The following is a 144,179-nucleotide window of genomic DNA, read 5'->3' as shown; positions in this document are numbered from 1 at the left end:
ATTTAAAGCACTCTATGGTCGTAGATGCAGAACATCATTGAGTTGGTCTGAGCCAGGAGAGAGAAGATTCTTTGGAGTTGACCTTGTGAAAGAAACAGAAGACAAGGTTAGGCAAATACAGAGTAATCTGAAGATAGCTCAGTCCCACCAAAAGAGTTATGCGGATAGACGACGGAGACCGTTGGTATTCAACAAAGGAGATTTTGTATATCTGAAAGTATCACCAATGAAGGGAGTTAACCGTTTTGGTGTTAAAGGAAAGTTGGCACCCCGATACATTGGGCCGTATCAAATTTTGGAGAGGTATGAAAAAGTGGCATATCGCTTGAAATTACCTGAACATCTCACAGCTGTGCATGATGTGTTCCATGTTTCTCAATTAAAGAAGTGTCTCCGAGTGCCTGAACAGAATGTTGAAGTTGAAGGAGTGGAACTAGAACCGGATTTAACTTATTCCGAATATCCTATCCGAGTGTTAGATCAGAAAGATCGTGTTACTCGAAGACAGACAATCAAGTTCTATAAAATACAATGGAATCAACATTCAGAAGAGGAAGCTACTTGGGAATCAGAAGATTACTTGTTAGAAAAGTTTCCAGAGTTTCTAGCGTCAATATAGAATAGAGTAGTATTAGTTGTGCTCGGTTGCTACAAGTTGTGTTTTGTAAAGGAACCTCAGCTGTTTTATAGGCAAGTTTTGCAAGTTTTTGGATTGACACATTTCCTTTTCCATTACTTACTCTATGGCTTTGAATCTCGGGGAGAGATTTCTTTTAGGGGGAAGGATTGTAACACCTCGGGTGTTTAAAATTCTAAAACCTGACATGTCATCATATGCATTGCAAAGCATTTGGCATTTGGTGAAAACTTTGAGGTGCATACACTAAAACAAGTTTATATTCATGTGGTATGTGTTGAATTGTATTGTTTGACTTAAATTTAAAGTTTGTTTGGATTTTTGAATTTTTCGAGAAAACCCCGTTTTTCAGCATTTAAATCCTACCCTGAAAATCCATTTCAAAATCTAAGCATAATTTGGGGTGGATCCCAAAAGCAAAAGTGTAGAGCTTAACAAGTTATACAAAGTTTGTTTTTGAAGTTTTTCAAGTTGTTTAGAAAAATTTTGAGTAATTCAAAAAGGCGTAATTCGTTAAATTTCCCTATTCAAATTCAAAAGTTCATTTCAAAATCTAGACCGAATTAGGAGATGGTTATAGAAGCAAAGTTGTAGAACTTTTGATTTTGAACAACTTTTGTTTTTGGAGATTTTTGAGTTGTTATGAAAATTTGAGAGTAATTTGTGAATTTTAGCGAATGGCAAACTTGTAATTACTGTGAACAGTGTCCACCGTCGAGACTACACCGCCGGCGACCTTCTTCGGCGTTCCAGGCGCGTCGTGGCCGTCCTTGGCGTCGCGCTGGCACGGAAACGGCTCCGTCGTGGCTTCCTTGAGCTTCTGAGTCGCGTTATAAGAACCGAGACGCCGTCGTCGTCGTTTTTCTTCCTTCTCTGTTTTTCCCGTCGCCAGCATCGCAGCTCCGTCGAGCTCTCGCCGTCGACTTAGCGCCGTTGCCGTCTCGGCAAAGCCTGTCCCAGCTCCGCCTTAACCTTACGCGTCCAACCGACCCACCAATTCAGTTTATCTCCACCGGAAACTCGCTGTCCACGTTTTTCTTCTTCGCGGCTGGCAACTCCTCCGCCGAGCGCGATTCGCCGCGGCCAGAGCTCCACGGTGCATCTTCGTCCCTGGTTTTGGCTGATTCTGTTTCGTCTCGATGCTGTAGTACTTAATCCATAGCTGGTTGCTCATTTTGATCACTGCAGTCGCCGGCACACCATCGCTGACGACGTTTTGCTCCGCCGTGATCACCGTGATCGTCGTCACGCCTCTCCATTGCTTCTCCAACCTCGCTCCTTGCTTCAACGCGTTCGGGGTGAGCCACTGGTGCTTCCTGAATCCCTTGTTTGAGCTCTACCGGTCGCACACCGCCGGCGTAGCGCTGCCGTGCCACCGCGTCCGCCATGGTCGACGACGAGCTAGTATAGGGCCGTAATCAGTGCTGATAGGGACGTCAATCGATGCGCATAGACTTGGTGATCATTTTGGTACGTTGGTCATCGCCGGTGATCTCACCGTCGGCGAGAAATCGCCGGTCAGAGCCGTCGCTGCCGTGGTCAACGTCGGAGGTTAGGGATGACAGGTGGGGTCGGGTTGTCAGTGACTCAGCGTTCAAATGGATTTTTCTATTTTCAGATTTGAATGAATAGTGTCTGTTTTTGTTATTTTTGTGTAGATTTATTTAGAGCTCCAAAAATTATGAAAATTTTTGTGTGACTTTTTTGTGATGTATAGTATTTAAGAAAAATATGAAATAATGTTTTTCAGTAATTTTTGAATGTGATAAAATTTGCTCAATTTATTAATAAATGGATTTCCATGATTTTTCTAGGCTTATTTATTTATCCAAAAAATTATGAAATTTGTTTTGCCACTTAGTTATCATGTAATGAACATTTCCAAAAATTTTGAGCTCAATTGGAATAAGTTGATTTATTTCATAATTTTGAATTAAATAATTAATTCATAAAAGCAAATAGTAACCTTTAATGATTTAGGTTTTGTTTGAAATTTTGATTGAGTGATGACCTTGGGTCATTTGTTGATAATGATCCTTGGCAGTTGATGTATGTGTTACGAAAAAGATTTAGTTTGTTTGACAACTGTACCGCGAAGGAAAGTTGTATTCAAATTGTTAATTTTTGTATCCATCATCGAGCATCATATTTCGTATTCCGCATCATGTTAAATGTGGCATTGTTATTACGTGTAGTGAACGAAGGTGAACACGTGGTAGTTAATCAAGCTGTTGAGGAGGTTAATCCGTCTGTTGAGGTCGGATCGAATACTTGTGTGACGTCGCAGGAATCGGACTTTTCCGTCAACGAAGGCAAGCCCCGGATGCATACAACCCTACCTTGTGTTTTACAAATTAATTTCGCTTTTGCTTTCCGTTACTGCATTAAGTGATTAGGAGTTAAGTAAGAGCCTAATTGGTGCATTACCATCCTTGTTATTCCATATTTACCATATTACCAGTTTTAAACTCGTATATGCCTAGTTTTGCTTAGCTATGCGTAGAACGATGAAAGTCGGGTGATTACCTGCCACCTGCAAGTTTTAAATGGAACCTTGGTTACTTATGTTATCATGTGATATGGGAATGTGGAGTAATAAATCTAGACCGGGCGGACTCGGTGTGTGTGAGCCACAAGACATGGAGGTCTTGTGAGCGGGTTCTTTCCGCCTGTGTCGATTAAGGCACGTCCGTTGTTGAATTGCATGAGGTGAGAATTTGTAGTACTAACCACATACTCCGGTAAGCCTGAACTTGGTGATTCTATTACGAGAATGGCTACTCGCGCACTGGGAGTGGAGAGATGGCGGGAATAGCATGTACCCACGTGGCTATGGGCTGGATTGGTGGAGTACTGTATTCTCGGGTGGCGCGAACCCATTCTTGTTTTAGAGGATCCGAGGGTAGGTTGGTATATGTAGGTCAGGGACCTGCATATGTCGTGTGGTCTAGAAGTCCCAGCTGGGTTTATAATCAGTTCGAATCGTCGTTGCTCCTCGGTTATGGAGACTCAACTCACTGTTCATCATCGTAGTACTAATAACTGGAACTCAAATAAGGCTTGTGAAGGTGTTGGATATGAAGTTTCATGATCTCATCATGGATCGTGTCAGCTTTGTATATGATTTTATGAAGCTTTCTATATAAAGAATTTTGTTAAAGAGCTTTTACGCAAAAGAACTTTGATTATTGTTAAAGCCATACCTTGAATCCTATAAACCTGCATTCCTGAGTTATCAGTCCTTATTTCGGTTAAGTCTTGTTGAGTACTTTTGTACTCAAGGTTCGTTGACCCTTGTTGCAGGTGAGCCTCATGAGCAGATCTGTTGTGGATCGTGCTACATGACAGTTGTACCTTGTGATGACGATGAGAAGTAAATGTGTGGCCCTTGGGCAGGGCAGCCTCATTGTGTGTTTTGTATTATATTATAATGTCACTCCACTACTACTATGGTTTGTAATAATTATCGAACTTAGTTTGTAAGGTTTGAAACAACTGGTTTGTAAACTATGTTATCGTAAGACTTCCGCTGTTTTTACTCTGGTGTAGATATTTGAATAAATATTGTAATACTGCAATGACTCTGTAACGTGATCCTGCTTGGAAATCGTGGATGATTCGGGGTTCCCCGAGGACACCCGACAGTCTTTTTAAGTTATTGGAAATGTATGCATAAATGTCAAAGGTCATCGGACAGTGACAGGTGCATGTGGGCCCTATAACTTAGGAGGTTCTGCCACAAAATGATTACTCAAAGTTTATTAATCAAAATTAAACAACATGTCTAGATTTGATTAAAGAAGGCTAGCCTAAGCACCATGCTTAACTTAAAAAGCCTATGAATGTGCCACAGAGGCCTGTGTGACTACACTCAAACCAGAGCATATATCATAAACAAGGGAAGCGTGAATTGAATGATCAAGATGTATTCTTATGGAGATAAAAATGAGTGAAGGAGTTGGTGAACTTTTATTTACATTTGCATACCTGAGTATTCTTACTGGCCGCATTCGTGGATGGAAGCTTTGGAGCTGTTGCTGCGACGGCTTGATTGTAGAAGGTCCATCTCAGGTTAGCACCAAGGCTAGGCCACACACATAGCGAGTGTGTATGGACCATGGGCCTTGGTGGTAAACAGCAAAGGTATAGAAGAGGAGAATTCTTGATGGAGTCAGGCGGCACTTTGATGTTTGTGGTGGCCATGTGGGGCTAGCCTGCTCCTTCTCTTTCTTCTTCTTTTTTTCTTTTTTCATATATCATTTTTTCATTCTTTTTATCAATCTTTTCTCTTTTTTAGTTCTTTTTTTAATATATATATTCTTTTTCCCCTTTTTCTTTTTTTGTAGCTCTCTTTTTTTCTCTTTTTTATATAGTAAGGTAGAGCTGACATCATCATTTCTTTTCTTTTGGATGGCCTTTGATATGGATGGAACTTGGAGTGAGGCTCTCACCATCCTCCCCTACACTTGGACTTTTGTGTAAAAGTCAAGTGTGTAAGCTCAGAATCTCCTTTTTAAGTGCGTTCCTTCACCAAAGGGCATCAAGGTTTACAGATGATGTAGCTCTCATGTTCTCTAGTATCGTATGTCCCTTGTTCTTCTTAGTCTCAACCTAAAATGGTTAGTGACAAGAATACCCAAAGGTGCATACTAACTTGACAACATGTTCTTGCTTTTGTTAAAAAGGAAACTTCTTTTTTTCATTACTATTATTATTATGATTGTTTTTTATGATAATCCAGGGTATTTCCCGGTAGTGCTTAGTTTATGGTCATAAGCTTGACCGCCAAAGCTAGGACATAGTTCGTAGCCAGAAACTATGATTGGCTTTGATGGTGGTGGCTCTAAGAACTCGTCCTTAGGAGCAAAAGTTTTTTTTTGAATTGAAGGGCTTCATGATTGAGAAAAAGAAAAAGAATTTTTTTTAAGATAAAACACAAGGATACACGGGTGAACTAGGTTCGGAGATACTACAACAACCATTCTCCAACAATGGCGCCAGAAATGCTTGTTGGTATTTCTTAACGCGTACAGAAATAATCAGCAAGCGCATGGAATTATCGTTGTAGCATTTCACCCGAAAGTATTCAGGATATCGTATTTCCACGAGGAATGGATGTGTAAAAGTCTCTTAGCTAGTTCACTTAAGGTAACAAAAAGAAAGATACCTTGGATAGCGAGGTTTTCTAGAGATAGAGATCCTAAGTTAAGATAGCATTGCCACTATATACTTACTTTGGGCACTGGCTTATACTTGGTCTGCCAAGTACCTCCGGCTTCTAGCTCTACGTCGTACCCGAACGTCGGGGATTATGAGGGACGGACAGGGCTGTCACCACCTGCCGCCTACCCCTCAATCCTAGGGCAAGGCAAACAAAGGTGGCCTCTAGGCTAGACACCACGTCTATGCTATTAACTACTACTCTAGATCAAGAGCCCTCTACTAGAGTATCCGCTACGAGAGCGGACGGCGAACCCACGAGTAAATAATAAACAAGACTAACTTAAAGTAGAACTCACCACCAAAGATAAACACGAACCTTATACTCAAAGTAGTATTTGGAACATAGAGGTACAAGTGGGAGCTCTCTGCACTGGGTACGCCCTTTTTTACCTTTAATGTCGTTAAGATGCTCAAGAAAATAATATAAAGTTTCAGCAGCATATTAATTGTGTATCAAGGCTTGTTGCTTCACGAAAATTATATTTTCTTGTGTGGTGTCAATGAAGATATTTTTTTATATCAAAGTCATAGCTATCAATGATATCAACAACTTTTAGTTATGAGGTCTTTCATTTGAGATCGTTAAGATGCTTAAGATAATAATACAAAATTTAAGAGGCATATTAATCAAGTACCAAACCTTATCTTCTTAGAAAAATCATATATTTCTTATTTGATGTCACATAAAAATGCTTTTTAAATAAAAGATGTAGATGTTATCGAGAGTATATTTATTCAACATCACATGAAAATATGTTTTTTTTCTCAGTCTTACAGTTGGGTACGAGCAAAAAGGTTAGATAAAAAAAATTAGACATGGTTATTATTAAAATATTAAATAAAAATGATTAAAAATGTCACAGCAAACTAGCCAACTTGCATCAGTGTCTGCCAGCAGCGTAAAGAGAAAATTTAAAAACTGACGTGCTTGCCCACCTACAACTACACCGCGGACTAGTATTTCCTCTGTCTGTCAAAAAAAAAACATACAACTAAGCCTTGCAGGCTAGAAAATGTAGTTCACATCTGGCCAAATTTTTAATAAATAATATTTATATTTATAGCTGCAAATTGATTTATTATAAAAATAGTTCGTAATTAATTTAATAATATTTATTTAATATTATAAATATTAATATTTTTTACTAAAATATGACGGTGCGCTAAAATTTTATGTTTTTTTTTTTTTGACGCGGCAGTACTTTTCACCAATATGATCTCTAACGCTACACGGTCACATCGAACACGTGGTACGAGCTTTAAATTATTTGAGGAAGTCATTCATCAACCACGCCCGGAGCATGTGTCAGCGTGAAGCCGACTCCGATTCGTGAGATCACACCACGCCCCGAACGCCCAACAGGCAGCAGGACAAACTGGGCCCATAGTCACATGCACGTACCTCCGGGAGACCGTGACGGGCTGTCATTCTTGCCGGTCGCTGCCGCGGGCACCGGCTACTGGCGAGTTCCGTTGCGCCGTCGATGGAAGCACACGTTTCATGTAGTAGTTGCGATGGCCGGCTATTAGGGCTTAAAGCGACTCATATGATAATTTTATTTTGGCACGAGTCGATACATGCACCAATGGAGCAAACCGATGCATTAAGTGTGTCAGGAGTCGACCACCAAACATGAGTCGATTCATTCTAATTAAAATAGTATTCACGTGAAAGAAGAGAAAGAGGAAAGGGACGGAAAGCACCAGGTCGCTAATGCAAGTGTCCGACTTAGGTATCGTTTAGTTTCCTTCCATTTTGCAAAAAAATTTAAGATTTTTCGTCACATCGAATCTTTGGACATATGCATGAAGCATTAAATATAAATAAAAAATAAAACTAATTACACAGTTTAGACGAAATTCACGAGACGAATCTTTTAAGCCTAATTAGACTATGATTGGACACTAATTGACAAATAACAACGAACGTGCTACAGTACCATTTCGCTAAAAATTTCACCAACTAAACAAGGCTAGGAGAACAAAACATTTTTTTTATTTGAATGGCCCACAGAAAGAGTCGACCTATCACTGGAGATTGAATGAATTGACTCAACTGCATCTTGTTGTATGCGTACGTGGTCTCGGTGAGTCGACCCACCACTGCACGTGCCCTTAGCAAAAAAATCTTACGGCGGCGCCGCGTACTAGGTAGCTGCGTCGTCACTAGCAGCTTGTCCAGCCATTCAGGGCCTGTTTGGAATGCGGGATTTTTTCCCCATTCCTGCGTTTTTTCTGTGAAATTGAACTAATTCCTATAAAATTTCTGTATGATTCCTGTGAAATTCCTGCGTTCCAAACAGCGCATTATTATTCCCGGAATGATTTGCCCCCACCAACTTCAATAAAAAAAATGTGCTAATGCCTCTCCGGAAAACTACAGTATTGTCTTGTAGTATTTGTATTCTTTAGATAATCGATAGAAATCTGGTCTCTACGTCCATCGATGTGGTACTTTGTGTCTCACCGTCGATGCAAAATTCTCAGATCTGAATCGACCAGTTGCCTGCTTTGGCACATTTCGAGTTTCTGTAGGGAACTAGGTATAGAGTATTGTAAGCAGGAAGATAGGAGGAGTAGAATAGCAAGCAATCTCAGGAAATCAGCAGAAGAACAAGAACGAATCGGGATTGGGATGAGTACTTGGACGGAATTAGAACAGAGGAGTGCTTGAGTTTACAGAGTTGTTCATGTATTCGATAATCCCCTCTCTGTCTCTCTCTCCCAATACATATACCAAAACACTACGGCTCTCTCTCTCGCCAGCTGGTGCCGGTCACGCCCACTGCGGCCCATGGACGCGCGTGATGGGCCTGCGGTCTCGCTCTCCTCGACGCGGCCCATATCAGCTTGGCCGGCGTCGTCTACTCCTTGCTCAGCTGTTGCGGCGTCGTCCACTCCTTGCTCAGCTGTTGCAGATACATGGCCGCTGACATTCCCTCCCCGATAAGAACCAGCTTGCCCCCGAGTTGGTGGTCGAGGAAATCTCTGGCGCAGGGTCTCCATGTCTTCCCAGGTGGCCAGAGAAGAGGGCAACCCGGACCGCTTGATGAGAGCTTGAAGGCGCACCGCCGTGCCCACCTTGGCGACGCGCTTCTGCAACACTTGTTCAGGTACCTGCAGTCCATCGAAAGAAGAAGGCAGTGGTTGAACAGTGTGAGTAACAGGCACCACCAGCTTCAACTGCGATACATGAAACACCGGGTGGGTGTATGGAAGACGATTCTGGAAGCTTCAGCTTGTAAGCAACAGAGCCAATTTTGTCAATGATCAGGTAAGGACCAAAAATCTGTAAGCAAGCTTCTGGTTGGCCATAACCGACTTCTGCTGAAGCCAATCATCAAGAGTGTCAACTGAACATGCAGAAGAGGAGTCTATACCCAATTGCCGAGGTGATTGCCCATAGAGTGCTTCAAACGGTGAGCGGTTGAGTGCAGAGTGCCAAGTCGTATTGTACCAGAATTCGGCTAGATGAAGCCAATCCACCCATTTGCTTGGAGCGTTATTTGCAAAACAGCCTAGGAAAGTCTCCATGCACCGGTGGACACGCTCTGTTTGTCCATCGGATTGCGGATGATAGCCAAGTGAAACAGTTCACGCCACAACTGACTGGTGAAAATGAGGTCTCGATCTGACACCAAAGCTGTGGGCAGCCCATGAAGGCGATATATATGTTGCATGAACATCTTGGCAACCGAAAGAGCGGTGAAGGGATGTTTCAGAGCCACGAAATGGCTGTATTTGGAGAAAAGATCAACTACCACCAAAATACAGTTATATCCATTAGATTTAGGTAGTCCTTCCACAAAATCCAAGGACACAACCTGCCAAGCTGCAGAAGGGGTTGCTAGGGGCTGTAGCAGACCTGGATACTTCACACGCTCGGGCTTGGCTTGCTGGCAAGTGGGGCAGCTCTTAATAAATTCGGTGATATGCTTCTTCATGCCCGGCCAGGCGAATAAATGTTGAATACGCTTGAGCGTCGCCGGAATACCAGAATGCCCACCAACAGGTGAACTGTGCAATGCTTCAATCAACTGTTGTTGCAGAGCAGTATTGGTTCCAACCCAGAAGCGATTCTTGAACTTCAGTAGGCCATGGTCAATGGTGAAATGTGGGACTGCTGCAGGATCAGTTGCCAACTTGGCAAGCATGGTAGATGAATGATGGTCACGCTGATAGCCCGAGATGATGTCAGTACTCCATTGTGGAGTGACTACTGAAACTGCACAACAAGTCTCTTCTGGGTGAACTCGGCGAGATAAAGAATCAGCTGCACTGTTATCGCATCCTTTCTTATAGGCGATACGGTCTTGCAACCCCAACAATTTAGTGAAAACCCGCTGTTGCCAAACAGTGTGAAGGCGCTGATCATTTAGGTGAATGAGTGCTTTCTGATCTGTGTAAATAACAAACTCAGCCAACTGAAGATAAGAACGCCAGTGTACCACAGCTATCAAAATGGCAAGGTACTCTTTTTCATATGCTGAGAGTCCTTGGTTTTTTATCCCCAGCGGCTTGCTGACATAAGCGAGTGGATGTCCATTTTGCAAAAGAACCGCACCCACACCAGTTTGACAGGCGTCAGTCTCGATGGCAAAGACTTTAGAAAAATCTGGTATTCCAAGAACCGGTGCAGAACATAGGGCTTGTTTAAGAGTGTCAAAAACAAGTTGATGCTCCGATGTCCAAACAAAGAGAGTGTGTTTCTTGAGCAAGTTCGTGAGTGGTTTCGCTATGACAGCAAAACTGCACATAAATTTCCGTTAATACCCTGCGAGACCCAGAAATCCATGGAGCTCACGAACGTTGGCCGGTGTGGGCCACTGCTGAACTGCAGAGACCTTTGCTGGATCAGTATGAACGCCCTTGCCAGTCAGAATATGCCCCAAATAGTGTATTTCTTGCTTGGAGAACTGGCATTTCTTGAGTTTCACAACCCAGTGATCCTTGGCCAGGAGGGAAAGCACCTGCTGCAAATGTTGGAGATGTTCTTCATAAGAGTTGTTGTAGACCAAAATATCATCGAAGAACATGATCACACATTTGCGCATGAGTAGAGCTAGAGTGCCATTCATGGCGCCCTGGAAGGTGCCCGGTGAGCCTGACAGTCCAAATGGAACCACAGTAAACTCATAATGTCCTTCATGTGTAGAGAAAGCTGTCTTGTGTTCTTCACCTAGCTGCAGCCTGATTTGGTGGTAACCAGAATATAAATCCAGGACGGAAAACCAAAATGCCTGACCAAGTTCATCCACCAGTTCATCAAACACAGGTATTAGGTAGACCGACTTGACTGTCAAGGCGTTGAGGTAGCGGTAGTCGACACAAAACCGCCACGAACCGTCCTTCTTGCATACCAGCAACACAGGAGAAGAAAACGGTGAGGAGCTGGGTTGTATCAAGCCTTGGGAAAGCATATTCTGAACCTGAGTTTCAATTTCATCTTTCAATTGAGGTGGATATCGATATGATCGAATGTTGACTGGAGTAGCCCCACTGACAAGAGGTATGGCATGGTCACAAGCACGCTTGGGTGGTAAGGAATCCGGCACTGTGAACACTGTTGGAAATGTGTGGGGGTATGGCTTCCGATATCCACAAGACATGGGCCGCACCATCAGAGGTGGTCCAGCCCACAAGATCAAGGCGTGCACTGCACTGATCGATGTGCACCGTAAGATATTGTATAGTACCAAATAGGATATTTTTCTTATAATCCTACCCCTCTAGAGTATATAAGGAGAGGCAGAGGTCCCCTAATGGACATCTCCATAGATCTCATATTTAATACAGTACACCAAAGACACAGGACGTAGGGTATTACGTCGATCAGACGGCCCGAACCTGTCTAAATCGCTGTCTCTACGCCGTGTGCCACCATCTGGTTCCTGATCACGCGCACCCCCACTGATCAATCTACCTTCGTGGGATACCCCTCGGAGGATTGTCGAGCATCTTTTGTCGACAGTTGGCGCCCCAAGTAGGGGTGTGCGTGCTGATCCATGACGAACCAGATGGGATCTCAAGATCAGCGCCATCCATGGCAACTCGGCTTCTCGTGGCGGCGGCGGCGTCCTTCATCAACCTACGATGATCTCGGTGTCTCGATCCAACTCGCAGCAGCACGCTCTATGTCGAGAGCGCCAGTCATGATTTCAATCCACTAATACCTGACCCCGGCAAATGTACGTACGGATCTACAAAGCAAGCAAGAAGTAAAGGCGGACGTGGATCAATTTACAGAGCCAAGATAAGCAACTACAGCTAGGAGGCGCACATGGGACAGGATCGGTTCGATCGATCAAACTCCGCTTCCCTGGGCGAGCAGCCATCGTTCGACTCCTGGCCCCTGCCAACTCTGCCTCGCTGATCCAACATGGCCACGGTTGATCTACAAGCAAGCAAAAGGAAGACGCAAGACCATAGCAGCTGTTTCCACGCCGGAGCAGAGCACTCTCGACTTCAACATCAACGGGATCGTCGCTGACAACTTCACCACGCCCGTGCTCTGGTCTTAGTCAACGCCGCCGACCAGACGTTATGTCTAAAGCTAAGTCACGATTTAATATTTATCTAAATATTCTTCAATCTTCATATATCGCCATAATGTCTCTCCGAGCTGTTTTCTCCATGATTGCTCTCCAAACGATTTTCCGAACCCTCGAACAGTCATGTTGACGCTCGGATGTCCCCGGAGACAGCCATGTCTCCGGCTCTGCCCTACACGTGCACGAGTGTCTGCCCTCTGCGTTATGGGTGGTCAACAGTGGCTCCTTAGCGACGCTTTGTTCTTCCTACACGCACATGGGCTCCGCGCTCCGCGTTATGGTTAACAGGCTAGTTAGGGCTGGAGACTCAGCTACGTACTAATTGGTTAGGCGGTTTATATTAAATATAAATAACACTAAGTGTTCACACCAACTGATCGGCGAGCTGCAAACGTTATTTCATCACCATTGCTGATTTTTCTCCGAAGTTCATATACTTTATTTTACATCATGTACTATCCGTTCTACATATTTATATTGCAGGATCATCGTCCAGGTGATCGGACCACCTGGTGCTCGGATCAACTGGTCGGACCGCTAGGTTCATGGACTTCGTCGCCGACCAGTTGATCGGACTTTCACCGGTCGCTTTTACTCAATGCTCACTTCGCCGCCGAGCAGTTGACCAGACTGTTCGTCGCTCGTGCTTCGTCGGCAGCTACGCCGGGGGCTCCTCGGTGCTCGGACATCGCCAGATACGCAGGGGACTCCTCGGTGCTCGGACATCGCCAGCTACGTTGGTTACTCCTAGGCACTCGGATTCTTCGTGCTCGGGGATTAAGTGGGCCCACTTCACCTTGCGGACACCGAGGACTCCTTTGATGGTCGGATCTTGCTACGCCTCATCGGTGTGCTATCAAGCTGCTCCATGCTGTTCGGATCAGGGTGCTGATCTTGGGCAGCACGTCTAGGGTCTTGATATGCGCATGTCAGACGACGTCGGCAAGCTTTCAGACTTCTTTTTCTTTGACCCTGCTACAAGATTCATTCTTCATCTTTCAGTAGGCTCGAGGACTAAGTGGATACACTTTACCTTGCGGTGAATGTGCGCTTTTCAATTCAGGGCTCCGCCCGTGGACTGGTTGCCTGCTCGGCCGGTCTTCTGCCTTTCTTCTACTTTCTGACCCTGGCACCACGTGACTACGTCACCTACTGTCAGGCTCGGGGACTAGCTGTGGGGGTATGAGCCCCGGTATCCACAAGACAAGATATGGGCCGCACCATCAGAGGTAACACAGCCCACAAGATCAAGGCGTGCACGGCACTGGTCAACGTGTACCTTAAGATATTATATAGTACCAAATATGATACTTTTCTTGTAACCCTACCCCTCTAGAAGTATATAAGGAGAGACAGAGGTCCCCTAGTGGACATCTCCATAGATCTCATATTCAATACAATACACCAAAGACACAGGACGTAGGGTCTTACATCGATCAGACGGTCCGAACCTGTCTAAATTGTTGTCTCTGCGCCTTGTGTCACCATCCGGTTCCTAATCACACGCACCTCCACCGATCAATCTAACTTCGTGGGATACTCCTCGGAAGACTGCCGAACATCTTTTGTCTACAGAATGCATCTAGAATCTGCTGAATGTCTGAAGGAAAGGCAACTGACTGTTCAACATTTGACTGAACTTCGATAGACAGCAACTTAAAAATCATTTCGGCACTTTCAGAGGAAGGAATGCCATGAAGCACCAGCTGATCCCCATCAGAAGGTAACGAAATCCATTTGGCCTTCCAGTGAATTTCCATTGGGCTATAAATCTCAAGCCAGTCCCATACCCAAAATCAAATCATACGAATTCAGCTGCAGGATTCTCAGATCATGCTGGAAGGTGTGACCCTGCACAGAAAATTCACAGCCGACAATAGATGAAGTACAGCGCAAAATCTGCCCATTTGCAATTTTGACCGAAGCTTGTGCTGGCACACGGGCTAACTGAGGAAGTTGGTCAGCAATAGAAGCAGCCAAAAAGGATGATGAGCTACCGGAATCCACCAGAACAACAATAGGAAGACCATGAATGGTACCGTGAAAGCGGATAGTGCGGTGACCATTGGAGCCCATTCTGGCATCATGAGATATAGCTAGAAGCAACTGTTCGGAAGATTCCTCCAATTCTTCAGTGGATTGCTTCATGGTAAGCAGATCAAACACTTCTTGCATAGCCTGTAACGGAATGGTAGCTGCACATTTATGGCCTCGCACCCACTTTTCAGCACAAACTTCACAGAGACCACGGGCTCGACGATAGTTGCGAAGGGTGGAGAGCTTATCATCCGGCCCTTTTGCTTGTGGCTTGTCTCCTGGTGCCCCATCAGCTGCCGGTGGCCGTTGCCAAGGCAAAGCCGGCTTGGCATGTTGTCTGAACCCATCTTGCTGTTTTCAGCTCTCTGTTCCGAAGTTGCCACCTCTTCCTGCAGTAAAGCCAAGGAATACGCAGTATCGAGAGTAGCAGGGCGCTGCAAAGTAACAACCCTCCGGGTGTCATCTCGTAACCCATCCACGAATCGAGTTGTGAAGTAATGCATGTCAGGATTTGGCTGATAAGCTTTAAGTTGATCAAAAAGGGATGAAAAACGGTCGACATAGTCTGTGACAGTGGAGGTTTGGCTAATATGGAACATTTGGCGAACAAGCCGATCCCGCTGATCATGGCCAAAGTGTTCATGCAGTAATTTGCAGAAATCAGGCCAAGGAATACGATCAGGTTGGGGAATGGATTCAATCCAGCGGGCAGCGGAACCTTTGAAGTTCATGCGGGATATTTTGGCCCACTAGCGCGGAAGTACTTCATACATGTCAAAGTAATCCTCGGCCTGAGAAATCCACAGACGGTGGGTTTCACCCTCATAGATAGGAAAATTTTGCTTGGGAAGTTTGCGGAGATGGTTTGGGTTAGGCTCAGTGGCATGGTTACGAGTATGAACATCATAAGCATCCCCATGAAACAGAGAAACAGCAGGTTTAGTCTCAGGTGGCATACCATTGGCCGGGGAATGGGATTGGGAAGAATTTTCCCCAATACCATCCATCCGTGTAGTCGATTCGTAGTGGTGCCCGCTGGGCCGAGCAGCCGTGATACCCGCAGAAGGACGCGTGGCGGTCTGCTCCAACGCCGAAGGTGGTGAGGAGATCAACCCTGTCGACGCCGTAGCGTTGTCGAGGAATGATCGATCCCAATATTTGGTGAGTTTGTCCACCTTCAGCTTGAGATCATCCACATCGCCTTCAGATTCCTGGCGCCAGCTCTCCAGTGCGCCCGCCGCCTTCACGACGCCGGCGAGGCGGTCGTCTTGACGGCGCTCCGCTTCGGCGATGAGGTTGTTCTGGCGCAGCTCGGAGTCGGTGATGCGGCGTTCCCAGGAGAGATCGGAGTCGGCAATGCGCTTGGTGATGGAGTCGTCGACCTCGGTCAGGCGCTTGTTGAGGGAGTCGTCGACGTCGGCGAGGCGCTTGGTGACAGAGTCATCGACCTCTGTGAACCGCTTCTCCAGGAGACGGTTGCTGTCGGTGAAGCGCGAGTCCAGCTTCCAATCCGCCTCAGCGAACCGGTCCTCGACTGGGTCTTCTGCTCGTTGAAGAGATGATGCATCTCGTCCAGCAGGAGCTTGGAGTCTGGATTCATGGTGCCTCTACTATGAGATTTTTTTTTTTTTTTTTTGCCACACTCACTGCTTTCAGGTTTGCTGTGATACATACTTGTCAGCGGCCATGTATCTACCACAGCTGAGCAAGAAGGGGTGGACGACGCCGGCCAAGCTGATCATGGGCCGCGTCGAGGAGAGCGAGACCACAGGCCCAACACGCGCATCCATGGGCCGCAGTGGGCGTGACCGGCACCAGCTGGCGAGAGAGAGAGCCGTAGTGTTTTGGTATATGTATTGGGAGAGAGAGACAGAGGGGGGATTATCGAATACATGAACAACTCTGTAAACTCAAGCACTCCTCTGTTCTAATTCCGTCCAAGTACTCATCCCAATCCCGATTCGTTCTTGTTCTTCTGCTGATTCCTTGAGATTGCTTGCTATTCTACTCCTCCTATCTTCCTGCTTACATCTGGTATCAGTTTCCTTCGATTCCTTCCGCCGTTCTCTGACCAAATCTTCGATTCGTTGATTGCTTGCAAACGCCTTGGGTTGTCGAGATCGAATCGATTCCTTCGATCCCGATCTCCGTAATTCCCGGGCACGCGAGTAATCCGTCTCGATTACCGGCGCTGGATGAGTCCGGGACCGGGTGCCCCAGGAGGCCAGGACCGGTGTTGTGCGCCCGCTTCTCGTGAGCTCGCCGCCGCGATACGCTTGCTCTTGCCCATGTTCCATGGCGCTCTGTTTGTCTGGGGCGCACACGTGCAGGACCAGACGACGTTTGGTGCTCTGGGAAGGAGCGGTGTGGCGTGACCGGCCGAGCTGTGCTGATGGCGTCACGAGCAGTTGATGCCTCGCCCACCGATGGCATTGATGAGCCGATCACGCGAGATGTCATTGTCATCCACCACGGTCGGGATACCGCAGCGGCAGAAAGCAACAGAAGAGCAGGCACAGGGCAATAGGGTGGATTGCCGCCGGCGACGTGGTAATAAACTTCGTTGAAAAATGAAAATAGACGCCACACCATGGAAGAATCATCGGGTGCTGCCGGTACCGGCGCGCGCTCGGCAGTCCAGCATTGGAGACTTACGTGTCGGGCCTGATAAGGAAGAACGCTTCTATAATAATTCCGTATCAATCGAATCGGACGCTATCATTTGAACTTCATAGCGTGGCGCCCAGTTCGTTTAGATGAAATTTGATATATATTAATACTTATGCTGATTTGTTACGAGAGAAAAACGTTGTTCATTCACTGGGAAGGACGAGCCTTTAGACTCCTATCCTCAAAAGTGTGGTACATAAAAAACAAAAAGAAATAAGACTACGAGAGCTAGAAAGACTAAACATCAAACTTCTATGTCCATGCTTTAAACTAGCCATGATCTTGTGCCGCAGTAATCCTTCGTATCCTTGTTTATTTGAAACTCCTAATGTCACGCCTCAAATTTTGATCTTGCGTGGCAGTAATCCTTCGCATCCTCGTTTACTTAGAAGGAACATCAAACTCCTAATGTCAGGACAAAGGCCATGTTCGGCTTACCCTATATTCAGCTTGTTCGACTTCTTTTTTTCACCGGAACAGTATTTTTCTCTCACAACAATTCAATCAGAACAGTGTTTTCAGCCAGTTTCAGCCAAATTTCAGACCAGCGAACGGGGCCAAAGCCACCAAAGTGGGAATCCTGTGGACATGCAAAGCCAACGCCTTCAAGAAGGAACATGATGTAGGCCGGCTGTTGCGGGGTCGAAACTATAACACCCCTGATGTTACGAGCTTGCTTAGCATCGAGATTTAGGTCCGAGAAGGATTAGCCTAACAAGTTTCCAGGTTTTAAAAATTTATAACGCACGTGAGGCGAAAAACAATTTTTATGAACAAGGATCACACATAACTTGTATTTAGTACTTAAATAAAAATTGAAGTACAAGTTTAGTAGATAGAAATGCAACTTTAACTTTTGGAAAATAGATGTTGTTAACTAGTGTTTTGGGAGCTCAAAAATTAAATTTGACGTTAAGATAAACACTTTTCGTTAGGTCGGCAAACACTTGAACTATTGTGTCAAATACCATTTTTGGCGAATTATATTGAGCAAAATAGTTAAATGGTGCTTAAATATTTTGCTCCTATGGGTTAGTATAAGGTATGAACTATTGCATAAAATACTTATTGGTAGCAGTTAATAGGGTTTAGGCCTTTTAAAAATTATAACAAAAGTGTTAATAGTTGTTAGTTTGAATTGAACCCTAACTTTTCTAAGTATGGGAAAAGTAGTAAGACAATGCTATCTTGACATTTAAATTCTAGCTAAAATGTTTAAACACTAGCCGTATGTTTTGGTATTGTTGATTGCATAGAAGTGAGTACTTTAGCGTGGTGAAGTACACGGATGAGTTGGAGTTGTCGTGGCATCGCAGAAATTGTCCTAACTTTGTTACAACGCGCTATCAATCTTGTTTCGGGCTTCGGTCGGGAACTGGTGTTCAGCGCGACGAGCTCCTGTTGGCACCTCTCTATCTCCCTCGATGCTCACTCCCCGGCCATGCTTGTTGCTCGGACGAGAAGCACTTAGTGGCTACTAGAATCTTGAACTCTTGCTTTAATCTCAACTGGGCTCTAAGCAGTTGGTTTTGACGCTTTAAAATTCGTGCTTCGCACGTAGTTCGGCCGTTTGGGCCCAGGGAAGCGGTCACTGCGTCCGGTGTCGCGTCATCGCGGGCTACCTGCACTGCTGTCGGCCGCTGCTACCACGCGTCGCGCCGCGTGTTGGCTGGCGAACCCTATGGCTGCGACCGTTGTCCCGCTGACCAGCCGAGTGGCGTCGGCTGCCCATCGGGCCAGGCATGGCCGTAGCCGCTCTCCGTCGTGTGCGGGACGCTGCCGACCGTGGCGCTGTCCAAGCGAACCTATAGGGCTGCGCCTTGTCCTCTTGTTTCGGTTACTGCAGTGCTCGCCCTCAGCCGCACAACCCACCTACCAAGCCCGAGCTCGACGTTGTATGTAGTTTATTGCATCGCGACGCCATGCTGCTACGTGCGCGTGGCATCATGCGGGCACACCTTCAATGGCTCCGTCCAAGCGCTAACCGATGCGTCGCCTGTTCCTCGCTAGTGCGGTCATATCCCCGCGCTGTCGTGCCTCGTCGGGTCATGGCCGAGGCATCTCTATCGATGCCGCTTTCCCGTGATGTGGCGGTGGCAGTGCACCGCTCTCCCTCTCCCTTTCTTAATCACCAGCCCAATTTATCGCACCGGTGGGTTGCTTAGCAAGTTAGCTAGGTGTCACATTCTCATCGAGCCCAGCCGTGGTTTGTCAATGATCAATTTCGGTCTCTCCTCGTCACCGGTCATGTGCGCCGCTGTGACCAGAGGTTTGGGGGTAAGGCTTGTAGGAGTGGTAATAGTTCAATTGTTCGTAACCCTAAGTTTGCCTTGACTCCCTCCATCCGTTGCTCGCGTTATTTTGGCCAGGGTGCTCGTCATCGGTGGGGTGACGCGTCGGTGTCCATCGCAGAACGTCGCTGCCTCGCTCGGTCGCACGTGGCTAGACCGTCGTAGCGCTCCCCTACTTCAACCGTCAGTAGGGTGTACACCACGGTGAGCTACTGATGCTTATCCGCCACTTCTACTCTTCGTGCGTACGAAGGCTCGCCAGAACAGTCGCGCCGCCGCCGCGGATAGCCGCTCGCCGCTGCAGCCCACGACAGTGCGCCTCCGAGTCCCTAACCGCCACCAATCCTTGCACATTTAGATGTAGATGGTGGTTGGTCCCTTAATGTCGTTGTAGCGAGCCTAGTTTGCCTAGCGTAACCGCCTTGTGCCGTCGGCCGCCCCGCCGGCGCACACGGGGATTCTAGGGACCTCTCCATGGTAAAGGCGAAAACATTTGAGGGTTTGGTTGCAAAGTTACTGATGGTAGGAATAGTGCGCATAGTAGTCGTATTAATCTCTGAAAGCTCAGGGGCCTTTCTGCAAAAGGGCTAACGCGCGCGGGCACCCCCGGCCTTGGGACATATTGGGCCGCCGCGACATGCGCGTAGCCGCGCCGCGCTGGGCTGCCGGGCCAGAAAGGGTCGCTGCCGGCCCTTTTCTTTTTCTAATTCCTTTTTCTAATTTAGTTTCTAAGGTAAACTTGTAAATTCAATATAAAATTGTGTAGTTGACCAAAAATTATGAAACTAATTTTGTTAGATTCCTAAAATCGTGATCTATCTGCTAGTATATTTTGTTCACATAGTTTTGTAATATTTTCAGAAGTGACCTAATTAATTTGAGGTGCTTAATATTGTAAAGATATAAACTTGCAGAAAGTTTTGTGATAAATTGGTGATAGTGTTGGCTCTAAAATTTTCACAGTAAATTTCTAACATTATTAGGTGATCACTGTAATTTTTGTAGCTCTATAATAATTAGTTTGCTAAGGTAGCTAAATGAGCCCTAGTTCGAAAATATATGTTTAATCAATAAAATGCTGAAACACCTTAGGATTTTAGAATTAAAGGTATGGAGGGCTCGTTTGGAGGCTTTGCAAGGGCGGGATGTGCAAGAAGATAGTCCAACCATAGTGAACTTGACCACGTACCTGCTTGCTCTGGGTGAGCAGTATGATCGGCAAGCCTCAGAGCTGAGGAAGTGCCTCCGGCGAGCCAAGGAAGCCAAGATCTTCTTTAGGATGCTCCAGGTGCAGCTTGCTGAAGTGCATGTCAGTGTGGCAGCCATAGAGAGTCGGGAGACTGTCATGTTGGAAGCGTTAAAGGAGGCTAAAGATCGGCATGCCCATCAGTTGGGAGAGGCCTACCTTGTCACCAGGGCCAAGCGTAGGATGTTGGCCGCTGTAAGGCAGGATCCCTTGATCTTGGAGGGAATCCCTGTCCACCCACCGAAAAGAAGGAGAACTAGTGTTGCGGTACCACTAGCACCCCCACCCTTGGAAGTGCAAGAAGTAGAGCCCTTGAGTCCCCTCACTCAACCACTGCCTAGAGAGGAGGCAGATCCATAGCCAGGACGGTAAAAGAATCCGCCGAGTCTAGGAATGAAGATGTGTGGTCCGACAAAGTAGATTAGTTGCCTTAGAAAGATGTACCCGTAGTTAGTGGTGTCTTTCGTCATTATCCTCTAGTACTATAATCTTTCTGCTGTATTTCATTCGTAGTTATTGAGATAGTCTGGTCGTAGGGAAGGTGAACGATGTGTCGAGAATGGGAGAGTGAGTGCATGTATGTTGTACCTATATAAGGATGTTTGGAATGTGCATTCTCTTTACTTCATTGTGTTTATTATGTCCATCTACCCTTAGGTCTCCTTAGACATGCTTAGGGTTTTCAAGGGCGACGTTAGGTGAGTTACAAGAGATGTTACTATTCAGGTGCGAGCAGACCCGCCGTGATTGGATAACATAGGGCACTGTATTGACTAATTGTGGATGTCCCAACAGAACACTTGAATCTCTTTAAATCAAATCCATTGTGGGATTTGAATTCCTTGTCCCTTGTTGCGAAAGGAACCCTTATGGTCTGAATCTTCCCTTGCAATACTCCTCTGATTCTGTGGTCTATGACCCCACCGCCTTCATTGCGTGTAAGTTGGTAATAGTTGACAGATTAATAGCTTGTGGTGCCACAACAAAACCGAGAGCCCCTATGGAACAACTGCCACATGGTGACGTTGATCGGCACATGCTGGTATCAAGGTTGTTGACCAAGTACCTTTACCAAGTTACACCGCCATATCGCTCTTGATACAAAATATTCTTCTTGGAAATATTCGGATGTTCGAACAGAAAATCCACAATGGGTTGATGAAATAGTGCTTCCTCAAAGTAAATAAGAGAATGTGGTTTTGGAGGAAGCTGTATGTCATGATCTCAGTTCATACAAAAGGTTGGCACCTATTATGGTTAAGGAAAAGAAGAGCAACAAGGAAAAGTTAGCCTTCGGGTGGTTGGGAGTGATTGGGAAAGTCTGAGTGGACGTCGTGTCCCAAGCCCTGTGTCTAGCTCGACCACGCTACGCATGCTGGTGACTATTGCCATGTGCCCTGCGGACGCCATTAGTGTCAGGGTCCACTAGCACCTTGTCCTCGCTTAACCAGAGAATTGTGTCGCATCCATCATACTCGTGCGTTGTGTGTTTCCCTTTTTCCCAGCATCCTGTCGGCTCTCGATCCTCGCCCTCATCCCCGTACCAGACCCCCCCTATTTTCCTCTTTGGGGGATATGGCCGCCCGCACGCCTCCCTCATCGAGCGAACCCCTCTACTCTCCTTTTTCCTCCCTCCACTCAAGCTCGCGTAGGCAGCACACCTTGGCTGACGCTCTCCCCACCTCATGACCGCCAATGTTTCCCTTCCACTCCGCCTGCACTTCTTGGTGCGCTATGCCCCCACCTTTGTTCTCCACTATAAGATGCCCTTGCTCTCTCCTTCATCCTCATTCCCTCGAATCCGAAGTAGAACTACAAGATCCAGTAGTCGTTTGTGGAACTAGGGTCACCAGTGAGAGGTGATTGGGTAATATGAGAAGAAGAAGGGATCTGGATTTTTGTCAAAGGAGTTCAAGTCCATCTCTGATTAGTTTGGCCTTAGAGTTTACGATGTTTGAATTCTCAATCTCCTGTTTCTGGATCTGTTGGGCATACACCATGTTTTGGATAATGATTTTCTTGTTGTTTCTCCATTGTCCTCGTCTATCTCGACTTCTGGATTAAGCCTTGGTTGTACTAGGTTGCTCTTAACCGTGCATCTCTAAATCCCTGTGTGGTTTAGTGTTCGATGTCGTGTAATCTTCCGTGTAATAACATTTTTCCTTTCTGGTTCTTGTTTCAAATCTCAGGACGAGATTCTTTTAAGGGGGGAAGATTGTAACACCCCTGGTGTTACGAGCTTATTTAGCACCGAGATTTAGGTCTAAGAAGGATTAACCTAACAAGTTTCTGGGTTTTAAAAATTTATAACGCACGTGAGGCGAAAAACAATTTCTATGAACAAGGATCAAACATAACTTGTATTTAGTACTTAAATAAAAATTGAAGTACAAGTTAGTAGATGGAAATGCAACTTGTCGGTTTCATAAACCTGGGGTCCCTCGGGGACCGGTTTCCACGCCAAGGCTTGGCCCGAGCAGACAGCATGTAACTCATGGGCCGGCCCAAGAGTCTAAAATGATAGGCCAGAAGGGCGGCCCAGTCACCGACCAAAAGGTCTGGCCGAAGAGGAACAACGCCCTCTCGTCGGCTGCTTTGGCCCACCTCTTCAACCGGAGCGTTCGCTTTGACTCTAGCCGCCACCAGACGGCCTCTCTGATCGGAAGACCTGGCCCAAAACACTACTTCCGACTCTGACCCCACGTCTCCGACCGGGGATAATAGGAACCCTGCTCACCACTCTTCTCCGACTAGCGCACTTAGAGCCGACTAGAGCCATCCGACCGGGGACGCTCGCTTGGTAGGAACCAGAAGACGTGCAAAGAAAAGCAAGGCAAGGCTCACAAGTCAAAACCACTGTACCAGGGACCATACCCTGCACGGAACAGTACTCTGTAGCCACCCTAACACAAATAGTATTGTAGGCACCGACATCTCCCTCTACAGTATTATAGGGGCTGTTAAAACTCCCATACGGTAAGGCCCCCCACGTGCCTCTAGGCATCGATAACGGTATGGGCGCTAGGATTTACCGTACCGGTTGAACATAGCGAGACTCCTCACATGCCTCTAGGCATCAAACAATATTTGTAGGTACCAACATCCACCATCCCTAAAAAAGGTAGCACGACCTCTTTGACATTCTACTATGACATCAACAGTGTTGTAGATGCCTACCATTATCTTGTACCCACCGGTGTGGGCAACAAGGCTCGGTAAGCGTGGGCAACAAGGCTCGGTAGCATACGTACCCTCACCCTCTCACTTGTAAAGCCATCCCCTTTATCTATAAAAGGGGACACGCCCCCTCCAACAAAAGAGAGCCCTTCTTGAAGACAACAAGCACCGATCAAGTTCACTAGCTCACGACCACAGAACCACCAGCTTCGGACTCCAAGCACATGCTTGAACACTTAGCTCATAGCGTAGCTCATGTCGCTCTTGGCCCTTCCGACCAGAGCCGACCGGACCTCCTGTACACCCCCTTCTTCTTCCTTCTCGTTTGTAACCCCACTGCAAACTTCGAGCACCTAGGCTCAGGAATAAGGTCACTGACCGACCCAAACTAGACGTAGGGCACGTTGCCTAAACTAGTATAAATCATGTGTCATTGAGTGCTAGGCCACCTCCGATCACAACGTACGGCAAAACTACAAATATTCACTAGTTGGTCACTTTCTACACCGATAGTTGGCGCCGTCCATGGGGAAGACGTTGTACGTTCAACACTTTTTTGGTCATCGGATGGCCCACTTTTCTGCCACCCTCGCCGTGGTGGGCTCGGGCAATATGATTCACTTCGGCTCGCTGGAGTTTCCCGCACTCTCACCCGTTGGGATGCGGGTTCCACCCGTCTTTGAGCCATCCCAGGCCTTCCTCTTCGGAAGCCTAGACTTCGTCGCCGACTGGCTCAGCATGCTACATCTCCGCGAGGAGGCTCATGTCCTGGCACCCATCGGAGGAGCGCCCTCCATCAACTCTAGGACGCATGGCCTCGACAACGCGGCATCTGCACTTCTTTCCGAGCAAACTCTCTGCTCAAACCCCGTTGTAAGCAATATGCATATTGTTATTTACTCCTTGCTTACTGTCTCCCACCGATCACCCGGAGGGACTATATCACCCACACCACAAACACTATATGATCGATTCCCCTATGGCCTCGCATCCTCTGTGGATGCGTACGCTCGAGGGCTCCGAGGGATGCTGGCGTCATCCCCCCCTCGCATCCAAATTCATGGGAATGGTAGGCTATGCTCCTGCCAAACTCCCAGATGGTGAGGGCAAGAGCGATGGTTCCAACATCGGCGACGTGGCACCCCGCCACCATCCGTCCCAGGAATGCGCTATGGCAGACGCTCTGGGACAATCGCCGGTGGTTGTGGAGTCTGCGCAGAGTCACACCCCTCCGGACCCACGTGCGGGGGCCCTCGTGTCTACGCAGGCGCACGTTGAGGAATTACGACAACGGTGGCAGAGCCAGCCACCGCCTGCACCGACACAGTCAGTATAGCACGTTGTGCCCCATGCACGTGGCCCGACGGGTGGCGTTCATGGTCACGCCCGTCAAGTCCAACATGACATCATGAACGAGGGGAACGATCTCCCCCAATTCACCCAGGTGGGCCAGAACATCATTGCTGTGGCAATGCTTCTGCGTGACGTTCCTGAGCCCGTCGACCCCTAGGAGCGCGCAGTCCACCGGAACCTCCGGGTTCTTGTAGAAGCTGTCGCCATCCAACAGGCGGAAAGCTCCGCGTCGCGACTCCAACCCACACCCTCTCTCCCCATTGGGGGAACAGGGATGCGCTAGATGGATCGCTCCATTCGCTCGCCGCTACAGCCATCAGGCGTGGCTCGGGGGGTGGCACCCCCACCATGGTCTAGCCTGGTGCCTACCCCACACCGACCGTCGGTACCCGAGTGGCCCGATCCACACCAGGACACTCGTAGCATCGTTAGTAACTGGCATCGGGTCCGACACGATCATGACGTCCACCGTATGGCGGCAGGCAACACGGATCCCGGCCAAACAATCGAGGGGAGCGGTGAAACATGCCCTAGGTGTGGTCACCGACTAGATGAGCGGAGCCCTAGCCCTGAGGGCCTAGGACCACGGGCCTTCAGCTGGCGTATCTAGAGAGCACCATTTCCACAGCGATTCCAGCCACCCACCAACATAGCCAAATACACCGGGGAGACAAACCCAGGCATTTGGCTCGAAGACTTCTGGCTCGCCTGTCGGGCCAGAGGAGTGGATGATGACTATTTCATCATTTAGTATCTTCCCATTTGCGAGGGGGAACATGTTCGGGCATGGCTTGAATTCATCCCGCACAAAAGCGTCCGCAACTGGGCGGATCTCAAGAGGGTTTTTGTCGAGAATTTTCAGGGGATGTATGTCCATCTTGGAAACTCCTGGGACCTCAAGAGCTGTCAGCAGGAGCCCAGTGAGTCCCTACGGGATTACATCCATAGGTTCTCCCAATGATGCAACTCCCTCCCTAATGTCGTCAACGCAGACGTCATCAGTGCATTCCTCTCTAGGATAAACTGCGAGTCCCTGATCTACAAGCTTGGCTGCCTGAAACCCCATACCACCCACAACTTGCTCAATGTCGCCACTAACCACACCTCTAGCGAGGAGGTGGTTGAATCAGTCTTCGGCGGAGGCCAGGACAAAGGCAAGGCCAAGCGCGCGGACCTAGACGAGGGCCCCTCCACAAAGAGGGGCAAGAAGAACAAAAAGGATCAGCGCCGATCGGACAACACCACGATGGTAGCCATGGCTGATCACACGGGCAAGCAGCCCCAACAAGGGTTGCTGTCGATGTTTCGCCACCGATAGCCTGCCATGGGGGTACCCGGGGCAGTTTGTTCGGGCTTCAACGTATGCAGAACTCGATGGTAAATGCAAGAGACAGTCGATTTATCCTGGTTTGGGCCCTTGACCGTGATCGAGTAATAGCCCTACGTCCAGTCGGCGTTAGCCTTTGCGTTGGATTGATTGTAAAGTGTTGTGTTATGTTCTGTCTCTTCTGCTACCTCCCCATCTAAGGAGCCTTGCCCTCCTTTATATAGTCCGGAGGCCAGAGTCCTAGTCAGTTTATAATGTAGAGTCCTAGTAGGATTACAGGGTAATATTACTACTAGGATTACATGGGAGGAATCCTAATCAAACCAGATCTCCTCTCTTCCTTGTGAGGTATCTCATGGGTCTCGCATCGACAAGCCCCTGAGCACTTCATGGTTGAGCTCTAGAAGCCTCATCTTGTTCTTTCAGGTCTTGCCGAGCAGGAACAAGCGTTGTCTGAGTGCTTTCCTGAGTGAACCCGTGTAGCGCTTCTTGGGATCTTCGAGTGGTGTGTGCTTTTTTGAAGAAAAAGTATATCCATCTGGGTGTAGCCCCTGAGCCTCTTGCTATTTGGAACAAGGAGCCGGAGGGTCTTATCTTGAAATTGCTCTGATTCTTCGTCGAAGGGTTCTCGAGCACATACCCAGGTTCTTTATCAAAAAAGAACTCGGATATAGCTCAGTTTGGGTTCTTTTTGTCTTGAGGTCTTGAAGTGGTCTGTCTTGAATAAATCTTCTTGGTGACATGCGCTTTTTTCGAAGAAAAAAGGGCACTCACTGAGTGTAGCCCCCGAGCCTCTTACTATTTCGAACAAAAAGCTGGAGGATCTTGAATCTTATATTTTTGAAAACTCCTGTTGAGTGTAGCCTCCGAGCCTCTTGCTATTTGGAACAAAGAGTTGGAGGGTCTTGAATCTTATGTTGTTCAAAAGAACTAAAAACTTCTTCTGAGGATATGTAGGATCTTATAGACATTCTCAAGGGTGTATCCAAGTAACCCGCAAACTGCAGTAGGCTATCCATATACCATTGCAAGTCAACACCGTTGCGCCACTGAGTACTTTCCATAATTAGCTTGCGTGCTTGATTTCCATAATTAGCTTACTGTATGTCATGCCTCTTCCTTTGTTTCGCTTGAGTAATGAAAGTACATATAAATATGCACGTGCATCCTCATATTCGTGCTCATCTTGCTGACGCAAAATCTTCATGTTCGACCATGATCCGATCCGAGTAAGGCAACCTAGATAATCTGTCAAAAGGTTTTGGGTGGGCAGTCCCCTCACCGGAGACCCCGTATCACCCGCACCTTTGAATTTCCAAATCACCGCAACAAGGTCGACCTTAGCTATCAAGTAGTTGATCACCCCAACCGAGTAGTCGATCACCGTGGCTGAGTAGTCAGACGTCCTGGCGACTTATAGAGCAGCAACCGAGTAAGACAGCGCGGGGTGTGTGTCTCACCCAACGAAGTAGTGGCTAAGTAAGGCAGCCAGCGGTGGGCGAGCTCCTTATTTGATGACGTGGTCCAGAAAATGGTTCCCTTTCTGGCGAGTAGGCTTCACAGATTAAGGCCTCAGCAACCTAGGTAAATCAACTATAGTAGAGCCGCGGAGGCATATGGATAATATCTAGAGATATATGATGATTAAAGAATATTTGAAAAAAATATTAAACCATGACTTAGCTTGATTGACGACCGCGTGGTAGAATCAGCGCGCGATCCTGACATTTTGCGCTCAGGAGACCCCAGTGGTTGTAGCCCCCGAGCATCAGCTTGCGAGTACTTGGACATGAGCTGTCGAGTAGCTGGTCACCGCAACCAAAGTAGTCAGAAACTGTGACGAGTAGTCAGACAACTGGCTTGTTTTAGTCAGTTTGCTTTTTGGTTCGGGTGTTAGCTTATTAGCTACCCTCATCGGCGGGCTCAAGCATCTTTTTAGCTTTTTTGCTCTCGGCCGGTATGCTCAGGCATAATTTTAGCCATTTTGCTTTTTGGTTCGTGTGTAAGCTTATTAGCTACCCTCATCGGCGGGCTCAAGCATCTTTTTAGCTCTTTTGCTCTCGGCTGGTATGCTCAGGCATAATTTCAGCCATTTTGCTTTTTGGTTCGGGTGTTAGCTTATTAGCTACCCTCATCGGTGGGCTCAAGCATCTTTTCAGCTCTTTTGCTCTCGGCCGGTATGCTTAGGCATAATTTCAGCCATTTTGCCTTTTGGTTCGGGTGTTAGCTTATTAGCTACCCTCATCGGCGGGCTCAAGCATCTTTTTAGCTCCTTTGCTCTTGGCCGGTATGCTCAGGCATAATTTCAGCCATTTTGCTTTTTGGTTCGAGTGTTAGCTTATTAGCTATCCTCATCGGTGGGCTCAAGCATCTTTTCAGCTCTTTTGCTCTCGGCCGGTATGCTCAGGCATAATTTTAGCTATTTTGCTTTTTGGTTCGAGTGTTAGCTTATTAGCTACCGTCATCGGTGGGCTCAAGCATCTTTTCAGCTCTTTTGCTCTCGACCGGTATGCTCAGGCATAATTTCAGCCATTTTGCTTTTTGGTTCGGGTGTTAGCTTATTAGCTACCCTCATCGGTGGGCTCAAGCATCTTTTTCAGCTCTTTTGCTCTCGGTCGGTCTGTTTAGTGAAAACAACTCAGGAAAGTCATAATAAGACATATGTTGTCCAGGAACACCATCTTTATTGATCATGAACGTTGATCTCTTGTGGCTTGTATATATATTCTTCCTTGAGTTGTTTTCATGCGTAGAATCTTTTTAGTTGGCTAATGTGCCATGTATTGTTGACTTCTTTTCCATCTTCAGTTATCAATTGTATGCACCAGCTGTCGATGTTTCGATGATTTTGCCTGTCCGGGTTGTCTTGGTTGTTTCTATCCGGGAACCTTTCTCGTGTCTTCTCCTCTACAGTAATCATCTTTTCTACTGTGCGTCTAAATTCTTTATTGTTTCTTGGATTTTCTTTGCAGAAGTCCTAAAATTGCCACCTAGCCATGATTTCGTGAGAGAAAGCTTCGATTACTTCTCGTTCGGTGATGTCATGTACTTGAGCACGTAGTTCACCAAATTGTCGATAGTAATCTCTAAGACTTTCGCCCCCTTTCTGCTTGAGTCCTTTTAATTCTGCGTGGGTGATGGGGTGCGTAATGATACCCATGAAATTTTCACAGAAAACTCTTTGCAAGTCCTCCCAATTTCTGATTGACCCTGGATTTAATTTGTCAAACCATTGGAGGGGCATGGTTTCTAGGGCCATGGGAAAGAACAAGGTCTTGATGTTGTCGTCTCCTCCGGCTAGTTCAATCGACTATGAGTAAATCCTGAGCCACTGCCTTGGTTCGGTCTTGCCATCATATTTAGAGTGGTTGGACGGCTAGAACTTGTGAGGTAGTCGTATTGAAGCAAGTCTATTCACAAAACAGGGGAATCTATCATGCGTTCCGGCTTCTTTGTATTCTGATTCGGCACCTCCTTCTTGCCAACTATCATTTTGGTGAGAGTAGTTCTGCGGGGATGTCTGAATGGGTGCTTCACTTCTGATCTTCCTTGATTGTTCAACTTGGTAGTTTTGACTATGGTCCCTTCTACTTTCTCTATTGTGACTCCCACTTGGTCCAAATCTCTTGAAAGCGGACCTCCTTTGATTTTGATCTTCCTTCCTATGAGATGTTGACCTGGCAGGTAGTCTTGAGTGGGTCCTTTCGTCGTGCGTCCTTAGGGCTGCTGACCAGAGAAGGTCCCAGAGCTATTCCTATTTTCACTGGGAAGTGATGTCGCTCCGAGTTCTTCTAGTGCTTCTAGGATCCTATTGTAGGGTGTATTTGCCATGCGTCTTTCTTCGACTTCTTGTTCTAATTTTCTTCTATTGTACTCGGCCAAATCTGACTCATATCTGATCTAAGCTTCCTTGCACTGCCTAGCATGGCTTTGGCGTCCTTGTTCAATTTATTTCTTCTTTCTCTAGCTTGCCTTTGATTCTTGGTCTCACCATCGTGCCCCTAGATAAAGGGTGATATGTTGGACTCAGATTCATCCGATGACCTGATGTCGGGTGCTTCCGGGGGGACCAATGGTGATCGAGGACAGCGAACCATGAATACTTCTTGTGTGTGAATTGTTCTGTTATCGGTGTTGGTTTCCACGCTGTTGAAGTTGTTGATGATTTTAGTAGAGGCTTCAAGGTCGCAGATCGCATCTCCTTCTTGGTAGGGTAGAATTGTCGTCATCATTGTGCTGACTAGTTGGGTACCACTGTCCTCAGGAACAGAACCTGGCCAGTGAACGATGCAGTCTTGAGATGTTATAGTTAGTACAAGACCTTCTTGAGCACCTTTTAGTGGCATTCTAAGCACCGGATCGAGGGATCCTTCGGGCCGTGCCTGATAAGATTTTGCCATGTTGTGGAGTTCGAACGGAAAAGGACCCGACTTCTTGAAAGGATTCTGAGTGTATTCCGAGTTGTTTTCTTGATAGGCCGAGGCCGCGTTCTGGAGCCCCACCGGAAAAGAACTTGGTTTCTCGAAAGAACTCGGTAAAGACTCCATCTCGGATGCGAACCCTGAGTTTGAGTCGGATGCTCAAAGCCGTGAAATCTGAGTTGGATCGGACATCATGAGCTACGCGAATCTTTCGGCGAGTTGATCTGTCGTAGTCGCCAAAATAGAAAGGTCTTCAAGGTGATCCGAATCTTCAAGGAGACATCTTTGGAGCTTGCCATCTCACTTGCCTTGTAGATCCATGAACCAAAGATGAAGGTAGATCCCGTCGAGAAGATCATGTTAACGAGGTCCGTCGAGCTTTCAGATGCAAATTCACTGAAAGCCCCTACCTGGCGTGCCAACTGTCGATGTTTCACCACCGATAGCCTGCCACAGGGGTACCTAGGGCAGTTTGTTCGGGCTTCAGCGTATGCAGAACTCGACGGTAAATGCAAGAGACAGTCGATTTATCCTAGTTCGGGCCCTTGACCGTGATCGAGTAATAGCCCTACGTCCAGTCGGCGTTAGCCTTTGCGTTGGATTGATTGTAAAGTATTGTGTTATGTTCTGTCTCTTCTGCTGCCTCCCCATCTAAGGAGCCCTGCCCTTCTTTATATAGTCAGGAAGCCAGAGTCCTAGTCGGTTTACAATGTAGAGTCCTAGTAGGATTACAGGGTAATATTACTACTAGGATTACATGGGAGGAATCCTAATCAAACTAGATCTCCTCTTTTCCTTGCGGGGTATCCCATGGGTCCCACATCGACAGCTGCCTAACCACTTCAACAAACACATGGATAGCTCATGCACCAACCATGCCTACCCTGTCAAACACCTCTACAAGGACTGTAAGCTCCTCAAACATTTCCTCTGACAGACCGACGGCCAAAGGAGGGAGACGGCAAGGAGGCAGCGGCCAAGAAAGGAGGCATGGCAGACAAGGACGGGGACATTTTCCCTGACCCAAACAAATGCATCATGATCTTCGGTGGGTCCGACGCCATCTGGTCCAAGCGACAGCACAAGGTTCGCTATAGAGAGGCATGTGCCACTGAGACGGCCATCCCCTCCTTCCTCAGCTGGTCGGAATCTCCGATTACCTTCGATCAGAGGGATCATCCCCCCACGTCATGAGACCGGGACACTACCCGCTCGTTGTTGACCCCATCGTCCATAAGAAGCACCTTACCAAGGTGCTGATGGACAGAGGCAGCGGCCTCAACATCCTATACATCAACACCGTCGATGCCATGCGCATCGCCCGATCAGAGCTCCGCCTAGTGGGCTCCCCCTTTCATGGGGTAATCTCGGGAGCACAGGCATACCCTCTCAGACAGATCAATCTACCCATCATGTTCGGTAGCCGAGCCAACTTCTGCTCGGAGATCCTCACCTTTGAGGTGTGGACTTTCCAGGGTCCTACCACGCCATCTTGGGGTGGCCATGCTATGTAAGATTCATGGTGATTCCCAACTACACCTACCTCAAGCTGAAGATGCTGGGACCAAACGGCGTCATCACCGTGAGTAGCGCCTTTTCACACGCCCTCACGTGCGACTGCAAGCACTATGAGCTCGCCACCGTGGTCGTCAACTCGTCCGAGCTCCCGCAACTCGGGGAGTCATCAGCTCCGGCAGTCCTAGACTGCAACAAACCAACTTCCTTGACGGCCTTCCATCCGCTCGAAGAAGCCAAGGCGGTGGGAATCGACCCCATCAACCCAACCAATACGTTCAGATCGGGACCCAGCTCCTGACCAAATAGGAATGCGAGCTCGTCGACTTCCTGTCGACAATCATGATGTCTTCGCATGGCAGCCCTCTGACATGCCAGGGATACCATGGGAGGTCATCGAGCATGTGTTGTGCCTTATCCCAGTCTCAAAGCCCACCAAGCAGCGTCTGCGTCGCTTCGACGACGAGAGGCGCAGGGCCATAGGTGAAGAGATCGCCAAACTCCTGGCAGCAGGATTCATCAGAGAGGTATTTCACTCTGACTGGCTCGCCAATCCTGTTCTTGTCAAAAAGAAGACCGAGAAGTGGAGGATGTGTGTTGATTATACTAGGCTCAACAAGGTGTGCCCAAAGGATCACTTTCCTTTACCGCGCATAGACCAGATAGTTGACTCCACCTCGGGTTGCGAGATCCTCTCCTTTCTGGATGCCTACTCAGGCTATCACCAGATCGCGATGAAAGAATCCAATCGGCTTGTGACCTCGTTCATCACCCCATATGGTTCGTACTGCTACGTAACCATGCCTTTCGGACTGAAGAACGCTGGTGCCACCTACCAAAGGTGCATGCAGCAATGCTTTGCCGACCAAATCGACCCGCTCGATCAGCCTGATCAAGTCGAGCGACCGAAACCAACAATTGCCATCTATGTTGATGACATAGTGGTCAAAACAGCCAAAGCTTGTGACCTGATCGCAGACCTAGCCATGACATTCGTGAACCTCTGAAGGTTAAACATCAAGCTAAACCCCAAGAAATGTGTTTTTGGGGTTCCAAAGGGGAAGCTGCTCGGATACATCATGTCCGAACACGGCATTGAGGCCAACCCCAAAAAGATCACGGCCATTTCTAACATGGGCCCCATACGCAACGTCAAGGGCGTATAAAGGCTCATCGGCTGTCTGGCTACCCTAAGCCGCTTCATCTCTTAGCTCGGTGAATGGGGGATGCCGCTCTACAAGCTCCTCAAAAAGATGGACGCCTTCGTTTAGACTGAGGAAGCCCAGTAGGCTCTAGAAAGCCTCAAAGCATCCCTGATGTTGGCCCCAATCCTCGTCGCTCCTGAACGGGGAGAACCCCTACTCCTGTACATCACGGCAAGCAACCATGTCGTGAGTGCCGCCCTGGTCGTCGAAAGGGAGGAGCCAGGACACCAGCTCAAAGTTCAGCGACCCGTATACTTCATCGGGGAGGTACTCATCGACCCAAAGGTTCGTTACCCCAAGGTGTAGAAACTCCTATACGCCGTGCTAATGGTAACCAGGAAGCTCCTACACTACTTCATCAACCATGAAGTTGCGGTCGTCACTTCATATCCACTCGGAGACATCATCCGCAACTGTGATGCTGCGGGACGAATCTCCAAATGGGTGCTCGAACTCATGGGCCATGACATCAGATATACCCCTCGCATCGCTATTAAGTCTTAGGCCCTCGCAGATTTTTGTCGCCGAATGGACAGAGGTCCAGCTACCGACCCCGGACGTCATCCATGAGTACTAGACAATGTACTTCGACAGGTCTGTAATGGTGCCCGGCTTAGGGGCTAGAGTGGTTCTAATCTCCCCGGACAGGAGTAGGCTCCGCTATGCCATCTACCTCCATTTTTTAGCCTCAAACAATGCCACAGAATATGAGGCCCTTATCAACGGACTACGCATCACCATCAAGCTCGGTGCTACGCGACTCTACGTTCGCGGTGACTCAGAACTGGTCATGGATTAGGTCATGAAGGAATCCTCCTGCAAAAGCCCCCTCATGACAGCATACTGCCAAGAGGTCCACAAGCTCGAGGACAAATTCTAGGGGATCGAACTGCATCATGTCCCTCGAAGGGACAATGACGCCATCGATTTCCTTGCAAAATTGGCCGCTAGACAGGATCCATCCCCGAGCGGGGTCTTCATCAACGACATCCACGAGCCGTCCGACCGCATCCCAGAAAGTCTGATCCAGAAACACCCTGATGCCCAGCCGGCACTCGGGGGCTCCGATCTCAGTACCTCTATGACGACGTCGCCCACGAACGTCGCCGTATTGGCACTCGATCAAACCGACTGGCGAGTACCGCTACTTGCCTACCTCCTTGAGGAGGTTCTCCCACCCAAAAGAACCAAAGCCCAACAGATCGCTCGGCGTGCCAAGACCTTCATCACGCTCGGTGATGAGCTCTACAAACGGAGTCCGTCAGGGGTACTCATGAAGTGTATCCCCACCAACCAGGGCAGGCAGCTCCTCCTCGAGGTCCATGCTAGGATTTGCGGACATCACGGTCGCTGGTCGGAAAAGCCTTTCACCAAGGTTTTTACTGGCCCATCACGCTACGAGATGTAGAGGGGGACGTCCGCAAGTGTGAAGGATGCCAGTTCTACGCTCGGCAAACACATCTGCCGGCACAAGAACTCCAAACCATCCCCATCACCTAGCCATTCGTGGTCTAGGGCCTCGACATGGTGGGACCCCTCAAAAAGAGCCCAGGCGGTTTCACTCACCTACTCATAGCAGTCGACAAATTCACCAAGTCGATAGAGGCCAAGCCCATCACAAACCTCCACTCGGAAGAGGCGGTCAAATTCTTCCTCGACATTATCTACCGGTTCGGCGTTCCTAACTGTATCATCACTAACCACGGAACCAACTTCACTAGAAAGAAGTTCCTAGACTTCAGTAATGGATACGGCATCAGGATCGACTGGGCCTCGATCGGACATCCACAAACCAACGATCAGGTCGAGCGCGCCAATGGGATGGTCCTCCAAGGACTCAAGTCATGCATCTTCGATAGACTCAACAAATACGTCAGACGATGGGTGGCAGAGGTCCCAACAATCCTCTGGAGCCTAAGAACAACCCCAAACCGATCCACAGGGTTCACGCCTTTCTTCCTGGCTTACGGAGCTGAGTGAAAGCTTTCGACCGCCACCGAGTTGTGGAGGCTCAGCAAGACGCAGTTGGCCTACTCGAGGAAGCCCGTGAGACGACCGTCATCCGCTCCACTCGCTATCAGCAAACTCTCCATAGGTACCACGAAAGAAAGATCAGGGGGAGAATCCTTGAAGTCGGCGACCTTGTACTCCGGAGGACCCAATCAACAAAGAAAAAACACAAACTCTCTCCGCCATGGGAAGGACCCTATACGCTGACTAAAGTAATCCGACCGAGCACCTATCGACTGGAGGACAACAACGGCAACGCTATCACCAACACTTGGAACATTGAACAGCTACGTTGTTTTTTCCCTAAAATTTGGTATTACCACTTTTTTAGTCAACACTTACTCCTGAAAAGCGCCCCGGCCCAAATAGTTTCAGCCCAGGTCGTTCGGGGGCTACATAAGGGCATAATACCGAATATTACCTCTGTTTTTTATTATCACGTGGTAAACAAAATTTTCCCTGAATGGAAGCACTTTTCCTTTCCTTTAATTATCCTACATAACTTTGTTCTCACTCCTAACCGAACGCACCCTGCCATGACCTACGGCTATGAGCAACCGAGCCCCGCGGGCCATGCCCAGGCTCTTAAAAAAGCTACAGCCTATGGAACTAACGGGCAGGTGCAAAAAAAAAGGACAAAAACAATAGCTACGCCAGGATAAAAACAAGGAACGGATAGTGATCCTGTCACAGAGAATAGGACTGATGTGTTCATTAATACAAAAATTGTTCACACAGGGGCTCACCCACGAATGACGAGCACGGGTCTCGGTCGACCATTTCCGACTGAAGCTCTCCAAACCCCGTCACTCAGGCCATCAAGGTGAGCATGTGTTCATGAATACCAAAACTGTTCACACAGGGGCTCACCCATGAACGACGAGCGTGGGTCCCGATCGGCCATTTCTGACTAAAGCTCTCCAAACCCCGTCACTCAGGCCATCAAGGTGAGCATGTGTTCATTAATACAAAAACTGTTCACACAAGGGCTCACCCACGATTGACAAGCACAGGTCCGGGTTGGACATTTCTGACCGAAGCTCTCCAAACTCCGTCACTCAAAGCCATCAAGGTGAGCACTACCAACCCCCTCTATTTCCTTACAATCATTTCATACATACATATGCGCATTCATTCCATACGCCCGAACCTCCCAGACGATTTGGGCCCTAAACCGCCCAGGGGCTCGGGAACTAAGCATCGCACGTGTAGCGAAATGCATCACAACGTTCTGTGTTGCATCACGAAGTGGCGGTTGACTCATTCGACATGAGCAACCAACAGAGCTAGGGGAGAAAAACATAGATGAGCCCCATGCGGCCCTCGCCCGGTCAGGCAGACCGGGTCATCTCAACCATCTCGTTCGATCCTAAACCTCTCACCAAACCCATAGAATCTCCATCGAGGGGAGGCCGTTAGGCCACCCAGGTCGGTCTCCAGAACGACCTAGGCATCTGCTAGGTTGCAGGTAAAGGAGTAGTGGAATGTCACAAGAGGGCTATACTGACCCCGTCATGAACGATGGACCCGAATTCCACTCGATCACACCCGTTAGCGAACTCACCGAGCATGTCACTCGAGCCTGAGCGATCGGGACAAGCGACAAAACTCAGCCCCTCCAGTTGTGAGGAATCAAGGATGGGGTAACGCACACAACTCACATCGACCCCTACTAAGGCCCAATAGGGCTCGAGGGCTCAAGACAAAAAGGCTAGGACTATGACCCCGAACTCGCCCCTTTCGACTGCGCTCCAAAAAACCTAGGTTTGCAACCTCGATCTCGCCCCATCTGGCTACGCTTCTGACTGCGCTCTAAAAACCTGGGTTTACGACCCCCGTCTCGCCCCATCTGGCTACGCTTTCGACTGTGCTCCAAACACCCAGGTGTGTGACCCCGATCTTGCCCCATGACTCTGACTCGCTCGATCCCATGGCGTGTATCGACGCTAGGATCAGTGAGCTCTGTCTCGTCCAAAACACGACTCTGACTCGCTTGATCCCATGGCGCGCATCGACACCAGCATCAGTGAGCTCTGTCTCGACCAAGACTGAGTCCCTCGCTCGATCCCACAGCGCGCATCGATGCCAGGATCAGTGAGCTTTGTCTCAACCAAAACACGACTCCGACTCGCTCGATCCCACGGCATGCATCGATGCTAGCATCAGTGAGCTCTATCTCGTCCAAGACTAACTCCCTCGCTCGATCCGACGACATGCATCGACGCTAGCATCAGTGAGCTCTGTCTCGTCCAAGACTAACTCCCTCGCTCGATCCTATGGCGCGCATCGACGCTAGGATCAGTGAGCTCTGTCTCGTCTAAAACACGACTCCGACTCGCTCGATCCCACGGCGCACATCGATGCCAGCATCAGTGAGCTCTATCTCGTCCAAGACTGACTCCCTCACTCAATCCCATGGCGCGCATCGACGCCAGCATCAGTGAGCTCTATCTCGTCCAAGACTGACTCCCTCGCTCGATCCCATGGCGCGCATCGACGCCAGCATCAGTGAGCTCTATCTCGTCCAAAACACGACTCTAACTCACTCGATCCCATGGCGCGCATCAACGCGAGCATCAGTCAGCTCTATCTCATCCAAGACTGACTCCCTCGCTCGATCCCATGGCGTGCATCGACGCTAGCATTAGTGAGCTCTATCTCATCCAAGACTGACTCCCTCGCTCGATCCCACGGCGCACATCGACGCTAGGATCAGTGAGCTCTGTCTCATCCAAGACTGACTCCCTCGCTCGATCCCACGGTGCGCATCGATGCCAGGATCAGTTAGCTCTATCTTATCCAAAACACGACCCTGACTCGCTCGATCCCACGACGCGCATCGATGCCAGCATCAGTGAGCTCTGTCTTGTCCAAGACTGACTCCCTCGCTCGATCCCACAGCGTGCATTGACGCCAGGATCAGTGAGCTCTATCTCATCCAAAACACAACTCTAACTCGCTCGATCCCATGATGCGCATCGATGCCAGCATTAGTGAGCTCTGTCTCATCCAAGACTAACTCCCTCGCTCGATCCCACGGTGCACATCGATGCTAGGATCAGTGAGCTCTGTCTCGTCCAAAACTAACTGCCTCACCCGATCCCACGGCACGCATCGACGCTAGGATCAGTGAGCTCTGTCTCATCCAAAACTAACTGCCTCACTTGATCCCACGGCGCGCATCGATGCCAGGATTAGTGAGCTCTGTCTCGGCCAAAACTAACTACCTCGCCTGATCCCATGGCGCGCATCGACGCCAGGATTAGTGAGCCTTGTCTTGTCCAAAACCCTTGACTGACTCCCTCGCTCGATCCCACGGCGTGCACCGACGCCAGGATCCATAAGCTCCCTCTCACCCAATCTCTCAAAACAAACTAAAAACTGCCTCAGCTGCACAACGACGCCTTGGGCGACAAAACTCTATCTCAAAATAAAAACTCCCCCACTGATAACACAGGAAACCCCCCAGACGGTTCTGCCCAAACTGCCCGGGGGCTCCGAGGCTACACCCGCAGGTGCGCTCACGCGCACACGCTAGCAAGACAAAAATCCCCTGAACGATTCTGCCCGAATCACCCGGGGGCTCAGGGGCTCCTGTCAGGTTCATAAACCTAGGGTCCCTCGGGGACCGGCTTCCACGCCAAGGCTCGGCCTGAGCAGACAGCACATAACTCATGGGCCGGCCCAAGAGTCTAAAACAACAGGCCGGAAGGGCGGCCTAGTCACCAACCGGAAGGTCTAGCCAAAGAGGAACAACACCCTCTCGTCGGCTGCTTCAGCCCACCTCTTCGACCGGAGCATTCGCTTCGACTCTAGCCACCACCGAATGGCCTCTCTGATCGGAAGGCCTGGCCCAAAACACTACTTCCAACTCCGACCCCGCGTCTCCAACCGGAGATCGTAGGAACCCTGCTCACTGCTCTTCTCTGACTGGCGCACTCAGAGCCGACTAGAGCCATCCGACCAGGGATGCCCGCTCGGTAGGAACCAGAAGACGTGCGGAGAAAAGCAAGGCAAGGCTAACAAGTCAAAACCACTATACCAGGGACCATACCCTGCATGGAATAGTACTCTACAGGCACCCTAACATAAACAGTATTGTAGGCGCCAACATCTCCCTCTACAGTATTGTAGGGGCCGCTAAAACTTCCATACGGTAAGGCCCCCCATGTGCCTCTAGGCATAGATAGCAGTATGGGCGCCAGGATTTACCATACTGGGTGAACATAGCGAGACTCCTCACATGCCTTTAGGCATCAAACAGTATTTGTAGGTACCGATGTCCACCATCCCTAAAAAAGGCAACACGACCTCTCTGACATTCTATAGTGACATCAACAGTGTTGTAGGCGCCTACCATTATCTTGTACCCACCGGTGTGGGCAACAAGGCTCGGTAGGCATGGGCAACAAGGCTCGGTAGCATACTTACCCTCACCCTCTCACTTGTAAAGCCATCCCCTTTATTTATAAAAGGGGACGCGCCCCCTCCAACAAAAGAGCCCTTCTTGAAGACAACAAGCACCGATCAAGTTCACTAGCTCACGATCACAGAACCACCGGGTTCAAACTCCAAGCACACGCTTGAACACTTAGCTCATAGCGTAGCTCCTGTCGCTCTTGGCCCTTCCGACCGGAGCCGACCGGACCTCCTATACACCCCTTCTTCTTCCTTCTCGTTTGTAATCCCACTGCAAATTTCGAGCACCTGGGCTCAGGAATAAAGTCACTAATTGACCCAAACTGAACGTATGGCATGTTGGCTGAACCAGTATAAATCCTGTGTCATTGAGTGCTAGGCTACCTCCGATCACAACGTATAGCAAAACTATAAATATTCACTAGTTGGTCACTTTCTACACCAACACAACTTTAACTTTTGGAAAATAGATGTTGTTAAATAGTGTTTTGGGAGCTCAAAAATCAAATTTGACGTTAAGATAAGCTCTTTTCGTTAAGTCAGCAAACACTTGAACTATTGTGTAAAATACCATTTTTGGTGAATTATATTGAGCAAAATAGTTAAATGGTGCTTAAATATTTTGCTCCTATGGGTTAGTATAAGGGATGGACTATTGCATAAAATATTTATTGGTAGTAGTTAATAGGGTTTAGGCCTTTTAAAAATTATAACAAAAGTGTTAATGGCTGTTAGTTTGAATTGAACCCTAACCTTTCTAAGTATGGGAAAAGTAGTAAGACAATACTATCTTGATATTTAAATTCTAGCTAAAATGTTTAAACACTAGCTGCATGTTTTGGTATTGTTGATTGCATCGAAGTGAGTACTTTAGCATGGTGAAGTACATGGATGAGTTGGAGTTGTCGTGGCGTCGCAGAAATTGTCCTAACTTTGTTACAACGCGCTATCAATCTTGTTTTGGGCTTCAGTCAGGAACTGGTGTTCAGCACGACGAGCTCCTGTTGGCACCTCTCTATCTCCCTCGATGCTCACTCCCCAGCCATGCTCGTTGCTCGGATGAGAAGCACTTAGTGGCTACTAGAATCTTGAACTCTTGCTTTAATCTCAAATGGGCTTTAAGCGGTTAGTATTGACGCTTTAAAATTCGTGCTTCATATGTGGTTTGGTCGTTTGGGCCTAGGGACGCGATCACCGCGTCTGGTGTCACGCCGTCTTGGGCTACCTGCACTACTACCGGCTGCTGCTACCACACGCTGCGTCGCACGTTGTCTGGTGAACCCTATGGCCACGACTACTATCCCACTGACCAGCCAACTGGCATCGGCTGCCCACGTAGGCCAGGCATGGCCATAGCCGCTCTCTGCCATGGGCAGGACGCTACCAACTGTGGTACTATCCAAGCGCACCTGTAGAGTTGCACCTTGTCCTCTTGTTGTTTCAGTTACTGCAACACTCGCCCTCAGCCGCACAACCCACCTACCAATCCCGAGCTCGACGTTGTACACAGTTTATTGCATCGCGATGCCGTGTTGCTGCGTGTGTGTGGTAGCATGCGGGCACACCTTTAATGGCTCCATCCAAGCGCTAACTGATGCGTCGCCTATCCCTCGCTCGTGCGATCATATCCCCATGCTGTCATGCCTCATCGGGTCAAGGCTAGGCCATCTCTACCGGGGCCGCTTCCTGCGATGTGGTAGGGTAGTGCATTGCTCTCCTTCTCCCTTTCTTAATCACCTACCCGAGGCTTCCTAGTCAAATTCCTCACACCGGTGGATTGCTTAGCAAGTTAGCTAGGTGTCGCATTCTCATCGAGCCTAGTCGTGGTCTGTCAATGATCAATTTTGGTTTCTCCTCTCCACCGGTCATGTTCGTCGTTGTGACCAGAGGGTTGAGGGTAAGGCTTGTAGGAGTGGTAACAGTTCAATTGCTCATAACTTTGAGTTTGCCTTGACTCCCTCCATCTGTTGCTCACGTTATTTTGGTAGGGTGCTCATCGTCGGTGGGGTGACGCGTCGGTGTCCATCGCAGAGCGTCGCCGCCTCGCTCGGTCGCACATGGCTAGACCATCGTAGCGCTCCCCTGCTTCAACCGTCAGTAGGGCTTACACCATGGTGAGCCACTGATTCTTATCCACCACTTCTACTCTTCGTGTGTACATAGGCTCACCGAAACAGTCACGCCACCGCCGTGGATAGCCGCTCGCCCCTACAGCCTGTGACAGTGTGCCTCCGAGTCCCTAACCGCCACCAATCCTTGCGTGTTAGATATAGATGGCGGTCGGTCCCTTAATGTCGTCGTAGCGAGCCTAGTTTTCCTGGCGTAACCGCCTTATGCCGTCGACCGGCACACACGGGGATTCCAGGGACCTCTCCGTGGTAAAGGCGAAAACATTCGAGGTTTGGTTACAAAGTTACTGACGGTAGGAATAGTTTGCATAGTAGTCGTATTAATCTCTAAAAGCTTAGGGGCCTTTCTACAAAAGGGCTAACACGCATGGGCACCCCTGGCCTTGGGTCGTACTGGGCCGCCGCGACGTGCGCGTAGCCGCGCCGCGCTGGGCTACCGGGCCAGAAAGGGTCGCTGCCGTCCCTTTCCTTTTTCTAATTTAGTTTCTAAGGTAAACTTGTAAATTCAATATAAAATTATCTAGTTGACCAAAAATTATGAAACCAATTTTGTTAGATTCCTAGAATTGTGATCTATCTGCTAGTATATTTTGTCCATATAGTTTTATAATATTTTCAGAAGTGATCTAATTAATTTGAGATGCTTAATATTATTAAGATATAAACTTGTAGGAAGTTTTGTGATAAATTGATGATAGTGTTGGCTCTAAAATTTTCACAGTAAATTCCTAACATTATTATGTGATCACTGTAATTTTTGTAGCTCCATAATTATTAGTTTGCTAAGGTAGCTAAATGAGCCCTAGTTCGAAAATATATGTTTAATCAATAAAATACCGAAACACCTTGGGATTTTAGAATTAAAACATTTTTCTGGAGACAAAGCCTTACTTGATGGCTTGGATACGTAGACTAGTATGTTAGTCATTAAAGCTAGCTCGTAAGCTTATGGAGCGTAATCGTATTTTAGAGTTGTAGTTACCATTGATTAATTATGTCTCTACGTTGCATCCACGTATATCATAATAGGAACAACGATGGACCGTGGAGATGACCGAAGTAGCAGAAAAGATGGTGTCTTGATCATCGTGTCACCATGAGGGAATGCTAACTTTTGTTTATATCTTACCCAGGCAAGCCCCGGTGCATAACCCCTATTATTCTGTGCTTTATCTTATGCTTGTGCATTAAGTTTTAAGGAGTTGAATGAAAACCACTTGCAATATATATCCTAATCCTATGAGTCCTACTAGAATGTTAGGATTGTGTAGATTGCTATGCTATAGGATCCAGTAGAAGTCGAGTGATTACCTGTCACTCGCGAGAGATAGAAAAGATATTATTGTTGTTATTATATTACTGTCACATGGAATATATATGAATGATAATTGGAGACCGGTCGGAATGGTACTTTGGATTTGGACTTTGTTAGGCATTCGAATGAGGCTCGGATTGTACTTGTCCCGCCTATGTTGATTAAGGACCGTCCGTTATTGTGGATGGTAGTCAGGTCACAGACTTATTTCCTGAGCACATACTTGCTTATGGGAGCAGAAAGGCTCGTTATGCTCTTGTTGTGGGTTTAGGCTCTTTCCGGACCGACTGATTGGAGGCAGGGAAAGGTGGAGGTCTAAGCACCATACTGAGACTGGGTCTCAAGTGTGGGGGCTTAGAGTCTAAGTTTGGACGGGGACCTAGACCCTATGATAGGAGTGGAATGGGTTAGTCTTGTTTGTGCTTGGGGTACCAGCGAAACGTGTGTTTTGGGGTACCCAGATGGGATACAATGATTCATGAATTGTTGTTTCTGTGAGACGATATGACTTGGCTATGGTCTAGCACCGTAGTAAGAAACGAAACTTGACAGCTGATAAAATGGTTCTGATTGCTTATCACCTGCTTGAAAGTAGCATAGGTGCTTACATAGAATGGTTAGTTAATGAACTAATGATGACTGCTAATAAAATTGACTATAAGAACGCACATTTAGTAATGCTTCCTGCAGATGCAATAACCCACAAGCTAAATAGCCTTGTATATCCTTAGAGTCTTTTATTTTCCTTCTATCGGGTAAGTCTTGCTGAGTACAATCGAATACTTAGGGTTTTATTCCCCCTGTTATAGATGATCGAAGGATATATAGAGCCAACTCTTGTGTGTGAAATCCTCTTGGTGGGCCTAGAGAGGATTCCTTTCATGCTACGACCGTAGTGTTTAAGTATAACCCTCACTAAAAGTTTTTATAAGAAAAGATGTAAAATCTGCTAGCATCTCTTGTATAAAAATGTCCACTATGTTAATACTCCACCATATCATTAAATTAATCTTGCTTACTCTATAACTCTGCTAACATTGTTATATTCCGTTGTTATCAAAAATTGAGGTTATATTATGTACTGTAATAAAGTGATGTAAGAAATGACTTAAGAATATTGTGAGCTTTATTCTCTCATTTATGATCCTGATGGGAAAATATGGTTTTTTGAATTCTTCCTTGGGGTGTGCTCGATGGAACTACGTAGTTAGTGTCCTCTCTTGAGTACTTAATGTCTAATGGAAGACAAGTACTCCTGGGAGGCTTTAGATTAGGCGGTTCTTCCATAGAAACCACGACAAGCATTGTTGTTCGTCGGGTGTCACTGAGTGTGAGGTCTCCAGTGGCTTGGGTGGACTCAAGAACATGGAAGAACTCAATGATCGCACAAGGGACATAGAGGTTTATCCTAGTTCGGGCTATTGGGGTCCTATGTCTAGCATTTGAGGATCTTTGTATTCAAGAGCACCCAAATCGAGGGGTTACAACAGAGTATAAGAGAGAGATTTGGCAGGGGATCACTCGGCGCTGATCCTAGGCTCATCAGTGGTGAGGTATCCTGCTCGTTGGAGAGGAGGAAGATGATGGAAACGTTTGAGGAGCTCTCGTTACTCCTCTCGGGGTGACTCTGCGCTCGGTGCAGAGCTCGAGCTATTCGGTCACGAGGACTGGAATGATCTATTCTATTCCATCCTCCCTCTCTCTCTGTAGTATTCGACCTCCCCTTATATATCGAGGTAGGTTGGGTACATGGCGGTTTGGGGAGTCTAGTCCATGGTCTACATGCGCTAGAGTCTAGGAGGGCCTTGCAGCGACGCGTATGGCTAACTTGTAAATTCCATTCCGAAGACCATTCCATTTTGCTATTGGAATGGAACATTATGGTATTGGCCCATACCAGTGTACCATTCTAGACTTTATAGTAATAATAATATGTGAATATACTTATACATAAATGTGCATATAAATATATACCGACTTAACTTATGGTGTAATTATCACTTTTACCAAACTAACATATCATTCAGCAAGTTCATAAGACCTTATTTCAAAGTTCAAACTCCAAAGTTCATACATGGAAAAAAAAATACATGCAACCACGGACGATATTGATCGGTATTTGACCAGTATTGACAGGTTTTGCCTGGTATTGACTGGTATTTGACCCGGTATGGGATTGCGGCCATTCCAGCCGGTATGAAGCATTCCAGCCATTCCAGCCGGTACTAGAATGGAATTTACAACTATGGCGGATGGACCTTGGTATTGTCATGGAGTCAAAGAAGTCCTAGGCGTCATCCAGCTGCTTTGTCCTGATGCTCTGACTGTCAAGCTTTGTCGACTTAGACTCGCCTCCACCAGATGCACCTTTTGGAGGCTTCCATGGCGGCGAAGGCACCTGGCTTGAGGGACTGACGAGCGGGCCTAGGAGCCCCAGAGCCCCTAAATCCGTTGGAGGGGTTTTGTCCCCTTGTGTCATGCCCCAAGTGTGACCTTGTCGGAGGAGTGGTTGACAGCGCTTTGCCCACGCGTGTTGTGCTAGGGAGCCCCTGAGCCTTTGACACTCAGGGCACTTGCTTCTAGCTTGGGCCTTGGCTAGCGCTGAAAGATGGGACCAAGGATCAGACTCAGACTCCCTGATGATCGGGAGCCTGAGGCTCGAACGAGCCCTCGAGCCCCGAGCAGAGGTAGAGGGCATGCTCGGGCTCGGCCTAGTCCTTGGGTAGAAGTGTGTGCGAGCACACCAGAAGGGTGTAGCCCCCGAGCTATCGATCGGGAGGTCCTTTGGTCAGAAACCTCTTACCTCAGGAGTTAACATACCTCTATGTTAGGATCTCGTCACCAACCGTTGATGCCCATCCAAAATGGACTGGATTTTCATCCACGGTAAGAGAAGATGAGAGTGCCTCAATAGATGCCTCCATGGAGGAATATGATGCCCAACAACAAGGCAAAGGCTTTGCCTTTCCGTTAGAAGACAATCTACTTCCAATGACCAGCACGATCCAACGTTGATGGCCGCACGTCGACCACAACCACCATCGCACATGCCCTCATACAAACGATGCCACGTGAAGCAAAGATCAATCCCCATCATGAGCAGACTTAAGCACCCAGATAGCCTCTGCTGCTGCCAACACCCTGCGTCACCGGTAATGCCACTAGAGACGCCAGATCCACACTGTGGCCGCTAGCGTGCCACACACGCAACCTCTATGTGCACTAAAGCCAGGGGCGCCCCAAGACCACCCAACGTCACCACCTATTTCCATGTTTCCAAGGTCTCACAGCAGCGAGACGACGATGCATCAAGGCGCGGCAGCAAAACAATTACATTCGAGTAGAAAACCCTTTTGCAGGTCCTTTTAGAGAAGACATTGATTTTAATTTTGAGCCCAAGTGGCTATGCTTTCTCCACACCATTTGGATTATTGCTTTTTTATTTCAATAATTAGATTATGAGTTGAATTTTATTATATACTAGGAAATTAACCCCGCACGTTGCCGCGGAAACTAAAGAGTGATTTCTTCATGGACAAAAGATGAAATATAGATACATAATTAGATGTTTTTGTCCCTAATTTTTATTTTACCGCTACTTTTCACATTTATGATTTTGCCTTCGTTATTGTAAATTTGTATGGGCATTAGATTACCCGTTGATGCAATGTATATATGTATATTTGTATTATTAATTATTTGTTTTAAGTAAAAACTTAGCCCACATGTGCTTCAATGCGCCAATGCGGCCTTTTTTCTTCTAGACCGGCCCACAAGGCCACCAGGCCCACTAAGCCCACGCTCGTGGTCCCCTTCTCACTGAGTTCGGCAATTCCCCGTTCGGCCGGACTGCAGCAGCTACCCGCCCATTAACTCCCGGCGTCTAATATCCAGTTGGTAATTCTTTTTTTGTGGGCCGTCTATTTAATTCTCTTGGCCCAAACTAATCATTTCAAGCAGCAGCAGGTGGCGGCTGGCATCCCGTGACCCCTCTTGACGACCGAGGCTTCTCCTTCTGACCTGGGCTCCCTGCGCCGGCGGCGGGGCTCCTGGCCTCCTGGGCGGCTCGGGCACTGGGCCCTTGCCCCTTGCTTACATCCGTCCGTTGGCAACGGCAGGTGACGGCGCTCGCGGGGCTCCTGGTGGCGGCACCTTGGCGGCTCGCCGTCTGGGGCCTCGGCCCTAGGTTCTTGGGCCGGAGGAGGGGCCAAGTCCCGAGGGGCGACGCGCCGGCGTAGGACCGATGGACCGGCAGCACATCACATGTGGCGGTGGGAATCGTGTGGGTGGTCGAAGGCGTTGGTGAACGGCCCGAGCGTGCCGTTGCAGATGACCTGGTCGTCGGAGAAGTGCAGGCCCAGGTTGAGCGACAGCAGTTTGTAGTAGTTGTTGTCCAGCACCGTCAGCGTGCTCACGTTGATCTCCGTGGTAGTTTTGGGGGTGAACTGGCCTGGGTTGGGCCGGCACAGCGCCTCCAGCAGCTCCTGGTATGCCGGGCTGATGGTCCCGTTTGCCAGCCGCTGCCGGTTCGTGGCCAGGAAGGAGGCGCAGTTTGAGCGGCCGATGGCATGGGAGCCGCACATCACCACCATGTCCTCGGATGCTCAGGTTCTTCTCCTTGAAGCCGTCGATGAGGACCTCCGACGTGCTTTCCGGCCGCGCAGTGGGAGCGGCGGATGGTGTGGGAGCCGCACAACAGCACCATGTCCCCGATGCTCAGGTTCTTCTTGAAACCGTCGATGAGGAGGCTGGTGTTCTCTCCTCTGTGAGTATTTATCTCTGGAGTAAATTAGCGAGAAGGTTGTTTCAGAAAATAGGAATAGGAATGGTCTCTTGGTGGACATCGGTTTCAGAGATGGAGGGACAAGGTGATCGAAGGGACGGATGGGTGGAGGCTGCCTGTTCGTGTGCTGGTCGATGCGACGATTTGGACAGATGGATGGGCTTAAAACAGAGATGATGCAATGGCCTAGATTTCAGATGACGTGGCTCGCTGTGGTTGCAGCTTTATAGCAATCAATCTGTTCGTTTGTTGATTTCAGTCAGGACTTATCAACCAGCCAACAATCGGCATGTTCGCTGGTTGGTTTCTGGGCTGGTTTGAGCTGGCTGGTGCTGGTTCGTTGTGAGAGAAAAACACTGTTGGTTGGCTGGTTTGGGCTGGCTGAAACCAACCAGCGAACAGAATGAATGTTTTTTCTCTCACAATAAACCAGCAACAACCAAGCTTATCAATCCAGAAACCAATCAACGAACAGGCCGAATGATCACTGGTGGCCTCCATATATATATACAGAGACAGAGAAGGACAATGTTACGGTATCCATTTACTTATTAGAAGTTAATACCCTCAAATAAATCTAGGTAATTGAATTTTTAGAATTTTTAATTAATTTATTGATTAAGTGACCTAGAAAAAAGAAGAAGAAAAAATCTCAAATCTCTCTCATCACGGCATCCGTAAGTGGACGTGCATGTCCCTCCTTCATGCTCACGGCTAATGAGTTTTTCCGTGTTTAGAATCGATTATGGCTAATGACGATATCCTTCTTTCCTACGAGTTTTTATTTATCTATATGGGTGTTATATATTTATATTTTAAATCCCTATGTGCCTAATTATTTTTTCCTAATAACACGTTAATATACACAATTCAGTTATCACTTTTTTATGAAAATGTACAAGTTATGTATATAAAAAATATGTTACATCAATTACTTATAAAATAAATTAGACCTAACACGTATAATTAAAAATGTTACACGCATAAATACAAAGATCTTTGTACTTGGTTCTAAATACAACTATCACGTCATATAAAACACGTCTCTACATGTGTGCAGTGTGTCCAACTATTGGATGCATGTCCAAACTAAAGATTGCAACGGGCCCCGATCTCCGATTCTCTGCGGGGAATTCCTCTATTAGGGGACGGGGACGGAGCCAATTTCTCCCCCACGGGGATCCAAATGGTAGAAAAACAATCCCCGTCGGGGCTGGCGGGGACGGGGATGGGGATCCATCCTCCGAACCCGATCCCCGCAAACCCGCCCCGCTTAGAGCATATAGAAGTGGATTTAATGGATTTGTGAGATCTTGTGTGCGATTTCTTTGCAAATTTTGTAAGCAAGTGTGCCGGTCTCTAAACTAAGCATCTTATTTCTTGTTGCAAGATGCGTTCTATGGTCGACATTTCTTCTTCTGTATAATTGATTTGAGTACTAAGATCTTTGTATAGCGGGGACGGGGACGCGTCGGGTATGTTTCCCCGCTCGGGTTCAGGGATGGGGAGAGATCGTCCCCCGCGAGCCTTGGCGGGGACGGGGACGGGGAAATTTCTCCCCCGCGGGGACGGGGATGGGGAGGCAAAACCCGACGGGGAATTCCCCGTTGCCATCTTTAGTCCAAACATTGTCCACGTTATATAAAAAATCTTTTAGATCTCATCATGTTGCATCATATAGGACAATTAGATTATGCATGGGTATTAGATCTAATAGGCAGATATTTTATATATTTCTCGTATTACTTCGTACGAGGTAGGTAATATGTGATACGTATTTAACATCTAGATTTTGAGTGTACCGTAGCAAAGCCTTGTATATAAACTCATTTTAGTTGTCAAGGACGAATCTACACCCAGAGCCAAGTCCAACAAAAGTATTTTTCTCTCGCACTAAACCAGCCAACAGTACTTTCAGCCATGGCTTATAAGTTAAACCAGCCCAAACGAACAGGGACATTTATAGGTGTCTTGGGTTCAGAGGAAAGGCTCGCTCTTAGGAAATCCATAGGAACTAAGGGGTAACCCCGTGCTTCGCGCGGGTAGCCAGAGACGATGCTGGCAGTACACACCATATCCAACAGATTTAAGTATAGCAGCAAATGCGGTGTATATATCAGGCGATTGTGATTGGAACATAATAATCTATATATAGTTGTCTGCTTCTCTTGCAAGAAGTTGGTAAACTGAGTAATACTTGAACAAAATATATATATAAAAAAGAAGAGTGAAATAAATTGCCTAAGGGCACACATAAGTAGAGGTACATGGAACCATGTATAACCAAAATGCAGTGGAGAATAGGAGTACAAAGTAAGAGGTCTTGGTGGTGCTATGGACAGCTGCTGATGGTGGGATGATACTAATCCTGCATATATGCGGAATAAAAAAACGCAGGAATGTACTCTGTTTCCACCTAAGGCAATTGATCCCTGTGTACAAATGCAAAAGCAGGTGTAAAACCTGATGGTAAAGGTAAAAGAGATTAATATGTATAGCATTGTACTGAGAAGCGGCTGGTGGAGGGATTATTATTTGATGAGAACAAAGTGGTGTAATACTATGGATTATGAAGCAAACAGAAAAAGAGTTAGAAATAGCAGAAGCTGCATTAAGCAATTAATAATATTATTAGTGTTACTCTGAGCATATGGTAATGGTAAGGAAATATATTAATATTACATATGTATTTACCAAGAGTTTCAGGAATTGATTCAATGTGCACTAAAAAGATGGAATTAAGAAACAGAGTCTTCTATTGATAAATGGTGCGGAAGAGAGGTGGCCTGAATGGTAATGTGATAACCTTTGTTGTTTGTTCAATGGCCTGAGCACGCATTTCACAGGAGAGCAACAGCAGCAATATCATGAGGAGAGATATTAACACATGTACCATGAAGAGAGGTGGCACCATCAGAGGTAGGTGTACTATCAGGATGCGTTGCACGATGATGCCTCATTGCTTCACGGGGGGTCATTTGGGATCCTGACGTTGGTTGTCCATAACATGACAAAGAACTCGATGTATTCCGTTTCATCCGCCCGATGGCAGGGCGTTCTATAGGGGGTAACAAAAATTAAGGAACTCCATAATACGTGGACTCTAACAAAGTAAATGTATGTCATCACGGTCTTCTAGGAAAGGAACAAATATGGGAAGGTAACATTTGACTAACCCGAACACTAAGGGCTCAGAAGGGAAGCTTTTCTTCTGAGGGAGATGAGAAATTTCCTCTTCCTGCATGTCATCGACCTGATTTCAGATTTCTATACGGGGCTTCGCGGCACACACAGTGCAGTTGGCAGTGCTGTATGAAAGAGTAACTATAAGTTAGCAATAATGGTTGAGCAACAATAACATGAAGAAGTCTAGTTTTTTTAATGGTATAAGGGAAGAAAGCATCTTAGACAGCACGGACAGAAGTGAGGGTAAGCTGCAAGTAGTTAAAGGATCGCAGGTAAACACTGAGAAGGTAAACACAAAAGCCAAAAAACAATGATGCTCGGTACCAGCAAGAAAGGCGGAGCATAATGTGCATTGGTATTTGCTAGGCGTAAAATTCAGCAATCCTAGGATTAAGGATACAGAACCATAACAATTTAGAAAAGTATTCAGGCGCTAAGATAGGCATCATTGCCTAAGCACTGTCATAAGCAAAAAGACAGACGCCGGTTTTGTAAAATAAAACTGATTGACCAAAAACAAAACTTTTTGTGAAGGTAACAGTAAAGTATACACCCTTGGACAGACCCCAGTCCATAGTTATCAAATATTAATCATGGCATTAACCTGCTCACTGCTGGTTTTGATTCAATGTCTTTTATTCATGCAATCGTCCTGTTAAATCAGGCAGCAAGAACTATTGCAAAATCTGCAGGACATATTGTTTGGTTGAGTGCAGTGTAATGAAGTTCTGTATTGTCCCCAAACCATCAATGATCTATTTGAAGTACAAAGTGCAGTCTGTTTTGTCCAAGAACAAAGGATGCAGAGTAGCTGCACTTGTGCAATTTCTGAAAAGAGCTGGAAACTTAACGATAAACCGCATAGACCGAATAGGTATATATCCACAGTGCCATACCACTGGCGACAAAAATATATAGGAAAACTATTTTTTTTAGCAAAAATATATAGGAAAACTATGAGAAGTTTGAAAAGGTAGCTCACTGACCTGCTAACCTCAATTAGTGGCAAATGGTCATACCGTGGTTTCTCAATAAAGTTTTGTACCTATAAGAAATTAACAAAATGTTACTGAAGCATTTCAGATTTATCATAGGGGGAAGAAATGCAGCGGCAGGATGCTGTTAAATTCGCAAGGCATGTTATTAGAATTAACACATACGACACTGAATCGTTGGTGATACGGCTTCTGTTTACTAATATGCAAGAGAGCTGCATATCATTACTTTCTACAATTAAACAAAGTGCAATCTGTTTTGTCCAAAAACAAAGGATTCCTAGCACCTGCACTCATGTAATCTCTGGAAAGAGCTGGGATTAAATGATACAGTGCATGGAACGAATAGGTATATATCTGCAGTGCCACACCACTGGTGACAAAAATATAGAGTATAGGAAAATTATGAGCAGTTTGAAAAGGTAGCTCACTGACATGGTAGCCTGAATTAGTGGCAAATGATCGTACTGCGGTTTGTCGATCAAGTTTTGTACCTATTAAAAATTTAGAAAATGTTATCTGAAGCATTTCGAATTTATCATATGCGAAAAATGCATTGGTAGGATGCTATTAAATCCGGAAGGCATGGTATTAGAATTAACACATATGACAGTGAATGCTAAATGATATGACTTTTGTTTTTTTACACGCAAGAGAGCTGCATGTCTTTATATTCAGAATAATGGTGATGGTTTGACCAGAAGCCATTTGATACGTATTTCAATAGCCAAGGATGCTGTTAAGAATTGGTGCTGAAAAGCATACATGGGAAGTCATACATACCCTGACCTGCATAAATGTATGTGAACACTAATAGAATAATGGAGCCGAGCAGGCAGGCGTACGAATGGAGGATTGAGCGAAGTTGTCGCACCCAGGTCCGATGCGGCGTAACCTGTTTGAGGTGGGGACCCCTGTAAATTCACACGCATGCATGGTCGTTAATTTTTTTTTTTTGGGGTGGGGGGTTGGAGAATCAAAGCTGGTGGTATGCGTAAAACACTTGTAAATTCAGTAATCAGATGAGATCGGAATACACATAACCAAATAGCATAGTTTAGGGTTTGGTGGATATTTTTTGGGGAAAAATCGAAGCGGGCAGTAGGCATAACACACTTCTAAATTCAGTAATCAGATGAGATCCGAATAGAAATAGGCAAATAGCATAGGTTAGGGTTTGGGCGCTCTGGTTTCGTGCAGGGAACAGAAGGGGTCGGCATACCTGGTGGGACGGCCATCGCCGAAGAAGGCCCCGCCGAGAGGACCAGCGGGGGAGAAGGGATGGGGGAGGTGCCGGGCTTCCGCACAGGCAAACGCGAGGGCATCGCTGCGTCGCCGCGCCGCGGCGACGTCGATGCGGTGGTGCGCCGCTGGGAGGCTATGGTGAGGTGGACGGAGGGCGCAGGTGGGGCGGTGCTCCGGCGGGGTCACGTCGCAGCCGGCGGCGGATTTTCTCGGTGCCATCGCCACTGCGGTTCCTTTTTTTGCGAGGGAAACAGGACGTCACTATTGATCAACAGTGCGGTTAACCAAGATTAGAGATCTACTAGCAGTAGCAGGTACCCCCGTGCTTCGCGCTGGGCAGCGAACCGAAATTGTAGCACATCATATGATTATACATGGAACAAAAAGATTAACAAAATTAGTTACAGATGGGTTGTCATTGTAGCCGTTCGTACGATAATGTTGGCAAAGCTGTCCACCAAGCGAGCGAGGCTTGTCGTGGGATGCGTTCCATCAGACTGATTGTGGTGATGATAGATAAAACATCGAGGACCCAGGAATTATGCAGGCAGATTGAGAAGTATGTAGGTTACGTGCAAAGGTCGAAGGATATACATTTGCATTTGCAAACCGAAGAATAGTATGAGAAAACAAAAAACTAAATTAGCAAATATGGCTTGTTGCTTACTGGTTGGCATTGCAATGTGTTTACTATGAGGAAAGTCGGAATTGGATAGTCAATTTCAGGTGCAGGATTAAGGAATTAGAACTAATTCCTTAATCCTGCACCTGACACAATGGAACACAGCGACTCAGTCCGATCGCAATCCCATTGTAAAAGCATGGTTCAGGTGCAGGATTAAGGAATTAGAAAAGGCAGACAACACATTCAATTTTAAACATGACAGCACAGAGGAGACTGAGTCAAAAGCACCGCTGCTTACCTTGCCATTGTGGACCATACCAACATCGCTACTGCAGGTCAGCAAATCCACGATACACTGCAAGCGTCGTACGACTGACGATGTCGTCGCCCAGGTATAGCCCGTGCTGGCTGAGCCCGCCCTCACCGACGACTTGATAGATAACCTGGGTACACACATGCATACCTGTAAAGCAAGGCCGAACCCAGTACTGTCCTCAAGCTCAAAATAGAACAACTGAGAAAAGAATTGTCAACAAACCTGCTTTGCTGCAATCGCACAATATAACAATGGAAGTGAAATAATATTTTCCACCTAAAGGGTACACTTTGGTGTCCTTTGGTGGGACGCCTTTGGTGTCCCAGCATAGCAGGTCCCAAGCCCTGGTAAAGGAGGAGGGTTGTGTTAGGCGTGGCGAGCCAATATAAAAACTTAGCCACTTTAATGGAGATGAAACCCGAAAGAAAATTGAGTGTGGCAAAGGGTAGAGTGTACAAGGATCTTTACCAACATTTGAGTATGAAGGAAGGAGAGAAGTACATTTATAGGATGGCTAGGGTTCGTGAGAGAAAGACACGGGACTTTAACCAAGTTAAGTGCATTAAGGATGAAAGGGAGCATCTCTTGGTGAAGGAGAATGAGATCCGACATCGATGGCAAGAGTATTTTGATAAATTGTTCAATGGTGAAAATATGGACACAACCTTTCAGTTGGATGACTCTTTTGATGACACCAATAGGCGCTTTGTGCGGAGAATCCAAGAATCTGAGATCAGAGAGGCGTTGAAAAGGATGAAAGGAGGTAAGGCGATGGGATCGGATGGTATCCCAATCGAGGTGTGGAGATGCCTCGGGGACATGGCTATAGTATGGCTAACCAAGCTGTTCAACCATATTTTTCGATCGAACAAGATACCTGATGAGTGGAGGAGAAGTATATTGGTACCGATCTACAAGAATAAAGGAGATATTCAAAGTTGTACGAATTACCGGGGAATTAAGTTGATGAGCCATACTATGAAGCTATGGGAGAGAGTTATCGAGCATCGCTTGAGAGCAATAACGCGGGTTTCTATGAACCAATTTGGTTTCATGCCCGGAAGGTCAACCATGGAAGCCATTTTCTTAGTAAGACAAGTTATGGAGCGGTATAGGGAGAAGAAGAAGGACCTACACATGGTTTTTATTGACTTGGAGAAGGCTTATGATAAAATACCAAGGAATGTTATGTGGTGGGCTTTGGACAAACATAAAGTTCCAACGAAGTACGCCGGGCTCATTAAGGACATGTACAACAATATTGTGACCAGAGTTCGAACAAGTGATGGAGACACGGATGACTTCCCGATTAGGATAGGACTACATCAAGGGTCAGCTTTGAGCCCTTATTTGTTTGCTTTAGTGATGGATGAGGTCACAAGGGACATACAAGGGGACATCCCTTGGTGTATGCTTTTCGCGGACGATGTAGTGCTAGTTGATGAAAGCCAGATAGGAGTGAATCAGAAACTGGAGTTATGGCGGGAGACTTTGGAGTTCAAAGGTTTTAGACTCAGTAGAACTAAAACTGAGTATATGAGATGTGACTTCGGCACTACTACTCGAGAGGAGTAAGATGTTAGTTTGGAAGGTCAGGTAGTGCCTAGGAAGGATACCTTTCGGTATTTAGGATCAATGCTACAGAGGGACGGAGATATTGATGAAGATGTTAGCCATAGAATCAAAGCAGGGTGGATGAAGTGGCGGCAAGCGTCTGGTGTCCTATGTGACAAAAGGGTACCACAGAAGCTAAAAGGCAAGTTTTATAGGACGACGATTAGACCTGCTATGTTGTATGGTGCAGAATGTTGGCATACGAAAAGACGATATGTTCAACAGCTAAATGTCGCGGAAATGCGTATGTTGCGTTGGATTTGCGGTCATATAAGAAGGGATCGAGTTCGGAACGATGATATACGTGAGAGATTAGGGGTAGCGCCAATTGAAGAAAAGCTTGTCCAACACCGGTTGAGATGGTTTAGACATGTGCAACGAAGACCTCTAGATGCACCGGTGCGTAGTGGAATCCTAAGTCAGGATAGTAATGTAAAGAGAGGCAGAGGAAGACCGAAGTTGACTTGGGTAGAGGCAATAAAAGGAGATTTGAAAGGATGGAATATACCCAAAGACTTAGCCTTAGATAGGAGTGCTTGGAAGACAGCTATTCACGTGCCTAAACCTTGATTGCTTCTGATGGGTTTCAAATCTATAGCCTGTTCGCTTGCTCGTAAACGATCGTAAATTTCCAGCCAGGAACAGTGTTTTTCTCTCACACCAAACCAGCCAGCAGTAAATAATCCACGATCGTTTACGGTCTCCCGAACAGGCTGCTAGCCTAGCCCAACTTATTTGGGACTTAAATGCTTTGTTGTTGTTGTTGTTGCTGCTGCTGCTGCTAAAGGGTACACTTATTCAGTAGATAACAACCAAATAGGTTGCTTATGAAAAATCACAGTAAACAGAAGTCAATGGTTATTAGTTAACTGACATAATCAAGTTCCATATTCAACAACAACAACAACAAAGCCTTTAAGTCCCAAACAAGTTGGGGTAGGCTAAATCAAGTTACATATTCATTTTTGTAAAAAGAAAAGCAAAAAATTACTTGTCCAATGTGAAGTTTAGAATTGGAACACAATAGGTAATGTGACATAGCAGTTATATGGTCAAATGATCATAGAGGATGGATGAATAGTAAGTTGGAAACGAACCTTAAGTTTAGTTTTAGCAGGCGGATAAACTATACAAATTAAGCCCACTGTGCCCTCTTTTATCTGTTATGTACACAGGGAAAATTTGAGCTGAATGCTTTTGTACCTGTGAACATGTGTATAAATACCAATTATTTGGTCACTGCTCAAAAAACTGAACAGACACAGGGGAAAACTACAGGTAAAAGAAGAGAATGGTTATTAGTTAACTGACATGATCAAGTTACATGTTTATTTCTGTAAAAAGGAAAGGGAAATATTTTTTTGTCCAGTGTGAAGTTTACAACTCAAGCACAATAATTGATGTAACATAACAGTTATATGTTCAAACGATCATAGAAGATGGATGGATAGTAACTCGACAACGGACCTTAGATTTTCTTTTAGCAGGTGAATGAAATCTACAAATTAAGCCCACTTTGGCTTATTTATCTGTAATGTACACCGAATAAAACTGAGGTGGCTGCCTTTTTACCTGCGAACATGTGTATAAATACAAATTTTGTAGTCACTGGTCCAAAAACTGGACAGATAAAGAAAAAAGAGGCACAGTGCTCTCGATTGGTACACCTAGTTTGCAGCACAAATATATCGAGCAAAGCAGAATAGCACATATATCATCTTTAAGGTGCCTAAACAGAGCAGGAAGTTTCGTATTAAAAGTACTGAGACTTGATAGGTCCAGCTCCAGTTCCTGTCCTATCTGCCTGAACGGCCTGAGCAGTATCAAAAGCATAGGTCACACGAAAAAGGACCATAATACTATAATAGAGGTTGATTAAGCTGCATACATTGAATATTTTTTTTGCTGCCTGGTAAACGCCCTACTTCAATGAGGCTGCTGTACAGGCTATTGCAAGTGCAGTATCACAACAATATCAAAAGTAATGAAGGTGCAGTAAAAACTCAGAACAAATCAAGATAATTTGGCGGCTAGGGTTTGGCGAGGCACAGGCGCACAACAGAAGTGGCGGTCGTCAGGGAGAGGTAATGAGAGAGAGGGGGGAGGTACCAAACCGGCGAGCGGAAGGTTGGGCGGGTCAGGCACGGTCGCGGCCATTGGCGGGGCTCGGCCGCGGCGCCGGGGGGTTGCTAGCGCGGGTGCGCTCCAGCGCACCTTGCCGAGAGGCGGCCACCGCCGGTGCGCGGCCGTGCGGCTGCGCCGTAAAGATGGGGCGGCACCGGGCCTGCCGCCTGCTGTGCTTCTGCTGCAGGGCTGCGCCAGGGCGAGGTGCCGGGGGAGGGGGAGACGGACGCAGGCGGGGTCGAAGAAGCCATGGCAGCCCCAGGCGGCGACGGCGAGGAGGGCTGACTCCGTGGAGCAGGCGAGGTGGGGATTTTCTTTCCTCCTTCGATGGTTTAGAGGTGGGGAGGAGTGCACGGGTGGTTCCAGAAACATGCGACAATTTACTGTGGATCTACAGTGTGCTGGGTCTTGTACGCGGGAGGGGCGCTATCGATCAACCGTACCTTCCATCGGGAACGAAGGGAAAAAAATGTTCGGTGATTTTGGCTGGGCTATCAGCCGTTCGACGGCCAGGTGCAGCCGAATGGCTGAGCTAATAGCGAACCTTCTGGCCACCTTCTGCTCCCTCACTCAGTCCGTTCTCCGGCGCGCCGCGTGGCTAGGGTTTGCGCTTGCTCGCCTTTGCTCCGCTTTCCTCCACACAGGCTGCGGCGGCCCTCAGGTCCGCTTCGCCGTGGCTGGCCTAGCAGCTGTGACCGGCTCCCTCCCCTCCCGCCTCTCTATGCCGTGAGGGCCCCCCCTTGCCGTCAACAGCCTCCATGACGAATGCGAGCTCTACATCCCTCTCAAAAACCGCCTCCGTCAACGTCCGTCCGTCGGCAACAAGGTACCCCCGGATCTGACACCACCGTCGTCCCACCCATCTGGATCTGACGCCTTCGTCGCCCCCCACCCCCACCCCTTCGGCTCTGAGGCCGCCGTCGTCCCCCCTCCGGATCTAACCCCCACGTGCTCGTTTTGCAGGTGTACCCCGAGCGCCGCCCACGGATCCACCTGCCGCTTCCCCGGATTCGGGGAACCTAGGTACGTTCTCGTGCACCTACGTGCGTGTTGACTTGTTTCTCGCACTGTAGCGCTCTCAATTGAACTATTACCCTTTCTGTAGCGATTTCGTGGCCGTGCTAACAACTGCTGCTCAACACTACCCACACTGACAGCGTCGTCCACTTCATCTACACCTCATAGGAAGTAAAAGCTCATATGGACAGTGCAGTAAGCGTAGTGAATCCTTAACATCCTTTCACGACATGATAATGTATTTTTAAATTTATTTTGTGAGGGCAAAAGTCATCTGTAGTTTTGTTTTATAAGCAAGAATAATATAATAAGCTAACAATCTGTTGATTGCTTTCAGTAGTGACACCCATTGCCCAAACAATGAACTAACCAGATTTGCTTTATCATCGGTCAAGTGATTATGTTCATGTATTTTTCCAAGATAACTGATATCATACTTTATGCTTAAATTCATGTTTTTTAAATTCACAATGATAGATTTTTTCCATCATAAAGTTTCCTAAACAGTCCAAGCAGTGCGCACACAATCTGTGGAAACTAAAGGTCCAACCTGCTGAGCTGAAGCCTGAGCTGGACACGAAGAAATGCTATATTGTGCTTGATTGTTCACTTGTATCGCCAGTTTTTGTTGGCTTTGTAGGTGTCCTGATTGGTGCATTTGTTGTTGCTGTCAAATGGAAGTGAACAGGTAGAATGTGTGTTAGTCAGCTAATGTAAGTGTGGGTTGGTTGTGTTAGAGTTGTGGCTCCCTATTTCTTTTGTAAACTGATGAGGTCCAAACCTTTTGATTAAGTTATAACTCTGTGGTTAGCTTCCAATGAGCTCAACTTGATCTGTGGTAGCTTAACTTGATCTGTGGTCGCCATGTTTGAGCAAAGCTTGTGTTTATCTTTTCAGTGTTCAACAGCTTTAGATGTAACTGTTAACAAAAAATAAATAAATGTCAATGTTGGTTACAGACTACATATCAAATTGTTGATGTATGGGTACAGATCTTATATGTAGAGATGTAACAAGTGTAACAATGCATTATGGAGGTTCAGATGTGGCTTTTGTTAGTTCCTCAGGCTCCTTTGGTTGTCATTGAGATGGCAAGACTGATCTTGCATCCAAGGGCCTTGGAGGTGCTGTCAACTCCTTTAAAGCAAAAGTCTTGTTCTCGTTTCTTGACAATAACTCATCTGAAGGGAAATTTGGCGGCGGTAGACAGTTTTTGGGCGGTGGCGGTGGCGGTGGCGATGGCATGTTTTTGGGTGGCAGCGGCGGCATGCTCTTTAGGGGTGGTAGTGGCATCTTAGTGGATATAGATAGATGTGATGGCATCTCTTCTGGCAGAAGCATTCCATTTGATCTAGGATGATCTTTCTTTGGAGGTGTAATTGATGAGCTCCCAATGTTACCTACCAACTATCTAAACCTGTCTTAACAATTTTGGACCCCAGTTGTGAGTTCTGGAAAGATGAAAGAAAACAAGAACACTCATCCATCAAATTCATGTGTGTTAGATGTAGATCCAAGGTGGCAAAGATAAACAGAAGACTCGATGCAACAGCTCACTCACTATCTTGAACCTTGCTGCTACAAGTGACCTATGGCAAAGAGGAATGCCAACACTTAAACCAGTAGCACAGGACTCAGCACCAAGACCAGTTCAACACTTAAACCCAACTACAAGGTTCTAGGATTCTAACACTTAAATCAAGGTTCAACACTTAAATCAACATAACAGCATACCAGTAGCAGCATACTAGGTTCAACTGCTGATCTTACAACCATACAAGGTTCCAGCATACTAGGTTCACAACCATACATGGTTCCAGCATTCTAACTACAAGGTTTCAGGAATCCAACTACAATGTTACACAAAAGCATATCATAAACTAGGGTACCCCATAAACTACAACAAGGTTCAACTGCTGATATTACAAAAGCATATCATAAGCTGCTGACAAGCTCTAGTCTTCATAGACTAGCCTCCTAAGGCTACTAACAACAGTAGTAGGTGGGTCGGCTGTTGCCTTCTTGAGCTTCTTCTTGATGGGTGTTTTCTTCTTTGTTGTGCCCTTCTTTTGCTTCTTCTGAACTTTCTGTTTCTTGCCTTGGGAGGGACCAACTGCATTTATTGGAGCTTGTTTCCTATATTTTAAAGGTGACATTACATATTGTGAAGTGAAAACAAGACAGATTTAGTGCACAGAAACATGCCTTTTGTTAGCCTTGTTCCTTGGTGGAGCTCTCTCACCATCTTCTCCAATCTCTGCCTCTTTGCAAGTTTTTGAAAAGTGTCTAAAATCTCCACATCTCCTATATTTGACCTTCTTTTTAGATGCCCTTTTCTCCAAGCAACCTCTATGCCTTTGAACCTTTGGTCTTCCTGCTCCTCTACCTAGCAATGGTGGAAACACTTTGAATCCAAATTTCACAATAGGCCATTGTGACCTATCTAGGATAGGTTCAATTCCATCCTCATAGGTTGCCTTGAACCTAGCCACTGAGTAATACTCATGGACAAAATCTTCAATTTTCACCCCTCTGTTGGACAGAATCCATGCCAAAGCATGTTTGCAGGGCTTCCCTGTCAACTGCCACTGCCTGCAGGAGCATTTATGGTTCTGCAAGTCAACTGTTTGTCTTTTCTGATTGTTCCACTCATCCAAGATGGTCACTTCTGCAATATCAACATCACTAACTGATACCTTAACCACTTTGAGGTTATTGCTGATCAAGTTGAGCTCCTTCATCACATTTGGGAGTATTCCATCTATCCACTGCCTAGCAAGCATCTTTCTAGTGTATCTCTTCTTCATGATCAGCTCTCTGATTCTATCAACTAATTCATGTAGTAGCAGACCTTTGAACTTCTTTACTTGTGCATTGAAGCTATCTGAAATATTATTTGTCAAGTAGTCACACTTGTTGTTTTCTGAAAATGCACACATGTACTAGATCCTGTTGTGGTGCTCCTCAAGGTACTCAATGGCTTTAGGTGCAAACTCAAAAATTTTCTTCATGTGCCACTGAAACAGCCCTTGTGTGTAGCTTCTAGCTGTAGGGTACAAATGATCAGTGAACACCTCACCAGAATACTTCAAAAAATTCTGATACAAATGCCTCATGCACTCCCTGTCTTTAGCTTGTGGGAAGCTAGACCCCACTGTAGTCTCTAGTCCTTTACATGCATCTGTACATATAACCAGATTTGGAACATCTCTTATAACCTTATGCAGCTGCTGCAGAAACCATTTCCAATTATCTTTAGTTTCTGACTCGAAAATTGCATAAGCGATATGGTACAACCAATTGTGTCCATCCACACTAGTAGCTGAAGCTAACTAACCCCTATATTTACCATGCAAACATGAAGCATCTACCCTAATAAAAGGTCTACAACTAGATAAGAATCCATCCACACATGGTCTAAGAGCAACAAACATCCTCTTGAATCTGTTTTTGGTGCCAATCTTCTCTAACTCTATCTCTACTAAGCTACCAGGGGATACTTTCTCAATTTGAGCTTTCCAATTGAAAAGCAACTGAAAACTCTCTTCATATTTACCATGGATCTGCTCTAAAGCTACTTTCATACCTGACCATGCCTTGGAGTATTTCAACTTAATGCCATAGTCACCCTCCAATTTGTCCTTGCGCTCAGTTGCACCTTTGGTTGGATTCTTCTTTAGCTAGTCTACCAACCTATCTGCACACCAACCTTGGGTGACCATCTTTTCTTCTCTGAGTTTTGTGGTAGGACAGTTGTGTTCAAAAGGTAGTCTTTTGATCTACACAAACAAATGCAATAGGACATTAGTTACATAAATAACAAATTTAATAAACAACTCCAACAGTAATGACAAATTTACCTCTATTGTCTTGCCATAAGAATTTCTAGAAGCATGTATACACCAAGGATATCCCTCTGCTTTACACTTGCAATAAATCTAGTAGGGTCAGTTTGCACATCAGCAAACTCGAAGCCTATCTTCACTGCATAATGCCTAATTGCCTTCCTGAATGCAACAATATCAGGAAAGAGCCCTCCTTTCACAATCTTGGGGTTTTCTAGATCATGAATCACATGGACCTCCTGTGGATCTGCATCATCAATCTCTGCCTCAAGAGGAACACCTCCTTCAGCAACACCACAATCATTTGCATCATCATTAGCACATGGTTCTGGGTGAGAACTGTTAGTAGTCTGTGCATTGTTAGTGTACTGATGAGGAGGTACGGGTATGTACATTCCCTCACCATCGACACCCACATACACCTCCTCATTATCAAACATGTCTGGCTCCCTATCAGGCTCTAGTTTAGGCTCTAAAGGATACTCTGGTCCTTTATCTGGCTTGGTAGCAGGGCTAACAGGAGGATTAGGCTGCTCAGCAGGATCTAAAATATGATTCTCATGCCTATTGGGATCTGGACTAGGATTCTCATGCTCAATAGGAGGAATCACACAAAGAGGCTCTAGGATAGCAAACTCATCAACATCTGTAACTTTTCTTTCAAAAACTCCTACAACAAGTTGGCAATGCATCTGATCCTTATACATTTCAAACACATCATTCAACTGGAAGTCATTAACTAGTCTGACGTCTTCACACATCCTTTTGTCAAAGAACCACACACAAGGACTCTGGGTAGAGGACCATTTGAACTGATTGGTCAAGCTTTGCATCAGCAACTCAAAAGTGAACAATCCTACCTCCACATCCCATTTTATCACACTACCCTTCGTGTAAGCTTTCGTACCATTACTGTCTGTAGTACAGAAACCTTCAACTTAATCTCTAAGGAGAACAACCGAACCCTAGCAGCAAACAAACAATTCACAAATAAATACACTAGGGTCCGCGCAATTCCTCGACCTACTCGCATCGCTACTCAGACTCAAGAGATTGAAGGTTGGAGATCCATACCTCTCCTCGCCGTGCTCCATGTCCGCGGGGTCAGCCATTACGCTCAATGGAACACCACCGTGAGGTCGCTGGAGAGGCTCCAATCGTCCGGGATCTGGGAGGACAGCTGGGGCGCGGGTTCCAGGACGCCGACGACGGCAACTAACTCAGGCGCGGGCGCGGGCTCCAGGACACCGACGGCTAGGGTTAGGGTTCGGGTCCCCGCCGTCGCTGCGTCGGGAGGACGAGTGAGAGACAGAGTGAGCGTGAGGAGAAAAAGGGATTGAGAGATGGAGCCACGGGCGCAACGCAGGGCTCTTTCGTCTTCGAACGGGGCAAAATCATCCATATAGAAAATAGAATAATGCGCATACGTCTATCATGGGCCAAACAACCGTAAGATACAGAGAATAATGAAACTCAGTGAAACGTATAATAATAAATCTTAAAATAGACGAATTTTAATGACTGCTGTCAGAATGGTAACGGTACCCAAATAAAAACGCAGCGACGACGGAACCGAGAAAACCCGCCGCTCCTGCAACCTCCGCCGGCCTCGACGCGACACCGACGGAGCACCGCCCCACCTGCGTCCTCCGGCAGCCGCGACGTCGCCCCGCAGCAGCGCCGAGCCGCCTCCACCCACCTCACCCGCGGCTCCGGCGGCGCACCACCGCAGCAGCTTCGCCGCGGCGCGGCGCCGCAGCAGTGCCGTCTGGTTTACCTGCGCGGAATACCAGCGCCTCCCCCATCCCTTCTCCCCCGTGGTACCCGTCCATGTCTCAGCCGCCGCCACATGTGCTCGCCTTGCTTTTCCGTATCCCAAGGTGACGACGACTACTGCGCAGCAGCGCGCCACCGTAAGCCGGGTGCCCAGGTCCTCTCGACGGGGCCTTCTTCGGCGACGGGCGCCCCACCAGGTATGCCGACCCCTTCTGTTCCCTTACTGCTGCGCGAAACCAGAGCGCCCAAACCCTAACATATGCTATTTGGCTATTTCTATTCGGATCTCATTTGATTACTGATTTTAGAAGTGTGTTATGCCTACTACCCGCTTCGATTTTTTCATACATATTATCGACCAAACCCTAACCTATGCTATTTGCCTATTTGTGTTCCGATCGCATGTGATTACTGAATTTACAGGTTTGTTACGCGTACTACCAGCTTCGATTTTTTCCCCAAAAATTATCGACCATGCATGCGTGTGAATTTGCAGAAATCCCCACCTCAACCAGGTTACGCCGCATCGGACCTGGGCGCGACAAATTGTCCAATCCTTGATTCGTAGAAATCCCCACCTCAACCAGGTTACGCCGCATCGGACCTGGGCGTGACAAATTCGTACAATCCTTGATTCGAAGAAATCCCCACCTCAACCAGGTTAAGCCGCATCGGACCTGGGTGCGACAAATTCGTCCAATCCTTGATTCGTACGCCTGCCTGCTCTGCTCCATTATCTACCAGTGTTCAGCTACATTTATGCAGGTCAGGGTATGTATGGCTTCCCATGTATCCTGTGCTTCATGTGTCTGCCAGTATGCCAGTAGAGGGCAATTCGTGGATCCCTGTTTTCAGCATATTCACACAAAGTTGTGCAAACATTTCTTAGGATGGCCTGCGGACACGTTTCATCCAAAATCTTATCCATCCATCCAGCCCTTCACCCGACCCTCACCAGGATGGCCTGCGGACCCGTTTCTCTGAACGCGGAGATGCGTCTCTCTGCGCGACTCGAGGATGCGCCACCCTCCACTCGGCGTGCGACCGCCCGTCCGCTCCCTCCGTGGCTCTGTCTTCTGCCGATTCGCTGTAGCCTGCAGCAAGTAAGGTAGTCGGCGGCGCCAGCCTCCGCGGGCCGCGGCTCCGCCCAACCGATGCCCCTACCGCCCCTCCTCAGTCTCCTACCCAAGAAGACGCCGGAGCAGGAGCGCCGCCGCCGCTATATGCAGCAGGAGCACCGCCGCCGGTAGAAGCTCAGCTGATCTACATCGTGTCTCTACAGATCTGTTCCTTCTTAATTGATTTCTTTGTTTCTGGATCGATTCATGGGAGCATTCTTATTTGGTTCCTTTGTTTCTGGTTCGATTCATGGGTGATTTCTTTTGGCTGTGGATCGATTCATGGGAGAGAAACAGTATAGTCTGTGGATCGATTTATTTTGGCTGGGCACGCTCTGGCTTGCTCGGGGCCGGGGACCCCGTCGAGTATGGAGTCCCCGTGCGGGGTCAGGGACGGGGAGCAAACCTCCCCCGCGAGGTTTGACGGGGACGGGGATTTCTCTGCCCCGTGGGGACGGGGATGGGGAGGCGATCCCCGACGGGGAATTCCCCGTTGCCATCTCTAGCAGCCCACTTGCATCCCTATTTCTAGTATATCTGGTGTAGTTTAAAGTCTCCTATAAGTATATCATTTGCATGCTTGGTGTTTTCAGTGAGCTAACAACATAACATTAACATAGGCAGCGCCATTTCCTGCTTTAGCTAGTTTTTGTCAGTGACAATGGTCAGCCAAGCTACAGGAAAGTTCTCCCTTTTTTTTTTCTGGGGTGTTTGTTTTGTTCCTTTCATCTAAAATAATGAATCAAAATACACAATGACAGATAATGGTATATCTTATATACTATAAAGTTCCTGAATAACACATGGAAGTCAATATAGTTGTTACTTGTTAAGCCTCAAATCCCTTTCACTCTCTGTCCATTTCTTGAGCAATCTTTCCTTGACATTGTAGCCAATATTTGCCCATGCTTGGATTTTAGTATATTTGATTAGTCGTGGATTTTTTGGCACTGATCTGGTGAGATTTTCATGTCTGGGATTCTAGACTGGATTACTTTCCTTGCATCATATATTCCTTGGCACATGATATGGTAAAAAATGACTTCCATGTAGCTTTATTGTTCCTTTTAAGCCCCATTTGACATGCATAGGCTTATGGTTACTGCCTAATTTTACTGGGTTACATACCATCTGTTTCCTCCATGCATAGTTTTCTTTTGTGATACTTTGCATTTAGAACAAATTTTGGTTCAACTGGGAAGTGTTTGTTTAATCGATAAAGTGGTGAAAGTTGCTGCTTTTCGCATCATTTTTGTGGTTGCCCCTGTTTGAATTTCTTGTTAATTGCATCATGTTATGTCTCGTTGTTCAATGTAGGTCACCCCCCCCCCCCCCCCCCCCCCACCCCCCACACACACACACACACAAATTGTTGCTCATAGGAAGTTGGATAGGGATGCACCATGTGTCTTGGAGCATATGGACAAGGCTGAATATAGAACCCAATAAACCATAAAAAACATGTCTCGTTGTCTGAACATCTAAAAACCTACAAGCCCTTTAGTTACAGTTTGCTCTGCCACATCCCATGTGGAGCTCCTGCCTTTTCAACCTAATTACTGATGAATTCTGTTTTCTTGAAGCTATATCTATTATCAAATAATCGTACTGATTGTATGCTAAAAAAATTTAAGGAACAAAAGCTTTCAAATAGCTTTACTGAAGCTTATGCTGATCTTGCGTGGTCGATGTAGAAATGCTTGAGTACTGGGATAAAATTTTCCTCTACCCATTGTCAACGTAGCTAATTTACAAATAAGACGTAGTAGAGTATTCCCTCTGTCCCATAATACTCGACCTTATAGCATTCTGAAGTTGTTCCAAATTAGTTGTCATTCTCACTTCCCAATGCACCTTTCTTTTTTTCAATACATCTCTGTCTCTATCTTTTATGGGAAGGAGGTAGTATGTTTTTCTTATGTAACCTCTTCATAGTTTTTTGTTTGCAGCAGCACATATTAAGGGGAATAGCTCTATGATGCTTTGATCATACAAGTTTCTTTTTAGCCTCAGTTAAACACATTTTTGTTAATTACTTAATTGTGTGTTTGATGTCCTGCTTTGAACTATTGCTTTACATAATTTATTTTTCATCCATATTTAGTTTGAATAGTAGCACTTAGATGGACACCTGATTATTAATGTTGAAAGTACAATCCCAATTTTGCTGTACAATATATCTAACTTCTTATGTTTGATTATGTGCAGGCTTCATAAGTATTGTTGCTTTATTGCTGCAATATTATCGTGCACGATGCCATCGACCTTACTTGATGGTCTCCCTAACGAAGTTGCTCTCCAGTGCCTTGCACGGGTGCCATTCTTGTTCCATCCGATGCTTCAGTTGGTTTGCCGCTCTTGGCGAGCATCAGTTTGCACTGGCGAACTTCTCAAAATTCGGAATCAGATTGACGCGACAGAAGAGCTCTTGTGTGTGTTGGCGTTTGAACCAGAAAACATGTGGCAACTTTATGATCCCCTACGAGACAAGTGGATAACTCTCCCTGTCATGCCATCTCAGATTAGGAACATAGCCCGCTTTGGAGTGGCCTCAGTTGCTGGCAAGCTCTATGTAATTGGCGGTGGCAGTGATCGAGTTGATCCGCTTACTGGAGATCACGACAGGATCTTTGCAAGCAATGAGGTTTGGTCTTATGATCCGCTCCACCGAGCGTGGTCCCAGAGGGCTCCTATGCTTGTGGCTAGAGCGATGTTTGCTTGTTGTGCATTGGATGGGAAAATAATCGTCGCAGGAGGCTTCACTAACTGCCGCAAATCGATATCAAAGGCTGAGATCTATGACCCTGAAGCTGGCCTATGGGAGCCTCTCCCTGACCTTCGTCTGGCTCACAGCTCTGCATGTACTGGACTTGTCATCAAGGGTAAGATGCATGTATTGCATAAAGGTCTATCGACAGTGCAGATTCTGGAAGATGGTGGCAGTCATTGGGCTGTTGAGGATTTTTCTTGGCTGCAAGGCCCGATGGCGATGGTTGGTGGAGAGCTGTATGTGCTGAGTAACAGCTGTATTATGAAGCAACGTGGTGAGAATTTCCCTGATAAGATGGTGTCGTGCGCATCTGAGTTTCAGAGCAGGATCGGTTTCGGGATGATTGGTGTGGGTGACAACATATATTTGGTTGGGGGAGTGATTGGACCTGGGCCGAGAAACCAATGCATCAAGCCGCTATCTGATGTTGATATCTTGAACGTCACAAGTGAGAGACCAACCTGGAGACCAGGGTCACCGATGACACATTGTCGAGGGAGCATCTGCGGCTGCGCTTTGTTGAGGATTTAGCCTCTTCCCAGTGTGATAATGTGGTATTCCACCATTGCTGAACTGATTGGAGAAGTCCTAAGTTTTATTTTATTTTCAAAAAGGTTGTTAATTACGCTTGCCCTTTGGATCCCCTGTTGTAGCATTGAGGGCATGCCTCAATGTCGGATTGCCAATGAGATATTATATACTGTATTGACAGATTGGTGTTCCGAAGCGCATTATATAATTCATCATTTTCATATGGAATTTACATGCTTAGGTGCTGTTTAAATGACACCTTGCTGATCTGAATCGCTTCTGCTGCGAGATCCCCCCCCCCCCCCCCCCCCATGTATTGCTGGAGCGGCATTAGAGAATACGGTAATAAGGTGCACAATAATTCTGCGCGACCTTATTTAGCTTTGCGCGTTCTGCTGCCCGATCCAGGATGGCAGGGGAGTCTACGACCCAACAATAGTCTACGATCCACCTGATGTTCGACAGCAGCAATAAGCGGTTGTTGCTGCAGCTGTGACTTTTTCCCCCCGTCTCAATTCACTGTACTAACAGCACCAGAAGGCTGCAACAACATCTTATTGCTGCAGCCGAACAGGGTTGTCATGGGACTATTAACTAAGCGAAGCTGTGGGACCGTGGAGGGTTTTTTCTCGACGAAAAAAAGAATTATATTAGATAATAGCTGGGTACATCAACATGTTACAAATACTCTGGATTACACAAATATCCAGAAATTGATTTTTATTTAAATTGTACTCACGCTGTGAATAGCTCCAGATCTCAAAACCGCATTGCCATATGGATGACCGCATAGACAAACACTCGGCAAAATGCTTGAGAACAAATGCCCAACGAACGACGGCCAACATTATGTAGGTGGAGTTGAGAAGCTTCTTCTTTCTGCCACCTAAGAATGTGGAAGACTGATTTGAAACTTATTCTCCCTAGTCCTTCATTGTGGCTAGATCTAACCACAATAAAACAAAGAAGAGACCGAAGAAAATTATTCCATGGCGGCGACACCATCTCCGCCTTGATGTCGCCGTTCAGAAATAAAAGTCTCTATGTCGTTATACCGGTGAGGATGCTGACGCCGTAGTTGTCGCCCTCATCTTCAGTAGAGCCGCCATGGAAAAAACGATTTCACCCTGCCCTCTCGCCGTCGCCAGAGAGGAGGAGGAGATAAATCCCCAAGACTTAAAAACTTGGCATAGAGAGACCCTAACCCTAAAAACTCGATCAGTGAAAAAACTTATTAAAAAAGATGGATCCCCCACTCCTTCCGACCTCCGATGATATACCGGAGGGGGGAGGGAGGGGACCAGCGGTGGTGGAGGCGGAGGGTGACGGCGGCGGCGGTGCTCGGAGTCGCTAGACGCGAGGGCACAAGAGGTCGAGAGAGAGACTCCTGTGAAATCGGCGACCAAGAAAACCTTGCTTTGGGTTGGGTCAGCGCTTCTAGATCAAAGCCTGGGACCGTGGAGGTTATAAAATTATTCTGGTTGGGCATCAGTGTCATCCAAACACAAATTTGGATGTAAAATCAGGTGGACATAATTGCAAACTAAAAGAACTAACCCTTTTTTTTTTGTGCAAAAACGACAAGTAAATGACTAGCTACAATCGCATCACCGGATCCGATTTTCCTTATTTGATATATATGTATATGTAACTATGTTTGACTAAATTCACTATAAGAAACGAACAGTAATGCTTAGTTTTGATTATATACATTCTGTATTTATTATATGCTTTTAAAAGAAATAAAAGAAACCGAAGTCTTATTGAAGAGAATCTAGCTCCGTCTCCGCTACCTTTTTGCATAGACCACCCTAGTTTCTACTTTGGAGTGATAAAATCAAATCGGATATGGTTGGCGACAGAAAATCGAAACAAAAATACTCCCTCCATCACTTTTTAAGTGTCGCTTATATTTTTGTGCAGGTCAAACTTTCTTAAGTTTGACTAAATTTATAAAAAATATCGACAATATTTATATCTCTAAATAAATTATTATAAAAATATATTCAATGATTAATCTAATTATACATATTGCACACCATAGGTATATATTTGGACAAAGTTGAGTCCGTTTAACTCTTGGTGTGCGAGAACAAGACTTAAAAAGAGAAGGAGGAAGTACACCAGATTTTGTAGAAATATAATAGGCTTCCACAAGAAATACAACTTTGCTTCGATTCATGAAGCTTTCCAGATCGATATCCAACTTTCAGCTGTCTCTTCATCGATTCCCTATAGCTTTTACGAAGAGCCTCGCTGATCATCCCGGGCACAACGGCGCCGGGGCCAGCAAACTGCAGGAATTGAACAGAAACAGCATCATCAGTAAAACAAACTCTCGAACCAGCAAGAAGTCAAGCGAGAGCTACACAACTGCAAATTAACCAGAGCATTATTGCAATCACCATGTTTTAATTAGTTAGCTTGTGGTGATACTGAGATGATACCTGAGCTCGTATCTTGAGCCCCATAAAGCCATCTGGTGCGGAAGCCTAAACCGAGGGAACGTCCAAGTGGAGGCTCTTGATGGCGTCGAACACCCGTGTCATCAGGAGCTCCTCCCACCGACATTGCACCTCCAGGAGCACGTCCCTGTCCGAGACGGTGACGGTGACGTTGCTGGTGCCGTCCTTGGGGAGGACCCAGTTGGGATGGCCGTGCTCCTTCTCCATGTCACCGCCCACTGGTGCCGTCCTTGGGGAGGACCCAGCTGGGATGGCCGTGCTCCTTCTCCATGTCACCGCCGAACTCTGGGCTCTTCCACTTGGAGCCCGCAGAGAGTTTCTTCCAGACACTCTCATTGCCAATGCCACGGGGCCTTGTTGGCCTTTGTGTTGTTTCGGATGGGCGCGACAGAAGTTCCCATTCCAGCTCTTGTACCCTTCGCTGAAGCTTCTTGAGGTAGGCTATCGTTTCGGCGAGGTTAGGCAATTTTACATTAAAACTAATCCAGAAAAATAATAATAAATTTGTGATGACAAATATGTACACGTGGGTGATTTTACTACTACTCAAATTAGCAGCAAATATGTTGATGAACATTATACTGATCATAGCGGAAAAGATATTGAATTTAACCAATTTGAGAATAGAGATGTACCCTGCGGAGTGACCTATGCCCAAGGCACCGGTGGCTCCAAACTCACTCATGGTGAGTTGCTCGAAGTCGTGGACCACAGTCGTTGCAGGTCCTCGAACGTCCATCGAGAAGTAGACGAAGCTGATCCGAGGAAGAATGGGCACCACCAGGAAGGAGATGAAGGCGTTGCGATGAAGATGAAGATGGCGAGTAGTCGTAGAGACGCTCCCCAAAAACCTGATCGTCCGCACACACCCAAGCATCGCATCGCTCGCTCGCTCGGTTCGGCGGCGACGGCGACGCACGCGCGCGTGGCACGCCTTTGACCTCTTTCAACTTCTCTATAGGTGCACAAGTGTGTAGTCTATTTAAGTTGAGTCAACAATTAGTCAAAATCCCATACGGGACTAAAACTATATTGTACCACATCATTTAATATGGGCCTAGAATTAATTAATTAATTTATTAAATAAAATATGGACCTAAACCCATATAATATTCAATAATCCCCACCAAATTCTAGGGCACATAAGAAATGTTCTCGATTTTCTCTGTCGTTTGATATACCAGTGTTTCGATGGAGACTGTTAAGTTGAACTTTCACCTAGAGCAAAGGTTACGCTTACTCACAACTATACAATAGACTATGCCTTAAATTGATAGTTTTGTGCGAAATAAGTTTCACCTAGACCCTTTACTGATACTAGGTTGCAAAAAACATCCCCTCTGGTTGGAGCATATAAGTCATACTCCTGGCCCATTCATGAGTATCTAGAGATCACCTAAATCTCATAGACTGTGAATAGCAGTCAAACTCATATAGGTGTGTTTCTCAAAAGATGTTATGTAGGACAACATCTTTGCTTCAATAAGCCACTTTGAAATAGATTAAGGTATAAAACCAACATGCCTTACAGAAAATGAAAGAAGTGCATCTGACATGGGTTTAATTAAGGGTCTTTCCTCACAGCTTACTCCTGGCTTGTTTCACCATTCTACTTCACGGGATCTTCGATCACATAGAACAGGTTACCACCATGATAGACTTCATGTGGGTCTCAAGCCCATTTCACTCGATGCACTATCTATCACATTATGTGACAGTCCCTTAGTGAATTGATCTGCTAGATTTTTAGACGTGTGAACATAGTCCAACGCTATCACTCCGGAGTTTCTCAATTTTCTGACAGATTTTAATCTCCGCTTAACGTGCCTTATGGACTTCATGTTGTTCTTAGAACTGTTTACCTTAGTTATCACAGTTTGGTTGTCACAGTTCATAGAAATAGCCGGTATAGGTTTTTCTACAACCGATAAATCCATAAGGAGTTCACGAAGCCACTCGACCTTAGCACCAGCGGTGCCTAATACTATGAGTTCTGCTTTCATAGTTGACTTTGTTAAAACAGTCTGCTTGCAAGACTTCCAGGAAACAGCGCCACCTCCAAGCAATAACACATATCCGCTTGTGGCATAAAGCTTATCAGCATCAGACATTCAATTAGCATCACAGAAACCCTCTAGTACCTTCGGATACCTGGTATAGTGAATGCCATAGCTCATAGTATCTTTTAGATAGCGCAATACTCTCTCAAGAGCACACCAATGATTATCTCCCGGATTTGACACAAACCAACTTAGTTTGCTTACAACAAACGAGATATCAGGCCTCGTGGCGCTAGCCAGATACATAAGCAAACCAATTATTTGGGAGTATCCCAATTGATCCCTTGCTATTCTTCGATTTTTTTTCTTAATAGCACACTAGGGTCATAAGGCGTAGGAGCAGGTTGACAGTCACTAAATCTAAAATGACTCAATACATTTTCCACATAGTAGGATTATGAAAGTGTAACCCCACCGTTGTCTTCTCTTAACAGCTTGACATTAAGAGTAACATCAGCTTCTCCCAAGTCTTTCATCTCAAAATTATTAGACAACAGGTCTTTAACCTCCTTAATCACATTTAGGCCGGTTCCAAAGATCATTATACCATCAACATATAAACATAAGATCACTCCTTCGCCCTCACCATACCGATAGTATACACATGTGTCAGCTTCATTTACAACAAAACCGACATATGTCAAAGTTTTGTCAAACTTCTCATGCCACTGCTTAGGAGCTTGTTTCAGGCCATATAAGGACTTCAATAACTTACACACCATGCCCTCTTGACCATTTGCTACGAATCTATCTGGCTGATCCATATAGATCTCCTCCTCTAACTCTCCATTTAAAAAAGCCGAATTTACATCCATCTGATGAATGATAAGACCATGAGAGGCAGCCAGAGAAAGTAACACTCGAATTGTGGTCAATCGAGCAACAGATGAATAAGTATCGAAGAAATCTTCACCTTCTTTCTAGGTATAACCCTTGGTCACAAGCCTTGCCTTGTATCTCTCAATTGTACTATCAGGCCTAAGCTTTTTCTTGAACATCCATTTGCATCCTATTGGTTTACATCCATAAGGACGTTTAACAATTTTTCTAGTTCCAATAGACATAATTGAATCCATCTCACTCCGTACTGCTTCCTTTCACAAGTCAGCATCAGGAGAGGAATATGCCTCTTCAATGGTTCTTGGTATATCATCCACAAGGTACACAAGGTAGTCATCACCAAAAGACTTTGTAATTTGTTGTCTCTTACTCTTTTGAGTGACTATAATGTCATCCTCCTCAGGATTATGCATATGAGGTTCCTCAGAATGTTCTATTGGAATAAATTGCTCATGGAGAGTTATAGGTTCATGACTAGACGTGCTAGGCGCATTTTTTATGGGAAAATCACTTCAAAAAATATAGCGTCTCTAGACTCCATGATAGTACCAATATGCATGTTAGGTACCCCAGAATTTATAATTAAGAATCTATATCCAACGCTGTGAATAGCATAACCAAGGAAAACGCAATCAACAGTTTTAGGTCCAAGTTTGTGTTTTTTTGTTAATTTGCACATTCACTTTGGCCAAATAACCCCAAGTATGCAAATATGAGAGATTTAATCTTTTCTTTTTCCATTCCTTAAATGGTGTGATTTCTTTATTCTTTGTAGGAACTCTATTCAAGACATGACATGCCATCAAAATAGCCTTACCCCACCATTCCTTAGATAGACCCACTGTCTTCAACATGGCGTTAACCAACCTAGTTAGACTGCGGTTCTTTCTTTCGGCAATCCCATTGGACTATGGTGAATATGGCGGTGTCCTCTCATAAATAATTCCATGTTCTACACAGAAATCAGAAAATTCACTTGAAAAGTATTCTCCACCACGATCAGACCTTAACTGTTTAACTTTTCTCTCAAGTTGATTTTCTACTTTAGCTTTATAGATCTTAAAGTAATGCAACGCTTTATCTTTTGTTTTTAACAGGTACATATAGCAAAATCTAGTACAATCGTCTATAAAAGTCATGAAGTATCTTTTGCCACCTTTAGTCAACTCTCCATTCATCTCACATAGATCGGAATGGACTAGTTCTAATGGCGCCAAGTTTCTCGTCTCCGCAGCCTTGTGAGGCATACATGGTTGCTTGGATTGCACATACACATGACACTTAGAACCTTTGACCAAATTAATTTTTAGGATTAAATTCAGATTTACAAGCCACGATAGACAACCAAAATTAACATGACAAAGACGTGAATGCCAAATATTTGACTCATCAGGGATAATAGCATTGTTCACAATTTTATTACACACATCATCATGCAATCATAAGCGGAACAAGCCTCCGCAATCATGACATTTACCAATAAAAGTTTCATACTTTGACAGTACATATTTATTGGACTCGAAGACAATTTTATAACCATCGCGACAACAATGAGAGCCGCTAACTAGATTCTTTTTGATGGAGGGGACATGCTGCACGTTCTTCAACAACACTGTCTTTCTTGAAGTGAACTTCAGAATGACCGTACCAACACCAAGAACACACGCATGTGACCCATTCCCCATCAGTAAGGCTCCAGTCCCGCCGACCTGATAAGAAGAAAACAAAGAGGCATCATCACACACATGAATATTAGCCCCAGTGTCCATCCACCACTCAGGCTAATGACAAACTGAAAGAACAGTAGGTAAAGAATTACCATACCTAGATGTTCCTCCTTCAGTCTCGCTAACAACTATGTTTGTAGATTTCTTCTCTTGCTTAAATTTATGGTCTGGGCATGAACTTGCCCAATGTTCATCACTCCCGCAAACAAAGCAACTACCATCTTTGTTGTTCTTTGTTTTCTTAAAAGTGGTTGTTTGTTTAGGCTTCGAGTTGTTCTCTTATTTGTTATTCTTCTTCTTATTACGAGATGTATTTGAATTTTTCTTCTGCACCATATTGGCACTAGAAGACTCAACGTCTTTCCCACGTGTGTTTTTTTGCTCTCGTCCTCTCTTCAACATCAAGAGACCCAATAAGTTTAGCCACGTTAAACTCTTGTCTCTTGTGTTTTAGAGAGATAGCAAAATCCCTCCAAGAAGGTGGTAGCTTAGCGATTATACCGTCGGCCACAAACTTGTCGGGCAACACACATGGGAACTGTTCGAGTTCCTTAGCCAGTGCCTGTATCTCATGAGCTTGTTCGACCACAGAATTGTTGTCAACCATCTTGTAGTCAAACAACTGCTCTATGACGTATAGCTCGCTACCGGCGTCAGAAACACCAAACTTAGCATCAAGTGCATCCCATAATTCCTTGCCTGAAGTGTAACGGAGGTAGCTGTCCTCATACTTGCTATGAAGTGCACTAATCACGATGCTTCAAAATAGGTTATCGGCTACCTTGAACTTTTCCTCCTCCTCAGGAGTAAATTGTTCAGGTTTTCCCTATGTGGCGCGATAGCAGTTCATAGCAGTAAGCCACAACACCATCTTAGCACGCCATGTCTTATAATTTGTTCCATCAAAATCATTTGGCTTCAGAGCAGCAGCAAAACCACTAACAGAAAATTGCCTAATATCAGTTTTTTGGATTGTTAGGAATTTGGCAATTTCATGTTAAAATTAATCCAGAAAAATAATAACAAATTTGTGATGACAAATATGTGCACGTGTGTGATTTTACTACTACTCAGATTAGCAACAAATATGTTGATGAACATCATACTGATCATAGCGGAAAAGAGATTGAACTTAACCAATTTAAGAATAGAGATGTACCCTGCGGAGGGACCCATGCTCAAGGCACTAGTGGCTCTAGACCCACTCATGGTGAGTTGCTCGAAATCGCGGACCACAGTCGGTGCAGGAAGATATACGCAGTAACGTCCCTCAAACGTCCACCGGAAAGTAGATGAAGCCGATCCGAGGAAGAATGGGCACCACCAGAAAGGAGATGAAGACGTTCCGATAGAGATGAAGACGACGAGCAGTCACGGAGACGCTCCCCAAAAACTTAATCGCCCACACACACCCGATCAGGTTTCCCGATGCGAATGCCGGTTCTGGAGGCCTGCTCTCTCAAACCTCGGAGCGCGTAGAGGATGGGACGGGGAGTACTCGAATGCAACTCGACCGGAGAAAGGAGTGGCATTGCGCGTGAGGCAACAGGGAGATGTGAGGGAAGGTAATCACCACCGTAATGGATGGTAACGGACCCGTAAGTAACTCTTCCACATTAGCGTCTGTGCCCCTTCCTCTTCCTTAACCAGTCCAAGTGGCAAAACCAACCCACACCTGCACGACACGACACGCATCACTCGGCTCGGCGGTGGCCGCAGCACGCCTTTGGCCTCTTTCAACTTCTCTACAGGTGTAGAGGTGTGTAGCCTATTTAAGTTGAGTCAACAATCAGTCAAAATCTCATACGGAACTAAAACTATATTGTAACGTAGCATTTAATATGGCTCTGGAATTAATTAATTTATTAAATAAAATATGAGCCCAAACCCATATAATATTCAACAAGGATCGATGCATTGTCCACCTGCCAATTTTTTATTTTAAAAAAAGCTTCAAGTTTTGATACAAACGAACAAACGTTCTCAAATCAACACGGAAGGATAAAAAAATTGATGGCAGATATCTTCATTGCCTTGTGAATGGACGGAACCAGCGACTTGAGGACGAGGAACATCTCGTTGAGCTTCTCGCGGCGCTTTCGCTCTGACATGACGTGATTCTTGATGCCACTTATTTCCTGCGCTGTTCCCGTCGTGCCCCCGCCGCCACCACAGTTGGTCCTATTAGCTCTGCTGCCGGCCACCACTTTCTTCAGCAATTCCTGCGGCTCTTCGATGACCGGCACCGCTACCGCTTCATCGGAGCACGACTGCGAGGACCTCGTCCAAGCCATGAAACTGGTCGCGCTAGAGCCGTCAACTAGTGCGCTTCAGGTGTCGGCAGCGTTGTTAGTAGTAGCCCCCGGGGGCGCGGTGGCTGCGGGGACGACGGGACTTCGAAATTAGACCCGTCCACTATGATGAAGCTATCCTCTAGTGGTAGTGGCCGCACGTCCATTTCCTCGCAGAGGCTGTAGAAGTCGTCGATCTCCTTCGTGGTGTGCTCCAGGCTTGCATTGAACAGGCTGACGGGTTCATTTCCGGCGGCAGTCATCGTCTCCATGGCATTGTGACCGAGGTCCTCGAACACAACAATGTCTGCGACCTCGCCGGCTTCGTTTGCCGGCACCTGGCAATATCATTTAGTTTGGTGATACTAATATCATTGTAAAATTTCTCATTTTCAGATAATGTAGTATCTATATTGCCAGTGAACAACTGAACATACCGTATCAGTTGTACCCAGCTCAAGCACGCCACCCATAAAGGGGATGCAGACGATTGACTGCGGAAATTAAATACGATCTAGGGTGCCGTTAGTTGTAGCAGTGAGAAATCTTCAGACTACACAGTCTGAAAGTGCCCTGTGTAATGTTTCCGACGAGACGAAGCATGGAAAGCGCTTACCTGAATGGACGCGCTCTGCTTGACCGTACGTAGGCACCCAAGGCCACACATGCAGGAACCAAACACGTAGTTCACGATGATTCAACAAACAAATATTGCAACCGCGCGACTAGTGAAAAATATGCATGAAAGGCAAAAATATATGGGTGTTGCTAAAATTCATGTGCCTGAATTTTGTCTCCTTTTCATACGACGGTTATTGCATACATTTTAGGTTAAAATTGCAGCTTTAGTTTGTTGTAATTTGAGTATGCATACTTTGTAATTTTTGGATCCGAGAATAAAAAACTCGATACCTGACAAAATCTAATAAATGTTGACACAAAGACAATTAACAATTTATAATCTTTTTCTATAGTTAGACAAGGACAAAAAGTTAATATATTGTAACACAAAGACAATTAACAAGTTATAAAAAAATTACAAGAGAACAAATACGATGTGGTTGTGCCACATGGCCAGCATGTCGTCTGATGTAACTCAAATTCTCAGGCACATGACGTTTAGAAAAGATGAAAATATATAGACGAGACACGGAGAATATAATGCAGATCGAGCGGTCTTTCCCGTCAGAACAACTGAGAAATGCGCATGCATACCTTGGCCAGGAGCGCGCGGGGGAAGGCTTTGCTGCCAGCGAGGTGCGCGTTGCACAGCCAGACATGCATGCTCGTTGCTCTTAAAACTCCTGCCGGGCAACCTTCTGTGGCAGCACAAAAAGCATAGGTCATGCACATCACGAGCATGTCTGGCTCGGCGAGGTGCTCTCAAGGTGCACGTTCTCTCCCTCTCTTGTTAGTCTCGTACACTCATCTAGATCGGGGAACGGCGGGGGAGAGCATTAGAGATGCCAGAGTTGGCCGTGTGGTGCGGCGGAAGCTGCATGTGTGACACGGAGGGGAGGTGGATACGTTGCTGCACAAACATCTCCCGTGCAGTCCGATGGTGGATTTCCTCCACGCGCACGCTGTAGTAAAGTTCAATATATATTCATCGAGATGAGGATGCAGGGCCCGTTCGGCTCGCTGAAACTTTAACTGAAACTGGCTGAAAACACTGTTTCTGGCTGAATTGTTGTGAGAGAAAAATACTGTTTCGGCTGAAAAAACAAGCCGAACAAGCTGGTTTCTGGGTAAGTTGAAAAAACAAGCTGAATTGTGTTGCATTTATTGTTTGTCGAAGAAGACGGGAACCAAAGAAAAAACAGAATGAGCATACATGAGTTGGGTCAATACTGACCATCGGACGGATAAAGAAAGGCATACCCAATAACATGTACTAATAACTAGTACTCTATCTGTTTTAAATTATAAGTTGCTTTGATTTTTTTATAAAGAATTTGCTATATCCATAAATATGTGTTGTCTAGATATATAGAAAAATTCGATGTAGGAAAAGAGTTAAAATGACTTATGATTTAGAACAGACGGAGTAAGTGCTACGTTGTGTGCTTGTCAATGCCGATGTATGTGCTTGTCACATCTCTCTTGATTTAAATGGAGAAATATTCTCATATGTATGTGCTTGTTGATACCGATGTGAATTGTAATAATATACTCAATTTATTTTAAATTATAAGTCGCTTTGATTTTTTTTATATTCATTTTGCTATGTATCTAAATATAATATTATGTCTAGATACGTAGTAAAATGGATAAACAAAAAAAGTTAAAGCGACTTATACTCTGAAACGGAGAGAGCATATTTATTGACAAGGATGCTACGCTGTGTTATATTTGTTGCTCGTTTGAGAAGACGGTAGTCAAGAAAACAGAATGAACATACAGACAAGTACTCCTTCCGTCTCAATTTATCTATCGTTTTCGGTGTTTATGCCACGATTTTAACTTAATTTGTATAAAATATGTGCAACATTTGTGTCTCCAAATAAATTTGTTAAAAAACTAGATTCAAATATCTTTTCAATGATGCTAATTATGTATCATAAATAATAATATTTTTTAATATATATTTTGTTAAAGTTGTTTCTCGGAAAGCGAGAACGATAGATATTCTGGGACGGAGGGAGTAGTACACTAATACTAGTACTAAACGGAGGGAGTAAATGTAACCTACAGAAGAAAAATGACACTTGAACTTCCTCGAAAGTGTTGGGTGATATTACAAACCGATACTTCGGGAGTGTTTGGTTTCTTAGACCGGATTTTAGTTTTTGTCTATCGAATATTTGGACATATGCATAGAGTATTAAATATAGATAAAAAAATAACTAATTACACAGATTACGACTAATTTGCGAGACGAATTTTTTAAGCCTAATTAGTCCATGATTTGACAATGTGGTGCTACAGTAATATATGCTAATGACAGGTTAATTAGGTTTAATAGATTCGTTTCGTAAATTAGTCTCCATCCGTGTAATTAATTTTTTAATTAACTCATGTTTAGTCTTTCTAATTAGCATTCGAACATCAATATGACACGGACTAAACTTTAGTCCCTAAATCCAAACAACCTCTTCTTACTTGGCCATAAGTGACAGGTGCTTATAGTGACGTGGTCCTATTGCCTGTTCCTAAGTGATGAATTAGTCACGCGTGTATTTTTTTAACTTGTCATCGATGACGCACGGGGTGACAAGACGCCGTCACTACTGACACTTCTTTTTCATGAAGTGACTGGCCGGGAAACTGCTTGTTGTACGCCATAAAAGAATTATTAATAATTTTTTTAAATGATGAATCTGTCACGGTCCTGCCCGGGAGGTGTGAAGCTGCTACTGCTGGCATGGGCGGCGGCTAGGGCTGGCGAGGGGTGGCAGCTGGGGCTGGGAGGCGCAGGATGGGGAGGAGACGTAGGGAGAGGACCGAGGCTGAGAAGTAGGAAGGATAGGCGAAGAGCTTTCACTATGTTTTTAATTAGATGAAACGGTTACATCGCACCTATATTTATCGTTCCTAGAAGACTTATACCCAAACCAAACAAGGAGTCCCTATAGATTTGGAACCTCCTTTCCTAATAAACCAATCCTATTTTATTGTATACCCACATGCACTGTTCACGCCAGGCCTGTTGGCCGGTTTTGGGCTCAACAGGGCGCCTTGGCCAACCAGGGCCCTTTTCGGGCTTTGCTGGGCTCAGCCAGAGGCTCGTATTTAGGTCCTCTTTGGCACGACTCAACTAGCGGCTTTTGATGAAGCCGTGCTAAACGGCACTCTGCAAAACGGCTTGCGCCTAGAAGCTGGAGAGAAGCCGTTCGGTGGCTTACACAGGGGAGGGCAAACCAAAAAATGTGGCTTCCCCTGGCTTCTTCCTCACCTGCGCATTGCTTTTTCCATCCTTGTCCCCGGGCCTGCTCTCCTCCCCAGTGCCCGCGCGCCAACGGCCGCCTCCCTGCGCCGCCGGCCTCCTCCTCCCCCGCCGCCAGCCTCCCGCTCCTCCCCGCGCGCCTCCATCTCCTCCACCATGGCCGCCGGTCTCTTGCTCCGCCCCGCCACCGGCCTCCTGCTCCGCCCCGCCGGCCTCCAGCTCCGCCCCACCGCCGGCCTCCAGCTCTGCCCCACCGCCGCCTTCCAGCTCCGCCCCACCGCCGGCATCCTGCTCCGGCCAGCGCGCCCCGCCTCCGCCCCTGGTTCCTCCCCCGCGGCCAGCCTCCTGCTCCGCTGCGCCGCGCCCCGCCAGGAGGGAGAGGCCGATTGGATAAGGAGAGAGGAGGGGAAACAAAAAGAAGGGGAGAAGGAAAGATAAATAAAAAGTGAAAGAAAAAGAAAAGGAAAGTGAAGAGAAAAAAGAAAAAGAAAAGAGAGAAAAAATATAAGGGTATTTTGGACATTTGACATCTTCTTTATATTCTAAAAAGATAGGAGATGCCGTTTTGCCAAACGTTTTCGTACAAAATAAGCCAGTGCTAGAAAAAACTGCTTTTTCATAGGAGCCAGAGCCAGAGCTATTTTTTCATGAGCCAGAGCCGTGTCAAACGGGCCCTTAGGCTTGTGACAGAATCTATGGGCAGGAATAACGTGATGTTCACTCATATAAAAGCGTTTGTGTACTACTAGTATTCATTTGCCCTAACTTTTCCAAAATGTTTTAAATGATCTAGACCAGAGGAGTAGTAGACATGCTGCTTGCACGTTTCCAAGGTCTCAATGTCTCATAGCAGCAGGACGATTGGACGAAGACGCATAGCGCGTGACGGCAGCAAAACAATTGCATTTGAATGCGCTACATGCGGAGAACCATGTGCGAAGGTAAAGCTACGGCTACGAACCACCAGTGTGCAGTATTGAAATAACCGACACGCCCCTGGCTCCTCTCGGAGCAGGGTGTTTGGATCCGCTACTAAAATTTAAAAAATACGTTAAGGAGATATTGTATAGGATATTCGGATACTAATAAAAAATAAATTACATAATCCGCTAGTATTTCACGAGACGAATTTTTTAAGCCTAATTAATTCGTCATTAGCACATGTTTACTATAACAAAACATTGTCAAATCATGGACTAATTAGGCTCAAAAGATTCGTCTCATAAATTAGTCATAAACTATGTAATTAGTTTCATAATTAATCTATATTTAATACTCCGTACATGTATCAAACATCTGATAGGACAACGACTAAAATTTGGAAGGCGCAACCAAACGCCCACTAAATTTCGCAGGGTCCCATTGGTCGCCGTCTCGAACACAGAATCAGACTATCTGAGTGATCGAGGCTTCGGGACTTGGGAGAGCACTGCACAACCTATTAGCTGTCGGGCAATGATTTTTGCATGTCAGAGCCTGCTCCAGGGAGGCAAATAAAATTAGGTTTTGATAAGATGATTTCTGCTTTCAGTTTGAGTGATCCCTCCGTCCAAAAAAACGTAATTGTAGCTATAAATTATTCGTGTACAGATTTAAAGCTAGAATTGCTTTTTTTTTCTGAACCAAGAGAGTACATGTTTCCGTCCGAACTTCTTTTTCTTAACAAAAATTGAAGTGCAGAACCCTGCAAATACACCTGACAAAAATGTGTTGTATAGCACGATTTGGGCCCTTCTATGCAAGAACTACAACTTCGCTTCGATTCATGAAGCTCTCAGCTGTCCCTTCATCTCTTCCCTATAGCTTTACGAAGAGCCTCGCTTATCATCCAGGGCACGACGGCACCGGAGCCTGCAAACTGCATAGAAATTGAACAGAAACAACTGCATCAGTAAACCAAACTTTCCAACCAGCAAGAAGTCAAGGGTGAGCTACATGACTGCTAATTAACCAGAGGAGTATTGCAATTTGCATTTCTTAGTTAGCTGGTGATACCTGAGCTCGTATCTTAAGCCCCATGAAGCCATCTGGTGCCGAAGCCTGAACCGAGAGAACGTCCAAATGGAGGCTCTTGATGGCATCGAACACTCGCGTCATCAGGAGCTCCTCCCACCGGCATTGCACCTCTAGGAGCACGTCCCTGTCCGAGACGGCGACGGTGACGTTGCTGGTGCCGTCCTTGGGGAGGACCCAGGGGTGCTCCTTCTCCACGTCACCGCCGAAATCTGGGCTCTTCCTCTTGGAGCCCGCACAGAGTTTCTTGCTGACACACTCGTTGCCACGGGCTCTTGTTATTGGCCTTGTCGTTTCGGATGGGCGCGATGTAAGTTCCCTACTGGACTCCAGCTCTTGTACCCTTCGCTGAAGCTCCTTGAGGTAGGCTATAGTTTCGGCGAGGATTGATGCTTTGTCCACCTGCCAATTTTTTTTTTAAAAGACGTCTTCAACTTTTGAACTTTTGATAAGCAAACAAACGTTCTCAAATCAACACGGAAGGATAAAAAATTGACGTTGTGTTCTTCAGTACCTTGTGAATGGACGGAACCAATGACTTGAGAATGAGGAACATCTCGTTGAGCTTCTCCCGGCGCTTTCGCTCTGACATGACGTGATTCTTGATGCCACTTTCCTGGGCTGTTCCCTTCGTGCTCGTGCCCACACCACCACCACAGTTGGCCCAAGCACCGCGGCCTGCCACCACTTTCTTCAGCAATTTCTGCGGCTCTTCGATGACCGGCACTGCCGCAGCTTCATCGGAGCACGACTGCGAGGACCTCGTCCACGACATGAAACTGGTCGAGCGAGAGCCATCAGCTAGGTTCCCCTGGGGCGCTGGTTGCGGGGACGAGGGGACTTCGAAATTAGACCCGTCCATGATCCAACCATCCTCTAGTGGCAGTGGCTGCACGTTCATTTCCTCGCAGAGGGTATAGAACTCGTCGATCTCCGCCGAGATGTGCTCCAGGCTTGCGTTTGACAGGCTCTCCGCTTCTCCTAGCTCCTGTCCGTCTCCCCCAGCGACGGCAGTAATCGTCTCCATTTCCATGGCATTGTGATCGAGGTCCTCGAACACAACCATGTCGTCTGCTGCGGCCTCGCCGGTTTCGTTTGCTGACGGGGGGTTGGAGCTCGGCTCTTGCTCTTCGGAGTATGTCGGACATTGCGGCTCCCAGAAAGCTGCGGTTGCTCGGCTGACCAAGTCCGGATCCTCCAACACCTGGCAATATCATTTACAGCAGTTTGGTTAAATACTACCTGATCTCCAGGAGAATTAGGCACAATGAAAAAAAAAATCTAGCTGTTATTTACGCTCCTCTTCCGGTTCTGTTATTTTCAGATAATAATGTATACAATATATATATAAATGGCCAGTGAAGTGAACAACTGAACATACCGTATCAGTTGTACCCAGCTCAAGCACGCCACCCATGAGCGGGATGCAGACGATTGACTGTGGAAATTAAAAACGATCCAGGATTCAGTTACATGTTGCAGTCAGAGATCTGCAGACTACACAGTCCGGAAGTGCCCTGTGTTTGTGTTTCCGACGAGACGAAGCATGAAAATCGCTTACCTGAATGGACGCGCTCTGCTTGAAAGGCCACACACATGCAGGTACCACACACATTGTTCATGATGATTCAACAAAGATCGCAACCGACTAGTGAAAAACATGAATGAAAGGCAGAAATATATATAGACAAGACACGGAGAATGCAGATCGAGCGGTGTTTCCAGTCAGAACTGAGAAACATGCATGCATACCTTTGCCAGGAGCGCGCGGGGGAAGGCTTTGCTGCCAGCGAGGTGCGCGTTGCATAGCCAGACATGCTCGTTGCTCGTAAAACTCCTGCCCGGCAACCTGTGCCAGCACGAAAAAAAAATGTTACCATCTATTTTCAGGGGCATCAGCTATATATATATGCTTGTTGTATCGAGCAGTAATCGATACCCTTGGCCAGGCCGGAAGGCGTAGGTCATGCAGATCACGTAGTACCACTCGGTGTCGCCGAGGTCCTCCGGCGACAGCGAGCCGACCGGCCGCGCCGGCGCCGCTCGACGGTCGCACTCGCCGGACAGGAGGGCCTCGTACACTTCCCGGAGCTGCTCGCTCCTCTGCATCACGAGCTGGTCGGCTGTCAGCTCCACGGAGTAGGAGATCTTCCGCGTCTTCACCTCGCCGTTGTAGAACCCGTCCGTCCACGTCAGCACCCTGCAACCAGATTTTCTCATCCGACTTCTACGACAGTCTCCAACGAGAAACTCGGACGGCCATCCAAACTCAAAATAGGTACCAAGATCTAAAATCAGCCTCCAACAGAGTATCTATACGGAAGACCTATTTTGAGTTGCCTGAAAGACACAACCTAATATATGACATCCTCTCTTCTGAAAATCCATTTACAGAAAGGATTCTCTTTTGTGTCTTGTTGTTGGAAAAAAAATACCGAATAAGTATTAAATTTTTTGCCTATAACACTACCCAAAAGGCGAATGTATCTTGTATTTTAGGTGTTATTGTCGAAAATAGCATAAGCACGTCCTCAATGGTGTCCAGCTCAGCTAGGAGGAGCACCAGGCCAATCAGGAGGAGAGAGACAGAAAATCCACAGCGCTAGCGACGGAGGAATCGCTTAGCTCGCACGTTTCTCGAGAGTTTTCAAGTCTATGATATACCTCACCACTATCTGACTTTTTATTTTTTTAATTGTTCTTAGGCTATATACGTTAACCGGCGATTTACCAAGACCGTTGCGGACGCTCTAAGGGAGAACTTTTTATACAGTATAGAGTAGTATCTATACCTCCTATCTGTATATGTGTGTGTCTTTTCCCAAAAAAAATTATGACCCTAAAATATATCACTTTTTGTACATTTGATTGAAAGTCCAATATTAAAAGGTGGGTGAGATGATAAATCCATATTTGAATTTCTTAATGTTTTTTCTCTGCGTAGATTTTTTTTTTGTTTCCTCTAACATCATTTCTTCTTTGCACCTTTTTTATCTATCGTTCTCGTTTTTCGAGAAGTCAACGTACTCAACATTGACCGAATATATTAATATTTATAGTACATAATTAATATCATTAGATAGGTCGTTGAATTTTATTTTTATAATAAACTTAATTGGAGATAAAAGTATTTTCTACAAACCTAGTGATAGTTGAGAAAGTTTGACCAATAGGTTTCCCATAGAGACAGATGAAAAGGGTAGAAAAGTATAGCATTATATTATTTAGAATAAAATAAATATGTCCTCAGATACATAGTGTCCCCTTTTTATCGGATGAGATAGAAATCTTTATTGCGAGATGTGCATCTGTCAACATGACTTTTTATATTATTTTAATATAAGTATTGAATGCATGATATATGAATTACTCCTTCCGTTATCTAGACATAACTTATATCTAGATACGTAGCAAAAGCTACGAATCTAGAAAAAATAAAACACATTATAGTTTGGAACGGAGGGGTATTAATTATTAGCATATTTTGAAATATAAATATTAGCAGGAATTTCTTTGGAAAACTCAGTGTAGTAGAGTTTCACAAGCTTATATATGGACCTCAACTTTTAGATTTTGTTGTCGTTGAATATTTAGTAGTTTCACCAAAGAAGAACAGAATCAATGGTTCTGTTCGGCTGTTCTATAAGCCGCTTGTACTGATTTGTACGACTAATTTGTTGGGAGAGAAAAATACTATACCATGGTTGATAAGCCGGCTTATAATGGCAGTCGAACAGAGCCATTGTTAGTATTTGCTAAAACGTGTGAAAGAAGAATTTTCTTGAGAGACGGAATAATAAATGGCTTTACTAGTTTCCAGTTGCTCATACGTACACTTCTATTAGCTGTGATCTAAACTTGCATATAGTTTCAGCTAAAAACTGTGGTATTACAAGTGGAAAGATGGGAGTTGTCCAGTTTGGTAATGGTAATAACACTGCATATATAGCTACAAGTGGAAAGACGTCTCAAAAGAAAACTACAAGTAGTGGAAAGATGGGAGTTCCCCAGGTAGAGAAGACACATCACGTGACGACGTGAGTTGAAAATCGATCCAGTACTCTCTTAAATCGAGGAGATTGAAGAGTAGGAGTAACAAAGTTTCATTCAGTAACTAAATTGGATGTAAAACCTGGCGACATCTTTGCAAAAACGATAAGTAAATGACTACAATCGCATCACCGGATCCGACTCTCTTTATTTGATATGTATGTATGCGCTGGGAGCCTGGGATATAAAACTCATGCAAATGATGTGACGACGACTGACGATCATTCATCAAAGTTGCAGAAAACTGCCAACCAAATATCAACTGTATATTATTAAGACTTCAATTTACCCTGGTTGAGTGCTTGAAATGGACCAGAAAAGGGCATAGCTCCAGTTGATGCTCCTCGCGGCTGCAGCGAGCTGGTTCCTCAACTGCCTCTCTGCAGGCTGCAGCAGCTCTTCTTCCCGAACCGGGGAAGCTGAAAGCGCCATGGCGCGCCTTACTATCCCTTCACGCAGAAGCCAGAAACCGATGATATTACTATAAGAGACGGAGAAGAAGATCATTAGAAGAATATAATTCCAGCTCGTGCAATTTGCAAGTAACCATTTTCATTTCGTGTACCTGATACTGTAGTCGGTAGGCTCTAGCTGCACAAAGTGACAAAGAGAGTACAACAACTCGATTCAAGATCAGTATTATATTGCTTATTATTATGTACTGATCATTAGACGATCCCACATGAACGGGCGCCCGGGGGGGGGGGGGGGGGGGGGGGGGGGTGGAGGGATGCTAGAAAGACGTAGAAGGAAGTAGCTAGAGAGAAGCACTGAAACAATGCAAAAACTTTCATGCAAGGGCGGACAAGAATCGGAGGAGGAGCACCCCTCCGCGCTAAGGGGATCGAACGGGCATATATAGGCATCCACGTACACTCTCTATGTTGCCAATGGCGAGTTGGCGACCTCGGTAGCTGGTGAGGACCGGAGGACGAAGACGGAATACTATATGCCTGCTGCAGATGCAGATATGCCACGAACCTTGGGATCCAAGATGGGTTTGAGGACGGAGCTCCATGACGCGAGAAGTATAGCTCCGGCCTGTAGCAGCGCATTTATTAAGGAGTGCAACTTCTTGTATTGAATACAGTACGTATGATGATGAAACGGGAGGAGTTGGAGTTCCGTTAAGCATGAAAGACGAGGGATACACAGACGTATAGTATACGTGTGTGTAGTTCTAGCATGCTAGAACCTGGAAGCGGCGAAAGCGTCTTTTGAGACTTCCCGTACACTCATGTGTAGTCATGTCCGCGTCACACTCACACGGTTTGGTAGATCTCTCTTTCAGGCCATAGTTCGCCACGCGCCCCTGTGGTGAGCCGAGGTTGCAGCGACGGAATTGGCCGAGGTTAGAAAAGTGGTGGTGAGCCTAAAGCTTTTAATGAACCAAAACACATGCGTCAGAACCGTGGCTGCCTTATCTTAGTTGTGGCACACAACAGCGGCCAACCAAATACCCCCTAAGTTTTTTGAACAATGGACCCTGCATGTGCGAGAGGTAATTTAATTATCTTCGAGGGTAACTCTCTACACCTAAAAAACCCTCTTAAGTAATCATCTATCCGGTGATACCAAATCACGATTTCCCTATTTGTGGATCTTAATGGTGCATTGAATATGGGCCACTCAAAGAAAACACGTGTGAAATTAATTATAATTAATTACATCCCCTAAAAAAATTATAATTAATTACAAGGTTGCTTTAAGATTTGTGCAAAATACTCTGGGTTCTAGCGAGGAGCTCGCCGACGTCGGGGAAGAGAACCTCGCCGGCGTTAGGGTTCGGGTAGGTTAGGGAATCTGTTCCTAGCAGGCTTAGAAGGAGGATTTGGGGGGGCCAACCACTACGTAAAAAACGGTTTGTAACAACGGGACAAATTTTTTATAGGGGCGGTTGGTGATGGAGCCACCCCTACAGTGACGTGCTCGGGACCCACGAGACCAGTCGCCCCCAGTGTTTCTATTTGTAAGAACTGCCTCTAACCATTGCTGTTGTAAAATTGATCTGAGGCACCGACTATGTTTGCTTGCTTGCCTGCTTGTTGCTTCATTCATACACACTGCAATCCAAAGCAGCTAGCTTCTATGGCTTCTGAACATGAGTACTAGTAGTGTCAAATTTTAACTTTGATGATCTTTGTGAGACTTCATTTACTCTAAAGCAACCCCGGACTGCAGTTTCTTGGTATATGACTAATTCTTTAGTTTAGTAGGCAGTAGCCTCATGTGTCTTTTTTTCTATACTTGGCAGTATACATGATATTATTTGCTTATAGTATAAATTTTTCTACACATGGAAGTATACATGATATTTTTCTATACATGATATTTTTCTATACTTGGCAGTATACATGGCATATATTCACATAACTTTGGTTACCCATATTTTTTTTTTGTTGGATATATAAAATCAATAATTTTTCTATACTTAGCAGTATACATGATATTTTTCTATACTTGGCAGTATACATGGCATATATTCACATAACTTTGGTTACACATATTATTTCTATACTTGGCAGTATACCATTGTTTAGTAGATTGTTTAATATACATATATATTTCAACTGTCTGTGCTAATCTTGTGTTTAGTAGATGTTAGTTGTCTTTTGCTAAACACTAACCCCTCTTATACCATGTCATTTACAGCTGAAATAGATGTTAGTTGTCTTTTGCTAAACACTGACTCCTCTTATACCATGTCATTTGCTTGCTTGCCTGCTTGTTGCTTCACCTGCAAGCACCGACTGTGTTTGCTTGCTCGCTTGCCTGCTTGTTGCTTCATTCATAAACACTGCAATTCATAGCAGCTAGCTTCTGCGGCTTCTGAACATGAGTACTAGTAGTGTCAAATTTTAACTTTGATGATCTTTGTGAGACGTCATTTGCTCTAAAGCAACCCCGGGCTGCAGTTTCTTGGTATATGACTGATTCTTTAGTTTAGTAGGCAGTAGCTTCATGTGTCTATTTTTCTATACTTGGCAATATACATGATATTATTTGCTTACAGTACAAATTTTTCTATACTTGGCAGTATACATGGCATATATTCGCATAACTTTGGTTACCCATATTATTTTTTTTTGTTGGATATATAGAATCAATATTTTTCTATACTTGAAAGTATACATGATATTTTTCTATACTTGGTAGTATACATGACATATATTCACATAACTTTGGTTACCCATATTATTTCTATACTTGACAGTATACCATTGTTTAGTAGATTGTTTAATATACATATATATTTTAGTTGTCTGTGTTAATCTTGTGTTTAGTAGATGTTAGCTGTCTTTTGCTAAACACTGACCCCTCTTATACCATGTCATTTGCAGCTAAAATAGATGTTAGCTGTCTTTTGCCATCAGCTGCTGCTCTATGTTTGCTAAGCAGCTGTTGCTTTTTTTTTGTCAAATCTCCCCTCTCCTCTCCTCTCCTTTGTTTTGCCGATGATGAAATTATCTAAGTCCATATATTATATGAAATATGAGCTAATGATCAAGAACTTGTGAGGAACTTGGCATCATTAGCAGCCGCCCCTACATTACCTTCTCCTCTCTTCTCTGTTATGATGCCTTGATGCTCCAAGTTCATGATCAAATGACGATTGACATGTTTCTAAGGCCTCTACTACCACTACTACTCGTTTTCTTAATATATTATTATTTTATAGGACTACTTTGGTTTATAGACCTTTTTAATTTCTTATATCTTCTCGCGTACCTAAAGCACACTTTCTTGCATCTACTTCTACTCTTCTTCATGAGCTGCCAATGCTGATGCTGCTTTGTAGACCCTTCTCTCCTAGTCCTACTACTTCTACTATTCTCCTCTCATGTCCTCTACTTCTACTTCGTATACTCCTATCCTCTCATGTTCCTCTACTATAACTGTTTTCCTTGACATAAATTTAGGAGAAGATATGGCCGAACTCCCTTCGTCGGATCTGCCAAATAATTATGTGTATGATCTAGGCTTTCAACTAGCATTGGGGAGGGCAAACCACCCATATCTAAGCATAGCAAGTAACATGTTTAAAGACACCTCTATAGATATTTTATTCTAATATATTGAAAGGACCTAGGATGCCGCCTAGAGGGGGGGTGAATAGGCATTTCTAAAAATTAACACCTTTAAATACGGAAACAATTAGAAAATGGAGTTTCCAAAATGAAAACTCCAAATTAAGAGTAATACCACCCCTCATAAGTTAGCCACAGAGTAAACAAGATATAAAGAATATATCTAGAAGCTACATTTCTGCAACATAAAGTTAGAATAGAGATCAAATAATATTCGGCCCTAACCTCTAATACCGGACGTGTCCGGTATACACGATTTCTGCAGATCAGCCCCAAACTTGCTCCTTTTGATTTCTATCTTCAAACCAAACTGCAGGCACCTACATAAAAGACAATATACACAGAGAACCTGCACAAGAGCTGGAGCAACACAAATATCAAATGAAATGTGAATTAAGACATGATATTTGTTTTACCAAAGTTCGGACTCGTTCGAGTCCTACTCTCCGTTGAAGGGGTTGCGGGCGACCCAACGAAGGTCAGTCCTAGAGGGTACCACGAAGGTCACTCTAGCCGGAGTCTTTTTCAACTCCTTTTCCTCTTTTTACTAGTTGATTCCGAGGCAGTGGAATCGACCGTTACAAACTTTCCGAGATACACCACAATCTCTCAGGTGCTCTTTGGCGACGCCTAACCATCTAGGACAGAAGAGTCCAAGAGTAACAAATACGAATCATGAGATTGACAATATGCACAAGTGCTCAAGTGGTTAGATTGCTCTCTTTTTGAATTTCTCTCAACCCACTAATTGATTTGGCAATTTGGATCACACACTCACTAAGTGAGGGTTTATGAGAGTTGGCAAGGCTCAAAAAAGTGTATGTGTATCAGCAGAATCAGCAGCCTCCAAATGTGGAGGCTTGGGGGTATTTATAGCCCCCTTAAAAAAACTAGCCGTTTTATAGCCGTTGCCATACCAGACATACCCGTCGACATAGAATTTTTGTCCCATGTCGAGGACACACGCAGCAAGCCGGAAGGGTCTGCTCGATGGAGCTGTAGATTCGCCTAGCTTCAGCGTAGGGATGGTCGATCCTACGCACTCCTCCTGAGATGTGCCAGTCAATTTGACTCTGTAATTGACAAGGAGAGAAAGCTTATTAGTAATTAAGGGCGGAACTTGCCGGTGTTGCCAGACAGTCCCGAATGTGCGGCTCTGAGAGCCGATATGAAAGGAGATCGACTAAACAGTCGATTCCAGCATATTCATGAGAATAAATCGGTTAAAGCTCATTGGGTTGTATAAAGAGAATCGATTATCATTCGAGATAAATGTCATTATTTGAGCAAAATTAATCAATGGCAATAAGATGTCAACAATGATTGGTTTATACTGAGCCAATGATTACAAATAATCGAACCCCTTTTATATAAAGAAACAATTCAACATCATTTAACCGTTTAATAAAGATAAATCTAATAAACATATTAGATCTCATCTATCGCTATGACCAGTGGGGTATGAGGCAGAATCATGCAGGTCGTAGAAATAACAATAGACTCAACGACCCTAACTCATTACTAATATTAGTGGGGCATGAGGCAGAATCATGCAGGCCGTAATACAATAATAAGATCATGGGGCTAACACATCTTTCAACCTATCTTTACTTCAACAGTCTCATGATGCGAACTACTCATGAAAGCACTCGATATTGGCTAAAACAGTCGATTCAGGCATAGCACATAGTTAAAGTCATGCCTTATCAGGAATAGATCTACCGAATAACGATCCCCACTCTAAGGTGCTAACAGTGCGGTGTGAGGTAGAATCACACAGGCCGCGATAACGGGCCATGGAACGGTTTTTGCTAGCCAATAAATCTACTCAAGACGTAACATGCTTTAATCGCACGCTATGCACGATCAAGATTGATGTAAAACAGTCGATAAAACATAACTCATCGTTTAATGTACATATTAGATCAGTTTTAGATTAACAAACGATGGGCTAAACAGGATATAAGGCTGATCTAGATCAATCCCAATTGAGCAGAGTGATGTTGCTGTAATTTAGATAAATAATGAAAAAATAAGCAATATCGGTAACTTAATGAATCTACCAAAGACTGCCTTTCTAAGGTAGAGCCGATAACTTGACCTTGATCTAGTTCATGCAGTGGGGGTTGACCGGATCAATGCAACCATACTTGAACTAGACAAAAATCGATAACTAACTTATACCAGAGTCGTAGTGGTGGTCGACCGAATCGATGCAGCCATACGAACAGAGGTATAAGCCATGACGGTACTTACAACAAGCAGTGGAGGTCGACCAGATCAATGCAGTCGTACTTGCTGAAGAACTCGCTGTGATCTACTCTACTCCTACTCCTAAGGGTTGGCCGGAGCCAAAAAAGTAAATAATTTGTATATTGGATTGATTGTTGTCTTACAATAGCTGGGGTTCGGTATTTATACCCGGAGTATAAACATGAATCCTACTTGATCACGATTCGTTACAATCTTTGGTATAAAGAAAAACATTCCTAATTAAAGATAACTTAGACTCTAATCTTCCCCCTTTTGTAGAGTCCATCATGTTTCGTCCTGGCGCCGATCGTAGCCTTTGTCATTATCTGCCAGCGCTGCCAGAAGTAAGCCGATTACGGTGCTGTATTCGAATCAGTTAATTCTGAATTGCACGCAATTGCTTTCTTGATGACATGATCTTAGGAGCTTTTAACTCTCTGCGAGACTCCTTCCAAATTATGGTGTAAACAATAATCGACACGTCTGGTATGACTTACACTACGCCAACGGTAACTAAGTTACAGTGTCAATATGAGGCGTCGGAACTCCCGATGAATGCCGAAACTCCCGATAGTCGGAACTCCTGACTCACGTCAGAACTCCTGACCCTCAGCATATTTGAAAACTAAGTAACTGGGTTGAAGTTTGTGAGTTGTTGGAACTCCCGACGCATGCCGGAACTTCCGGCCATCAGAACTCCTGACCCTCAAGGCATTTGAAAACTAGCCATTGGCCTCTGGTTGTCCATACCGGACATGTCCGGTATGACCAGGATAGTGAACCATCTAAGTCAGTTAAGCACGACACATTGGAAATCCTGACCATTGTCAGAACTCCCGACCATCGGAACTTCCGACTCAAGTCGAAACTCTCGACGAACCAACCCGAGAACAATAAGAATTTTATCGTGGCTTGGCACATACCGGACACGTCCGGTATTGCCAGACCAGCAAAACACAAGTTAGCTCTTTTGCCTCTCAAACACTCAAAACTCACATGGGTTGGCTTGAGCACTTATGAAATATTATCTATCAACATGATGTATCCCTCTTAATAGTACGGCATTCCTATTAACTCAAATTTAAAAGTATAACGAATTTAAACCTTTTGAGTTGATCTCTTTCAACTGAAGCCGTGTATTCTAATCTTCATCAAGTGAGGGTGCTAACATGTCAACTTTGATCTTTTTCACTTGAGCATAGCCATCTTAAGCACGTGACTTAATTCCATTCATCAAATTTGAATAATCCCAAATGTATCAAGTCACTTCCATCAAACACTCCAATAGTGATTTGATCCTCCACATAAACATGGCCATCATCGCTTGATTAGTACCTCAACTAAATAAAAGTACTTCCTTCTTCACCCTAGCTAGGTTCTTTGGCCGCCAAGCCGTCGCTTGCCCTTCACCCTTGCTTAGTACCTCGAAGCCTTTCCTTGCTATCTTCACCATCTCAAGCCATCAAGTCACATCTTGTGTTGAATCATCTATTCATGTATTGTTATCTTTTTCATTTCAATTTAGCAAGCTTCAAATATGAGACCATTCCATATGTAATCCCTCATGTCTCATTAATTAATACTTACAAGCTTGCTTTCACATAGTACATCAAAATCCCACAGTAAATAAGCTTTTGCATGAATTTCATTTGCATTATTGTCTTGTGCTTGAACTAGATTATTTATACAACAACACATCATTTTGGCTTTCATTAAGTACCTATGAGATAACCTATTACCTATCCACACTTAGCAAACGGGTTAGACCTTTAATCACATTGTCATTCAATCATCCAAAACCCACTAAAGGGCTAGATTCACTTTCAATCTCCCCCTTTTTAGTGATTGATGACAACTTGATTAAAGCTTACGAAAGAATATAAACATTTAAACTTTTGGGTTCAATGATTTATGAGAGGCTCCCCCTTAATATGTGCTTATGATTACAATTCACAAAATGACCTCAAATGTCAATTGCACATACTAAAATATATAGGAGACTCCCCCTAAATCATTGCATCCGAGGGGTGCATGTGTGTGTGACAAGGTAAAACCGTGATGCATATGACAAGATATATGACACAAGAATAAATATAAAGGCATCACATCAAATATTTTTATTCTAGCATGCATAGTCCTTATGAAAATAAATACAACACATGTATGTCACACATAGCACTCATTACATATTTTCTCAAGTCCACAAGCCACTAAAATATATATAAAGATCATGTCTCAAGAGATACATTGATAAAGCATAAGTGAGTCTCATCTCTCACAGGATACAATCTATCTCAAATCCAAGATACATCAAAGAAGCTCAAAAACAAAAACTATAGCCTGCAGTACATATCAAATGAAACAAATATCCTGAAGCTTTAATCAGTCTCTCTCCCCCTTTGTCATCTATCACCACAAAAGTCCAACAATAACAAACTAAGGACAAAAAAAGGGGCTGCAAGCTATCTCTAAAAGCTATGATCACTCATCATCATCTTCATCTCTACCAGCATCCTCATCATCTGAGCATGTAACATCAGCTGGACGAGAACCACCCACACCAGACGGGTCATAGAAACTACCCGTGAGGTCACTCCACTAGTCTGAAGCATACTCGTCTATAGCACTAGGATGTGGCTGAGAGTGAGTAGGCACCCGAGCCTATAGTGGTAAAGTGTCACGGTGCACTGGAGCCTGCTGTCGCTGAAGGAACTTAGCAAACTCAGCGTCGTACCTACCCTGTTGCTGTTCCTTAGTCTCAGGCTCACTAGCTGCCTCATCTGATAGCGGAGACCTAGGAGGATCAAGCTCAAGTCTAGAAGCAATCTGCTTCAAAGTCCAAGTATCCTTCCTCCTAGCCTCCCTCTCCTTCTGTTGATAGGTCCGTATATCCTTGCACATCCCAAAGATAGCACTGAACATCTTGTGAATAGGAGAAGGAGGACTGTGATGACATGAAGAAGAATGTGAAGGAGCATGTGGTAGAGATGAAGCTCGTCCAGCTGCTGCACCACCTACAGGTGAATTTGCCTCTGGTGCTGCTCCTCCTCCTCCTGGTCCTGCTGGAGGTACCCCAATCTCTATTAAGTCATCTACAATCTTTAGGACTTTATGCTTCTTGTCATACTCAAATGTGTGTCATATGACCTTCTCAATCATAAACATGATGTAAGGTGCAAATCCATAGCCCTTGAGGGGCCTCTCAACCACACTCCTGATCTCTGACCAAATAAAGTCAAACACACTAAATGGCTGAGCATCAGGTGCCATCCTGTGGAGCAGGTTCCTAGAATAATCTGCAGTGTTGCCCTTGTCTCCATCCTTGCAGTTAATTGTCTTCCTAAACATCCTGTCTAGGTATCTATAAGTAGGGTGAAGACCTAGAACCTTCCCACTACTCCTCTCTCACCTCTTGGTGGATACATGTAGGTGAGCTGCTCAGGAGGTAACACCTGCTCAGTGTGGATCCTGTCTCTCTGGAGGTCCTCCTCTGAGAAGCCAAGAAAAGCTGCAAAGGCATTGTAGTCAACACTATACCACCCGCCTTCAAGCATCCAATGCATACGCCTCAGCTCCTCTTCCACAAATAGAGTGGCATAAAACTATGTAATGACTTCAGAGTTCCAATCATGCACAAACTCCATGAGCATGTATACACCTATGCGCTGACAAGTGGCAATAGCATAGTTAATGGAGGACTTTCGTAGCTCTCTGATATATTTCCAATCTATCCACTGAGACTTGGCTACCATAGGATTCCTAGCAAGTATCACACTAGTGTAATAATCTAGGTGGAATATAGAGTGAAAGCGATGATCATACTGAATCCTAGGCAAACCTCTAGGATCAATCCTCCTCTAACCTCTTGCTCTCTCAATCATACCCTTTCCTTTGTAGTTGACTCTGACAACATAGTTGGGTAAAACTAGAGCATGTGCTTCAAGAAGGCCATAGTCTATGCCTTGACCTAGGTGGTGCACTAGAGGTGCCTACTGCTCCTCCTCTATCTCCTCAGAGCTATCACCATCATCTGACTCTCTATCTGAGTCTCTGTCTGTGCTCTTCCTTTTTCTATGCTCAAGTCTGTAATCCTCAGTTTCATCACCAGAAGAGGGGTTGCTATCACCATCACCACCCTCTCTATACTATGGAGCACCCCTAGTGGCTCTAGAGGGTCTCCTGCTACTGTCCTGCTCCTATTGACTAAATCTAGGATGGATTTCCTGTCTTGCCTTCTTGTGTTTCTCCAAAGCTGGATCATGCCTGTACTTGAGCATAGCCATCTTGAGCACGTGACTTGATTCTATTCATCAAATTTGAATAATCCCAAATGTATCAAGTCACTTCCATCAAACACTTCAATAGTGATTTGATCCTCCACATAAACATGGCCATCATAGCTTGATTAGTACCTCAACTAAATGCAAGTACTTCCTTCTTCACCCTAGCTAGGTTCTTCGGCCACCAAGTCATCGCTTGCCCTTCACCCTTGCTTAGTACCTCGAAGCCTTTCCTTGCTATCTTCACCATCTCTTGTCATCAAGTCACATATTGTGTTGAATCATCCATTCATGTATTATTATCTTTTTTATTTCAATTTAGCAAGCTTCAAATATGAGACAATTCCATATGCAATCTCTCATGTCTCATTAATTAATACTTACAAGCTTGCTTTCACATAGTACATGGAAATCCTATAATAAATAAGCCTTTGCATAATTTCCATTTGCATTATTGTCTTGTGCTTGAACTAGATTGTTTATACAACAACACATCATTTTGGCTTTCATTAAGTACCTATGAGATAACCTATTACCTGTCCACATTTAGCAAACGGGATAGACCTTTAATCACGTTGTCATTCAATCATCCAAAACTCACTAAAGGGCTAGATGTACTTTCATATATATAATTCTTAAATGTAGACAATTCATCCTATACCATGGTTCAGAGAGACTCTCAAATTTTAGGGTTGATTTCCTCAATGTTGATACATTCCCTATAGATGGTCAAATCAAGCAATGTCAAATTGACTTTTTCTATTCTCGCTAGAGCGGGTAACCAACAAGGTATGGTTTTATACATCGATAGGACGAGCAGCGGTCAACCTCATGACATTACTGCGCAAAAATATGCTGTGCAAGCATGTTTAAGGGCGCTTCAAAATATTGGGTACAATATTCCTACATGCTCCTCCATGAGGATTGCTGCTTTGAATGTGGGCCTCCACCACGATATTGGACTGTTTTGTGCAAAGCTTGCTGAGGACAACATGAATGATGTGGTCAGTCTCATAACTTATATCGAGATTAATTATTATGTCTATATATATATGCATGGTTCTGATAACTATATTTTTTCCAACACTTACAGATTTAGGAAAACGACGTAACATACGCAAGTTGTAGCTTTGAAGCCATTTTAAACTAGGCCATGTATCATTTGGGTTGTTATAAATGGGAATATAGTGGCCCTGTTCTTACTTAAGAGGGAATCTAGGTAAAAAATTTTGTGACTAGGAGTGAAGGGTCTCGACCAATGCTGATCGTCGTCAGTAGACCTTGTGAATGATCTTGTGAAGCAAGGGAGAGTGCACTAGTAAATACATTGCGCTATATCAGTGACATTTTGGCATATGAAATGAGTGATCTGCACTTCTCCGAGTATGTGGTAGAACGTTAGAAAATTATAGGAAGTTAAATTACGGTTAGTGGTAATAATGAACTGATCTAAATTATTATGGTTTGTAATGAACAAATTTAAATTATTATGTGTTTGTATTCGGGTTTGTAATGAAGTAATTTAAATTATTATGGGTTTGTAATGCATATATCTTCTTGTCAATTAGTTGTTGATATAATGTCCTATGAATTATATATTATATATATGTTCTGGTCATATTGAAAGTTTCAAATTTCAAAAAAAATTTGTGTGAAAATATACTGTAGGGGTGGTTATAGAGTGAACCGCCCTAGAAATAGGATTTATAGGGGCGGCTGGTGTTACAACTGCCCCTACAAGTTATTTTTGTAGAGGTGGCTGGTGTTACCAACCGCCCCTACAAATACAGTTGTAGGGGCGGTCTAGGAACTGCCCCTACAAATGCATGATTTATAACCACACTTTGGTAGGGACGGCTAGCTAAATCATCCCTACAAATCATCGGGAGCCGCCCCTACAAAAGGTTTATGTAGTAGTGGACAGCCACGAATGGTGGTGGAGGCGGGCGAGACGGCGGTGGGGCGAGGCGGGGAGGCAGGAGAAGGTAGTTGGACGGCTAGAGGCGGGGGCATCACGACGAAGCTCACTGGCGCCATGGGATTAGGGTGGGCAGGGGCGAGAACAAGGACAAGGACGGCGGAGGCACATTCTGACAGAGGTTAGGGGAGGGCAGGGTCGACGGGCGAGGGTTATGAAAGAACGACTCCATCGTTGTTGGCCACTGCATGGGTCGACTAGCTTCGAACCAACCACGACGTCTATCAGATCAGTGTCGATGTGTCGGTGTACTTGTGACTGATTGTCTAATTATATTATTATACATATAGTAATCATTAATTCGACATCGATCAGCCATCTTCCATCGATCAGCTCCCGTGACTGACCACCATCGATCAGCTTTGGCTTATGCACAAGGGAGGCTTCATCTCGTGTCCACCGCGCGTGTGAATTGAGTATGCACACACACGCCCAGTTTGACGTGAGGTGAGGTGAAAGGTGCAGTATCAGATCATGTGAACGTGTAATTAGCTGCCTAGCTGGAGGTCTGGAGCGGCGGGAGATCTGTCGCCTGTCATCGTTACCAACCGGCTATTGATGCGTGACCTACAGGATACCCCTCAAGGAAGGGAGAAGATCTAGTCTAACTAGGATTCTTTCTATGTAATCTTAGTAGTAGTATTATTCTGTAATCCTACTAGGAACTCTCATTGTAAACCGACTAGGACTCTGGCCTCCTGACTATATAAAGGAGGGCAGAGTTCCTGGAGAAAGGAGAGAGAGACAACACGAGACAACACTTGACAATCAATCCAACGCAAAGCTAATGCCGACTGGACATAGGGCTATTACTCGATCATGGTCGAGGGCCTAAACCAGGATAAATCGACTGTCTCTTGCATTCACCGTTGAGTTCTGCATATGCTAAAGTCCGAACAAATTGCCCCGGGTACCCCCGTGGTAGGCTATCGGTGGTGAAACATCGATAGCTGGCACGCCATGTAGGGGCTTTTAATGAATTTGCATCCGAGAGCTCGACGGACCTCGACAACATGATCTTCTCGATGGGATCAACCTTCATCTTTGGTTCATGGATCTGCGAGGCAGGCGACGATGGCAAGCTCCAAAGCCATCTCCTCAAAGATTCAGATCACCATGAAGACCTTTCTATTTCGGCGACTACGACAGATCAACTCGCCGAAAGATTCGCGCAGCTCATGATGTCTGGTCCAACTCAGATTTTGCGGCTTTGTGCATCCAACTCAAACTCAGGCTCCGCATCCGAGATGGAGTCTTACCCGAGTTCTTTTGAGAAACCAAGTTCTTTTCCGGTAGGGTTCTAGAACACGGCTTCGGCCTATCAAGAATACAACTCGGAGTACACTCAGAATCCTTTCAAGAAGTCGGGTCCTTTTCCATTCGGACTCCACAACATGACAAAATCTTATCAGGCACGACCCAAAGGATCCCTCGATCCGGTGCTTAGAATGCCACTGAAAGGAGCTCAGGAAGGTCTTGTACTAACTATAACATCCCAAGACTACATCGTCCACTGGCCTGGTTTTGTTCCTAAGGATAGCGGTACCCGACTAGTCGGCATGACGACAACAACAATTCTACCCTACCAAGAAGGAGACTCGATCTGCGACCTTGAAGCCTCTACTCAAGTCATCAACAACTATGATAGTGTGGAAATCGACGCCGATAACAGAACAATTCACGCATGAGAAGTATTCATGGTTCGATGTCCTCGATCACCATTGGTCCCCCCAGAAACACCCGACATCAGGTCATCGGATGAATCTGAGTCCAACATATCACCCTTTATCTAGGGGCATGATGGAGAGACCGAGAATCAGAAGCAAGCAAGAGAAAGAAGAAACAAATTAAAACAAGGACGCCAACGCCGTGCTAGGCAGCGCAAGAAAGCTTGAATCAGATCTGGCCGAGTACAATAGAAGAAAATCAGAGCAAGAAGTCAAAGAAAGATACGCGGTGAATACACCCTACAATAGGATCCGAGAAGCACTAGAAGAACTCGGAGCGACCTCACATCCCAGTGAAAGATAGGAACAGCACCAGGACCTTCTCCGGTCAATAGCCCTAAGGACACACGACGGAAGAACCCGCTCAAGACTACCTGCCAGGTCAACATCTCATGGGCGGGAAGATCAAAATCAAAGGAAGTCCACTTTTGAGAGACTCGGACCAAGTGGAAGTCACAACGGAGAAAGTAGAAGGGACCATAGTCAAAACTACCAAGTCGAACAACCAAAAAAGATCAGAAGCAAAGTACCTATTTAGACAGCCCCGCAGAACTGCTCTCACCAAGACAACAGTTGGCTAGAAGGAGGTGCTAAATCAGAATACACAGAAGCCGGAACGCACGATAGATTCCCCTGTTTTGCAAACAGACTTGCTTCAATATGACTACCTCACAAGTTTAAGCCGTCCAACCACTCTAAATATGATGGCAAGACCGAACTAAGGGAGTGGCTCAGGATTTATTCACGGTCGATTAAACTAGCCAGAGGAGACAACGATATAAAGACCTTGTTCTTTCCCATGGCCCTAGAAACCATGCCCTCCAATGGTTCGACAAATTAAATACAGGGTCAATCAAAAATTGGGAGGACTTGCAAAGAGTTTTCTATGAAAATTTCGTGGGTATCATTACGTACCCCATCACCCATGCAGAATTAAAAGGACTCAAGTAGAAAGGAGGTAAAAGTCTTAGAAATTACTATCGACGATTTGGTGAACTATGTGCTCAAGTACATGACATCACTGAACGAGAAGTAATCGAAGTTTTCTCTCATGGAATCATGGCTAGGTGGCAATTTTAGGACTTCTACAAAGAAAACCCAAGAAACAATAAAGAATTCAGATGCACAGTAAAAAAGATGATTACTACAGAGGAGAAGACATGAGAAAGGTTCCCGGATAGAAACAACCAAGACAACTCAGACAAGCAAAATCATCAAAACATCAGACATTAGGAAAGAAAATGTGGACCAGACAACACTATAGCAGTGGCTGACAAATCAAGAAAGTTTTCCAAACCCAGAAGGTATGACGACATTAAAAACATGCATTGCATCTGGCACCCTAAAGGAAATCACACCATCAGAAATTGCTATACCTTCAACGATTGATACACAAGAAAAGATAATAAGGTAAACACTAAATAAGACAATCAGAAAAAACATGAAGACAACCACGAAGACAAGGGATTCCAAAAATCTAGGGGGACAGTAGCAGTGATCTTTGCTGGGCCCCTAGATTCCAGAAGCAAACATCAAGAAAAGCTAGCTCTACGAACCATCATGGCAGCAGAACTGGCTACTCTAAGATATCTCAATTGGTCACAGTATCCAATCTAGTTTTCAAGAGAAGACCAATGGACTAGCATAGGAAACGCAGGCCATTACCCACTGGTTCTAGATCCAACTATCACCGGTATGAGTGTCACAAAAGTACTAATCGATGGGGGAGCCGGACTCAACATCATTTTTTTAGAAACGCTAAGGAAGATGGGACTACAACTTGCCGGGATGATTACACCAACGAGCACCCCTTTTTATGGGATAGTACCCAGCAAGTCAGCCATGCCACTTGGACAAATCACTCTACCGGTTACTTTTGGAACTCCCTCAAACTATCGAACAGAGTTCATCAAGTTTGAAGTTGCAGACTTCGATTCATCATATCATGCAATCCTCGGGCGCCCAGCACTAGCAAAATTCATGGCGATACCGCATTACCCGTACCTGTTGCTTAAGATGCCAGGGCCTAACGGTGTCCTTTCCCTTCAAAGTGATTTGAAGCACGCTTTTGACTGCGATGTTCAGGCAATTCAAATTATAGCCAAAGCACAAGCCGCCAATGGTAGAAAAGAAATAGCCACTATTGCCGCAGAAATGAGTCCAGAAGAACTAGAGATACCGGCTAAGAAGCCCAGCATCCTTGCACCACCAAAAGAAGCCGACGTCAAGCAAATCGACCTAGGCACCGGTGATCCCTCCAAAACGGCAACCATCAGCGCCCACCTCTTGGCAAAATAGGAACTCGCGCTCACCAACTTTCTTCGAAACAACAAAGATATATTCGCTTGGAAACCGGCCGACATGCCAGGTGTCCCAAGAGAGTTGGTTGAGCACAGAATTGATATCAATGAAGGCTCCAAGCCTATGAAGCAACGGCTACGACGATTCTCACTCGACAAAAAGGCAACAATTAAAAAAGAAATCACAAAGCTAATGGCAGTCGGATTCATCAAAGAAATCCTTCATCTAGATTGGCTAGCAAACCCAGTTCTAGTACAAAAAAAGAATACGGACGAGTGGTGCATGTGCGTCGACTACACAGATCTCAACAAACACTGCCCAAAAGATCCATTCGGGCTACCATGCATTGATAAGATAGTTGATTCAATAGCAGGATCTGCCCTATTATCCTTTCTTGATTGCTATTCAGGATATCACCAGATCGCATTAAGGGAACAAGACCAGAGCAAGACATCTTTCATCACTCCGTTCGGTGCCTACTACTACAAGACCATGTCATTTGGACTCAAGAATGCTGATGCCACTTACCAAAGAGCTATCCAAACATGCCTTGGTGAACAGATCGGTGCAAATGTAGAGGCATACATGGATGACGTAGTAGTAAAAACAAAGAACCCGAACACACTAACTGAAGACTTAAAGCAAACCTTCGAAAACCTAAAAAGGTGGAGATGGAAATTGAACCCAAACAAGTGTGTATTCGGAGTTCCTTCAGAACAACTACTCGGATTCTTGGTCAGTCATCATGGAATCGAAGCCAGCGCCAAGCAAATTCGAGCCATAACAGAGATGGGCCCTCCTCGGAGTATCAAAGATGTGCAAAAACTAACAGGCTGCATGGCGGCCCTCAATCGTTTCATATCAAGACTCGGCGAAAAAGGGTTACCTTTCTTTAAACTACTAAAGAAGACAGACAAGTTTGAGTGGACAGAAGAAGCCAATGAAGCTTTCAAAAGACTTAAGGTATACCTCACCTCCTCGCATGTTCTCACACCTCCAAAGAAATATGAAGACATGATGCTATACATTGTGGTAACTTCTACTGTGATCAGCACAGCGATAGTCATAGAAAGAGAAGAAGAAGGGCGCGTATATAAAGTACAACGTCCAGTATACTACATCAGCGAAGTATTGTTAGAATCAAAAATCTGGTACCCGCATGTGGAAAAACTACTCTACGCCCTCCTGATCACTTCACGCAAGCTTCGCCACTATTTTGAAAGCCACAAGATTACCGTGGTGATAGATTTCCCACTCGAAGACATCCTACATAATAGAGACGCAACAGGGCGCATATCTAAGTGGGCAGTTGAACTTGGTGCTCTCAATATCGATTTCACCCCACGGAAGGCAATTAAATCTCAAGCCCTTGCCGATTTTGTTGCCGAGTGGATAGAAATTCAACAACCTATGTCAAATACCATCTTTGACCATTGGAAGATGTACTTTGATGGACCACTCAAGCTAGGCGGAGCCGGTGCAGGCGTTCTCTTCATCTCTCTAGATGGAAAACAACTCAAGTATGTCCTTCAGATATTATGGCAAGCTACAATCAATGAAGCAGAATACGAAGCCCTCATCCACAGGCTCTGAGTGGCAATTACCCTTGGAATCAAGCGATTACACGTATATGGTGATTCGGCAGTAGTCATCAACCAAGTCAACAAAGATTGGGACTGCACCAAAGAAAACATGGGCGCTTACTGTGCTGAAATACGAAAACTCAAAAAACATTTTCAAGGATTAGAAATTCTACATGTCCTGCACGATTCTAATTTTGCAGCAGACATCCTCGCCAAGCTCGGATCAGACAGGGCAAAGGTCCCACCCAGTGTATTCATAGAGGAATTATCAGCTCTCTCTATCAAACAACTCGGTGAGATAACCCCTAAACTCCCAGCTAAAGGCACCCAGATTTTGGTAATCACCACCTCATAGACCCAGGTTTTTATCTATTATATCAAAAAGAATAAGTTGCCAGCAGATAAAGCGGAGGCTACCCGAGTTGTTCGTAGAAGCAAGAACTACGTCCTAGTAGGGGACAAGCTATACAGAAGAGCCACATCATCAGGAGTACTCCTAAAATGTGTCTTGTTTGAAAAAGGCAAAGAGATCTTAGACGAAATACACTCAGATTGCTGTGGAAATCATACCGCTTCAAGAACACTAGTCGGCAAAGCATTCCGCATCGGATTCTACTGGCCAACCGCTCTGAAAGACGCAGAAGAACTCATTAGAAAATACAAAGGTTGTCAAATGTTCGCAAGATAAGCTCATGTACCAGCTCACAATCTCATCTGCGTCCCTCCCGCTTGGCCTTTCTCCTGCTGGGGGCTGGATCAAGTAGGACCTCTCAAGAAAGTAAAGGGCGGTTTCGAGTACATCTTTGTAGCAATTGACAAGTTTACCAAGCAGATTGAATACAAACCACTCGCAAAATACAGCGCAGCCAAAGCAGTCGAGTTCATCTAAGACATTATGCACCGCTTCGACATGCCCAATCAAATCATCATAGATTTGGGTTCTCCCTTCATAGCTACAAAATTCCAAAGTTGGGCATAGGATTGTGGCTTCGGCATAGATTATGTATCAGTCTCACTTCTAGAAGCCAACGGACAGGTAGAAAGGGCTAACAGACTCATACTAGCCAGATTAAAACCAAGATTGTATGAAGAACTAGTGGACTATGGATCCAAATGGATTGAAGAATTACCCAAAGTAGTATGGTGGCTACGAACTCAAATAAGCAGAGCCACCGGATACTCATCTTTCTTCCTAGTTTACGGATCAGAAGCTGTACTACCTGCTGACTTGATCTGGATGTCTCCAAGGATAGAACAATATGACGAAGGAGAAGCAGAACACACCCGAAGATTAGAACTCGACAGTACAGAAGAAGTCAGAGTAAACGCTACCATTCAATCAGCCAGATACCTCCAAGGTTTAAGACGCCACTACAACAAGAATACCCAGCCTCGATCACTCCAAATCGGAGACCTAGTACTAAGAAGAATACAAAAAACTGACGGACACCATAAACTACTCAGCCCATGGGAAGGTCCTTTTATTGTCACAAAAGTCACCGGACCAGGCACGTACAAGTTGATAACTGAAGATGGAAAATAAGTCAACAATACATGGTACATCAGCCAACTAAGAAGATTCTACGCATGAAAATAACTCAAGGAAGAATATATGTACAAGCCACAAGAGATCAACATTCATGATCAATGAAGATGGCGTTCCTCGGCAACATATGTCTTATTATGGCTTTTCCTCAGTTGTTTTCACTAAGCATATCAATGTTCATGATCAATAAAGATGGTGTTCCTCGACAACATATGTCTTATTATGGCTTTCCCTGAGAGGAAAAAAGCTGAAAAGATGCTTGAGCCCACCGATGAGGGTAGCTAATAAGCTAACACCCGAACTAAAAAGCAAAATGACTGAAATTATGCCTGAGCATACCGGCCGAGAGCAAAAGAGCTAAAAAGATGCTTGAGCCTGCCGATGAGGGTAGCTAATAAGTTAACACCCAAACCAAAAAGCAAAATGGCTGAAATTATGCCTGAGCATATCGACCGTGAACAAAAAAGCCGAAAAGATGTTTGAGCCTGCCGATGAGGGTAGCTGATAAGCTAAGACCTGAACCGATCCTAAGATGTTTTTACAACCAGGGAAAGAGCCAGATGCTGGCCACATCTCGAGTTAAGCAAAAAAGCTAAAAAGAAGAAGCTGAAGATACTTGAGATCGCTGGTCCTAAGTCTCTTCAGTACTAACAAGAACAAAAAGGTTGTCAGGACAAAGATCTACTTAACCCGAGTTGTTTACACGGCGCACACGAAAGCCTAACAAGCACTTGACAAAATCAAGAAGATTTGACAAGACAATGATCTGCATATACTGAGTTGATTACACGGCGCAGATAAAAGCCATACAAACGCTCGACCTATCAACGAGCGATCCTACAACGGATGAAACAACACGACCACCATAAACTGTGGATGCGCACCACGACCAACAAACGACTACTCGGAAAAAAATCCGATTACTTGGACAACTCATTTAAAGAATAAACAAGGCGAAGACATCCAAGCAAAGAAGACATCAACAAAAAATAAAGAATCTTCATTCAAAAAGAAGTATAATATCCTATTACAGAGGCTGGAGTACAAAGGTCAATTACATCAAGCGTCGTCATCAGGAGAAGAAATATCAATATTAAGATTATCCACAATTCTCCTAACTAAATCTTCGACCTCAGGCTTCACCTTTTCAACGGCATCCAAATATTCTTGACTCTCAGCTTCCTCTGCAATCTTGGACAAAGGCACCCCCGGAGCAAGAACCCAGACCTGGGCAAGAACATTTCCGGTACATAGTTGTGCGCACCTCTTCACGAACTCCTAGAAACAGATCGGAACTTGCCAAGATCTAGTTCTTTTTGAATAAAAGAACTCAGATATATGCTCAGGGCTGTAACATGAGAGGTTTTCAGTTCTTTGAACAACTCAGATTCAGGACCCTCTAACTCTTTGTTCCAAATAGCAAGAGGCTCAGGGGCTACACTCAGTGAGTGCACTTTTTCTTCAAAAAAACGCACATCACTCAGAAGAATTCTTCAAGACAGGAGTTTTAAAAAAAACATAAGATTCAAGACCCTCCAACTTTTTGTTCCAAATAGCAAGAGGCTCGGGGGCTACACTCAGTGAGTGCACTTTTTTCTTCGAAAAAGCGCATGTCACCAAGAAGACTTCTTCAAGACAGACCACTTCAAGGCCCCAAGACAAAAAGAACCTGGACCGAGCTATATCTGAGTTCTTTTTTATAAAGAACCCGGGTATATACTCGGGAGCCCTTCGACGAAGAATCAAAATAATTTCAAGACAAGACCCTCCAACTCCTTGTTCCAAATAGCAAAAGGCTCGGGGGCTACACCTAGATGGGAGTATTTTTTCTTTTAAAAAAAGGTACACACCACCCGAAGATCTCACGAAGCGCTACACGGTTTCGCTCAAGAAAAGCACTCGGACGACGCTTGTTCCTACTCGGCAAGACCTGAAGGAACAAGACGAGGCTTCTAGAGCTCAACCATGAAGTGCTCGGGGGCTTGTCGATGCGGGACCCACAGGATACCCCTCAAGGAAGGGAGAAGATCTAGTCTAACTATGATTCTTTTTATGTAATCTTAGTAGTAGTATTATTCTGTAATTCTACTAGAAACTCTCATTGTAAACTGACTACGACTTTGGCCTCCTAACTATATAAAGGAGGGCAGAGTTCCTGGAGAAGGGAGAGAGAGACAACACTTGACAATCAATCCAACGTAAAGGCTAACGCCGACTGGACGTAGGGCTATTACTTGATCACGGTCGATGGCCCGATCCAGAATAAATCGACTGTCTCTTGCGTTCACCGTTGAGTTCTGCATACGCTGAAGTCCGAACAAACTGCCCCGGGTACCCCCGTGGCAGGCTATCGGTGGCGAAACATCGACAAACTGCCTCAAATACCCCCGTGGCAGACTATCGGTGGTGAAACATCGACACCGGCCCGGTCCGATCACGGGGAGTAACGACACAAGACTCTGTGTGACCAACAACGATATCACGTGGGCCCAGGTCTACCATGCCAGGTCCCACGAGTAGGCCCTGCGTATCAAGGTGACCTTTATGAGAGTTGGGTTTGAATCGAATGTCGGGTTAGCTTAGGATTTAGCGGAAGACTCTCCATGACGTGTGCTTAGAGTGATACTACAATATCCAAATAAGAGAAATGCCTTGTTTAGATTGCAAGTTTTTTCACTCTCTCTCTATCACATCAAATCTTTGGACAAATATATGAAGTATTAAATGTAGATAAAAAAATAGCTAATTACACAGTTTGATTGTAAATTACGAGACGAATCTTTTGAGCCTAGTTAGACCATGATTGAACAATAATTGTCAAATACAAATGAAATTGCTACAGTGCCAAATACTAATTCCTAACCTCAGTCTAAACAAGACCAAAATATCGAGGAATCACTCTTCATGTAATAGTAGGTGATGCTAACTTGTAGTAATACAACCTGCAGGTTCAAGTACGAGCACCCAAAACATTAAAAAAATTCATTTGTTAGCCTCTCCAGGCTTCGTCTCCCTTAGCGTGTAAGGAACGTTAGAGCACAGGCGAGACAGGTACGAATGGAGCGGGACGAACCCAATCAGCCCGGATCACGCTCACACTGCCATCTGCAAAAGCTGACACGGGTTGTTTCCACATTGTCGACCACGACCACACCTAGAGCAACGACATCCCCAATGGCTAGAAGACGAAGATGAAGAAGCCCAGAGCTAGCTCTCCCTTGGAGAACAAGGAACCTAGGGAAACTCCAATCCTCCTTGCCCTCCGGAGCTATAAGGACGGGCAAGGGAACCCTTAGCTAGACAGGGACGACTCCCAGGCATCAATCTCCCGTATCTTCGATGAGTATCAGAATCTCTGGAATACTACAGTTTGATGGAAGGTTGATGTTTAGTAGGCTCCAGCAGGATCTTGGAAAAGGACAAATCAGAAATAGATGGTCTAAGTTTTCACATGGTTAGAGCAAGGGACACAATTATAGCAATCAAGATGTTTTTTTTCTCTTCAAAATACTCCTTGTGCTTGAGTAGAATCCAAAAGAACACTTTGTGTTCGGGCTGATAGAAAAATTTCCAAAGCTATTTATAACCTCACCGTACCTAAACATGACAAAGGAAGGTACTATAAGCTTTTGAGGAAGAATATATGCTAGAGCCCCAGTGGTAACCCCAAATGCCATTTTCATCGGAAGGGTAAGATCTCCAGACTTGGAGGAGACAGTTTCCAAGCCACAGTTGTTGCGATGTTGGACAATTAAAATCACGGAGATATGTGGACGAAGATCAACTCGGGTGACGTTCCGCAAGAGAAAATTTGAAAAACTGACGTCCCTGCTGAACACAACTACAATAATCGACACCATGCTAGACCGCGCACCAGTCGTTTAGCGCGCTCTGTGTACGTAGTTTTCACCAATTAATCTCTCTCTCTCTAATAACGCTGCACGGTCACATCGAACGCCGTACGAGCTTTCCATTTCTTGACGAAAGGCAGGCAGGCAAGCCATCAGCCTCGCCAGGAATACGAAAAAGCAAAATGTGAAGCCGAAACGTACTCCACGTACACCGACGAGTACAGTTAACAGTCTGTCACCAGACACAAGCAGGCGCCAGCAGCGGCACGGCGCCGCGCTCCCAGCCTCCCACTTGCTCCTGATTCCGATTCGCGAGATCAGATCACGTCCAGGTCGCCCAACAGGACAAACTGGGCCATCGCCGTCGCCGTCGCCGTCGCCACCCGCACCGCCGGGTCCGGGGTCCGGGCCCGGCTGTCATTAATTCTGGCAGGTCGCTGCCGAAGCGCCGGCACCGGCGACTGGCGACTGGCGAGTGTTCCGTTGCGCCGTCGATAGAAGCACACGTTTCATGGCCTAGCAGTAGTTGAGCTCGCCGGCTATTAGCGATCGCACGGCGGCGCCGCGTGTCGATCGGCAGCCGGATCGACGACGGCGCGGCACGCCCTGGCTCTGGCTTGTTCTCAGCACAAGGACCTCACGGGAGACGCTTCGTGCGCGCTTCCTGTCCGGTCTGCTGGCTAAGCACTCCTCCTACGTAGCTGCGTCATCACTCTAGCACGCAGCTTGTTCAGCCGCTCAGCGCATTATCATTCCCGGAATGATTTGCCCCAAAACTTCAGTGGTATCAACTCATGGCCCGCCGAACTACAGTTGTATTGTAGTATATTCCCATGTTTCCGAGGTCTGCTGGCTGTAGAACAGGCTTCGTGTTATTTAGATTGCCTTTTATTTTAAGAATTGGATTGTGAGTCAATTTTTTTTAATATAAACTTGTTCCAGTTATTATGGCGATTCTTGTAACACTACTGGACTACTTAGTTTGCCGAGTGCCCGTAACACTCGGTAAAAAACAGAAAACACTCGGCAAATGGTTCGCCGAGTGTAACACTCGGCGAATAGCACTCGCCATAAACAGTGCCGGCAAAGCCAACTTTGCCGAGTGCTATTTATCGGACACTCTACAAACTTTTTGTCGCGTGCTGTTTGGCTCTCGGCGAAAAAAAAAATTAGTTTGCCGAGTGTTTTTCAAAATACACTCGGCAAACCTATTTTCCAAAGAAAAATAATAATTATCTGGACAGCAAGGAAATCAGCCCCTTGGATGTAAACCAATAATCATTCAATAGTTTGAAGCACACCAGTACTAGAAATTTACACTTGCAAATTGCAATCCATCTCTACAGTGCTGGGAGGCTCGACGGCTTGCTGCTGAGGGGCAGGAGGCGACGAAGAAACGACGGATGCGAAAGCGCTGGGGAGGCACGACTAGCTGTTGAGGGACGAGGCGACGAAGCAGCCGACGGAGGCGCAAGCCATGGCCCCAAGCTGCCAGCGGCCACAGCGCCCGGCCCTTGCTTCCTCGACGACGCGGAGGCATCGATGGCTCTGGCCCCAAGCCACGCGGAGCTCGCTCCCACGGCCCGCGGAGCCGCGCCTGGCGGAGCTCGCTCCCGCGGCTGCCCTCGCTCCCGCGGCCGGTGGAGCCGCGGCTGGCAGAGCCCGGGCCTTCCCCTCCGGCAGCGGCCTTTGTCGAGGCGGCCGTGCTGAGCGGGACCAGAGCGCCGCGAGGGTGAGAGGCAGCTCCACTGCGCCACGCCACGCCGCCATGCCGCGCTCGCAACGCCGGGCCACCGTGCCCTCCACAGGAGCCGCAGCCGCGATCCCCCCATCCCGCTGCTCCCTGGAAGACCGCGCCGCCGTCTGTGAACGCGCGCGCGCGGGCTCTGCACCTGCCTCGTCTCCCGCACAATGGAAAATATCAGCGCAGCACGCCAGCACCTGTTGTGCTTCTTCACTGCCAGCAACCGTTGGATACTTGATCCATCACGCGGATCGCTGACCTGGACGCATCACACGGTTCCATCCCTTGCCCACAGCGCAGCACCTTTTGTGCTTCTTCACGCGGCTGACATCCAGGCCCCACCATTCCATCCCTTGCCCACAGCGCAGCACCCAAGGGGTGGGGACGGGAGTGCTGGACGCGGGCAGATATTTTTGTTGTTCGCCCGCACTCGACAAAGTTTTTTTTAATTTTTTTCTTCTCCTTTTTTCATAAAAAAAGATTTTATTTTTATTTGTCGAGTTTATTTTTTAACACTCGGCAAACAACCTATTCACCGAGTGTTTTTGTTTTGATACTCGGCAAAACGTCCTGTTTGCCGAGTTTTTTTTTTTGCCGAGTGTTTTTAGCACGGCACTCGACAAAGAACTTGTTTGCCGAGTGCCCGAGGAAATACACTCGGCAAACATAAAAACACTCGGCAAATTTGAAGATTACGGTAGTGTAATATGGTGCTACTAGCTAGCGTCCAGATGTCTGGACTGAAGCCCGCGGCTGTCGGCCTGCTGCGCTGCTCGCCCACCTACTCTTATGCCTGCCTGCCCGCTTGCGCCCGTGCCGCTCCGTGGGGACAGCCCTCGCTCGCCTCGTTTCCCGCACGCACGTGGGGACCGCCTCCTCCTGCGCCCACTTCCCGCGTCTGCTTGCAACAGTGCAACATTTCGATCTCTTTTGCAACATCCAGATGAAACACATGCAACATACGTCAGAAATAGTTGAAACACTTGCAAACATACGTCTGAAACACTTGCAAAAAACACCTGAAAATACTTGAAAACAATTGCAAACATACGCAACATACAGATAAAACACTTGCAACATATATGTGAAACATATGCAACATCCAGATAAACACACTTGCATCATACGTATGAAAAAATAGATGAAACATTGAAAATATATGCTTGCAACATACGCGTGCAACCACTACAACATATGTAACATCCCGATCTACTTTTACAACATCCATATGAAATACTTGAAACATACATCTGAAATAACTGAAACACTTAAAACATAGGCTTTAAAACACATGTCTGAAAACGCCTAAAACACTTGAAAACACAGCGTCACCGTCAGCCATGGCCTACCTGGTGAGGAATTGCGGTGGCGCAGGCCTCCCCTTCCTGCCGACGGCACGAGGTGGATGGGGCGCATGCGTAGGTGCAAGCATAGGCCTCCCTAGGCACAGGCCTCCCCGGCCTCCCCTTCTGCGATGGGCGAGGTGGATGAGGATGCAGCGTGGGCGCACGGAGCAGCGCGAGAAGGGGCCGGGTGCCTCGCGGGAAGGGGCCGGCCACGCGGGAGAGACGCTGGAGTAGGCGCTTCATGCTGGGTAGGGAGCGGGGAAGAGAACATCCTGCTGTGACCTTGTGGCGGCATGGTCGTCTGGAGGTGCGGTGCGGAGAGGGACAGTGCCTGGAGCAGGAACGAGTGGACTAGAGGATAGGACTGGACGAGAGGATTTTTTTGAGAAACTCCCGAGCGGACGGGGATAGTTGGGTTGGTGTCGCGGCCCATCAAGGAGCGTTCGGGCGGACAGACGTCCACACCGTAGCATTACCACTTGTAATAATATTGTGATTTGATTCTTCTGTCTAGTGGATGAAACCCAATATCTTCCCACTATCTAAAAATTACTACTTTCGTCTCAAAATACGTATCATTATGGTATTCGTGTCGATCAAACTTTTTAAGTTTAACTAGGTTTGTAGAAAATATTAGCAATATTTATATCTCTGAATAAGTTTATTATATAAATAGATTCAACGGTCTATCTAATATTACTAATTATGTATTATAAATATTAATATTTTTCTATATATATTTGATCAAAGGTAATAGCGTTTGGCTTCTCAAAAAAAAATGAAAACGACACTCGTTTTAAACCACGTGGGAAGCCATGGACCACGACAAGATGGACAGCTACCCATCTCTAGTAGAGCCTAGGGGCTTGGTTTGCCTGCTGTCCTTATTTATTTTCTTGTCTGAACATGAGCTTTCAGAAAAAAAAGACCCACGTGAGTAGGACCCATTCTCAAAAAACAAAGATTTTTCTAAAAAAAAAAGGCAATCAGCAACTTCATTGTTTCCCGAAGCGATCCTTTCGTTTTTTACTAGAAACACAGGCGCGCCTCCGTTGTGATTGGGCCAGTGACAATAAGGAGTGAAAATAAAAATAAAAATAAAAATATTGATTAAAGCAGCTTTATGGCTTTCATATATCCAGCTTTGATAGAAGCAGTTTTTTGTTTAGTGAAGTGAATGTAGATTGTTGAGGATCTGTATTGATCGAAGTTTTTGATTGAGCTCCTAATCAATATACTTGATGTTGATATAGTATGGAGTATTGTTAGCTGTACTACGTATGTCAAAAGTAAGTCTTAAGCCTTTATGTACATACAGGATGCATCTTTTTTCCGAAAGATAGGTTGGAATTTATATCTACACAAAAAGTTTTGTCCATCTTCAAATTGAGTAGTTAGTAGCTTTGGGCATCAACGTACCTGTGGAAAAAATAAAAATTATGTCACATAATTAAGAAACGGCCAAAGAATTTAAACAAAAAAGTAGGCAGACGACTACTAAATTTAAAATAATATAAGTCGTGTATAATTAAGACAGGATGAGAGAATTTTAATAAAAAGGTAGGCACAGAATCATTATTGTTTGGATCTTATTTCTAACGATATATTCAGTTAGCACAAATGACAAGGGTAAAGTCTAGCTAGATGGTTGGGTGCCTGTCGTCTAGAGAGTCCATAATCTCTATCAGAATTGAACCAGTTTATTTATATGCAAGTCCATGGATTTACAGAGATCTTACACAAAAGAAACTTTTTAAATACTGTCTTCCGCCATGCATTGCGTGTGATACTTATAATTTATAAATATGTGACTGATTATGTACATTTAGTGAATATCCTTCCACTTGTAATATGACAGAAAAAAGTGCTAAGACATGCATTGTGTGATTAAAAGGGTACCTGCCAATATGGAACAAAATCTAGCCTAAGACATGCATTGTGTGATTAAAAGGGTACCTGTCAATATGGAACAAAATCTAGCCTAGCGCAACTAAAAGGGCCTTGTTGACATTCATTTTTGTAAAGCACAGAGGAGAGAAAAAAGAGGCTCTGTTAGCATTCACCAGGAACCAAGAACGTGAATAGTAGTAGGTTGTGCGCAGTATCCACTATCCAGGTTGAAGTCAACCGCAGCTTCAGAGGTCTTGGTGGACGTTGGCCGCCGCGGCCGGTGACAGGCGGCGTTATACATATGGCTTTGGGCTCTCTGGTTGCCCGTTCCTCGCTGTTACAGCAAGCAGTCCAGCAGCATGGCCAGGCGGCGGGGCTCTGCGGCTTCCGATTACTTGCGAGTGCGACTATATGTGGCATGTCGTCGTGAACGTGAGAGAGATGCATCGAGCCCGCTTGCCATTGGCCGGAGCAGGTAGAGGCGGGCAATGAGGCAGCGCCGTGGAGCAATCGCAAGGACCAAGGAGGCTGGTGGGAAACTTGGAAGGTGGACGGAGGCGCATGCAGCGTGAAGATGGGGACCCAGCATTTTATGGCGCTCGGGACGAAGGCTCTGGAAAGCGTTAGCTGATTCAACGGTGGAGATTCCCCTGCTTACACGTGGCCAAATGAGCTGCTAGATCTCATGGTGCAAGTTTCGTCAAGTAAAAGATGCCTCCTGAATCGAAACGTGCAGAGAAATCTGTTCTTCTCTCTCCTGTGTTTGATTCATTTCTCCAGAGAGATCATGATTCGGTTCAGAGGTGGCAAGCTGTCTCATGCAGTCATGCGCCGGCCACTCGAGGTGGCCTAACACGAGGCCGATGTCCATATGCAAATTCGTATGCACCAGAACTAGTTCAGAGAATTCTTGGGAGCAGTTTCATTTCATCGAACTGTCGATGCACTTCTCATCATCAGTGTGTCAGCATAGAACAATAGTAGGAGCATGCTCCTCTGCTTGTCGATGAAATTAATGATCGATAGGAGCGTGGTGTGCTTTGTGATTCAATCAACAGCTCAGCTCCCCTACATAGTCCGCAGCAGACGCTTGATGCGCAATTGCTCATCCCCTGCAGTTACCGTAGGTGTCGGTGTTGAGTGCAGACTAGTGTGCTTGTGAGTAGTGACTACGACGGATCCACAATTCCGCATTCATTCACCATGAGCAGATGGATTCCCTATCCAGTACTTGATGATGATGCCGGACGACTAACAATGCTACAAATAGAGCAAGCGAGTGATTAGCTACTAGCTGTTTGCTGCCAACCAGCTAGGCAGCTACAGTGCCGGACGCTTGATGCTCAATTGCTCATCCCCTTGGTGTTCTCATCTGTAGTTACTCAGTATTGATCAGTGCAGACTATACTGCACTGTGAGTAGTGACTACGAGGGATCCACAATTCCACATCCATTCATTATGAGCACATTCCCCCTATGTAGCACTTGATGATGATGCCGGACGACTAACAATGCGGCAAATAGAGGATTCCACATTCGGTGAATAGCTGTTTGCTGCAACCTGCAAGCAGGTGTGCATCCGCATGGGTAATATTTCCCATATTTAACTTTGATATCATAAACGTAAGTCCAAGTCAAAACAGAGAAGTTACTTACTGCACCTTGAAAGAACTGTTACCTGGTATTTCGTCAGAACGGCTAAACACCATCGAATTTGAATGATTTTTGCGTGTGAAAACTGAAAACCCGCTCCAGGGAGGCAGATGACAAGAACAGAGAAGAAATAGGCTTTGATCAGATGAAGTAGCTGACTGTTGACGCTAGAGTCGTACCACGCACCGAAAACATGTGTGAAGGTGAAGCAATGAACCAGAAGTCCAGAACCACCAGTTCACCGCGAGCTGGGACATCTACCCATCCACGTCGCGCTGTGGCAGCTCGCAATAGAAAGGTTACCCACCCCGTTCGTTGATCTGAAACTTGGACTGACTGGCTGAAAAACACTGTTCTGACTAAATTGTTGTGAGAAAAAAATACTGTTCTAACTTAAAAAAAAACCGAACAAACCATTTTTAACACAAGCGAACAACCCCCAAGCCGCCCCTCGCTCTTCTCGGAGTAAATTACCCAGGGTCCACTAGTCGCCGTCTCCGAACAGAGAATGCGACTATCTGAGTGATCGGGGCTTCGGTACAGCACTGCACAGCCAGTTAGCTGTCAGGCAACGATAGGCTGAGCACAGGCTGCAGCAATTGTGTAGATGTGGGTTCTTTGGGTCGTGTTTTAGTCTTAGTTGCTATATATTCGTGTCCATTTCTTCTCTTTTAATATATGTCGATTAATTTCTTAAAAAGGAAAGAAGGAAAAAAGGTTAGCTGTGAAGCTACGAGACTAGCAGCAGCTGTTTCTTTGCTCATCCATTGTGGAAGCTGGGCGTCAGACCGGCCTATTCCTTTTTGGCTGCTTTTTTTGTTTTACTTTCCTGTCTCAACTTAACCTTTCTGCTGTACAGGACCCAGGGGTCTTTTTTCATGAGTCAATGGTGTTCTTAGCTCCTTTGATGATAAATTGTGATCCTACCCTCTATTTTTTTAACTCTGTGATTTGCCCTAGCTTTTCGAAAATGAATATTGAGTCTACTTATATTTTGTTATGAGCATGGTATATATACCATTGCAGATTTTCCCTCTTGCTTTTTAGAGAACCTTTTGATGTCATTACTTTTTCCATATCAAGTATTTTGACAGATTTTAAGAGTGCACTATAATAATAATAAATCTTGATAGAATTTGTGTATGGTCTCAAATTTGACAAAATTTTACAACATTTTCACACAGCTAGCATATAGATTCAAGCAGAAATCATATATGGCAACCATCACAAAGTAGACACTATTATTGCTAGATGGATTTTGTCTAAACTAGCGGCAAATGGTAGCAAAGTCACAAAGTGAAAAATAGAGAGAGGGCAAAATCACAATTGAGGTTGAAGTTACGGGTAAGCAAAAACATGGTTCCTCATTTATCTATCATTATCTTTGTATTTGACCAATAAAAAGAGCCTCCAAGTTAATCCCAAGGTCTAGAAATTACCATATTAATTAGAGGAAATAAATTAAATTGCCACTATGCATGTCAATAAATTACCCACGACTATAATTATACAAAAATAGCCAAATATCCTATACTATGTATCTAGATTAGTCAGAACGATTTATAGGAAACGGAGAGAGTACAACATAATAAGGTGATCTGTCGATCACGAATTTCAGAGTTTAGAGTATGCTTCACCATGCATGGGACATCTAACACAAGTGCTATGTCCACATGCAAATTACAATTTATTTAAATGGAGGGAGTACAACATAATAAAGTGATCTGTCCATCAAGAATTTCAAAGTTCAGCTGCTCACCAGTCACCATCACCATGCATGAGAGATTTAACACAAGGGCGATGTCCACATGCAAATTAGTACTATGCACATGCGAGCTGCTCGGCTAGCATTAATTTTACACTGTAGCAGCTTGAAACTGGTCGTGCGAGAGCCATCAGCGAGGACCTCGTCCAAGCCATGAAACTGGTCGTGCGAGAGCCATCAGCGGGTGCGCTTGAGGTGTCGGCAACGCTAGTAGTAGTAGCCATCGGGGGCGCTGGCTGCGGGGACAAGGGGACTTCAGAGTTAGACCCGTCCACTATGATCCAGCTATTCTCTATTGGTAGTAGGCTAGTAGCTGCACGTCCATTTCCTCGCAGAGGCTGTAGAACTCGTCGATGTCCTTCGTGATGCACTCCAGGCTTGCATTGAACAGGCTCTCTCGGCTTCTCCTAGCTCCTGTCCGTGTGCCCCGGCGGCAGTCATCGTCTCCATGTCCATGGCATTGTGATCGAGGTCCTCGAACACAACCACGTCGTCTGTGGCCTCGCCGGTTTCGTTTGCTGACGGGTCGGAGCTCGGACCTTCCGAGTATGTCGGACATTGCAGCTCCCCGACAGTTACGGTTGCACGGCTGACCAAGTCCGGGTCCTCCGACACCTGGCAATATCATTTAATTTGGTTATACTAATATTGTTGTTGTTGTTGTTTCCAGTGAAGTGAACAACTGAACATACCGTATCAAATACGATCCAGGGTGTTCGAATATGAATCACATGAAGCTGAGACGTTCACCACCCATCAGCCTTGTGCGCGTGTATGTGAAACGTCCAGCCATGTGCATGTGTATGTGAAAAGACCAGCCATGTCTGTGTGTGCGTGTGAAACCATCAGCCATGTAACCTATATATACGATTGTATTGATGAATGAAAAACTGCAGAGACTATTACTCTCCCTAATCTTGTCTTTTCACATGGTATCAGAACCATGTCTGTGTGTGCGTGTGAAACCATAGCTACGTAAAAAACTGTAATATCCGCCAACGCCCCTTACAGACGCAGAGTTGAATGTGCATATGTAATATCAATTCACAGACATGCGTTCTCAACGAGCGTCTATAGTAAGTCGCCGACCCAGAATAATAGCTCGAAAAGGGTCAACACGTGTCTGTGATTACACTTACTACAGACGCGTATTGAGAAGGCACGTTTGTAAGAATTGCGTTACAAACGTAGTAGGTAAATGCGCATCACGGGAAGAAACCCATGGACCCGAAAAAATTATTCACTCTAACATAACCCTGAGACCCTCACGTCTGTGTCCGCCCCATTGAAAGCTCTAGTTTGATTTTGGTTAATTGATGAAACCCTAAGTGCTAACCTAGTTTATCAAAGTGATTATGAGATACGTAGCACTACTCCAAGTGATGAAGCAATGGCGAAGATCATGACGATGGTGATGGCATGGTGATGATCAATTGCTTAAACTTGGAAAAGAAGAAAGAGAAAAACAAAAGGCTCAAGGCAAAAGTAAAATTGTAGGAGCCATTTTGTTTCGGTGATCAAGACACTTAGCGAGTGAGATCATATTTAGGATAGATAGCCATACTATTAAGAGGAGTGAAACTCGTATCGAAATGCGGTTATCAAAGTGCCACTAGATGCTCTAATTCTTTGCATATGCATTTAGGATCTAGTGGAGTGCTAACACCCTTGAAATTATTTGTGAAAATATGCTAACACATGTGCACAAGGTAATACACTTGGTGGTTGGCACACATCAGCAAGGGTGAAGAAGTTTGAAGTGAAATGGAGTTGGTCGCAAAGACGTTGGCATCGGTCAACTGACCGGACGCTGAAGGGCTACGCCGGACGCTGAAGGGCTACGTCCGGTCAAGTTGTCGGATGGCACAGTGACTAGGGTTAAGCACCGGACGCTGGTCTGTGTCCAGTCAAGCTTGACCGAACGCGTCCGGTCGGCAAAAGACGATTTTGAGAGCTTACTGGAAACGACCGGACACTGGGGTCTGAGCGTCCGGTCACTTGTGCCGGAGCGTCTGATCAATTAATAGCCGTTGAGATCTAGCGGCTCAGGTTTAACTCAGAATGACACGTGGCTCATATTGGGCGACCGGACGCTGGATGCGTCCGGTCACCCCGATCAGTACCCAGTGAAAGGGTACAACGGCTCTATTTCATGGGGGCTTCAATTTAAGCCCCATGGCCAGTTCTAGCTCACTCTTTTACACATTTTCATTGACATAACAACCTTGTGAGCTTAGCCAAAGCCCTCTCACTCATCTTCATCATTGATTCATCATCTTTGTGAGATTGGGAGAGAATCCAAGTGCATTGCTTGAGTGATTGCATCTAGTGGCACTTGGTATTCGTGTTGCGCTATGGATTTCGCTTGTTACTCTTGGTGGTTGCCACCACCTAGACGGCTTGGTGCAGCGGTGAAGGATCGACATGAGTTGGTGATTGTTCGTGGCCGTCTCCGGTGACTGTGAGGGGAGTTGTACCTTCTCCGGTGGAGCGCCGAAAGGTAACTCTAGTAAATTGCTCGTGTCATTGAGTTACCTTACTTGTGGGTAGGTTCTTGCGGTGTCCAATCGTGTGGATGAGGTTTGTGAAACACCTCTTAGCCGCCGAATCACCAAGTGTTGGTCGACACAACGGGGACGTAACGTGTTGGCAAGCACATGAACCTCGGGAGAAAAATCGGTTGTCTCTTGTCATTTGCATTCTCTCGGTGATTGACATAATCTTCATCTTGTGATTGGTTCATTCCTCTACACAGCGGTATAACCATCCTACTCACTCATTTATATTCTTGCAAACTAGTTGTAGCAAGCTCTTTAGTGTAATTAGATTTGAGAGCTTGCTTTGCTATTCAAGTTTGCTTAGTGGAGCTCTTTAGAGTAGAAAGATTGAGAACTCTTAGTGAGTAGTATCATAGCAAGTTATGTGTCTAGCTATCATTGTAACTAGAAGTGTTGGATAGGTGGCTTACATCCCTCGTAGAGCTAGAGCAAGTTTGCATTTCGCTATTTGTCTTACTAATCAAATTGCTCTAGTTGATTTGTAGAATTTTAAAGAGGCTATTCACCCTCCTCTAGCCATTCTAGGACCTTTCAAGTGGTATCAGATCCATAGTCACCGTGTGATTGAAGGTTTAACAACCTTAGTGTCAAATTATGGCTCAAGTTGTGTTCAACCATGTGGGGGGCCAACCACCGTTCTTTAATGGCACATGCTATGATTATTGGAAGAGAAAGATGAGGATGCATCTTGGTTCAATCAATGATCAAGTATGGGAAGTGACCGAGAATGACTATGCTATCATCGATCCCGACAATCCCACCAACCAAGACAAGACTAACAAGCAATGCAACACAATGGCTCTCAACACCATATACAATGCCATTGATTCCAAGGTGTTTAAGCAAATCAAGGATTGTGAAAGAGCAAATGAGGTGTGGACAAGATTGGAGGAAACGTATGAGGGCACACCGGCGGTGAAGAGTGCCAAGTTGTACATTCTCAAGGACAAGTTGATAAGTTTCAAGATGAAGGATGATAAGAGCATTCCAGAGATGTTCCATTGGCTACAAGTAATTGTCAATGACTTGAAGGCTTTGGGAGAGAAGATCAAGGATGATGATGTCTCTCATCGGTTCTTGATGTGCCTACCTCTAAGATTTGAGATGTTAAGATTGCTAATCATAAGAGGAGGATTGAAGGATATTACCCCCAACCAAGTACTAGGTGATGTCATGACACAAGAGACATACCGTGTGGAAAGGGAGGGGGATGACAAGGATGACAAGAAGAAAGAAGAAGACAAGAAGAAGAAAAACATAGCATTCAAGGCTAACTCATCATCATCAAAGAAAAAGGGCAAGTCCAAGAAAGAATCAAGTGATGATGAGGATCTTAGTGATATTGATGAAGAAGCTATGGCTCTCTTTGTGCGCAAGATGGGAAAATTCATGAAGAAGAAGGGCTATGGTGCAAGAAAGAGAAGAGATCACACCAAGAAGAAAGAGTATATGAGAAGATGCTATAATTGCAAGAGCCCCAATCATATAGTAGCAAATTGTCCATATAATAGTGACAATGATGAGGATGAGAAGAAGAAGCACATGGAGAATAGGAAACAAAAGAAGGAGAAGAAGGTGAAGAGAATGACCTTCCAAAAGAAGAAGGGTGGAGGTTATGTGGTCACATGGGATAGTGATGGCTCTTCGGATAGTGATAGCTCTAGTGATGATGACAAGAAATTTATCAAGAGAGCACTAGCAAGTATCGCCATCAACAATAAGCCCTCCATCTTCGACACTCCATCGACATGCCTCATGGCAAAACCTACCAAGGTAAAATATGATGTGAGTGATAATGATGAATGTGAAAGTGATGCTTATAGGAGTGTTGGTGATGATGATGAGGAGTACTCCAAGGAGGAGCTTATGGACATGTGTGAGCAAGTGCATACTTGCTTTGAGATGAATAGAAAGGAGTGCAAGGAATTGAACAAGAAAGTCAAATTTCTTGAGCAATCCCTTGATGAGCTCAATGCCACTCATGAGAGGCTAATGGAAGCCCATGAGAAGCTTGGCAAAGCTCACTCTAAGCTTGAAAAGGTTCACTCCTCTCTCATTGACCTAGTCAAAGTGGAGGAAGCCAAGAAGGAGCAAGTGATCATGACATGTGATGTGGGACTAACATGTGATCTTATTGATGGATCTTTTTTTGTTGCTCCCACTAACACTTTTTATAGCACCACTACTTCCACTTCACCTTTGAGTGATGGTCTCACTTGTGATGCCTCACTTATGGTGGAAAATGAGAACCTCAAGAAGGAGATGAATGAGCTCACTCGTGCCTTAGGCAATGCCTATGGTGGAGAAGCCCACTTGCTAATGTGCTTGGGTAGCCAAAGATTTTCTCTCAACAAAGAGGGATTAGGCTATACCCCCAAGAAAGGCAAGGCGGCCTTTGTCACTCCCAAAGCTAGCTTTGTGAAGGGTAATGGTCGGTTTTGCAATAGATGCAAATAAGTTGGACATATAGAGCAAAATTGCAAGACTAACAAGAACAAGCTACCTAATGTATCCTTAATCAAATTTGATTCTTGTTACATGCTTTATAAGGGTGCCAACGGTGTGAAGGCTAAGTTCATTGGTACACCAATTGTGGGCCCAAAGAAGAAGGCCATTTGGATACCAAAGACCTTGGTAACTAACCTACAAGGACCCAAGTAAGTTTGGGTACCTAAAAAGAATTGATCTTCTTTTGTAGGTAAATTATAAAGCTAGAGGAAGACATTGGGTGCTTGATAGTGGGTGCACACAACACATGATCGGTGATCCAAGAATATTCAATTCAATCAATGAAAGCAAGAGCAATGGGATTGATAGTATCACATTTGGTGACAATGGCAAAGGCAAGGTCAAAGGGCTTGGTAAGATAGCAATATCCAATGACTTGAGCATTTCCAATATGCTATTAGTAGAGAGCTTGAACTTCAACCTATTGTTGGTAGCTCAATTATGTGATCTTGGTTTCAAGTGCATATTTGGTGTGGATGATGTAGAGATCATAAGTGTAGATGGCTCTAACTTGATATTCAAAGGATTTAGATATGAGAATCTATACTTGGCTGATTTCAATGCTAGAGAAGCTCAATTGTCAACATGTTTGATCACTAAGTCTAGCATGGGTTGGTTATGGCATAGAAGGCTTGGTCATATTGGAATGAAACAATTGAACAAGTTGATCAAGCATGACTTAGAGGCTTGAAAGATGTCACATTTGAGAAGGATAAGCTATGTAGTGCATGTCAAGCCGGAAAACAAGTTGGTAACACACATCCTAAGAAGAGCATGATGAGCACATCCAAGGCATTTGAGTTGATGCACATAGACTTGTTTAGACCAACCACATACACTAGCATTAGTGGAAATAAATATGGATTTGTGAGTGTGGATGATTTCACTAGATATACATGGGTCTTCTTTCTTAGTGACAAGAGTGATATGTTTGCAACATTCAAATCTTTTGTCAAGGGCATTCACAATGAGTTTGAAACAACCATCAAGAAAGTTAGAAGTAACAATGGTAGTGAATTCAAGAACACTAGAATTGATGAGTTATGTGATGAATTTGGAATTAAACATCAATTCTCGGCCAAGTGTACTTCTCAATCGAATGGGCTAGTTAAAAGAAAGAATAGAACCTTGATTGATATGGCAAGATCAATGTTGAGTGAGTACAATGTGAGTCATTCATTTTAGGCTGAAGCAATCAACATAGCTTGCTACTACAGCAACCGACTCTATTATCACCCCATAATGGAGAAGACACCTTATGAGCTACTGAATGGAAGAAAGCCTAACATAGCATACTTTCGGGTTTTTGGTTGTAAATGCTATATATTGAAGAAAGGCACTATATTGAGCAAGTTTGAAAAGAAATGTGATGAAGGTTTCTTGCTTGGTTACTCCGCTACTAGCAAAGCTTATAGAGTTTGGAATTTGGCTAGTGGTACTCTTGAGGAGGTTTATGATGTGGAGTTTGATGAAACAAATGGTTCCCAAGAGGAAGATAAGAATCTAGATGATGTAAGAGGCACTTAATTGGTCAATGCAATAAAGAACATGGACATTGGTGAGTTAAGGCCTAGAGTGGTGATTGATGTTGAAGATGACAAGAATCAAGTGCTCTCTAACCCAAATGTGCAAGCTAGTAGTTCTCATGATCAAATCCAAGCAAGCACTAGTGATGGCAATGTGCACGATCAACAAATGGCTAGTTCATCATCTCAACCAAGTGATCAATCAAATGCTAGCAATCAAGTACAAGTGCTTCAACCAACCAATGTTGCAAGAGATTATCCATTGGACACTATCATTGGTGATATTTCAAGAGGTGTGCAAACTAGATCAAGATTGGCTTTATTTTGTGAGCACTTCTCATTTGTGTCATCCATTGAACCTAAGAAGATAGATGAAGCTTTGAGGGATGTTGATTGGATCATGAAGAGCTAAACAACTTCACAAGAAATCAAGTATGAGAGTTAGTTGAGAGGCCTAATGATCATAATATGATTGGAACCAAGTGGGTCTTTTGGAACAAGCAAGATCAAGATGGGATAGTAATAAGGAACAAAGCAAGATTAGTGGCTCAAGGTTACACTCAAGTTGAAGGCCTTGACTTTGGAGAAACATATGTCTCGGCTACAAGATTAGAAGCAATTAGGATCTTGTTAGCCTATGCTTGTGCCCACAACATCAAGTTATATCAAATGGATGTGAAGAGTGCATTTCTCAATGGGTACATCAATGAGCTTCTGTATGTTGAGCAACCTCTCGGTTTTGAAGATGAAAAGAAACCCAACCATGTTTGCAAGTTGAGAAAGGCTTTGTATAGATTGAAACAAGCACCTAGAGCATGGTATGAGAGATTGAGGGACTTCCTACTCTCTAAGGGATTCAAGATAGGAAAGGTTGACACCACTCTCTTCACCAAGAAGCTTGGAAATGACTTGTTTGTAATGCAAATCTATGTTGATGATATCATCTTTGGATCAACAAATCAAGAATTTTATGAGGAGTTTGGCAAGATGATGGCAAGTGAGTTTGAGATGTCTATGATTGGAGAGCTTAGTTCCTTCCTTGGTCTTCAAATCAAGCAAATGAAGAATGGCACATTTGTGAGTCAAGGCAAGTATATCAAGGATATGGTCAAGAAGTTTGGAATGGATGATAGTAAAGCTATTAGTACACCAATGGGGACAAGTGGAAGCTTGGATAGTGATGCTAGTGGCAACATGGTGGATCAAAAGATGTATCGGTCCATGATTGGAAGCCTACTCTATGTGACCGCATCAAGACCGGATGTGATGTTTAGTGTATGCATGTGTGCTAGATTTCAAGTCTCACCAAGAGAAAGTCATTTGAAGGCAACTAAGAGAATATTGAGGTACTTGAAGCATACACAATATGTTGGATTATGGTATCCCAAAGGAGCAAAATTTGAGTTGATTGGATATTCGGATTCCGATTATGCGAGATGCAAAGTTGAGAGAAAGAGCACATCGGGCACATGTCAACTATCGAGAAGATCACTTGTGTCTTGGTCATCAAAGAAGCAAAATAGTGTAGCACTTTCAACCGCCGAAGTAGAGTACATTTTGGTCGGTAGTTGTTGTGCTCAATTACTTTGGATGAAGGCAACTTTGAGTGACTTTGGAATCAAGTTCAAGCAAGTGCCATTGCTATGTGACAATAAAAGTGCCGTAAATCTCACCAACAACCCGGTGCAACATTCAAGAACAAAGTATATTGATGTCCGTCATCATTTCATAAGAGATCACCAACAAAAAGGGGACATTTGCATTGAGAGTGTGGGCACCAAAGATCAACTTGCCGACATATTCACCAAGCCACTTGATGAGAAGAGGTTTTGCAAGCTAAGGAATGAATTGAACATACTTGACTTTTCTAATATGTGTTGATGCACCCCCAATTTATATGACATGCCTCTCCTTTGAGCAATCCAAGGTAAAAGTTGATTGGCTTGGCATACATCCTTGCTATGGACATGATTAGTGCATCTAGACATATTTCATATTTGAATAGGCTCATTCATGAAAATCAAATGAATTTGATGCTTATATGGTACCACTATTGCTTGTATGTTTGAAATGATCTTGTGGTAGCATATGACATGTTTGTGGGCTTGTAAACCTAGTGTTTGATCTATAAAATAAGCTATAAGTGTTTAACTCAACATGGTACAAGATAACCCTTATTTGGAGGTGTGAAGAAGCTTGTCCTTGGATCAAACTGAGTTAAATAACTTTTGCAAGTAATCTAGATTGAACCAATTTAAGAAAATGATCCTCGCTTCACATGGTTTCACTCCAACCTATCTATAATTTGAGCTCACCTTTTGTGCTAATTGTTGACAAAGGGGGAGAGAAATAAAGATATGAGTGATAGGGGAGTATTTTACATAAGGGGAGAGATATGATAAAGGAAAGGGATCAATTAAAATTTTGAGCACACAAGTAGGGGGAGCAAGCTTATAAACTTGTATGTTGCATTTTGATGTGCATTTCATATGTTTGCTTGCATAGCACAAGATCTTAATTTCAATATCCATGCTTGTGTGGTGTATGCTAGTTGTAGGTTTGAGTGATAAAATGAAAAACTAGCATGCATAGGCTAAGCAACTAGATTCATGCTCACATTATGAAAACTAGATGTAACACCTCTGGTGTTTTGACCTAATACTAAAATTTGACATGTCATCATGTGCATTGCAAAGCATTCATATAGTATAAAGTTTTGAATGCATTCACTAAATAAGGTTTATTTTTATAATGTTGTTATTTCATGTGATGTGTTTCAAAAACCCTAAATACAGATCATGACCACAGGGGTTAAATTTCATGTGATCATGTTAGGTCATATGTCCTTTGACTCAAATAACCCTAACGTGCCATGTTACTGGTCAAAAATCAAAATCTAAAGTAAAAGGAAGACAAATCAAATTTGAATTCACATTCAAATTATAAAAGTCCTTTTTGCCCCTTTTAACTAATTCAAAATCCATGAGGAATTTGGGGTTGAGGCAAAAAGCAAAGTTGGAGATTATTTTATAAGGATCAACTTTGGTATTCAAAGTTTTTCAAGTTTACATACAAAATTTGGAGTAATTTTGAAATGATTCAAATGATCAAATGCACCCCAAATTCAAATTTCAAAATGGAGGCAGAATTTGAAAATGTTCCTAGAAGCAAAGTTGTAGAGTTTGAAAAATTGAACAACTTTCATTTTTGGAGATTTTCAACTTCTTTAGAAAATTTCTGAGTAATTTGAGAAATGAATGCAGTGGCAGATCTGTAATTATTTCAAAATTTCACCTCCACCTCACTGCTCACCGCCGGCGCCACGCGGTCAGCTTGCCGCCGACCTTCTTCGCCGCTTTCACGCGCGGTGACACGCCGATGTCACCGTGGCGAATCCGCCCGTGCGTTGGCGACACCGGACGCCTCCTTCCGGGCTATAAATAGCCACCGTCGCCGCCGTCGCTCCCATTTCTTCCCTTTGCTCTGCTCCGCCACCGCGTAGCTCCGCCGCTCGCCGTAGGTCTCGTCGAGCCGCGTCTGTCGTTCCCAGCTACGTCAACGTGAGCGCTTTGGTCTTGTGCTCCTCCTCGACTTGCTCTCGTCGCTGGTGTTGGCCGGAATCGCCCGGCGCAACCCGTCTTCCCCATGACCGGTCAGAGCTCCGCCACGACTGCCTTCACCGTGGCCAGGCTACTCCAGGCCATCTCCGACTGCACCAAGCACATCATCGTGATCACTGTGAGCTCCTGAGCGTGTTGCTCACTCTTCCTTTGACTCTACTGCGTCGTAGCCCTAGTTACATCGACCACCATCGGGTCCGTGCCGCCATGGCCGGCGTCGAGTTCCATCCGGTGTGTCCTTTTCTGTTCTGAGGCTTGGGATAGATGCGTGACTTGGTGTAGATCATGTAGGAGCAGTCCGTCTCGTCGGAGAGTCACCACCGGCGCGTTTTGCTGGCCGGAACTGGCCGCGCCACCGTGCGGCTTCGTTGTGTCGCTGACAGCGGGCCCAGGCTGTCAGTGAAGCTGAGGAAGAAGAACAGTGAGCTTTGATTATTTTCTGATTTTGAATAGTGCAGCAATTTTGCAATTTTGTAGGAATTTATTTACACATCCAAAAATTCTGAAAAGTTTTGTGTAGCTTCTGTACATGTTCTAGTATTATTTAAAAATTTGAAATTTGAAATTTGGATAAATTTTGAATGTTCAAATATTCAGTCCATTAATTGAAAAATGCAATTTCCATGATTTTTGTAGGTCACTGTATAATTCCAAAAATTATGAAATTTGTTTTGGTACACTAATTTGTCATAATGAAGCTTACATAAAATTTTCAGGTCATTTGGAACAAGTTAATTTTTGGGCTTAATTCCAAATTAATTCAAAAATAAATAAAAGCAAACCCTAAGTGTTTGATTAGTGTTGGATCTTGTTTTGGTCATGTTTTGTGACTAGTAGGGTTCCAAGATCCATTAGGTCAAGTCACATGTGTGGTTCTTAATGATAGGGTTACAGGTTGGTTTTGTTGGCTTGCAACTGTACCGCGAAATCAAATCGTTTGCGGGTGTTTTTACATTTCATGTGCCGTGAAAGCATCATGTTTACATTATCATCATGTTAAAGCATATGTTATTATTTCGTGTAGAACCCGAGAACGAAATGATTCTAGTTGAGCAAGTTCTGGAAGAATCCCCGGTTGTCACGGGATTTGATAATTGTGGTACTAATCCGGAACCGGAAATCGTCAACGAAGGCAAGCCCCGGTTTATGCATTAAGCCATTACCTTGTTACTTTGAAAAGTTTATCACCTATGTTACTTATTGCATTAAGTTGTTCAATTCAAATATTACCTACTTGATGCATTGCCTACCTTGTTACTTGTTTACCATCCTTGAAGATGTGTTTATTTACAAAGGCGTAGAATGCTTAGTATGCTTTATGATAGGCTTTCAAAGCAAAAGTTTTGATACAATCAAAGATGGCATACTGGCCAAAGAAAGAAAGAAAGTAGAATGAACTAGAGACTAGCCGGGTGACTTATCTTGAATGTTGGGTAATGTTACCGACTATGTCGCTTAAAGGCCACTCATTGTGGATCTTCTGAACGAGACACTTTGTAGTACTGGTCACATACTCCGGTAAGCCTACTTCGGCTAATCCGATACTAAGACGAATGCCCACGCACTGGGAGTGGAGAGATGGCGGGAGTAGCGTGTACCCTCGTGGCTGGAATGTGGCTGGATTTGAGGTGTGCTGTGCTCTCGGGTGGCGTGGAGACGGCTTAGTATAGGAGGATCCGGTAGCGAGGTTGATATATGCAAGATTAAGTTCTACATATGTCGTGTGATAAGGAATCCCCAGCTGGGACTTGAATCAATTCGAATTGCCGGTGCTCCGCGGATATGGAGACTCGATTCATTACAGAAGCAATGTAGTACTGGTGAATTACTAAAATATGAGAAAAGAATGGAATGAGAAGGAATGGAATATGGGAAATGTATATTTAGTTGAGATAATGAACTAAAAGGACTTAGGGGTAAAATTTAAGAATAGGATAAATATAGTAAGCTTTTGGCAAAGGACTTTGAATTTTGCTACATCCTTACCTTGTCCCAAACCCCTGCATCCCTAAAGTCTTACACCCGTTACGTCGGGTTAGTCTTGTTGAGTACTTTTGTACTCAGGGTTTGTTAACCCTTGTTGCAGGTGAGTCGCATGCGCAGGCTTGTTTTGGTCCCTGCTGCATGTCTGTGTTTGAAGTCAATGACGATGAGGAGTGATGAATGGCCTTTGGACAAGGCATTAGTTTGTATGATAAATAAAGTTAATGTAATATTATCCCGCTACTATGGTTGTATAACACTTATGGTATTGTAAGTTCGAAAACAACTGGTTTGTAATTATGTTATCTTAAGACTTCCGCTATCTTTTACTCTAGTATATATTTGAATAAACTATTGTAATCTGCAATGACTGTGATTGGGATCCTGTTTGAAAAGAGAATCGTGGATGATTCGGGTTTCCCGAGGACATCCGACAGACCTGTTGAGTTGTTGGGAACTCATGTACGCTATCCGAGGTCTGTTAAGACAACGATAGGTGCACGTGGGCCCGATTCCTTAGGAGGTTCTGCCACAGCTAGTATCAGAGCAGTTCCCATCTAAGATCATTGTAGGTTACTTTGGAAAACCTTCAAAATGATTTGGATCAAGGAAAGTAAACATGATATTTTGAAAGTTCAATTTCTTTCTTCTTACCTTTGATCTAGACTCAATCCTGACTTATTTGAAAAGTTTGTTGCGGATAATATGATTAGGTTTGTCCTATGTAATATAAAAATCTAGTACTTATGATTATATTAATCTTTTGTACGTAGATTCGTAAGATCGATTCATGCATCATGCTTGAGCACATTGCATAATAATTCCCCTTAATAATGGTTGGGTAAGTAATGTCAATCCCATTCTTGCTAACCTCCGTTATCCTCAAGCTATTCTTATAGTCCTACCCTAAATTCTTTAGGCTATGGCAAAGACCAAGAAAACCGCACGCAAGTCCACCAGACCTCATGGAGTCCCTCGTCACCAATTGGCACCAAGAAATCACGAGCTTGGTGAAGGAAGTTCCAAGAACCTAGGAGAGGAAGGATCTTCGAGCAACCCCGCCAACGTCGAGAACCTTAACAAGGAGCTCAACACTCTTCGGCGAGCTCATGCCAAAGACCAAGAAGAGCTGGTGGAAATGCAAAGGGGCATCACCATGACCATGGAATTGCGGAATGAAGCCTGGACACGAGAAGATGCGGCCAATGAACGTGTCAATGAGTTGGAGTTCTATGTAGAGGACCTGGAGATGGACAATGCCATTCTTCACGAGAATGTTCATATGCTGTATGCTCAACTTCATCCTCCTCATGGGGATGGTGAAGTTATCGATGAAGAAATGATTGTAGCTCCAGGAGAAGTCGAGAATGAAGAAGAGGAGGAGGACCCTGAGGAGTTAGTGTACTTCTCAGATGAAGATGAGGTTTTGTCCGATACGGGCACGGATGCCAAAGACTGAAAGCTTGGAGTAGAAGTAGTTCCTTTACTGCTTTCCTAGAAAACCAGGGTTGTCTTGTGGGATACAAGACATGTAATATAAATAAGAACCCTTTGTAGCATGCAACCTTTTAAAAGCTTTCAATAAAGAATAATGTAAGTAAATGTGTTTCTCTAACAGATGCCTCGTCCTATCACATGAACTGGTGCTAGTGGCTCGCATGATGATGATGAGTGTCCAAATCCTCCACCAATGCCCTCGACTATGGCAGATGCCATAGCTGCACTCGTCAACGCAACGGCAGAGAATGCCAGGCTATTAAGGGAGTTGACGCAGAACCAGCAGGCACCATACCCTAATCGTGGCCGTTGTAATAATGGAAACGACGAGTCAACTTATGTGGATTTTACTGACACACGTCCGCCTGTGTTCTCTAAGGCAGATGAACCTTTAGAAGCTGATGATTGGCTTAGGACAATAGAGCAAAAGTTCGAGCTGATCCACTGTACTGAGGTTCAAAAACCAAGGTTTGCGGCACAGCAACTCCGAGGGGCTGCTGGTGCCTGGTGGGCAAATTTGGTAGCAGTACAGCCCGCTGGTCACCAAATCAACTGGAGGGAGTTCAAGGATGCCTTCAGGGCACATTATATTCCGGACGGTGTGATGACCATGAAGCTGGAAGAGTTCTTGGCTCTTAAGCAAGGGGAGCACCCGGTGATGCATTATGTTGGGCGTTTCAACCACCTGTCTCAGTATGCCATTGAGTATGTCAATACGGATAGGAAGAAAAAGAATCATTTTCTTCGAGGCTTAAACACTAAACTTCAGACAATGATGGCAGCCTGTGGTAATGCAACTTACCATGAAACAATCAACATTGCTATCGCTTCGGAAGAATATTACCGCCGACACAAGGAGGCGAAAAAGAAGAAAATATTTGCTTCCGGATCATCAAGTGGCAAGCGTCAGAAGATAGTATACCATCCTCAGAATCATGGCCGTACGCCATTCCGCCCACAACATGGCCAAAGCAGGCAGCAAATCTTCATTCGCCCTGCAACTAATACACCTTATACACATCAAGCACCGCAGCAGCAGAACAATACAAATAATGCAAACCGCAATGCTACTCCCCAGAATCACAATTTCCCATGCTATAATTGTGGTAAACCCGGGCATTTTTCCTGAGAATGTCCGTATCCTAGGAAGAACAATCCTGATGCAACCAAAGCCCCTGTTAATCAAACTCAAAATCAGTACAAGGGCAATGCTCAGAACCATCAAAAGGGTCCGGCTGAGAAGAAAACTGGAAGGGTATTCTATACGCAAGTGGAATCTATTCCAGAAGGAGAACCAGTTATGATGGGTATGTTTCCCATTGCTAAGCATCCTGCAATTACCTTATTTGATTCTGATGCATCCCATACATTCATCAATCGTACATTTGTTGTGAAGCATGGGATAGCTATTGGGGAAACAAAAGAACCCTATCATATACAGTCACCAGGGGGACGAATCTGTACAAGGGAGGTAGTTCAGCATGTACCTATTGATTTGGGAGGATATGAGTTCCCTACCAATATGCTGATATTAAAGGATCAAGATATAGATGTGATCCTTGGTATGAACTGGTTAACTCAACACAGGGCTATCATAGATGTCCTGCGTAGAACAATAAGGGTAAATGCACCTGACAGCAAAACCCAACTTCTCATCCAACTTCCTTTTCCTAAGAGTACAGTGGAGATAGTCTATGCAACTAGTGTTGAAGGAGCCGAGGAAATTTCAGTGGTATGTGAGTTTACGGATGTCTTTCCCGATGACCTGCCTGGTCTGCCACCAGACCGAGACGTAGAGTTTAGAATTGATCTAAAACCAGGGACAGCACCAGTGTCCAGAAGAGCATATAGGATGCCACCGAAAGAATTAGCAGAATTAAAGATGCAACTACAAGAGTTGTTAGACAAGGGTTTCATTCAACCCAGTTCATCACCTTGGGGATGTCCTGCTATTTTCGTGAAGAAGAAGGACCAAACCTTAAGATTATGTGTTGACTATAGGCCATTAAATGAAGTCACCATCAAGAACAAATATCCCTTACCCCGGATTGATTTACTTTTTGATCAACTTGCGGGAGCTAAAGTATTCTCAAAGATAGACTTAAGATCAGGCTACCACCAGATTAAGATCAGACGTGAAGATGTGCCAAAGACAGCATTTACTACCCGATATGGTTTATATGAGTATCTAGTTATGTCTTTTGGGCTAACCAATGCCCCGGCTCATTTCATGTACCTGATGAACTCAGTTTTCATGCCTGAGTTGGATAAGTTTGTCGTGGTGTTTATTGATGACATTCTTATCTACTCTAAGAGCAAAGAGGAACATGCGGAACATCTCCGTATTGTTCTACAAAGATTAAGAGATCACCAACTATATGCCAAGTTCAGCAAATGTGCATTTTGGTTGGAGGAAGTACAATTTCTGGGTCATGTGCTATCTGCTGAAGGTATAGCTGTTGATCCGAGCAAGGTAGAAGAAGTCCTTAATTGGAAAGCACCTACAACTGTTCATCAAGTTCGTAGTTTCCTGGGGTTGGTAGGGTATTACCGTCGGTTTATCCCTGACTTCTCCAGAATTGCGAAGCCAATTACTGGACTGTTGAAAAATCAAACTAAGTTTGTATGGTTAACAGAATGTGAAGAGGCCTTTCAAACATTGAAGAAGTTGTTGACAACTGCACCAGTATTAGCACAACCTGATATCGAGAGGCCATTTGATATCTATTGTGATGCATCTGGAATTGGTATTGGCTGTGTTCTTATGCAAGAAGGCAGAGTCATAGCATATGCTTCTAGACAACTCAAGAAGCACGAAGAACATTATCCCACCCATGATCTTGAATTAGCTACTGTTGTCCATTCACTCAAGATTTGGCGACATTATTTATTAGGCAATATATGTCATATCTATACGGACCACAAGAGTTTGAAATACATCTTCACCCAGTCAGAGCTGAATATGAGGCAAAGAAGATGGTTGGAACTTATTAAAGATTATGACTTAGAAGTGCATTATCATCCAGGCAAGGCTAATGTGGTTGCCGATGCCCTGAGTCGTAAGAGTCATTGTCATTGCCTGATTGTAGAACCGATGCAGCGAACATTGTGTCAAGAGATGGAGCATCTGAATTTACAAATCATAGAACAAGGTTCCCTGTCCAATATTGTAGTTGAGTCCACTATCAAAGATCAGATCATTGCTGCTCAACAGAAAAGTAAGGGCATAGCCCATATTAAGGATAAAGTCAGATCTGGAAGACCAACATGTTTCAAGATTGATGAATCAGATGTTGTATGGTTCAAGGATAGGTTGGTAGTACCCAAAAATCCGGAGCTGCGAAAGCAGATTCTTGATGAAGCTCATTCTACAAGATACTCCATTCATCCGGGTAGCAACAAAATATATCATGATCTGAGAAAGAGATATTGGTGGACCAAAATGAAAATAGAAATAGCTCAATATGTAGCCAAGTGTGATATTTGTCAGAGAGTCAAGGCGATTCATATGAAGGCTGCAGGTCCATTACATTCCTTGCCAGTCCCATCTTGGAAGTGGGAAGATATCTGTATGGACTTCATAGTAGGGTTGCCTAGGACATCTGCAGGATACAATTCAATATGGGTTATTGTTGATCGACTAACCAAAATAGCTCATTTCTTACCCGTCAGAGATAAATATCGAGCGGAACAGTATGCAAAGCTTTATCTTGATAGAGTCTTCAGTCTACATGGGGCACCCAAGACCATTGTCTCTGATAGAGGGTCATTGTTCATATCCAAGTTTTGGAAAAGTCTACATGAGTCTTTAGGGACTAAACTTGTCCGTAGTTCTGCTTATCATCCGCAAACAGATGGATAGACTAAAAGGGTAAATCAAATTCTTGAAGATATGTTAAGAGCATGTGTTCTTTCCTTTGGTGCTAAATGGGATGAATGCCTTCCCTTAGCTGAATTCTCATATAACAACAGCCATCAAGAGAGCATTAAAATGGCACCGTTCGAAGCATTGTATGGCCGTAGGTGCCAAACACCTTTAAATTGGTCAGAAGTTGGAGAACGTTGGTTCTTTGGACCGGATGTGGTCAAGGAAGCTGAAGAGAAAGTTAAACTCATACAAGCCAATATGAAGGTAGCTCAATCCCGATAGAAAAGCTATGCTGATAAGAGGAGAAGACCGCTAGAATTCAAAGTGGGAGATTATGTCTACCTCAAGGTATCACCGATGAAGGGAGTTCATCGATTTGGGATTCGGGGAAAGTTGGCACCCCGTTATGTAGGTCCTTTTCAGATCCAACAACGATGTGGACCAGTCGCCTATCGCGTCAAGCTACCAGATCACATGTCAGCGGTACATGATATCTTTCATGTGTCTCAGTTAAAGAAGTGTCTTCAAGTACCTGACCAAGAAATCGACTTTGGTGATGTAGAATTAGAACCTGATTTGACTTATGCCGAGTACCCCATTAGAGTCTTAGATCAGAAAGATCGAGTCACTCGCAGACGTACAATCAAGTTCTACAAAGTACAATGGAATCAACACACTGAAGATGAAGCTACTTGGGAGTCCGAGGATTACTTAGAAGAGAATTTTCCTGACTTCTTCGCTTCTATCTAGTTGCAATACCTTGTCTATATTGTAACCTGTCTTGTTGTTAATAGAATGGAAAACCCCTCACTAGCCTTTTGAATAAAGTTATGATGTGTTAGCTTGACACATTTCCTTTTCCATTACTTAGCCTTAAGTTTTAAATCTCGGGACAAGATTTCTTTAAGGGGGAAGGGTTGTAACACCTCTGGTGTTTTGACCTAATACTAAAATTTGACATGTCATCATGTGCATTGCAAAGTATTCATATAGTATAAAGTTTTGAATGCATTCACTAAATAAGGTTTATTTTTATAATGTTGTTATTTCATGTGATGTGTTTCAAAAACCCTAAATACAGATCATGACCACAGGGGTTAAATTTCATGTGATCATGTTAGGTCATATGTCCTTTGACTCAAATAACCCTAACGGGCCATGTTACTGGTCAAAAATCAAAATCTAAAGTAAAAGGAAGACAAATCAAATTTGAATTCACATTCAAATTATAAAAGTCCTTTTTGCCCCTTTTAACTAATTCAAAATCCATGAGGAATTTGGGGTTGAGGCAAAAAGCAAAGTTGGAGATTATTTTATAAGGATCAACTTTGGTATTCAAAGTTTTTCAAGTTTACATACAAAATTTGGAGTAATTTTGAAATGATTCAAATGATCAAATGCACCCCAAATTCAAATTTCAAAATGGAGGCAGAATTTGAAAATGTTCCTAGAAGCAAAGTTGTAGAGTTTGAAAAATTGAACAACTTTCATTTTTGGAGATTTTCAACTTCTTTAGAAAATTTCTGAGTAATTTGAGAAATGAATGCAGTGGCAGATCTGTAATTATTTCAAAATTTCACCTCCACCTCACTGCTCACCGCCGGCGCCACGCGGTCAGCTTGCCGCCGACCTTCTTCGCCGCTTTCACGCGCGGTGACACGCCGATGTCACCGTGGCGAATCCGCCCGTGCGTTGGCGACACCGGACGCCTCCTTCCAGGCTATAAATAGCCACCGTCGCCGCCATCGCTCCCATTTCTTCCCTCTGCTCTGCTCCGCCACCGCGTAGCTCCGCCGCTCGCCGTAGGTCTCGTCGAGCCACGTCTGTCGTTCCCAGCTACGTCAACGCGAGCGCTTTGGTCTTGTGCTCCTCCTCGACTTGCTCTCGTCGCTGGTGTTGGCCGGAATCGCCCGGCGCAACCCGTCTTCCCCGTGACCGGTCAGAGCTCCGCCGCGACTGCCTTCACCGTGGCCAGGCTACTCCAGGCCATCTCCGACTGCACCAAGCACATCATCGTGATCACTGTGAGCTCCTGAGCGTGTTGCTCACTCTTTCTTTGACTCTACTGCGTCGTAGCCCTAGTTACATCGACCACCGTCGGGTCCGTGCCGCCATGGCCGGCGTCGAGTTCCATCCGGTGTGTCCTTTTCTGTTCTGAGGCTTGGGATAGATGCGCGACTTGGTGTAGATCATGTAGGAGCAGTCCGTCTCGTCGGAGAGTCACCACCGGCGCGTTTTGCTGGCCGGAACTGGCCGCGCCACCGTGCGGCTTCGTTGTGTCACTGACAGCGGGCCCAGGCTGTCAGTGAAGCTGAGGAAGAAGAACAGTGAGCTTTGATTATTTTCTGATTTTGAATAGTGCAGCAATTTTGCAATTTTGTAGGAATTTATTTACACATCCAAAAATTCTGAAAAGTTTTGTGTAGCTTCTGTACATGTTCTAGTATTATTTAAAAATTTGAAATTTGAAATTTGGATAAATGTTGAATGTTCAAATATTCAGTCCATTAATTGAAAAATGCAATTTCCATGATTTTTGTAGGTCACTGTATAATTCCAAAAATTATGAAATTTGTTTTGGTACACTAATTTGTCATAATGAAGCTTACATAAAATTTTCAGGTCATTTCGAACAAGTTAATTTTTGGGCTTAATTCCAAATTAATTCAAAAATAAATAAAAGCAAACCCTAAGTGTTTGATTAGTGTTGGATCTTGTTTTGGTCATGTTTTGTGACTAGTAGGGTTCCAAGATCCATTAGGTCAAGTCACATGTGTGGTTCTTAATGATAGGGTTACAGGTTGGTTTTGTTGGCTTGCAACTGTACCGCGAAATCAAATCGTTTGCGGGTGTTTTTACATTTCATGTGCCGTGAAAGCATCATGTTTACATTATCATCATGTTAAAGCATATGTTATTATTTCGTGTAGAACCTGAGAACGAAACGATTCTAGTTGAGCAAGTTCTGGAAGAATCCCCGGTTGTCACGGGATTTGATAATTGTGGTACTAATCCGGAACCAGAAATCGTCAACGAAGGCAAGCCCCGGTTTATGCATTAAGCCATTACCTTGTTACTTTGAAAAGTTTATCACCTATGTTACTTATTGCATTAAGTTGTTCAATTCAAATATTACCTACTTGATGCATTGCCTACCTTGTTACTTGTTTACCATCCTTGAAGATGTGTTTATTTACAAAGGCGTAGAATGCTTAGTATGCTTTATGATAGGCTTTCAAAGCAAAAGTTTTGATACAATCAAAGATGGCATACTGGCCAAAGAAAGAAAGAAAGTAGAATGAACTAGAGACTAGCCGGGTGACTTATCTTGAATGTTGGGTAATGTTACCGACTATGTCGCTTAAAGGCCACTCATTGTGGATCTTCTGAACGAGACACTTTGTAGTACTGGTCACATACTCCGGTAAGCCTACTTCGGCTAATCCGATACTAAGACGAATGCCCGCGCACTGGGAGTGGAGAGATGGCGGGAGTAGCGTGTACCCTCGTGGCTGGAATGTGGCTGGATTTGAGGTGTGCTGTGCTCTCGGGTGGCGTGGAGACGGCTTAGTATAGGAGGATCCGGTAGCGAGGTTGATATATGCAAGATTAAGTTCTACATATGTCGTGTGATAAGGAATCCCCAGCTGGGACTTGAATCAATTCGAATTGCCGGTGCTCCGCGGATATGGAGACTCGATTCATTACAGAAGCAATGTAGTACTGGTGAATTACTAAAATATGAGAAAAGAATGGAATGAGAAGGAATGGAATATGGGAAATGTATATTTAGTTGAGATAATGAACTAAAAGGACTTAGGGGTAAAATTTAAGAATAGGATAAATATAGTAAGCTTTTGGCAAAGGACTTTGAATTTTGCTACATCCTTACCTTGTCCCAAACCCCTGCATCCCTAAAGTCTTACACCCGTTACGTCGGGTTAGTCTTGTTGAGTACTTTTGTACTCAGGGTTTGTTAACCCTTGTTGCAGGTGAGTCGCATGCGCAGGCTTGTTTTGGTCCCTGCTGCATGTCTGTGTTTGAAGTCAATGACGATGAGGAGTGATGAATGGCCTTTGGACAAGGCATTAGTTTGTATGATAAATAAAGTTAATGTAATATTATCCCGCTACTATGGTTGTATAACACTTATGGTATTGTAAGTTCGAAAACAACTGGTTTGTAATTATGTTATCTTAAGACTTCCGCTATCTTTTACTCTGGTATATATTTGAATAAACTGTTGTAATCTGCAATGACTGTGATTGGGATCCTATTTGAAAAGAGAATCGTGGATGATTCGGGTTTCCCGAGGACACCCGACAGACCTGTTGAGTTGTTGGGAACTCATGTACGCTATCCGAGGTCTGTTAAGACAACGATAGGTGCACGTGGGCCCGATTCCTTAGGAGGTTCTGCCACACTAGACCCTCACTTTTAATGTTGATCTCATGGGGTATTCTAGTTTCTATGTATATTTAGTTACTAATGGTGCTAAGGATGGTATATTGGTGCACTCTGATTGGTATCATGCTTCAAAGGTCCATCTCTTATACCTTAGCATCATTTGGTAGAAATTGACTCCTATATTTCCTATCTATGCATATGTGCAAGCTACAATCCAAACTCTTAGCACATATGTAGGGGGAGCAATTACTACCATTTGGAGTTCATGAAACTTGTCCATACTCTTTTACACACGGTAGATATGCTTGGGCAAGCAACATGAATTCAATTAAATCTCAATTCATATCTTTGAGAAAGGGTTGTCATCAATTACCAAAAAGGGAGAGATTGAAAGCTCTAGTTTAGTTTTGGTTAATTGATGAAACCCTAAGTGCTAACCTAGTTTATCAAAGTGATTATGAGATAGGTAGCACTACTCCAAGTGATGAAGCAATGGCGAAGATCATGACGATGGTGATGGCATGGTGATGATCAAATGCTTAAACTTGAAAAAGAAGAAAGAGAAAAACAAAAGGCTCAAGGCAAAGGTAAAATTGTAGGAGCCATTTTGTTTTGGTGATCAAGACACTTAGCGAGTGAGATCATATTTAGGATAGATAGCCATACTATTAAGAGGAGTGAAACTCGTATCGAAATACGGTTATCAAAGTGCCACTAGATGCTCTAATTCTTTGCATATGCATTTAGGATCTAGTGGAGTGCTAACACCCTTGAAAATATTTGTGAAAATATGCTAACACATGTGCACAAGGTAATACACTTGGTGGTTGGCACACATCAGCAAGGGTGAAGAAGTTTGAAGTGAAATGGAGTTGGTCGCAAAGACGTTGGCATCGGTCAACTGACCGAACACTGGATCACCCACCGACCGGATGCTAAAGGGCTGTGTCCGGTCAAGTTGTTGGATGGCACAGTGACTAGGGTTAAGCATTGGACACAGGTCTATGTCCGGTCAAGCTTGATCGAACGCGTTCGGTTGGCAAAAGACAGTTTTGGGAGCTTATTGGAAACGACCGGACACTGGGGTGTGAGCGTCCAGTCACTTGTGCCGGAGCGTCCAGTCAATTAATAGCCATTGAGATCTGGCGGTTCAGGTTTAACTTAGAATGACACGTGGCTTACATCGGGCGACCGGACGCTGGATCCAGCGTCCGGTCAACTGGACCGGAGCGTCCGGTCACCCCGATCAGTACCCAGTGAAGGGGTACAACAGCTCTATTTCGTGGGGGCTTCTATTTAGGCCCCATGGCCGGTTCTAGCTCACTCTCTTGCACATTTTCATTGACATAACAACCTTGTGAGCTTAGCCAAAGCCCTCTCACTCATCTCCATCATTGATTCATC

General features: G+C 45.0%; 4 protein-coding genes, 1 long non-coding RNA gene and 1 pseudogene across 11 annotated transcripts; 1 reads left to right on the top strand and 5 right to left on the bottom strand.

The window, feature by feature from the left end:
* Positions 1 to 47,785: 47,785 nt before the first annotated feature.
* Positions 47,786 to 48,118, bottom strand: LOC136492182 (peroxidase 1-like). Its single transcript, XM_066488288.1, has one exon. It carries the CDS (start codon positions 48,116 to 48,118, stop codon positions 47,786 to 47,788), a length of 333 nt encoding a protein of 110 aa, XP_066344385.1.
* Positions 48,119 to 50,063: 1,945 nt separating this feature from the next.
* On the bottom strand, positions 50,064 to 54,091 carry LOC136493373 (uncharacterized). 5 transcript variants are annotated; one of them, XR_010768349.1, is made up of 6 exons: positions 53,713 to 54,045; positions 53,274 to 53,404; positions 52,482 to 52,984; positions 51,486 to 51,617; positions 51,116 to 51,367; positions 50,064 to 50,741 (listed from the first exon to the last, which is right to left on the bottom strand). XR_010768349.1 is itself a non-coding variant. In XM_066489449.1 (6 exons), the coding sequence occupies exons 1-5, from the start codon at positions 53,952 to 53,954 to the stop codon at positions 51,569 to 51,571; spliced, it is 540 nt and encodes a 179-aa protein (XP_066345546.1). In that variant the 5' UTR covers positions 53,955 to 54,045; the 3' UTR covers positions 50,751 to 51,367; positions 51,486 to 51,568. The 5 variants fall into 5 exon arrangements, 2 of the variants coding, with proteins under 2 accessions (XP_066345546.1, XP_066345547.1); XR_010768350.1 differs by having other exon boundaries at positions 50,066 to 50,741; positions 51,203 to 51,367; XR_010768348.1 differs by lacking the exon at positions 50,064 to 50,741 and adding an exon at positions 54,054 to 54,091 and having other exon boundaries at positions 50,751 to 51,367; positions 53,713 to 53,968.
* Positions 54,092 to 54,681: 590 nt separating this feature from the next.
* LOC136490845 (uncharacterized) lies at positions 54,682 to 58,378 on the bottom strand. Its single transcript, XR_010767886.1, has 4 exons — positions 57,758 to 58,378; positions 57,388 to 57,493; positions 54,899 to 55,020; positions 54,682 to 54,803 (listed from the first exon to the last, which is right to left on the bottom strand). It is a non-coding gene; the product is annotated as an uncharacterized lncRNA (long non-coding RNA).
* A 6,448-nt stretch (positions 58,379 to 64,826) lies between these two features.
* LOC136493369 (F-box/kelch-repeat protein SKIP30-like) lies at positions 64,827 to 69,661 on the top strand. The gene is made up of 2 exons (XM_066489445.1): positions 64,827 to 65,249; positions 68,379 to 69,661. The coding sequence occupies exon 2, from the start codon at positions 68,425 to 68,427 to the stop codon at positions 69,469 to 69,471; it is 1,047 nt and encodes a 348-aa protein (XP_066345542.1). The 5' UTR covers positions 64,827 to 65,249; positions 68,379 to 68,424; the 3' UTR covers positions 69,472 to 69,661.
* A 1,909-nt stretch (positions 69,662 to 71,570) lies between these two features.
* Positions 71,571 to 80,216, bottom strand: LOC136492181 (anthocyanin regulatory R-S protein-like; annotated as a pseudogene).
* A 4,161-nt stretch (positions 80,217 to 84,377) lies between these two features.
* LOC136491185 (anthocyanin regulatory R-S protein-like) lies at positions 84,378 to 89,522 on the bottom strand. 3 transcript variants are annotated; one of them, XM_066487420.1, is made up of 9 exons: positions 89,369 to 89,522; positions 89,093 to 89,284; positions 86,693 to 86,953; positions 86,506 to 86,602; positions 86,315 to 86,332; positions 86,135 to 86,191; positions 85,268 to 85,957; positions 84,736 to 85,155; positions 84,378 to 84,598 (listed from the first exon to the last, which is right to left on the bottom strand). In XM_066487420.1, the coding sequence occupies exons 2-9, from the start codon at positions 89,233 to 89,235 to the stop codon at positions 84,527 to 84,529; spliced, it is 1,758 nt and encodes a 585-aa protein (XP_066343517.1). In that variant the 5' UTR covers positions 89,236 to 89,284; positions 89,369 to 89,522; the 3' UTR covers positions 84,378 to 84,526. The 3 variants fall into 3 exon arrangements, with proteins under 3 accessions (XP_066343517.1, XP_066343519.1, XP_066343518.1); XM_066487422.1 differs by having other exon boundaries at positions 86,315 to 86,329; XM_066487421.1 differs by having other exon boundaries at positions 89,093 to 89,252; positions 89,369 to 89,518.
* Between the last annotated feature and the right edge of the window lie 54,657 nt (positions 89,523 to 144,179).

The sequence above is a fragment of the Miscanthus floridulus genome, chromosome 11 (assembly GCF_019320115.1).
Source record: "Miscanthus floridulus cultivar M001 chromosome 11, ASM1932011v1, whole genome shotgun sequence".
Taxonomy (NCBI): Eukaryota; Viridiplantae; Streptophyta; class Magnoliopsida; order Poales; family Poaceae; genus Miscanthus; species Miscanthus floridulus.
This window is presented reverse-complemented; position numbering and strand designations above follow the sequence as displayed.

Excerpts from the sequence above, each read along its gene's own strand:
- LOC136493373 (XM_066489449.1), bottom strand. The coding sequence starts at position 53,954 with ATGGCACCGAGAAAATCCGCCGCCGGCTGCGACGTGACCCCGCCGGAG. Across the intron at positions 52,541-52,925 it reads CCACTAATTCAGGCTACCAT|GTACAAAACTTTATTGAGAA; the intron begins GTCAGTGAGCTA and ends AATTTCTTATAG. Across the intron at positions 51,618-52,481 it reads CCACTAATTGAGGTTAGCAG|CACTGCCAACTGCACTGTGT; the intron begins GTCAGTGAGCTA and ends TCTTTCATACAG.
- LOC136493369 (XM_066489445.1), top strand. The coding sequence starts at position 68,425 with ATGCCATCGACCTTACTTGATGGTCTCCCTAACGAAGTTGCTCTCCAG.
- LOC136492182 (XM_066488288.1), bottom strand. The coding sequence starts at position 48,118 with ATGGTGGTGATGTGCGGCTCCCATGCCATCGGCCGCTCAAACTGCGCC.
- LOC136491185 (XM_066487420.1), bottom strand. The coding sequence starts at position 89,235 with ATGGCGCTTTCAGCTTCCCCGGTTCGGGAAGAAGAGCTGCTGCAGCCT. Across the intron at positions 86,603-86,692 it reads GCCTTCCGGCCTGGCCAAGG|GTTGCCGGGCAGGAGTTTTA; the intron begins GTATCGATTACT and ends GTGCTGGCACAG. Across the intron at positions 85,958-86,134 it reads AGCTGGGTACAACTGATACG|GTGTTGGAGGATCCGGACTT; the intron begins GTATGTTCAGTT and ends TGATATTGCCAG.